The sequence below is a fragment of the Uloborus diversus genome, chromosome 6 (genome assembly GCF_026930045.1).
Source record: "Uloborus diversus isolate 005 chromosome 6, Udiv.v.3.1, whole genome shotgun sequence".
NCBI classification, from domain to species: domain Eukaryota; kingdom Metazoa; phylum Arthropoda; class Arachnida; order Araneae; family Uloboridae; genus Uloborus; species Uloborus diversus.
Window position 1 is genome coordinate 63,888,491 of NC_072736.1, and position 144,179 is coordinate 64,032,669.

The following is a 144,179-nucleotide window of genomic DNA, read 5'->3' on the forward strand; positions in this document are numbered from 1 at the left end:
ATATTAAACATCCAACGCATTTTGTTGTGAAACGTGCTTGCATCTTGTACGGTTAGTAAGTTGAAATTTGTTGATAACTTTAAGATTCTGTATCACTTTTTTAATTGGAAAAAAAAAATCAGACTAAACCGTTTAGTATTTAGCGTAGAGTAAAAACAATTGAACCTCTTTCCATGACATTAAAAAAGAAAAAATAATAATTTGGAACACCCATGGCAAAATGCACTTCAGAGCAAATTTTCCTAAAATTTGATTTGTTATCTTTTACTTACTAACTTACTTGTTCTCTTTTACTTACGGTTTTGAGTAAAATGTTTCCCTAAATCAGTTAATTCAAAAACCCTAGACTGACCCTAATAGGTTTTTAAACCGTTTTAAGCATGGAGGGGGGGGGTGATTTGGGTATACGGGGTGATTTGGGTATAGGTTACATTTTATTAAATAGCTAGCTGCAGTGCCCGGCTTTGCACGGTCTACCTCGAAAGTAAAAGTTCTGTCAAGTGACGCATGTTCAACAATCAGGCTTCAATTAGAGAAAAAAAAATACTACAAAATTCAACGTCAAAATAATCATTCTCAAAGAAAGAAAACGGCAAATCAAAAATTCCCGAAAAAATTACAACGCAACCCTTTATAAATTAAAATGAAAAAAAAAAAAAGAAGAAAGAAGATAAATCACCAAATAATAATTAAAAGGGGAATTTTTTACCTCAAAACAAGATCAAAATTTTATTTAGTCACAGTCGAGAAAAAAATGTGGCAACTTTCTGAAAGCTAATTTAAAATGAGATCATGCAAACGATAGTTTTCCGTTTGAAAAAAAAGAAAATAAATTCCATTAGGCTTACAAGTGCTTTTTAATTTTTTCCCGGTGATTTTACGCCCTTTTTTTGGAAATTCGAAGGAAATGAACGAACTTTATGGGTGTTTTTCGCGGGCTTTCGAATGAGACTTGAATCAAAGAAATCGGATAATTATTTCGGATAGAAAGAGCCATTTAATGTCATTTTCGGGTCCTAAAATTACAATTCGAACGCTTCGGTTCTTTTTTGGCTTTCGAAAACCCCTCTGCGTTCGTTCTCGAGTGCCCAAGTACCTTCCTGCCAAATTTGGTCGAGATCTGACTTAAACTGTGGATTTGTATTCGCAACTCCAGAGCTCGAATACGCTAACGTGCATTGATTAACAATACAACCGAAAAAGGTAAAACATTCCGTTCCACGTGTTTTCTTTGGGGTAAATTACTGGCTTCAGACACTTTATGGTATAATGTAATTTCAGAGGAACAGAAAAGAAAGCTTTTCACAAACATAATGAAAAATTACTGCCATTCACTAAGCTTCAAAAGAAGTTATAAGTTACGGCATTTGTTTGTTTTACCTTTTTCATCCGCCATTCGACAGTGGCTGCAGCGCCCCCTATAGTTTATTGGAGTTGCGAATGAGGAACATACACCCACACACACATATATATATATATATATATATATATATATATATTCTTTGTTTTATTTATATAGATTTAATCTACATAATTTTTCAAAAAGTAGTGGCAACAGTTCAAAAATACTTTGACTTTGATTAGCATTCCATTTAATTGTGTTGTGTTCTTCATGCCGGTTGTGTATTCTTATTCATCAATACCTATATTTCCCCTCCAAGTGTAATTTAGGAATAGTAAACTTATGTTGAAAATGGGTTTATCAACATGAAAATCGTAGAACACTATTCTAGAAAGTCCCAATGCTAAGCTGAAACGAGAAGAAAAAAAAAAGAAAAGTAAATTTGTTACAAGACTAGAAAAATCAAAGTAGGTCAGTTTTATACCGAAATTTGTTGGAAGTTCGTACAACGGTTGCGATTTTGTTTAGTAAGTGTTTTTAGAAAAAATCCAAGACTGACCTTAATTTGTAGAATGACAGATGTTTAATAATAATCATAAATAAATATTCAGAATTTTAAAAATTTGCAAATTAAGATTTTTTTTTTTTTGGTATAAATTGCATAAATTATAATTGTGTTGTTGCATTATAATTGCATTAAGTTCACGTTATCGATAGTCAAAGCTTCAGAAAATACATGCAAAAAACGTGAATTAATAAATAAGAAAACACGCACATAATTTTCTTATTGAACACTAATTTATCTAAACACGAAATTAGTCTTTAAAACTAAATTTACTAAGTTACGTTAGGTAATAGTTTATAGGAGGCCCCGACTTCAAAAGTTATTAAAAATTTAGAGATCGTATATAATCAGTTAGGTAATTAAAATAATTCAACGTATAGCAATTAAAATCAGAGTGAATTTTATAATTGAGTGTTTAGTTTAGTTGATTTTTGTATTGGAAGTGTAAAATTAATTTCGTTTCTAGGTTTTGGGTAGGAAATAGTATGAAAGTGTTATCTGTTATTTTTTGCTTTTTAGTTCCTGGGTATTTTTTTGAAGGTGTTTTTTTTTTATTTAAAAGTAATTTATTTTTGCTTTTTAGTAGTGTAAATAACATGGCGAGCGTCTCGGAGACTTCCGACGACTGTGAAGAAAGGCTTTTTCAAATGCGTAACTACACTGGTGTGCAAAAATTAAGGACGAGACGGTTTTTTCAATATAACTTTGTACAAAAGCTTTCCAAATCAACTCATTTAATACCGTAAAATCCCCAATACGTAAGGACATGTGTAATGTAAGCAACACTTACTAAAAGAGAAATCAGAGGGATAAAAATAAGCTTTATTGAAAAAGTAGCATGGAACGCAATGCGACTGAAGGCCGAAACATTCCTGTGATGGGTGTCCAGCAGGAAACATCCGGTCTTTAGTAAGGGATATGATCTCCCCCGACTGCTAGGCAGGTTTCGCAGCGTCTGCCCATGCTGAGAATGAGGGTGTCAATGAGTTGTTGAGGCTGCCCATTCGTCTTGCAGCGCCAATCGAAGCTCCCGAATCGTTACTGGTGGTAAGGTACGAGCTGTCAAGCGTCTGCCTAGAAAATCCCATACATGCTCGATGGGATTGAGATCAGGAGATCGTGCCGGCCAATCCATACGTTCAATATCCTCACTCTCTAAGAGCTGTTCGGCAGCTACTGTGCGATGACATGGTGCATTGTCGTCCATGAAAAGGAACTGCGGACCCATAGTGCCTCTAAAAAGACGTACATATGGAAGAAGAATCTCATTACAATAACAGGTCCCGTTGACTGAACCTGCATCGAAAATGTGAATTTCTGTACGACTACCAAGCATGATGCCTCCCCAAACGAGAACACCCCGACCTCCATACCTGTCCCTTTCAATGATGTTCGAGAGATGATTGCGGCTTCTCCGCTCTCTCCAGATGAGTATGCGAAGAGAATCGCTACTCAGACTGAATCTGCTCTCATCTGTAAAGAGTACTCGTCCCCATTCATTTTCTCTCCAATTCCGGTGTTCCCGGCACCACAGAGAACGCCTTCTCCGATGAGCAGGCGTTAGAGGTACACACCGTATAGGGCGTCGTGCAAACAGATCACCACCGTTCAGTCTTCTGGCCACGCTAAAACGCGATATCGGTCGTCCAATCGCCTGTGTCGTGTGTCTAGCGATTTTTCCCGCTGTCTGCCGCCTGTTTCTTCTGGCCTGTAAGACAATATACCGGTCATCTGCGGGTGTGGTTCCTCGTGGACGACCACTACTGAACCCCCGGATAGCTGTTCCTGTAGTTTGAAATTGTCTCCAAAGTCGTGAAACGATGCTGTGAGCAATTCCGAACTCTGCAGCCACACTTGTCACACTGCGGCCTTCCTCCAACTTCCCAATGATTCGACCTCGGGTAAAAGCATCCAGATGTCGTCTAACAGATTGATTATTCGCCATTTCTCACTGAGGCAGCAACTCGGTGTGGTTTTAACTGCTATACGGCGTGCAATCTCTTTGCCAGAAATATTGATCTTACACCGACAACATGCTTTATATTACTCAGACACTCCCCCATTACGTCTGCCTGCATATCTGCGCATGTGCTACCGTACATCACCTTACTTAATCTCCTGATTGGTCTTTCTGTCCGCTCTGCCTCTTCGTTCAGCTGATATGCTAATTTTTCGACTTCGTCCTTAATTTTTGCACACCAGTGTATGTACAAAAAAAAAAAAGTCTTTATCATTAGTTCACCTTTATTCAAAGTTTGCTTTCCGAAAGCAAATGCACGAGTTACTAAAAAAAATTTAAAAAAAAAAAGAGTTTTGCAATACGTGTCATGTAACTCGTGATAAAAATCGCATGTTTCTTCACATGGCTCTACTATAGATGAAGATTAAAAATTCCACTAGAATGAATTTTATGTTTCCTTCAGAGAATCCTTAATTCAAAATTTTTATTACCATTACTCTTAATAATATTTTTTTAGTACTTTCTTTAACTATAGATAAAGAAAGTATATACCTTTGTTTTATGGCCTTTGTTTATCAATGGGTTTCATATTTCATCGTTTGGGAGGGAAATTGCATGAAATTTGTTGTTTTTCACTTAACTTTTCCCTAAAGAACAAATAGGGTAAATCAAAGATTTGGAACCTAAGTTAGACCACTCCTAAACAAAACACCACTAAGCAAAAAAAAAAAAAAAAAAAAGCATAAAAACCGGTTCACTAAGTGAGACGATATACAAAGTTAATGAAGTACAAATCGATTTAAATGTGAGTATGATATTTGAAGAGTTTCCTCAATTTTATCAAACCTGAACTTGATTACCATTAGACCGCCTAGGAAGTATACCGTTTCAAACAAAAAAAGAATTTTCCATATCGGTACAGGCAGGGGCGTGCACATAAATTTTGGAGCCCATCACAATTGACTTTTCCGGGCCCCTCTCCATATTGTATACCCCTATATTTTACCCTTAGTTATAAAAATATTGGGCCCCCTTCAGGCTGGGGCCCGTGCCAACAGGTGTCCCTCCCTCCTCCCTGTGCACGCCCCTGGATACAGGTGTCTCCGCGTATTTATGGAACATTGTACAAAGGAAAAACTAATTCGACGAGTTCAGAACCTCCTCCTTTTTTTGAAGCCTGCTAATTAATATAACCCTAATTTCAAATTGAACTGGCGGCTTCGTGAAATAGTAAATCTAAAATATTGGTCAAACTTCAGAAATCATACACAGTTATAATGTATATTATTAAAGAATATAAATTAAATCGTGGAGAAGGGGTGTTCTGTATTCAATTCCCCCTCAATTGAACACTACATATGAATAACATTCGAAAACGAAGGCACAACTGCTCGGTTGGTTCGAATGTCGTGTGTTAATCAGAATGGCGCCAGTTCAAATCCGTGCCAATAAATATATCTTTGATGTTTCTTTTTTTTTCCTGTCAGATGCTCACATAGGCAGGACTGTATTTGCCCAAACCCGTTTTTTCACATGCACAATTACTGCTTTTTCACGAGTCACTCAGTCACTTTTTTAGTGATATTTATGTTTGCATTGAAATTACTTACAACCAAAAGGTGAGCGATGATTACACTATCACAAAGTTGAATTTAACGAGGTTTTGTTGTTGATGTCTTCAAATTACATGGCTTCTTTTTTGAGTTTACCTTTTTCCGTTTACTTTAATTAGTCAACTTTTTTCGATTCTTCTTCATAATGTGCTTTCTTTAAAATTTTTAAAGAGCGAAATGCCGTATGAAACGATTCAAAGCACAATGCGGAGTTCCGCGAGGGTCAACTAGTTTTTGTAGTATTTAATACGAAATCAGAAGCAAATTATATTTCAGCTTAAGGCAATATTGGAACAAAAATATCCTTTGAAAAACAAAAATCAAATTCACGAATAATCTGTTTTGGATGTTTAAACTGTTATTCCGGTCTTTTTGGTATTTTAAACGGGATCGTTGACGTTATTTAGAAACATGACTTCCTTTTGATGGGGATTTTAAAGGTTTGATGTTCTTACTTTATTGGGAGGTTTTAGGAATTCTATTCGAAATAGGATTTGTTGGTGCCGTTGACGCTATTTTAAGACTATCTCCTTTCCATTTTAGGCGTGTTTCTCCTTATTTACTCAGGAGGGGCAAACGTCGCGTAATCTCCGTTCCTTTCTTCGGCAAGAGGATATGTAATAATTTAAATAGCTGGCGTCACTCTAGATATTATCTGACGGTGATCGGAACCTTAAGGGAAATGTCCTTACTTGAAAGGAAATTTTTATGAATTGCCCATGCTAACTTCTTGGTATACTGCCGCGCTAAACACAAAAGTGGTACCTGCACTTTTCATCTAAATTGAGTTACGGTCACCTGGTGCTTCTTTGTCACATATTTCACCTTAATACAATGTTTTATGGTCATTTATCAATGGGAAATATTTTTTAAAAAAATCTGAAAAAGTTGCATCCGAATCAAATGTATAGAGGCTCCAAACTTTAACCAGTAATTTCTCATTTTGAACTCAGCAGCAGATGCGACTTTTGCGCTTAGCACGGCAGTATACTACCATGCGTTTTCTCGATTTATGTTGTGTCGTTTCTTTTTGTAACTACTTGGCTCCTGACTGTGTTGACCAATAACCTTAATCGATCGACTGTTTGTGTAGATTTTACACAAAGGCCAGAGAAAACGCGGGATGATAACATTATATAAAATTCGAATAAGATGCCATAGGTCAGTTAACTGATTGTCTTTCTTCTAGAATAAAGGTTTCTAATCCAACTTGTTTCATATCTGGTCCCTCTTGAAGCAAGCTGTTAAGGAGGAGGGGGTTTCAACGTCAAGAAATTCACTTTTTATACGAATTGTTTTTTAGAAAATGGTTTGATTAAATTTATTAAAATTAACCTTTATTAAAAAAAACCTTTTGCGCATTATAATGTACGGTTTTAAGAATATTCTATAAATTTTTGATCAAAAAATATCCACAGACAAGCCGGTGACAGAACTTTTCCCAGAGCACCTTTGGCGAAAGATGATTTGCGGTGCTCACTGTATCTCAGCTGACATTTATGTGAAATCAAATTTTATTTGAATTTAGTCAAAGTAAATTAATCCCCATCTTATTATTATTATTATTATTATTATTATTTTTGACTTTAAAATTTTTCGCGGCCATTTGAAGTTAAAAGTGTTATTTTTTACGAAAAATTCAGCTATTTTGTTAGTAAAAAACTCATTAAAAAAAAAAAACTCAAACTCAACGTAGGGGGAGGTTTTTTTTATATGCAGAATGTGCGTAGTAAATTTGAAATGAATCAGTCAATTGGTTTTAAATGGGAGTGAACACCGACTTTGAAAAAGTGGTTTTGAGAAAAACGCGTTTAAAGATTTAGAATAAAAAGCATCAATTCCAGGTCCATAGAGTACAGTCCCTGTAGCAGCTTCAATCTCCTCAGCCTCTTCTTTCTTATTATTATTTATTTATAATACATTAAACTAACCCCAAGCAAGCAGCACTGACATTCTGAGCGTCTGCAGCTGTCAGGACTGCTGCATTCTTCGGCAGCTGTCGGAGCTGCAGTTTGAAGGAGCTTAGACTGAATACTTGATAACTTCTAGAATTTTGCTCGAAACGACTTGAAATTTAGAGAATATATTTTTGAAATGCTTAACTATAAGACGAAAAGAAAACAATAAAAAAAAACCCACTTTTTTGAAACTGCAAAACCCTTCTCCCTCCCCCCCTTAATGACTATGAAAGTCATGTATGTAATTTTGAGATTTCCGCATTTTCAGAGTCAATTACTTCAGTACTCCAAAGTCAGCCACACATATCTCACTCTTTTTACACTTATACTCTGGGCATGTATTTCTGAAAAATATTGTTTTGTGGCTCACTGCTGGGGGAAGCTGATTTTGACACTCAAAAAATGATTAGAAAATCTTTCCTTAGCATTTTTGAATGGCCTGTGACCATTGGCACAATAGTGAACCATAAGTATTTATGCCCTAGGGGTTGTTGAAGGACACAGAATAATTGTCGTTGCGATGATTCATACCTTGGGCAAAGAATATTGGCGAATGTAAATCGGTTAGTTGTACTTTGACCCAAGGGTGCCCATATGCAAAATTTTATTGGAGAGGGGGGCGCTCAGATATTTTCCCCATGGTTTAGCAGGACATTTTCCCCATAGAAACCGATTTCAGTACAGATTAGAGTTATTAAAATTTGACATTTTTAATAACTTATTCATTAATTGCTGGAGAAGAAACGTTTTTACATTTTTGCAAAGAAAAAAGAACTAAAAACAAGGAAGTTCTAATTTCAAAAGGGGGGGGGGAGGCGGGGCTTGATCCCCCACTTACTTGCCTCCCCCCATGCCCTTGCTTTGACCTTCCAAACCTTAAAGAAATATTTTTTTTGTGTGAAAAAAAAATCCGTGTCTATAATAATTTAATTTCAAGAGCATATCCTGAAAATTTTAGCAAAATCAAAAAACCCACAGATTTTTACTTTCAGACTGGAAAACTACAAACAATGGAAAACGTTTTATTGGGTGTCTGAAGGTAAAACATTCATTCTGTTCTGTTTTTTCTTTGCTTACAGTACGTTTTCATGAATCCAAGGTATATAATTAGAGACTCTTGTGTAGACACCTGGCAGACCAGGAAGAGCGCAGCCAATGCCCCAAGACACAACGCCCACCAACACAGCTCGGCCCCTTTCTTGCTGAATCAAAGGACCTCCAGAGTCTCCCTGAAAGATGAGAAAGTACTACAGGTTTAACATATTTAGAAAGGCAATTTCCGAAAAAAAAAATAATATGCGTCTGAAACTGTATCTAACTTTTTGTTGGTGAAAGAAAACTGTGCTTTTTTTAGGCACAACCTCAAATGGCCACTGCGCACACGTCTTTCGGAAAAACGGGGAACTTGTCACAAACTGTACACAATTTCGCGAACCCCTCTCTTTCCCCCAAAGTGTGACATCATTTATGGACAGCCTCTTGGATGAATTTTTAGAAAAATTTGTTCCCAAAACGCAGATTTAAGCTATGTTTGGTTCCTAAGGGAGGGTTACGACCCCCATGACTCTTTCTCTAGATCTGTACTTGGGTAGAAAAGGCATATGTATAATTGTTTACGCTACAACGACGACTAACTACAGCTAGCTTATATAGAAGCAAAACACATTCTGCTGCCACATAGCTTGCCTTGTTTCTATCTTAAATGAATCTCTTTCTGTTAAAAGGGATCAAATCAACATTGTTCATTAATTGACAGCCTACTCCTTTTGAACAAAAACTGACTCAAATGTAAGCAGTAGCTTGTGAAGCACTATCAGGGGCGCCACCTCGATAGGAGGTCACGGAAGTCACTGTGCCCCTCCCAAAAATTTTTTTTCGGCAAATTTGTCTGACGATTCGGCAAAATTATCATCATTCGGCAAAATTTGGTGTTCTATTCGGAAAAATTTGGAGTTCCGTTTGGCAAAATTGTCATCATTCGGCAAAATTTGGAGTTTTATTCGGCAAAAATAGGAATTCCATTAGGCAAATTGAAAATTGTGGACCTGCCAAAAAGCCCCTGAGCACTATGAATGAGCATTACTGCTGAACATTTTTGGTTAAATATTTTTCTCTTTAAGCGATCGAAATTTTCTCACCTGACAGGAGTCTGTGCCTCCTTGTGGGACTCCAGCACACAACATGGCTTCTTTCGAAAATCCTTCTGGGCCATATACGGCCTGGCAGATTTCTTGTGGTACGAGTGGAATTTCAACGGCCTGTAGGATACTCGATCCCTTTCCGCCTGCGATAAAATAAAAATTTAGATTATAAATGTTTATTTTCGAACGGTGAGTCCCAATCTTTTTCACATATATACCCCATCAAATCATTTTTTAAAATCCTGATAACCATGTACACTGGTGGACAAAATTAAGAGATGGAAGACATTCTGCCAAATATCTCGAGAAATACTGGATAAAAATAAATGAAATTTGGTATGGGTATAACTTATAGTATGACAAAAATGTGTGCAAAGCCAAAATTAATTTGCCATTCATTGGTAAGAGTCATTGCCAGCAGTTCAATGTGGACTGGACTTAATGATGAAAGATGGCAATGAAAGTGAGGCTTGTAAGGTGTATGGCTACCTTTAGTATGGTGTTTGGTCACCTCTGACAGATAGACAGCATGCACAAGGAATATGCATGTTGTTAATAGGCGAGTATTTTGTATGATTTCTGCTCAAACCATCACTTTTCCAGCAGTATAATGGTCCCTTTCCATAATATTACTGAGATGGTATCGGATCCCAAGTTCCCTCCAAATGAATATTCGCCGAGAATCAGGTCGTAGACTGAATCTGGACTCATCTGTGAAAAGAACATTAGCCCATTGGAGCTGTGTCCAGTGTTGGTATTGTCTGCACCACTGTACACCCTCTCTTTTGTGGGAGTGAGTGTGATGCAAATGGTGGACCTTTTGGCACTACAACCCTCTTTCACCGAGTCGCATGGCAATCTTGAAACTAATGTTCCTGTGGCAGCAGCGATGTCTCTAGACAGTTGTGTCGCTATAGACGTCCTCTGATGCTTGGCTGTAAGTAACAAATACTGGTCTTTATTGGGCCTTGTAGCTCTCGGACGACCTTGTACTGGTCTTCTGTGGACACTGTCCCACTGTTTTTAAACTGACCCCACAAATTCGAAACAACGCTTGGAGTTACACCTAATTCCCTAACAACCTGAGCATGGGGCTGTCCTGCCTGAAGTCTACCCTCAATTCTCCACCTCATACCTTCGTTTAAACGATGATGTTCACTCATTTTACGTAAAAAAAAACACGAGATTATTTAAGAAACACAATACAAATCTCTACTGTGTTGTAGAGTGGAATGAGTTGAGCATTTGACTGCAGACTTTTATACCTCCTCTCCTACTGCCTTAGTAACGCCCACTAGAATACGAAACTCATCTCAGCGACACCAGTACCATGGTGCCATTATAATGGGAACCAGCTGTCCAGGTTTTAAGGGATGTTTTCCGAGAAATGTGTGAAAATGCGTCCCACCTCTCAATTTTGTTCACCAGTGTATAATTTGAATGATTTGTAACGGAAATGTTTTTTAGGTAAATGAACCGTAAAAGTAAACTGAGGTAGACTGGGTCCCCCCTAGAAAGTGCCAACCTTAACTCCCAAAAGGCACACAGGTTTGAGGGCGCAGAAAAAAAAAACCCTCCGAAGGTGCAGCAATTAGAGGAGGAAAAAGTCGCACATTATCGAGGGTGCACAGGCAGAAGGGTGCACCGGCCAGCCTTTTAGAGTAGGGTTGCCGGGGGCTGGAGTTTACCCCAGGACCTTAGATTTTCAATAGAGATTATGGGTTCGTGGAATTTTGTTCGGAATTCTTGGGTTTGTGGTATATTCTTGAAAAATATGTATTTATTACCTACACTCAGGAACATTGAAAATAGCGCCTCAAGAAGGAAGCATTGGATTGAATTAAAATTTAATGTACGGAATAATACAAATGAGACATACAATTGATCCCAAAATCTAGACAATGAAACAAATGCATGCTGAGAAATGAGATAAATACAGTGCTACTTCAATAGCGCGTTGGACCCCTTTTTGCTGCAATACAGAAAACGCGGAATGCTAACATTATATAAAATCCGAATAAGATGCCATAGGTCAGTTAACTGATTGTCTTTCTGCTAGAATAAAGGCTTCATATCCAACTTGTTTCATACCTGGCCCCTCTTGACGCAAGCTGTTAAGGGGGGGGGGCAGGGTGTTAGGGTTTTCAACGTCAAAAAATTATTTTTTTTTACGGATTGTTTTTTAGAAAATGGTTTGATTAACTTCATTAAAACCTTTTGCGCATTATTATGATTGGTTTAAAAAATATTCTATAAATGTTTGATCAAAAAATATCCACAAACAAGCCGGTGACAGAGCTTTTCCCAGAGCACCTTTGGAGAAAGATGATTTGCGGTGTTCACTGTATCTCAGCTGACATTTATCTGAAATCAAATTCTGTTTGAATTTAGTAAAAGTAAATTAATCCTCCCCCGTACGTTCTCAGATCTTATTTTTTTTTGAATTTAAAATTTTTCGCGGCCATTTGAAGTTAAAAGTGTTATTTTTCACGAAAAATTCAGCTGTTTTGTTTGTAAAAATCTCATTAAAAAAAAACTCAAACTCAACGTAGGGGGAGGTTTTTTTTCTATGCAGAATGTGTATACTAAATTTGAAATGAATCGGTCAATTGGTTTTAAATGGGAGTGTTTTCTTACTTTTTTTCCCCTCAGATTTTTACTTTCAGACCCCTTCTTGCTGCAATACATGACGCAATACGATCCGACATTGAGCTAATTTAACGTCTGATGTTGTTCTGAGGCAGATGGCCTCCCAAATTTTGAACAGCCACTTCTAAATCTTGCACAGAGTAGCACAGCGGCATCTGGCATTTCAGCTGATCCCAACATGTTCTATAGGGGCAAGTCGGCGGTGCGGACTGGCAATGGAAGAGACTCAAAAGAACGTAAGAAATCTTCAGCAACTCTAGCTGTATGCGGGCGAGCATTATCTTGCTGGAAAACTGCTCCTGGAGGACCATTAAGGAACGGTCCTAGATGTGGTTGGAGAAAGTCATTAACATAACGGTGACCCATTAAGATACCACGTACCACAACTAAAGTGGACCGACTATCATAGGTTATAGCTTTTCCAACCACTTTGCCCACTGTGCGGGTAGTGTGTCGTGCGAAAGAATGGGTGGACTGGTACCTTTCTACAGGGCGCCTCTACATCCGTGCAAAGATACCATCTGACCCCAAAACGAATCAGGAATCATCAATGATTCCTGATTAGCAAAATGCACCGCCTTTTGCTAATCAGTGACATCCCACATCGCTCTGGATTCGCACCATTGCAGACGGAGTTGCCATGTTTTGGTGTTAAAGGGAGTACACGAAAAGGGCGCTTGGACGGCAGATTTACTACCGCAAGACGTTTAGAAATGGTCGGGGAACAACTGCTACCCCTACGTCTGCTTGTATGTTGAAACGAGTCACTATGAAATCCACGAGCGCTTGCCGCACGATCCTCCCATCCTCTCTTCTCGTGGTCTTCCTAATCACTCCAGACACGTTTTTTTTGCACGTGGGTACCATCTCGTGTCCACTGCCTCCAACAGTTTCTAACAGATTACTCCGAACGATTCACCTAGGTAGCAACACAGCTCGTCGACCAGCCTGCAATTTTCATGCCGATGATCAAACCTCTCTCAAACTCGCTTAACTGTGAGAAACGTGTTCTAACTCGTCTACCTGGCATCCTTCACTCATTCAGGTTCTCCGACAATCCGTATGTAATCATAACGCTTACAAATCTTAAATTATGCGCTGGTTTATATTGCACCTTTTTCCTGATGTCACCGATACTGTAGGGTAAACGGTCATGCGCATTGACACCAAGTTTGGATCAATTGCATATCTGATGTCACTCTTCTTCTAGGCAAAATTTCACAATTGTACCTTTCTTCTTTCTTGGGGCGCTATTTTCAATGTTCCTGAGTGTATTTTACAAATAAAACATAGTATTTTCCCTAAAATGTAGCTTTTTGGCAAAGCAGTCTAGATTGTAGGTTGTAAATGCTTAATTGTTTTCATTAAGGTTGTGTAGGTAGAAAAAGTAAGAAAAAAATGCCAAAAAATTCTTTCGCTTTAGCCCCGGATATTATTTCTCTCTTTGTATTAAATAACTTTCCGACCAATCTTTTACTATTTGTTTAAATTTTTAAAGTTTAGACATCAACAAAACTTTTTTTTTTGCAGCAGCAGCCGATTTTTACTGGTGTTTTTTTTAAAGAAATTGTTCCAAAGAAGTAATTATTAAGAGCTCAATTTTAGTATTTATTATTACAAATTTTCCCTTTATCGCTTTGAAAATTCATAACCGATCAGAAACAATAGTAGCAACTACAAAAAAGTGTACAAAATTCTCATTCACATGGTCTAGGGCTTTTTATCCCGCAATCTTGAACACGTCATGAGCTCTGAGGGTCTTTCAAAGAAAAAAAGAAAAAAAAAAAAACTTTCCAATGACAGCCTGAGGCCTTTAATTTCGACAAAGCAGCAAGTTTACAAGTAAACATGTACAAATTTGGAATAAAGAAAAGGAGGTTGATACTGCAAAAAGGAAAAACTCCTACTTAAAAGGGTAAATTGCCCATTCTCGGATTTCATTCAGAAGAAATTTAAATGCCCTCAAATAAAAGTTTTCCCCCCTGTATTGATGTTAAACTAGATCCCTGATTTCCTACACGACCAATAGTGATAGGGGTGGCCATGGGGGGGGGGGAGGATTATGTCGCACTTTAATTTATTTATTTAAGTTTATCTATTGATTTATTTTAAGTTAAATTATTTATTTTATTTTATTCTGTCTACATTTTATTTCATTTATTTATTTAGTATGTGTGTGTGTGTGTGTGTGTGTGTCATTGACGTAGCGCAGAACTTTTAAAGTAAAATAATAACAATAATAATAAATAAAAATAAATAAATAAAAAAAATAAAATATTAAAAAAATAAATAAAATTAAAAAGCGAGCTAAAAAATAAAGAAGGAAAAGAAGGTTGAGGATTTTTTTTGGGGGGGGGGAGGGGATTTGCGCCACTGAACTTGGAAGGGGGTGAGCACCCCTGTTCTGTAACAAGTAAGGTTATCTCAAGTGCTTAATAGATACAGTGCAGCTCCGATAAATTAAAGCTTCAACTTGACAATGTTTACTTTTTTTTTTTGGAAAAATAGGGAAGGGTGTTTAGGGGGCCTCGAGTTGAGTTGGTGATTTTCATAGCAGTTTTGCGAAAATATTCCAACTCAAATTCGCGAAAGTAACTTGTCATTTTTTTCACTAAATTCCCCAAAAGATAAATAAATATTGACAAGATCAAGTTCTGTTCAGAGCCATACTGTACGGCTATACCTGAGTAAATTATCAAACATGTTTACAACTTATCGTAGCGATTGCCACTGAACGACCTAAAACTTAGAGTTGAATACATTTTGATACGACTACCAATATGTTGACGCAATAATCAAACTGAAGTACCCTTATCTCACTGGTTTGATTTCCATCCCAGGTATGCAAACTAGAGAGAGACAACGTAGCCTCAAGTGTTTTGGGGCTTCAAGGAATTTCTTTTCCGTTGTAGAAATATAATTGTTTGCAGAAAAAAGGGTTCTTACATGTTTGTTACTTCCTGCGATGGAATATTTCTAAATAAGCGTTGATTACTGTCTCTCATAAAAATATATTTTATAGTAATAGTTCAAGGATTCAAACTAAGGTTGTAATATAAGTGTGGAGGCAGATAAAAGTTTCATGATGACTGAATACACGCCTCCTATTTGAAGCAAAGTGATGTAAGTGGACATTTTCGAATTTTAATTAAAACGCGTTTAAAGTTGCGGTTCTAGGTGGAATTGCATTGAAGTTCTTTTCTAAATTATGCTGTTTAGCAGCAACGTCCAGGGCTACTAGTAGGGGAAGATGGGGCAAAGTGAAATGGTGAAATATTTACTCTGCTTTTAGCATCGCCAATCTAGTAATATTTTGACCATGTAGTAACATATGCAGTATATTCCAGTCAAGAATAAATTACCTCTGAAAATCACAGAATATGATAATACAAGCAATTTTCAAAAACTGATACTCATATTGTAATATTTTGTTGTTAGTCATTAATTATTTTTGTTATTATTAATTAATAAAAATATTGTTCTTAACATTTTAAATCTTAATTGAGATCTAATATTCAGTGCAATATTTAATTGTTTAATAAGAAGCTTATTTGTATTTTAAATGCTTTTTACAGTTAGTCAAGTGCATGCGGGGCAAAGTGTAATCATTTACTTATTCAATCTGTTATCAAATTACTTACGTTACTTTTTTAATTACTTCATTAACATTTCTCCATTTAATAATTCACTTATTTTTTCATTTATCCGCTTATTTTCCTATTTATTCACTATTTTTTAAACTGATTAATTTTTTCTCATTTATTAACTAATTAATTAATTTATTTATTCGTTTATTGGTTTATTTCCTTTTACATTCATTCATTCTTTTATTTACTCATTTATTTTATAAAAAATATCTTTACTAATCGAATAAAAAATCTTTATTGTAAAAATGTTTTATATTTCACTTCGCCCCATGAAAATAAGTGAAAAATTTGCAACTTTTTTTTGGAGGTACAAATTTACTGCCAAAAATAAAAATAATGTTTCAATGCAAGTTTTATTATAAAATATATTGTTTTCTCTTTATGTAAAGTAATTTTCAGAACAAATTTCGTACTGGTTCATTTTGAATAAAAGTAAGTTACCTGAAACATTTGCCCCACATTCCCCTACTATCTCTCCTCTTGTCCCAAAACAAAGGAGAAGTTCACCATCCATTTGTACTGGTTATCTTCAAATTTTTAATGTTGGCACTTACATCCTTTTGCTTCTCACTGCCTCAATTGTCAACATTCTGATTTTGATTTGTTTTGAATTTAGGTGAATATAAGACATCTAAAAACACTTTATATTAAATAACCAATGCCAACTCTAATTTTTTCCTTTGTCCAAAATATTTTGAAAGCCTTCTTCTTCTTTTTTTAATAATAAAACTTATTTTTAAATTTCTAAAAAAGTTGTGCAATTTGCTTTCTAAATTGGCTGGACTAGGTAATGGGCAAGTAAAATGTGACGTCACCATCAGTAGTTGCTCCCCATCCTGAAACTGTGACGAATCCTTTTGTGTTTTGTCCAGGAGAGGGCAGGCATACACCAGTTACATCACCTCGCAGTGGAATGGGTGTTTGGACTCGGATAAGAGCGATGTCATTCATAAATGTTCTCAAATCGAACTTCTCATGAACTACAATTCTATCGATCTGCAAAATAAATACACGAGCAAATAAAATTATAATAGTAGTCAAGAATATATATGTTTCTGTCATATTAAAATCATATTTTTTACAATCAAGATTGATTATGGACCGTTAAAAAAAACAAAAAAGAGAATCACTGGAGATGAAATGAATATGCGTACATATGATTTTACCTCTACTCCAACTGTTTAGCACTAGTATAAATATAGCAGAAAAGCATAAATAACGTTTTTAAAGTAATCAAAATGGAGTAAGCTAACATTCGAAAAGGAAAACAATTTCTTAAAACGCTATAAAAAAATAGCTAAAATTACATCTTTTATTTACTTTTATGCGTTATACTCCGACAAAACGCCCTTAACGTTTACGAAAAAAAGGAGCAACAATATACGAAAAGATTTATCTTCTCTCCCGTTATAAAATAAAAATAATGATAAAAATTAATATGAAACGGAAAGGAAAAGAAAAAAAAAAACCATAAAGAAATAGATCATGTAACTGGCCTCCCTGAAAAGGTGTGAGAAACAGGGAAACTGAACTTAAAAACTCTAAGCTTACAATATTGAAAATTTGATTGTTCTAACCTTCTAACCTTAGAGCAGGAATTAAAATGATGGGAACAAGCCCTATCACTGGGTTAGCAAAAGCTGACTAAAAGATCCCAAGTCACGTGACTCATCAGCGACGAATGGTTGGCACGTTGAAACAAGCGAAAGAAATCCGATTTTTTCCAATGCTTTGCTTTAAAATCTATCACGTGACATGGGCTCTTGGTTTCATAAATGAAAGTCTTCACTCTCTCCATTTTATTTCTTCTTAATGGTTCTAACTTTTCTGTCATTCTTAACATCAAAGCTCTGTATGTATAGTATTAAGTCCATTGAACCAGCCTACAATATTAAAAATTTGATTGATCTTAACTTTTCTCACCAAGAGTTTTTTAAAGAAACAGAAATAAAAGGGAAACTTTTAAAATCACTGCACGAACTACGTTAGCAAATATTTACAAAAATCATTAACGCAAGTTCTTTTGAAACTGCAATAATCCATTATTGGCAATTGTTTCTTAAAATCGACTAAGGCTGCTTCGTTGCATTTAAAATTGTTTTTGCCCCCCCCCCCCCATATGTTTCTAAAAACAATTAGGTCAAAATTTGGAGGTAAGGAAAAAAGCGTGAGGGCTTGTTATCAGCTGTCTTAAACTTGTCGTTATTCATTCTTAACATTAAAGCACAATATCTAAATACCACATGAAATCACGGATATATATTTAGCAGTTGCAAATTTTAGCGGTTCATTAATGCTCTATTTACCAAATGATCCAAAGGCCATAAGCATTTACAAATTCAATCATTCCAAGTCATTCCCTAATCTGTGGGGAATATGAGATTATAATTAAAAAAATTAATTAAAAAACTTTTAAATGAAATTTTATATGAAAAAATACTTTGTCGGTAGATAATATGTAGGGTCAGCTGTGGTAAAAAGGAAAAGATAATTTCAATGTTTCAACTGTAGATCCTTAACTTGCTTTTGGATGAATTGAGACATAAAACTTTGTTCTTTGTGTCCAAGAGTGCACTCTCTGAGAGCAACTGGATTCTATGACTGTTTTGGAATGAAATCACGTGTTTTTTTTTTTTTTATCCCCAGCGTGTTTCCTTTTACTACCCCAGAGACCAAGTTGTAAATAGAAACACCCCATTTATTTCTCCATGAGTGTGGATGTAGGCAGATGATCGCACTGTACACAATCAGTTTAAAAAGCTGAATACATTTGGCTCGAATCATACTCAATCTGTGGCCTATAGATCGCAGATGATCCACTGGATCCTCCAAATATAATCTGAAACCATTTAAAAAGAAAAAATGGGCATAAACCAAATTATGCGTTGAATTTATGTAAACTACGCACATGGTTATAATTTACACTAAATTTACATTTTATTTTACATTTAACCAATGTTACCTTGAGTCATAAATAAGATAATAGAGCTTGTTTACACTAACCCCATGTTTCCTTTTACCACAAGTGAGGTAATAGTGTTTGTTTCCACTTACCCCACATTTCTTTTTACCACAAGTGGGGTACTAGAATTTGTTGCCACCTACACCATGTTTCTTTTAACCACAAGTGGGTTAATAGAGTTTGTTTCCACTTACCCCATGTTTCCTTCTACCACAAGTAGGGAAATAAAGTTTGTTTCTATTCATCCCATGTTTCCTTCTAAACCAACTGATGATGAATACCAATCTTTTTTAATTTGTTAAAATAATGTTTGAAAAGTACTTAGACTTTATAAATTTTGTTTTCAATCATAAAACTAAGATTACAGTACTTTACACATTCATTACAGTACTTTACACATTCATTCACAGTTACAGCAAAGAATACAAACAGTTTTTTTCCACTTTTAAGTGCTTTTAATATGAAATAATAATATAAATAGCGATTTTTTACTTCCTTTTACAAAAAGGAAGTATTGTATTCGCAAAAAAATTCTCACTCAAAAATCGACTTCAATTTCCATTTTACTCACCCCCAAATGAATATTGAGTTTTTTTTTCTACTCGACCACACGTGAATAAAGTGTCTAAGAACGCATAGACACCCGAAATATCCATTATGACGACACCCAAGTTAACTACAACGAATTTTCTCGTGACGTCCGTATATACGTATGTATGTGCGTATGTGTGTGTATGTATCTCGCATAACCCAAAAACGGTATGTCCTAGAAAATTGAAAATAAATACGTAGACTCCTAGGGGGGGGGGGGGCTAGTTGTGCACCTTCCCTTTTGGTTGCATTTGGATGTTCCTAAGGGGGTCTTTTCCTCCTTTTTGGGTTTGTCGCCAACTTGGCCACAAATTCGGCGATTTTTTTTTTAAAATCTGGTTTCAATGTGGCCATTGTTGGTGATATTTAGAGAGTAAACTATTGAATCACATTAAAAATGCCAATAATACGGAAATGACAGTAAATTGGAGTAAAAGGAAGTCATGTGATGCACACATCAGCTCGTTTCATTAGTATGATGGAACACTTCTAAAGAGATTTCTAACTTACCAAGAACCTTGTGATATTTTTTTCGTTCAGATTATTTACACCAACAACTATGTCAAAACTTCTCTTTGATCTCCTGAAAATGATGATAAAATTTAACGCTAATGATGGAAGTAAGAACTTTTCTCCTTACACTGTACGAAAACTCCGAAACGTCACAGATGGTTTCCGGGCAACGCTCCGCGATCTCACGTGTTTCCACCAGTTTCTTGTGAAAAACAAGTATCTTCGCGAAACTGTTTCCTGAATCGCTACAAGTTTCATAAATGTATAGAAATCTAACAGCTGAGAAAAACATTTTTATCTGCCAGTGTGAAAACATGCTCAACTCATTTATTAGGTTCTTCGCTTTTAGATCGGTAAGGGACCTTCCAGGTTGACTGAGTCCCAAACAAAAAGCGCGAAATGTCGTCTCTGGATTTTGTAACTTTGTAAGAATTGCAGGCTGTTCATTATTTGCTTGAAATTCTGTCTTAGCATTGACTTCATTTGCTTTCGAAGGCTTCCTGGTAAATCAGGTAGAATACAAGCTATTATTTTAAACATACCGAAGTTTTCTTGGAAGATTTCTGATTTGTTTCAGAAGCATGAATGGCTTTTATTGGGACGGTTTCTGAATTATTCAGAAATATTCCAGGTTAATGTAAAGAAGGTTACAGATTTTTAATGAGAAAGTTTCCTGTTCCTGAATTTTTTTAAGAAAGATTCCAGGTTAATTTCAGGAAGGTTACAGAGTTTTAGTGAGAAAGTTTCCTGTTCCTGAATTTTTTTTTAAGAAAGATTCCAGGTTAATTTCAGGAAGGTTACAGAGTTTTAGTGAGAAAGTTTCCTGTTCCTGAATTTTTTTTTAAGAAAGATTCTAGGTTAATATCAAGAAGGTTACTGAGTTTTAGTGAGAAAGTTTCCTGTTTCCGATTTTTTTAAAAGAAAGATTCCAAGTTAATTTCAGGAAGGTTTTCTGAGTTTTAGGTGAGAAAGTTTCCGGCAGAAATTAGGCACATCAGCTAGAAATTATTTTCTGGGTACATTTCGGATTTTTTTTACAGTGTAAGAGAAGAATAAGACTAATGAAACGAAATTTCTTTTTAGTTTCATGCAGGGTTCGCCGATATATGGATGCTTCACTTTCCAAATCTATTAACTCCATAAAGCAAAAAGTCGAGAAAAGTGAAGAAGAAGATAGTGTTATCCAATAGGAGTGAATGGGCCTTCGTGTTATTTTCTGCCATTGCAGGATCAGAAATGTACTGAAACTGAAATTTAATATAAATTCACATTCTAAGCATTGATTAAACATTATTTAAGCAGAAATGAGGATTTTTTCAAAAAGTGGAGTTAATCGATTTGACAACTGAGGCATCCATATATCAGTCGATATATAGCATGATATATATCCGATATTTATTTTGAAAATACCATGATATTTTGATATTTTCGATACTTATTTTTTAAACCACAATATTTTCAATTTAAAAATTACATTAATCATAGTAATATTGTTTATTTATTTTTGAAAATAACCAAAAAGTTATGTACGATATTTTTATGATTTATTAATACATCATTAATATAGCAAAGTAATATATTCAGTAAATTACCGCCCATTAGCCAGGGCTAAAGCAGAAATACGTGAAATACACCGCCAGCTCAGTCATTTCCCGCCGAGGACTGCAGTTTCGTGCTTATTAGCACTCACCAGCCCGGCATAGGAAAGTGACTGAGCTGGAGATGGAAAACCATCTACTTCGGTCACTCGTCTGGTCTGCTAATTTTATATTAACTACCAGTTTGTTTCGCACTCTTGGCTTCCTTAAGAGGTTTTTCATCTCCAGCTCAGTCACTTTCCTATGCCGGGCTGATGAGTGCTAATAAGCACGAAACTGCAGTCCTCGGCTGGAAATGACTGAGCTGGCGGTGTATTTCACGTATTTCTGCTTTAGCCCTGGCTAATGGGCGGTAATTTACTGAATATACCTTGCCTCGCGTTCAATCTTCGATTTGAACCGAACCATTGCTTCGGTCACTCGTCTGGTCTGCTAATTCTATATTAGCTACCAGTTTGTTTCGCACTCTTGGCTTCCTTAAGAGGTTTTTCATCTCCAGCTCAGTCACTTTCCTATGCCGGGCTGATGAGTGCTAATAAGCACGAAACTGCAGTCCTCGGCTGGAAATGACTGAGCTGGCGGTGTATTTCAAAGTAATATAGTATTACTTTTTTGTTTTATATACATAAAATTCATAAAATTATTAGTAATGTAACAATTTTAAATCACATTAAAAGTGCCTTATTTAATACTAAACGTTGGTTAGAAAAAAAGAAAATGTCTTATGACTGTGCACCAACTAATACATATTTTTTACTTCATATAACTCTGTAAAACTAGCTAACAGAAAAAATGAGTATAACAGCTCTGCTAAACTAATTCAATTAAAATTGATTAAAATGTGAAATGAAATGTTAAATATAACTAACAAAAGAAACCTTAATATTAAGTCTACATATTGTAATAACAATATAAGAAAATAAAGATTGTTTTGAAAATTTACTATTTTGAAGACTTGAGTTTGTGCTGATTGAAAATATCGGACATATATCAAAATGTCCGATATATAACAAAGTATTGGATATTTTAAAAAATATCATGAGATTTTCGAACCCTGATTTCATGTAATATACCATTATCATCTAGGAAGTGTGACATTTTGACAGGCTAAAAAGCTAGTCGGTAGTTAGCTAATTATAAAGCACATAATTGAGTTTAACTCTGTGTAATTTTCTATTATCAACTATTTGAGCTATGAAAGGTATTCAGAAAACAGTATAGTAGTTTAAAAGAATAACGAACCCGTCCACACAGTGGGCTGCCGTGACAAGCCAGCGCTCGTTGAGGATAGTAGCCCCGCATAAATGAGTCGGTGGAAAGAAAAGAGGTTTGTAACGGAGGGAACTCTGTAACAGAAGCATAATAACACGTACAAGGTTTGCCCAAAATAAATAAATAAATAAAAATAATAATTATAAATTTGAATTTTAACATGTTGAATCAAAATTATGTTTTCGCAATCATGAATAGCTACAGGACCCTACTCGTTGGGTTTTTTGTTTCTAAAAACGGAGTGGAATGGAAATGGACAAGAAATTTTCACCAAGAATAATGGCCAAGAAAATTATTATAACTGTAGATAGATAATACGAGGCACATCCGTAAAAAAGAAATGGAGAGGATGACATAATTAAGATAAAGATATTATTTCCGATATCCACTAATACACTTATCATAAAGATTGTTTGCAGTGTATCACGTTATGTAATTTTATTTCTTATCAATCTTAAATGATAAGAATTTGTAATCTGGAATTTTTTTTATTTAGATGAAGTTTTCATTTTTATTTCATCCCAGTTGTTGTTTTTCCTGAAGGGGAAAAAAAAGAGAATTCAGAGAAACATTAACTTTGGTATTAAAAAAAAAGTGTTTGGATTTTCTTTTTTATTAATTTATTGTTATCTTTATTTTTATTATTATTATTATTTTCTTTTTTGACGTTTGAAATGGCACATAATGCACTGAACATTAATGTGAGAATTAAGAAAGAAATTATTCCTTAGAATTAAACGCGAATAAAAATTCGAAAATACGCTTCGAAAACTTAATCATGCGTATTTTCCCACTTATGATTTTGAATAAATATTTAGCATAATGAAAAATGGCTGAGACTAAGTTTTTAGAATTTTTGACGCACCATATTTGAATGTTTTGTTATTTTTTTTAGTCCAAAGTGTATAAGTTTTATTCAAGTCCAAAGTGTAAAATATTCTAAATGTTGAAAATAAAACTGTAATAGACCAGCAAATGAAAAGCTTGTATTGCTTTTGAAAAAAATAAGATTTTTTTCTTCGATGAGTCGGCAGAAGTAACTTCTATCTACACATTTCCAGAGAGAAAACGACCTGAAAATGTTGTATTTGTCCAGTGATTGGGGTGTTCATTCACTAGATTGGGGCACTTTTTTCACTTAAGCTCTTCGAAAACTTGATGCAGAACCATAAATGTTCTTCCAAATCTTTAGGAATAGTTACCTGTATTGGCTAAACCGTTTTCACTGTCATGTGCCAAATACTACAGTTTTTAACGATACTGTGAATTTTGAAAATGAAATTGCGCTTAAGTGTTCATTCACTGGTCGGTCTACGTATCTCTTCTTTCCCTGCCATCTTTCATCTTGACCTTAAAAGCTAGTTTTTTGTATGATCGATCAATACTGAGGGCTTTAATGTTTTCGTACATTTCATTCCTCCAAAATAAATTCGCTCCTGCAAGCAATATCAAGATTCATTTTTAAGCTTTGAAAAAAAAAGGCCTTGGCTATATTTCCAAAACTGACAAAAAGGGTAGCCTGAAGCTCCGACCCTAGATGTAGTATTAACTAGTTACACAACAAAAAACTGGTTCCATGAGCAACCGAGGCCTCCTACCAGAGGGGCAAGCGTCCGAAAAGCGCATGCACGCTAGAGCTTATATTCTTGATAGGAAAAAATTAGCGTTGCATCCTAAGCTTTTTCCCGTTTATTTAAAGATTCGCTCATTTAATGGTAGTCAGTGATAGCTGCTACGGAGTAGTATATCTAGTTTGGAATACCGTCGGTTATATTACATCTATGGCTCGATGCGTTGCGAATAATATTCTGTTTGAAAAATATTTTGATATATACGCCAAGTTTACAGTTTAGTGCTAAGTGGATGCGTATGATTATTTATGGTTCTTACTTGCCATGGAAATTCTCCTCTGATGGCGCTCCTTCCTCCCACGATTCTATCTCCATTTCTGACAATTCGGGATAGTCCGCAATTCTGTATAGGTTTAGCAGCAATGGCTAAAAAGAAACATTCAGAGCAATCAGTTGTGAAACGTAGCTAAACGAAACTAAAAGTGGTTAACTCGCAGGCGAAATTAAATTTCAAGCGACGAAGTTTTGTTCTACTCTGCACTGCAAAAAAAAAAGTGTAAAATTACCAATTAATGGGCGTCATGTTACACGAATTCTAAAGTGCGTAGTTTTAAAAACTCAAATTGTTGGAGAAACCTTGCACTATGGTTTCAATAGAATTCAAAGTGCATGCGTCAAGAACAGAATCGGCGCAGAGCAGGTAAATTCTTATCAGCGAAACCAAAACTGGCCTTGGTGGCTGAGAGGTAAAAGCTCTTTCTTTGCGACCTGTCTGAGATTCGCGTTGTCGGTTTTTACACCACTAAGATCATTTTTTCTCTTAGTGCAATAAAAATGTCTTGTTTGTATAACAAAATAAATAATTGGCGTATATTGGTTGTTAAAAAGCATGATCTTGATCAATCGTTCAAGAAAGTCAGATAAAAGCTTAATTTTTGCTAATGTGAAACCTTTCAAGAAGCGTGCAGAAAATTCTGGTGTAACCTTAAGCAGAAACGAGTGAGACGTTACACTATGGTTACATTACCATGGTGTAACCTTCCTCAAGCGATGTGTAACTTTACACCAGTTATATCAATTAAGTTACTCCAGAGCAGTGGAGGCAGCTAAGCTGCCACCGATTTTATGGAGTAAGGTTACACAATTTTTTTTTACAGTGACTTCTACTTCATAAACTCGTGTTTTTCAAGCTAAATATAATATTTTAAAATTATGTTTGCATGCCAGGCGCGGCATGGGCTACACAGGTGCAGTGTCTTACCCTGAACCCGGGTAAAAAAAACCCGGTTTTATAACCTCGGTTTTTACCCGGGTGGAAAAAATTCCAAAAAAAAAAATTAATAATTTTTTAACTTTTTTTCTTATGGTACACATGTTGTATGATAATCACTAAATGGCACACCCTGATTTATTTACACCATAGGATTTTTTTACACAGCTATAAAAAAAAATGACTTTGCTCCAAGATTTACCTTACACACACGTGTGTGTCACACGTGCATATAGATTAGCATAGTAATTGTCGGAACAAATTTTTGCAGTATGCTTAAAAATGAATGCTTCTTATAGCAAAATCTTAATCATGTTACAGAACGCCATTGCTCATTATACAATAAACATAGCCTCAAACAAATAACAAAAGTAACGGTTCATATAGTTTCTATAAAATATAAAATGGTTTCAAAACAAAAACCTACCTTCGAATGCGCAGATCAGTAGAACCCAGATCATTTTCTGAAACCTTTCTCTGAAATTTCGCGTATCTGCCTGTCATAATTTAACGCTGTGTCTTTTATTTTGAAACTTTCTTTGATGTGACCCTTCGATACTTGTCGCTGTCTTTGAAGGTGTGAGTTATTCCTTCAGCTACGAGTTAGATAAACCGAGTTATCTTTATGAGCTCAATGCCTGAGAAGTGTAATAAATTTTGCAATTAAATAAACAGCAACCCATGTTTTATTGTATGGGAAGTAAAACAAGAGCTTGAGAATTTCAGTAGCTTTTGAAATTCTCAATTATATATTTTCTTCGAACAGTGAAAACATTTTGTGCACAACCTTAAATAAGTTTTTATATTCTTACTATTAGTTCAATCTTCCTATACACACACACACACACACACACACACACACACACACACACACACACACACACACACACACACACACACACACACACACACACACACACACACATATATATATATATATATATATATATATATATATATATATGTGTGTATATATATACAATGAAATCTCATTGCAGCGACTTCGTTTCTTTTGACAAAATAAATGAATGACACTGCCGAACACGGCTTAAGTTATGAAAAAATTGAAAAAAAAAAAAAAAATCAACTGATCCTCTAAACCGGAACTGACTATATTTTATTTGCTCTTCTATGGCATTTTAAAGCTTAGTATTACTTGCGCTAGGCAAAATATTTTATTTCACTTGAATGCATCTCTAAAAGTTTATGAGTTTCATGTTCTTAGAATTGACTATATACTTATACTTACTTAAGTATTCTTAATCAGAGATCGGCTAAAAATGCAAAATATTAAGAACCAGGAAAAACATTTTTGCGCCAGATAAATTATTTCTCAGGACTTATAGAGAACTAAACACAACATGGCATTTGAAAGAGTTTTGTTCTGAAAGAACGAGTCGCCGAGGCCCTTTTTTAGTCGACCGAGATTAGTAGGACACTTTATAAGAAATAATGAGTTTAAGATCTTGAGAACTGCAATAGGAAAATATATCAAAGAACATCCCTTTTTCACGAATTGCTGTGAAATTTTGTAATTAATGTCAAGTTTTGTAATTTATTGTTAGTAAACAATAAGGAACTGGTAATGAAAATGTTTTGATTTTGTTTACATTAATATGAATGGAATAGCTAACCATGTTTTCAGTACGTTTGAGTTAATATTTATAATTTCTTTCATAAAGTTCTGCTATAACAGCTGACTTTATATGAAGCGGAAAAAAAAAAAAAAAAAAAAACATTGGTTTTCTAACAACACTATACTCGATTGCAAGTTTTCTTGGCTATGGAGAAATGAGCTGCGGCCAAGTGAAGGAAATAGTTCCTTGCGCTTTGCCAGATAATCGGGGGAAATTACGCACTTTGCTTTAGAAATTGGATTAGTTAGTTAAACCGACGCAAAAGGGACATTTTTTTGTCATAATTTCTGTGAATCGTTAAATATTTTCAATTTTAAGAGCGGTGCAGCGCGGATCCATACATTCATTTGCAACTGAACGAACCAGCCAATCAGAGCTCACAAACAGTTGGCGATCTCCGGATATTCTGCGTTTGGCGCGATTTTGCTCAAGTACTCCACTCTCGTTCGCTCGTCGTCCGCTGTAGTTCACTATTTTCGCTCGTTTTATTTTCTATCTTACTTGCTCGTTTTTCTATTTTTGTATCATTGATAATGGAATCTACGACGCCAAAATTGAGCTATGTGTTTCAGCCACACAAGCAAGGCAGCGCTTTGAAGAGCTCTGCAAAGACTATAGTTATGAATGTGTTTCATAAATTGCAAGTAAGGAATCCCAACGATTCTGTCACTGAAATTTTGGACAAAACTTCGGACTTGACAGGTGTTTCAACCCGCAGCATCTTACGAATGCAAAATGAATTTAAGATCCAAGGCTCTTTTTCTACACCTGGGAGAAAAAGGCCCGCAAGAAAAGGCAAAGCAACGCGAATGCAAAAGTTCGACGACTTCGTCCTGTCTGCCATTCGAAGGAAAGTGCATTTGTTTTTTAAAAGAAACGAAATACCAACGGTGGCGAAAGTCATGAAGACTATTAACGAGGACACTGACCTACCAAATTTGACAATCGCCACAACAAGAAGATTGATGCAAGATTTAGGGTTTGTGTACAAGAAGAGATCAAGGAATTCTATGCTGATAGAGAGGGAAGACATCCAAGTCTGGAGACGAAAATATTTGAGGCAAATTCGCCACTACCGAAATGAAGGAAGGACTGTGTACTATACAGATGAAACCTGGGTGAATTTTGGCCACACAAAGCAAACAGTGTGGCAGGACACTTTCATCAAGAGGCCGAAAGAAGCATTTATGTCTGGCCTCTCAACGGGATTAAAAGCTCCTACAGGAAAAGGATCCAGGTTAATAATTACTCATGCTGGAAGTGAGAAAGGCTTTGTGAAAGGAGCTGCTGATGTATTTAAGGCAAAAAAAAGCAAAGGAGATTATCATGAAGAAATGAATGGAGATTACTATGAACAATGGTTTAAAAATAAATTGCTGCCAAACCTTGACCCCAACAGTATTATAGTTATCGACAATGCTTCATACCACAGTGTTTTTGTGGAAAACATTCCCAACACTTCCACCAAAAAAGATGACATTCGACGATGGCTGACATCAAAAAATATCGCTTGGAACTCGGATATGCTGAAAGCTGAACTTTTGAATCTTGTACAAAATGTCCGCAGCAAGTATGAGGAGTACCGGGTTGATAGGATAGCGGCTCTTCATGGTCATACTGTTTTGCGACTTCCCCCTTATCACTGTGAGCTGAATCCCATTGAAAACATATGGAGTGTTGTCAAAGGGAAGGTGGCAGCAGAAAACAGAACATTTAAAGAAAAAGAAGTGGAAGAGCTGACAAAAAAAGCTATTGATAATGTCTCAGATGAAACGTGGAAGAACTGCGTTGGCCACATTATTAAAGAAGAAGAACTAATGTGGGAACTTGATGGAATGTGCGATACTGCTGTTGATAACTTGATAATTCATTTTGATCCCGATTCGACCGACACTGCTTCTGAAGGAATGCTTAGTACAGAAGAAGTCATGTCATCCTAAAAATTAAGGCTTCTGTAATTGCGGGTAGTATTTTGTCGAGTTTTTTGTAAAAGGTCTAGAACAGCAAAAGATATTGGACAAAATGAAAATCCAGATCTATGTTAATGAGTAAAATTATGGCTATGATGCAATAGAACTATTACATAATTCAATTCAATTAAAACTTTATTGCAATATCAAATATTTTATAATGTTTCGTAAAATATTTTAAAATTGATCAACTAATAGAAATAAAACGATTGTATATGAATCATAATCATTTACATTCCCAAAGGAAATGCAAATAACGCTTTGGTTGGACTAGAACATTTTCTTTATCAACATCGACTAGTTAATTCATCCTATATGACTTTTGATTCTAGATTCAAAAAACTTCAGACATTTTTTCTTGTTTTAGTTGTTTACATGCATTATCGAAGATGAAATTACCATGTGACAGAGACTAATATTTTAAAATTTACAGCAAATACACCTGTTTTATTAATTGTTATTTAATGTATTTTAATTTGATTTCAATTATCAATCTCCGAATAAACATCTCGTCGTAAAAAAAGCTCTATTTTCACTTCAAGTATTTCACACACAATTGTATGTAATGAGCAATTTAAATGTGCTATTTTGTTTTATAAATTGTTCCTTAAATGAAAAGAATCAACATATTCATTTATAGAGATGCACCGAATATTCATGCTGCGTTTTTGGTGGATAAAACGTATATTGGGTTCTATCGAATACTTCAATATTCAGCAACTAATAGTAAATAAATTCAAATGTTTGATAATTAGAAATCAAACTTTTTTTGTCATATATTGAATGAAAGTTACAATATAGTATAATTCAAAATTAATTGAAACTGTTACTTAACAATTTTATCATATTATAATAATTTTAATGAGAGAAAGAAAAAAAACTCTCTTGTTAAATTTAAATTGTGTTGCTTTTCAATGTTTTCTTAATTCTTAATCATTATTTATTATCATGTTATTAAAATTTAATAACCCTTTGCACTTATAGAGAAATCAAAAATATCTGGCAATGTTGGACTTTCTTAATTTTAATGATGATCATACAATTTATCAGTTACCAAAGAGAATAACATACCACAAAATCAGTTGAAAAAATTGTGATTTGTAATGATCATTTAAACAACTTTGGTTTCTATTTGTATGTAAGATAAATGCAAGATTCCTTATTTATGACATAACAGGTTGCCATGATTATGAGTTCTCAAATCATATACAGTGTTTATATGAATCATGTTTGTTCTAAACTGTAAAGCAGCTAATTCAACAAAGCTGGGTTTTGTTCGGATTTATTTTAAACTTTATATATATAGATTAACAATTACACTTAATGTGGATAAATTTGCGATGTAAAATGGAAATGCGTTTACATCCCCCCCCCCCCAAAAAAAAAAACATTGGCATAAAATTGATATTTTGTCTGGGGCAGTTTTTTCCAGCGCGGAAACAACTGACATGAAAAATAACATATTATAATTAGGCAAGACATTAAAAAAATTAAAAAATTGATTTGAATTTTGACATCTTGAATTCAAATTATGTTTTTCGCAATCACGAGTGTGTGTTTGTGTCTGTGTGCAGGCATGTGTGTGTGTGAAGGTATGTGTGTGTGTGAAGGTATGTGTGTGTGCAGGCCTTTTGTGTGTGTGTGTGTGCTCGTGTATGCATGCGTGCGTGCGTGTGTGTGAGGGATATGGACGCAACCTAGAGACGGTGCTCGCTAGAGGGGCAGCATGGGAGAGGCAGGTCGAAGGTGGTGCTGCAGAGGGTGATGGTGGGGGGAAAATCATCTAACATCATTCAACAGTCAAGTGAAAGCAATAAGCAATCGTGATTGCTCAAAAAAATGAAATAGCAGAAAATAAACCTAAAAAATACAGTATAATAAAAAGCAGAAAAATTTCGCATTAAAAATATAACACTGTTATAAAATCAAATGTCAGAACGAATGTGATTTTTATTAGCGGCTGGTACTGCAGAAAAGAAAATATTACAGCGTTAAATCCAGGGCTGTGGAGTCGGAGTTGGACTGATTTTGGGGTAAAGGAGTCGGAGTCGTTAAAAAACATGCCGACTCTGACTCCAGGATTTTTTTTCTTTCATTTTCACTGACTCTCCTTACATTTTTTGAAAACTGACCACTAATTGGTTCGATTACATGTATAAAAAGCTACAAATGAGAAAATAACTGCCGTTATGGCAATCAGCTAGCATGAGCGCTTACCGAACATTCTGTAGCCGTCCCCTAGTTTGCTTGCTTTTTAACTTAACTAATAGCAACTGTTATCAAACGGTTTTGTTGCCTAGCATTCCCAAGTAATCACTTTCAAATAAAAATAGAAGTATAGTGTTTTGTTCGATCTCAGTTATAAAATAGTAAAAGGAATGTAACAATTTAGTAAGCGGAGACCCGTATCTCGGCTCGGGTTTAAACTTTTGAGGGTGTTCGGCAAATTCAAATAAGTTCTGGTGCGAAAGCACGAATCCAAAAGATCCGATGAAACAATCTAATGTTTTTTAAAAATTATTATTAAGAATATTTCTATAAGCTTAGTTCTCACTAAAAAGTATGGAACAAAATAAGTGTAAATGATTTCTTGGTTACAACACTCAATAATTACAGTTACTAATCTTAAAATATTCATATTAGGGGTAACTCTAAAGCAGCCAATAAAATTTAAATTAAAAATTTAGCGAAGAAGAAATATAGGTATAGCAAAAGCTATTCGTACAAATTTATATACTGCCGTATCTTGAGTAAAATTTGCTCCTGACGTATATGTGCCCTATTTTCGTTGAAATTTTATTGATGAAATATAATTAAAAATATATTCGGGAAAATTTTCGGAATTAAAGTATTTATATTTTTTATAAACTCTGAAATCAAATTCGGGTGACACTTACCAGATAGGTGTTACCCGGGACAAACAACCCCCTCTCAAGAACTTAGACTTAGAAAAAAAGCTTTTTTTTTTCTCTCAAGTTACAGCTTTCAAAAATTGAAAGCACACGATTTGATCAATATATATTTGTCAAACATTAAAAAGGGGCAAATTACAAGTAATCCTTTTCAATTTAGAAAAATAGGAGTCGGCCATTTTCCTTCCGACTCCGCAGCCCTGGTTAATCCCATAAATAGGCAGAGCTGCATACACATGTTTCGAGATATAGGCGTGCGCACGGGGGTCACCAAGGGTACCGTGGTACCCCCATTAGCTCGTAGAAACAAAAGTTAATACAAAAATGGCTAAAATTTTAGATTTTTGGTTTCATTACCTTCTTACCTCCTACGCTTTTAAAATGATTTTTTCTCACTATACTTAAAAATTTTCCTTAAGCAAGCAAGTATGGGAGCCTTTCCCATTGTAATTTCAACCTCCCTGTACAGTGGTACCCCCATTTTTGAAGTCCTGCGCACGCCTGTGTTCAAGTTTACAAAGAACCTCTCATTGAATGCACCAAAACAATTACATCTGTGAAATTTATTGAAAGCCTATTGGTACGTATTTTACTTTTATATTTAAAGGTGCGTTGGATAACGTAATACAGTTGATTAAGATCATTCTTGATAAAGTAGCCAAAACTAAGTTCAAAAGGAAATTGGAAACCCAAAATTGCTGTGTCAATTTAAAGTTGGCTAAGAAGGAAGAACTAGTATCACTTCATCCTCAGTAATAACTCCAAAATCATCTGCAACAAGTCAATAAAAATCGACACAATTTCTTTTAGTTCTTGCGAATTCAGCAGTATTTTTTTTAATTTGTAACATCAACTTTCAACAGTAATTTATGGTTTTCTTTATGTAAGTTTCACAAAGACAAAATCACCAGTTTTAGTACTTCTGTAGCTGAACTACCAATTCATATTAGATCGTCATAGTTGTTGTGTATTTCACTAATATAAATATTTCATCAGAGTTGCTATTGATTATAAATTCCTCACTATTAGGATTGGACCCACTTCCTATATAGTAAAAATGTACGGGGTAAGTGAAACCCCTCTTCTTAAACACTTATTAACAATAAAAATTCTTGCTGCAATATGCACTTTAAGTTAAACTATACACAAAAGTTTAATTATTATTAAAAAAAATAAAAACTAACCTGGAAACACTTCTTTGAAAAATTCTTGCTGCAATATGCACTTTAAGATAAACTATACACAAAAGTTTAATTATTATAAAAAAATAATAAAAACTAACCTAGAAACACTTTTTTGAAAAATGTTGCTTAAACTCGCAAAAAAAAAAAAAAAAAAAGAAAAAAAAATCAGATTTTTTTTTTGGACAAAGTTCTATGACCTAGAAAAAAATTCCGAGAAACCCAAAATATATGCAAGACCAATCACTGTAATGAAATATCATATGATCAGTGTAAAAAAGTATAAAAGATATATCCATATTTCAGTTTTAAAGGGGTGACCCACTTTCCCCAAACAACCCCAAAAGTAATTTTTAAAAAAGTTTCTTGAATATTTTAATTGCATTGCATTGCTTGAATATTTATCATTTCAAGGGCATTTTAAAGGAATTTCGAGGTTATCAAAAACTTACCAGTGGGAATCATAAATATATTGTGTTTTTTTACCCATCCCCCTTCTGCTTTTCTTTGTTTCAAAGTCCTTTTTATATATCAATACAAAAAATACTTTCCTGCAGTTGAGGCTAACCTAACCTGGCAGTGTCTGATGCTGTGATTAGGATCTGCGTAGAATTTATATTGCTGCCAAGTTAGGTTTGCCCTAACTATAATGATGTATTAATGAACAGTTAATAAGTCATAGAAACTTTGGTTGAATATATTGAATGATATTTTTACATTAGAACTGAATAAAAATAAAAATCAATAATTTTCGATTTTGAAGATTCCCCAGTAATTTTTTCTGGCTGCGCTACTGACCCACGAGACCGAGTGGATGCCCCCCCCCCTCCTTGAAAAAAAAAAAAAAAGAAAAAGAAAAAGTAATCATTATTCATTCTCTGTAGTGTAACATACTTGATCACATAATAAATTTATGTAGAAAGTTTATGAAGTACATTTTGCAAGTTTTTCTCATAGCGTAAGAACATTAATCACATTGCTTACCTAGGTTTCTTTTTTTGAGTAAATTTTAATGCATTACTATTGTTTTTGAGAAAATTTGTCAGGCTTTTTTTAAAATAAAAAAAAGTAATAATTTCTACCAGTAACGACTTTTATATTTCTGAGAAGAGGAAATAATTTTTAGAACAAAATACTTGAATTAAATACCGTTTTTTATAAAGTGGTGGGGGGGGGGGGAGCATTTCTTATTCAATGAAATGAAAATCAATTGCTATTCTGTCATACCGCTCATTGGTTTCTCGACTGAAAGTAGATCCTGCTTAATAAGTCCCCCCCCCCCCTCTTCTGCCGAGCGTACCAAACATTTTAATTTCTCATTTTTATCCCGTAAAACTGCGATTCCATGTATTAATACGGGCTCGACTCTAACATAAAAATCAGTTCCGTGTGAAGTATGCCAAAGCGGATTAATTCGCCAAGCAGGCAACTGCGAGTGCGGTGTCTTATCGGAGATCCTCCTTACAAACCTACAGGCGGTCTTTTCACTCAGTGTTTTTCCTCCGCGCTTAATGACGTCACTGACAAGTTAACTTGCAAGCTAGTATAGTGGCACCCGTATGACTTTGCCCGTAGTAGAAAATTAAAAGGTCTTTTGGTTCGCATGTATATTTACAAATAATGTATGATGAATTTCTCGCCAATTGGCTTGACCATGTTATGGTTCCATGTTATGATAACTTGGTAATTTACTCGTCCATCTTATAATAATTTTGCTCGGGAAAATGTTCTTAAAATTGGAATAGAAAAAGAACAAAATCGAATTTTCGAAATATCGCTTCGAGGTGCACACTCCCATGCTACAAACTAATTCTGTGCAAAATTTCATGAAAATCAGCAAAACGGTCACGGCGTTACTCGCTTCACAGATATCCAGACATCCAGACATTCAGCTTTATTATTAAAGAAGATAAAGATAAAGATTAATAAAAACGTTGCAGTAAAATATTCATTATGATAAAAATTTCCTGTGTGATAAAACTTAAACAGTTGAACTTTAAATGCACTTTAATATAACTAAAGTTTGTTTGTCGGAGGGTACGCATAGTTAATGATAACACAAACCTGAGTCGGGGAAAAAGCAAAGGAGTCGGGGAAATTGGAGCAAAGTGAAATAGTGTAATATTTACTCTGCTTTTAGAGCCACCTATCTAATGTAGTCTATTCCAATCACGAAAAAATAACATCTTTAAATCAAAGAATACGATAATAAAGGCAATTTTCAAAAATCGATACTCATATTGTAATGTTTTGTTGTAAGTCCACAATTATTTTTGTTATTATTAAATGATAAATTTCTTGTTGTTAACATTTTAAGTATTAATTGAGACCTACTAATATTCAGTGCAGTGTTTATTTGTTTAATGTTAATTTGTATTTTAAATGTTTTGTACGGTTAGTCAAGCGAATGCGGGGCAAACTGGATGGGGCAAAGTGAAATAGCTAATTTCATTTACTTATTCAGTTCTTTTTCAAATCACTTACGTATTCATTTATTAATTACTAGCCGCCTGGGGCGACCAGCTGGTCCGCCTTTTTACGCCATTCGCCTTTTTGCGCCAGAGTTGCCGCCTTCGGCGGCTGTTTAGACAATTTAGCAACGGTATTAATCAATGTTTTTCTCTTTTTTCTCAATATTATCATTCGCCTTTTTACACCGATGTTGCCGCCTTCGGCGGCTGCTTAAACAAATTTCGTGGCGGTATCAATCAATCAATATCTATGTATATCATTAGTAGTTTGAATAAAATATTTTCTAGATCTATCTCCAGTTCCGTCGTTTGGAATATTTTTAAAGGAGGTGGAGACACAAACGACGTACTCTTCATGCAAATTTTGTCGAAAAATAACAAAAAGCACTTCCACTTTTATGTGAAAGCATTGTTTTTTCAAAGTCATGATGTGTGTGTGTGTGTGGGGGGGGGGGCACTGACACCGCGTTGAAATTCCTTAAATGACGGGCATGCCTCTTTCTTGCTGTCCATCTGCTATATCGAACTCTATATTTGTCTATCTATCAATCTATACGATCTGCGCATGTCTACCTCCTGACAGTACAATCTTTTTTTATTTATATAAGTATTAATTCGAAAACAAAAACATTTTTTGTCCACTCAACCTCTATCTATCTCTGTATCTACCTATCCTAACCGCCAATTCGTAACAGAAACGAAGATCATGCAAAAAATCGCGGGCTTTATTTTTAATCAAAGTAGCCCTCAAAAATAAAGGCACTATGTTCCCCGTAGTGTTCAAAAAGTAGCTCTTGCAACAAAAAAAAAAAAAAAAAAAAGGTGAAGAGAAGGCAAACGATTTCAGTTGGATTCTTCAAAATTTTTTCATTCATCATATTTAAAATTAAATTTCCTACACAATAGTACAAAAAATATCCGTCTGGCGCGATTGGTTCGGGATCTGTGAGGTCAAAAGTACTAAAAAGTGCTAAAAATAACATAAAACATTGAATAAATTTTTTTTCTAATTAAAATATCAAAAATCGAAGCCCGAGGTGCACATTTTCAGCAAAAACTGCAACTGTGTACCAAATTTCATCTTTCTAGGCCTTACCGTTTTCCCAGGATGCGCGCCACAAACACACACACACACACACACACACACACACACACACAAACATCTTGTTTTATTATATGTATTGAAGAAGATAGATTTCATTTACATTCCTTCATTTAACATTTTCTTATTCATTTACTATTTTATTCACTCATTTATTTTTCCCATACATTAATTAATTTATTTATTTATTCGTTTATTATTTCATTTTGTTAACTGTTTCATTCTTTTACTTACTTATTTAATTGATCAAAAGCAGCTTTAATAACACTAGTCAACAGCAAAAATGCATCCGGCTCAAAAACTGCTGTTTTCGAAGTATTTTGCCTCGCTAAGCACGAAAATCACCATAAAAAGTTGAGATTAGCTCTAGTTTTCAAGATACAGAGCCAACTAGGATAGTGAATTCTCACTAATGCTCTTTTTTCTTGGTAGAAAGAATCACCCATGATGGGACTGACTGTCTTCTAAACTTCGACCCCAGGTTGGGATGGAAAATCACACTACATGAAAACCGAAATGGACTTCAAGAAATTTAAATTCCGGGAAGAAAAATGCTCAAAATCAGCCTCTAGTACATCTACCCATTTCTGCTTCCACCCATGCTCATTCTGCTGGGAATAATGAAAGAACTTCATGAAAGCTGTGAACAAAGACAATTTTCCAATACCTTAGAGGGAAATTTCGAAGATATATTGAAGCTAAGATTAATGAGAGAATTTTTAACGGCCCTTGAAATACGCGCAGTTATAAAAATCACTGTTTTTGAAAAAAAAAAAAAAAAATTGCAAGGGGAGAAAAAAACACCCAGGAAGCCTTTAAGGTTCTACAAGTGCAGTCGGATCCCGATTTAACGCATTTATCGGGACCGAAACTTTTATACGTTAAATCGGGGTTATTCGTAAAATCGGGGTGTGAAAAAATATTTAAAAAAGTGCACTTACCTTATTTAAAACCAATAATGAGCAACTGCACAAAAATATCCATAATTAGAAAGTGTACACTTTTTATTCAGCATTTCACGACTAATTACACACTAATTAATTTGAAATTTTAAACTACTGAGTAGTAATTGATGTTCAACAATTTCCTTGATACTTGACTCGAAATACTACTGTGTCATTTTCAGCCTGCTGCATGAGATATGTTTTTAGTTTCCAGGCCACGTAAAGCATTTGAAAAAGTAATAGTAATTGGGAGTTTCATTATCGCTTTCTGCATCAAAATTAATATTCATTGGTTGCCCTCTCGCCCGACAAAAATTTCTGATTCCAAGAAAAGTCTTTTTCAATTTCGGACAATATAGATATGACATTTGGAAAACAATCCAATATTTCGTAGCTCAAATTAACAAAAAAATTTTTTATCGGCTGTTAAAATAATTCGTTAAGTCGGGGTTTATTGTTCGATAAATAGGGGGTTTTGTCTTTATTTTAGTCGATGCAAAAGAAAAATTCGTTAAATTGCGAAATTCGTAAAATAGAGGTTCGTTAAATCGTGGTTCGACTGTATTTCGAAGTTGCAGGGAAGACGAGAACTAAAAACAGTTGGTCAAACAATCCCTACGAAAATTCTGCGACCAATTGATGAATTATTAGTCCCAGAAACTCTATTTTGTTCACTTCTTCCAGGCTATTTTGTTTAAAAACTAAAGCTATGAGCAGTGAGCATGAGGAAAGGTTTCACCAAGATATCTTTACAATGGAACGCAGATATCAGGGTCTTTGGGGGCTCACCTATTGCTGCTGAACTATTGCAAGCGATGGTCCTTCTTTGACGTACAAAAAGCAATCGAAAATGAAGCGTTTACAGCCATAAGCCGAAAGCAACCATTGCTTTCCGAAAAATAAGCATCGTTTAATAAAACAGGACCTCTTTAATAACATTTATTGCACAGGATTTTTTTCCTCTTGAGCATTACCTTGAAATCAATTTGTGTTTGCTGTGCATCTTTCTCCAGTGGGCTTCTATATATCTTGAAAACAAAAGCTAATAAAAAAAAACCACAACCATATTCGTTTTTCTCGACCCAAAATTAGTAGAAATTGACTTTTTAAAACCAGGATGCAGACAAAAAGTTCTTTTTTGTTGACTACTGTAATCGAATCGAAAAGATTTCGTTAGAAAATATTTTTTCACGTTGTCCCACGAAAAAAAGAAGTGAAAATTTTCTATCTTTTTTTCTTTGGAGGTACAAACTTACGGTCAAAAATAAAATATAATGTTTCAGTTCAAGTTTTATAGTAAAATATATTGTTTATTCTTTAGGTACTGTAATTTTCAGAACAAATTTCATTTTTTTCTATTTGAAAAAAGTAAGTTATCTTAACTGTTTCATTTTGCCTCACATTCTTCTACTTGAGTTGGGAAAGGCTGAGAACCCCACTTTAATATCATTAACACTTATCTGCACATTAAAAAAAAAATAACTGTCACAAATGTGAAACTTTCCAATCATTTCTATGTTATCTCTTCGTCATTTTAAAATGTTGTTTTATCATGTAAACAAGGATCCAGTGTGATTTGAAACTGAATACTGAGGCAAGACACAAATACTAACTTTCAACACTTTAATTATTTGCAGAAATTATGTACAATAGTAACATTACTGGGAACAAACACATTGAGTTAGTCATTTAGCTCAAAGCTTTGGATACAAAATACAGGCATATACAATCTTTATTTTGTTAATCTACCTTGAAATGGACCGAAAAGCTGCAACATGTAGAGATGAGCATCGCATCAAATATGCTAATTGCATTGATTTAAATAAGTTTGGGCCCATAGTTTAAAAAAAGTATTTGAAATTTATTCAATAAATAAATAAATAAATAAATAAATAAATAAAAAAAATGAAATGAATAAATGAATAAAAATATAAAACGCCAATATTAATTACACAAAACTTGTAGAACAGATTTACACGTCGTTTGTTATTGCTTTTTAGTCGATATAAGTAGATACTTCCAATTTTCTGCGGGGGAGCCTCTTGAACTCCTGTTTTCTGTAGGTAATTTAACCTAAATCACTGATACTGCGAAAAAAGATCGTCACAGGCCTATTCCAGAGACTTGTCAGTCTTTAGCTGTAGACTAGGATGGTTCAGAATTTTTTTTTTTTTAGCTAGAATCCAGGACACCCCCTATTTTAGACTTACTAATAGTATAATGCTGTAAAAGTTTTAGCTTCTTACTTAAATTTTAAGAGGGTGGTCAATGACCCCTCAATTTAACATTAGCCGTAGCATAGAAAATATCACAAATTTAGAAACATTTAATTTCTTCTGCTGTTTTCTTGTAAATAATTTTTTATTTGCAATGTATATGCATATTACTCGTGTATATTATAATATGTGGCATTGTTTTTTCAGTTCTATGTATTTTTAACCCCCCTCCCCATGCTTATGAAGTTTGGGGGAGGGTGTTGAACACCCTCTTTCAGTTGAAGTAGGAAGCTGAAATTCTTCCAGTATATTGCTATCCACAAGTCTAAAAATATTGAGAAGTGTCCTGTTATCTAGGAGAAACATTTTTTTTGACATTTATTTTTGAACCACAGTACTGTAGATGATTAAGTAACATGCTGATAGCTCGTTATTAAAATGCAGTGTAATGGCAGCTAGGTAAGGGCACCTAGAGAGCACAGTTTCTTTTTTGCATACAAGGCTAACATGGAATATCGAGAATAGACATACCAGGACGAAACTGCGCCTCTGGATGGCCTTACGGGTTGTCGGTATATCGCATGTATTTAGCAGTAAGTTACCACCCTTAAGCCTGGACTAAGGTTAGAACTTCCTGCAATATACCAGATAATACGGTTATCACAACCAGAGACTGCAATTTCGTTCTTATTAGAACTCTCCGGTCTGGAATAGAGAATAACCAAGCTGGAGGCAGATGTTATCTCTTTGAAGTTTAGAGCTCCAACAAGCTGGTACAAAATCGTGAAATGAACTGGTTGTAGATCTAACTCCGCAGTTCGATCCGCACCATGCTGCGGACACTCACGGGCGAGATGAATTTACTTATGCTACCATATTGATGGCGCTCTCAGCTTCAATGAGATAACATCTATCTCCTTCTCGGTAATTCACTGTTCGAGACTGAAAAGTTCTAATAAAAACGAAACTGCATTCTCTGGATAGCACAACCGTGCTGTATGGTATATTGCATGCAGTTCTGTCTTAGACCTGGTTTAAGGGCTGTAACTTACTGCTTAAGTTGTTTATACTTTAGTAACTTTAACTCAAATTCATTTCCGTTCATTGTTTCATTTTCCATGGGAAAACAAAATAATTGGGGACAAAGTCTAACAGCGAAAAACACACAGGGGAAATTAAAAGAAAAAAAACCCTATCTAGAATCCAGTAACTGGCATTTATTTGAAATTTGACGTCTTGAATTCAAATTATGTTTTTTCGCATCATGAATTGCGATAGGCCCTACTCAATTGATTTCTTGTTTCTACAAACGCCTCCTATCGTAATCGTGATTGTAAAAAACATAATTTGAATTCAAGACGTCTAAACTCAAATGAAAGCCAGGGGCTGGAATGCTGAATATTTTGGGATGGATGCTCTTTTTGTGCTAAGAGGATTAAGTTATGTCGAGAGAGTCAGGTATAAATGGAGTCGATTCTGAGAGATATAAGCGTCACCACCTAAGAGGAGGGACATGCTTGCAACGGCCCGTCAATCAGAGGAGTTTGCATCATAAGCATAGAAAAATGTAATCAAAAGAATATCATTTACGGCTTTTGCTCAAAAAGAAAAAAAAAAAAAAGGCAAAAGAGAAAAAAGGCTGACATGAATAGAAAAAGGACCAATACTTAAAAAAGCAAAATTTCAAAAAATATTCAGTATATTTTTCCAAATAAAAAAAAGTTTTCTTTTCAATAACGTTGGTTAAAAAAAAAATCTTTTGCCAAAACGACAATGTTTCACTTTTCAATGTACATAATGGTTAACAGGAATGTTGGAAGACATTTCGTCAGTTTGAAATCAAGTAACAAAAAAATAAGTAGCTCTAAACGAACTTCTGTTATTCTAAGCCGGGTGTGTTTATTGTTTTTATATTGAATAGGATTCTGTTTACAAGCCTTGAAAGCATTTATACACGGCTTTTTTATTCATATTAATTACATATTACAAAAATATTTCGAGTAAAAGTAAAAAGAATTTTTAACTTTTAATCAAAACGAAGAACTTTTCACATGTTTAAACATACAGGCATTTTTTCACTAGTAAAATGCCAAAAGGAAAAATAAGTTATAATCACATAATGAAGAGCTTACTACAAATTCAATGGAAGATGACAATTACATTGCAAAAAGGACAAGAACATTGAGGAATATTGTTAGTGAAACTTCGATTTTATGTCCCTCGAATCTACGTTTTTCCCGCATTTAACGTTTTTTCATCGGATCCAATAACAAATTTTGCAGTTATGTACTCCCCCCCCTTTTTTTACCCCCGTCCCTTGAGAAACGTTAAATCGGGGTTTCACTGTATTACTTATGAAAAAACATTTTCATGGCTAGTCTAAAGTGTGCGTTTTTAATAAATTGCACAGTCGTTAAGCGCATGAAGAGCACAATTCAGAGTTCTCGTTTGTAACGAAAGCCACAGAAATTCATCCCCTCTTCAAACGGTTCAGAAGTATTTTAAAGAATTATCTTTTGCTAATGTTGTATAATAATCGACTTTACAAGCTTTGTATGCACTTTATTAATGCACAGTGTATAAAAACCAGGAACGTTCCTTGAAAATAACTTGCACCTAATATGCTTGATTTTTTCCAATAAAACGGAATATTTCCTGCTAAAAGTCAGTGACATTCCCGATATGAACCTGGAATGTTAAAAAAAAAAATCACAAGCCTTACCAATAAAAACTAACCACGTTCTTACAATAAATCAGGAACCTTTAAATAAAACTTAGATTTGGTAAGAGTAACGACTTGGCACTTTCCTGATTTGCCGGGAAGATTCTAGAGCATTACAGCAAATATTTCCAAAGCTAAGGCAGAATTGCAAGCCAGTACCGAATATCAAATTCGGCGCCGATTCTTGCAAATATGCAGTATCCAGAGATTGACTTTCGTCTCACTTGGTGCCTAGTCAGCCTAGACAAGCCGTAACTGAGCTCAAGGGGAAATATTTAATGTAGACGCTCAGTATCTTTACACTGGTAGCTAAAAACATTTTTTTACAGCAGTGAGAAGTCAGCATTCGTTCAATTTGTAACAATTCAGAAAACGTTTTCTCAAATATACTTGTTTTTGGTTCGTTTCGGAATTTTCTTACAGTGTACACATGTAGTTTGAATAGCAATCGATTTCATTGTAAAAAAATGCTTCTTAAAGTTGAGATAATCTTAAGCTAAAAACTGATTTTTAGTTCTGAAATAATGGGAACAACCGTTGTAATCATGCTGGAAGGCGCCTTTCCCCTGCGGTCGTAGTAAAAGTAGTAGAGTAAATTAAAAGATTAGAGGGTATACGCGGAAACTTTGGAGAAAAGATGACGTAAAACTTATTTAAAACTAAAAAATAAGTATTAGGAATTTTTAGTTTTCTGAAAATACATCCCATATAGCAGGCAAGATACATATTTGTTCATAAAATATAATATATAAATTTCTAATACGTGAGTGATGAAAAATAAATGATGAAAATTAACTTAGAAAACAGGCATTTATGCCTATCATATATTGCTAGGCGTTACATTTTTTTAAGTTTATATTTTTAAAGAATCACCAAAATAAAATATTGAGTATCAAATTCGCTAAAAAGCAGAGTGTATATGGTATTTTTTCGACACATCAGAGATATACGTGGTATACCGAAAATATACCTTTCAATACAACACTGTCCTTTTGCGTTTCATCAAGTTAGGGTAGCAAAATGTCAAATCTTGACATTTTTTGTCAGCAACGATTGTTATTTATCTATATAATTGTTCTTTAAGTATATGTTTTCGTTTTTTATCGTACTCGTATTACCTAAATTTTCTTAATCCAATCAATGGGGTTGTTTCCAAAATTTTAAAAGTATTTTTTTTCTGAAAGAACATGCTTAAAAATATAGGACCTGACCATTTTTTAAATATTTTGTTCAAGTTTAATATTTTTAAAAAATTGCTTGAATCGGTGCGCTTTCATTGTTTACGTTTCTGTCGTGTGACATCGCAAATGATGATATGCCATTCAGTGTTGCCATTCACGGAGAAAAATATTTATTTCGCATCTTTACTCACGTGTATTGGCAACGATATGGTTGATAGCAAGCGTAGAGCGCAATATTTAATTCGCTTCTTGATTATCATAACGTGGAAACGTGGTAGAATGATACACCAAATTGCATCATTTGTGACGTCATAAAGACCACGCCTTGTTTTCAAAATCGGACATTTAAAAAAATTAATTAAAAAATAACTGTTGGGAAAATGAAAGTATTTTCTGGGTCCATGTTATTTTTTTTTACTCATTCTATCAATTTCAGTGACAAAAAGTAGTACTTTTGACTGAAGGAAACAACCCCATTGCTATACCACTGATCAATGTATTTGCTAAAATAAACACAGATAAAATAATTTATGACTAAAAAATAAATATCATCACTGAAATATAAAAGTAAGTCATTGTTATAATTATTTGCTTTTAGTATTATTATTGCTGAAAATACAGGATTTCTAGATAGATTCATGCGCAATGCGATAGTATTTTGTCTGTTAGCTATAAGCAGATTTAGCCTGAAATTTTAAAATTTATGCGACAAAAACGTTACGTTTTCCCCGTCTCAAGTGGAGGAGGGAAGACGAGACATGTGCTATTTAACAGTGCATCGGTTTGCATCAAAAGTACTATAAAGTGTACAGCGTTTAGGGTAATTTTAGCAGTGGCCAGTTAACTTTTCACGCCTCAAGTTTTTTGTGTATGTGCCTTAAAAAATAAGTAAATAAATAATAATAAAATTAAGAATTTCAGTACTGTACTCTCCCAGCAAGGTTATGAAAAAAGTTTCCTTCTCTTTATTTCACAGCAAAAAAGGTAATATTGTTCAGTCAATTACAAATACATCATGTAAGAAAGTTTGGAAGCTATTTTTGAAATTGTTGAATGTGTTCCTCCGTCCATTGTAATAATCTTTGCAGTATTATAAATGATAGAAATTTTGTGCTGTTGGAAAATACAAAGGGCGAGTTTTTAAATGTTTGGAAATTTTACCTAGCTTCATTTCAGTTACACTACTTTTATTAGAAGACTTTATTTTTGATTTCGTCTTTAACGTCGTCCAAAGTTACATTAAATGAGACAGCTTTGAGCCAGTTTAAAAACTCATTCTAAACGGAATTAATGATGATTACTTTTTCTTTTGAGGTAACTAACTATACAATAGCTTTCGAGTATTACTTCCGTTGCATACCCCCCCCCCCCCCCAAAAAAAAAGTGCAAAACTTTCAAAACATGAGAGGGGCCTATGAAATACACCGTCAGCTCAGTCAATTCCAGCCGAGGACAGCAGTTTCGTGCTTATTAGCACTCATCAGTCCGGCATAGGAGCGACTGAGCTGGAGGTGGAAAACCTTTTAAGGAAGCCTAGAGTGCCAAACAAACTGGTAGCTAATACAGAATTAGCACTGACCAGGCAAATTCTGATTTATATTAGAGATTTATTTTATTATTATATTTATAGCAATTTTAGGTAAAGAAATTGTTACTCACAGCTACCACAATAGCTGTACTGTTTTTGAATGTGCTAGAAGGCCATTACTATATTTAAAAAATGTATCAGTTCTTTCTTTAGCACTTTCATAATTAAATGTATAACAACTGTTCTTGAAAGCATATTGCATTAAGCACACATTTGAAGATGTACATTATTTACATTAAATAACAGTTTTATATTACTCAATATCATTTTCTCGTATTCAACTTTTGTACATTGAATATTTTGATTCCAATAGCCATCCGATTCAGTTCTCTATCACACGCTGAATTCTGTAGGCGAAAGGAGACACCGGTTTTCGTACGGACCCTTTGCAACTACGTGCACTTTGGGGAAGGTCAGTTGCGTCATCACAGATGCTTCTTCTGCAAAAGATATACGAGGTGAGTTTTCATTGTTTGAATTATTGCACAGAGTGGTTTGGAAGTGGTATGCCCCCTTTTATTTTCAACTTTGCGTTAGTTACGGTTGAATATTTGTTTTATACGCAGTTCTTGACGCCTAAAGAGTCATTAAAATCTGTAGAATATCATACACGTCGTAACACAGCTGTATTCTGCGTCATGTTGCGGTATACTGCCGTGCTAAGCACAAAGTCGTATCTGCACTTTTTGTCGAAATTGAGTTATTGTTACCAGTGGTTCTTTGTTACATATTTTACCCAAATGCATTGTCCTATGGTCTTTTGTCATTGAGAAATTTTTAAAAATTCGGAAACAGTTTCATCTGAATTAAAAAACATTGAGGCACACAACTTTAAATGGGAAATTCTCATTTTGAACTCAGCTGCAGATAGCACTTTTGCACTTAGCACGGCAGTAAAACATTCCTGAACCCCAGCAAAACATCCGCGAGAACATGAAGCTGAACTCAGGTGTGTAATGACATGTATGATGCTCTACCGATTTAATGACTCTCAAGATTTCTAGAACTATACATAAAACAAACATTCAACCTAAACTAACGTAACGTTAAAAACAATGAGGGGGGATTGGGGCACGTCCACACTTCCGGACCACTTAACAAAGTAGCTATAATTTATCGGTCCTACTTTAAAGATGTACACAGACAAAACTATTGCTCCCAAAGTTTTGTGCAAAAACATTATAAACAGAATAGAATTCGTTTGAATGAATGGATAAATAGTTCAAAATTTTGCCGTCAGGAAGTTTTTTTTTACTGAATTACGCAATTAACTTTCATTTACAATAGCTAAAATACATATTTTTAAGATAGCTTGTTCTACCGTTTGCTGCAGTGTGTTCTAAGAAATGCTTGCCACGAATGTGTCGTGAAAAGCTGTCTTTTGAAACCAGACAAAATTGTTTTCTTATCATGACTTACGGAATGGTTCAACTACCCCCAGAGCCAAAATTCAGATGAATTAAAGTCTGATGATCGAATAGTTACAGATCATGAAAATGGCGACAGATGACACATTCCTCTGTGAAACTGGGGGGAAGGAGGGGGGGCACTTTACTGAAGCTTCGTTTCATCAGTACGCTGTTAAAAATTTTCCAGATATTTTACGGTAAAATTTACTGCCATCCATGTTGCCAGTAAGTTTTACCGTAAAATTCTATTAACACTAAAATTTTACGGTAGAAAGAAACAAAAACGCTGTGGTCAACAGTACTGAGTAAAATGATGCACGCACTTGGGCCCGAACCCGGGCCGTGGGGATTCGACAGCCACTTTGCTATTCACGATAACAAGTGGGAGGCGGGAGGAGAACGGGGATTGAAAAATATATTCGTTCGTACCACAAGTCACGTGGTGTACAAATTTGCGCTTCAATCGCTTGCTTTTTCCCTTACAATTTACGGTAAAATTTTTCTGTACTGTAAACACTCCGTTTTACCGTAATAGTCATCTGAAAATTTTCCTAAATACTTAACAGTGTAATTACATGACTTGATTATAAGGCAAGCATCATTTATCAGTGCATTTCTTTATGACAGTGGGGTCGTTTCCGAAATTTTAGAAAATATTTTTTTTTCTGAAAGAGCATGCATGACTAAAAACATGGGATCTCATCCTTTTTAAAATAATTTGACTAAGTTAAATATTAATTTTTTTTTACTTTAGTCGGTGCGATTTCATTGTTTACGCTTCTGCCGATAACGTCACAAATGATGAAGTGCCATTCACTGATACCATTCACAGATCCCAATACTTAATTCGCTTCTTTACTCACATGTGTTGACAATGATATGGTTGATAGAAAGCGTAGAGCGCAATATTTAATTAGCTTTTTGATCACCATCACGTGGAAACACGGTAGACAGATGCGACTAAGTACATCATTTGTAACGTCATAAAGACCAAGCTTTATTTTCAAAATCGAACATTCTAAAAAATTAATTAAAAATTAAACGTTGGGAAAATGAAAGTTTTTTCTTGCTCCATGTTATTTTTTGTGCTTATTCTATCAATTTCAGTGACAAAAAGTAGTACTTTTTACTGAAGGAAACAAACCTATTGTTACTATTAACGATGCCCTATAAACACAAAAGCAATTTCTTTCCAACGATAGTTGCACATGATGAACCTACACAAAAATATGTTTACCATGTCTTTTAAAGTTTTTGATGCCTATTTGAAGCCTGCCGAACTGGTAAAGGTTCGATAGGCCGTATGGTGGTTCGTTAACTAAGTCACGATTTGCTGAAGCGATGTTTTAAACAGAAGCAAGTGCCGAATTTGGTTTGCGAAAGTTTGATCTGGAATTTCGATCTAAAAAAATCATTAGGTTCAATGAAACTGGTACTTAAAAAAAAAAACTTTTGGAAAAGAAGTCAAAGGATAATCAAATTTAATAAAGAGATGAAGAATTGTAAACCTTTAAAATTGAGAACAAAAATCTTTTTTTTTTTTTGAGTAGGGTAGGGAGGGGTGGGGCGGGGAGTGGGACCGTAAACTCAAGCAAACTCTACTGCAACTACACTGTAACAAATTTCGGAAACGTTTCTGGATGTATCGGAAACGTTTCCGAAATAGTAGGAATCCTTCATCCAATAGCGAACTCCTCAATATTCAGAAAGCTTTTTGTTATTTCAAGATATCTAGAAGGAAGTGATGACGCAACGCTTCGAAACCTATTTCATCCTTCCAACACAGGTGCCAATGAGTCGGAAATAACGAGAACTTCTTTTTTTCTTATCTATGGTTGCTGCAGTCAGCAACTGTTTAGCATTGGATTGCTTGTTATTTCATGTCTAGAGAGAAGTAAAATGTGTCGAAACTAATTTTACGCCTTTGCATTTTGGACTGCCCTTGATTTTTTAGACGATGTACGCAGCTATTAAGTTAGTTAATAACCATTTGCTTCTTTACAATTTCCAATGCGACCATAATTAGATATATATTGTGTGTTCAAGCGTGAATAGTTTCAACACCCGTGTTTATACTTAATGAAACGAAACCCTTTGGATTACTTATTCAGTTGTAATGGAGGTACTTAGATTTTCTTCCGCTTATGTTCACTTGTAAGTATTAATGATTATTTTAAAACATGTTATATACATTTATATTTTTGTTGATTTGCATTTGATGAGGCTCCAATTGTAACTGTTTTTGGGTTTATCGAATTAATTTAAAGTTATCCTACATATACCTATGTGTGCGGTGTACTATTTGTTGTAACCAACTGAAACTGATTAATTACGCAAAAGAAGTAAGATTTATATTTGAGAAGCAATCACAGAAAAGTTATTTCGAAATACTTGGATGTACATACATTTTGGTTCAAAAAGAAAAAAAAAAATCAATTGTTTAATTCATTAGAAAAATATGGTAATGCAAATATTTTCTAGTATTGTAATATGCTTCACAAAAAATGTGCCGGTATAATTTATCTTTTTTTATTATAATTTATTCATTCATTTAAAAATATTTATACCATTAGAAAATGACCATGTTATCTATTAGTAAGAACATAGTTATGAAATTAATTCATCTGCTTATTCATTTTGTTAAATGTGGTTAACAATAAAAAAATTCCTTGACATTAGTTCCAAAATAACATTTCCTTCGTGGATATACTAATTTAATGTAGGACAGTCAGGAGGAATGAGTCAGTGGCAAAAATGGAACAGCTGCATTTACATGCTGAAATAAAAAGTAATATTATTTCATGTCATCGTTTTAAAAGTGATCAGTTTTAAAATACTATGTTATTAATATGCAATGCACATATGGTGAGAGACTGTGCCATTGACATTTTCAAGGGGTTGCTTTTTTTAAGGTGGGGGGCGCTTTATATCATTTTATGGGTGCACCATCACGCTTATGGTGTGGGGGGGGGGACTCTCGTATATATGAAGTGGAATAATCATGTAATAGAGTTCAATGTTTTAATAAATAAAATATATAATGCATTTTGCGCACACTCTAAAAATAAAATCAGTAACCTATTTTGATTAAGTATCTATATTTGTGATAAACTGGAAAAGGGCAAGAACAGAAGAATAAACCCGAATGGTTCCAGCAGGGGGACTTTGGTGTCATATTTAAATTCATCAATTTCTCTGTTAGTACTTTTCGGTACACTTTGTTCGTCAAAGAAATTTACTTGACGTGAACGAATTTCGGAACGCAAAGTGTAGGTAAGTTCTGTCAAATTTTATCCGAAAATAAAAGCTATCAAGTTTGATACAAGATACGTTTTTAAGTTCTGCATTAAAAATACAAAATGTTGATAATTTTGTCTTGAAAATATTGAGAGAAAAACTGAAGTTTAATATTGTTTAACAAACAATCCCACTTTTGAGAAAGTACTCCCCTTCCCTCCCCCGACGATTTTGTGATTATGAATGAAACTACTATATTATTTCATAAATTTTCAAAAATTTATAACTGTGCATATGTTATGCTGTTAACCATGCTATTTGTCATTAGAAATTCAGAAAAAAAAATCCTCGAATGATTCTAAAATTGCTTGTTTCATTGCTCTTAGATATGAAAGAATTGAAACTGATATGGCATGCAATACTATAGTAAAGAATTATTTTTTAGAAAAAATCACGGAAAAAGGATTCCGAAATTCTCAGAAACGTTTTTGAAAATTGTTTGGAGAATTCCGAAATACTCGGAAACGTTTTCGAAACTTTCATGAACCACTGCTGCACAGAATACTCAGAAACATTTCTGGAAATTACGGAAAGAGGATTCCGAAATACTCAGAAACGTTTCTGAAAATTACAGAAAGAGGATTCCAAAATACTCAGAAACATTTCTGGAAATTATAGAAAGAGGATTCCGAAATACTCAGACACGTTTCTGGACATTACAGAAAGAGGATTCCGAAATACTCAGACACGTTTCCGGACATTATAGAAAGAGAATTCCGAAATACTCAGAAACATTTTTGAAAATTTCATGAACCGCAGCTGCACGATATACTCAGAAACGTTTCCGAATTTTTTTTACAGTGTAGATTAAACAATTAAAATTTTACCTCTGCCTCTTAATTTTTTGCAAGGCGGTGGGCATTCCTCTTCTCTCAAAGGCAAGTAGTGCTAAAAAAATCAAGATTAAAAACTTTTACATTAAAAAATTATGTACTTTCTTTTTAAATAAATATTCATTTAGGATAAGGATGTAGTGAACCTCAATGCTAACCTGTGATCAAGTTAACTCACTGAGGTAAAGTAAAAAACTTGAAGTTTTGAAGTAAATTTTTCTCAACTCGCTGTTATTTAGCGGAAGCTTTAGTATTGTAACGTGTTGCAATAACGGGTAGAGAAAATATGCTTAGATTCTTCGCATGCTAGACAATATGCCTTAGGATCGAGCATACTTGCATGGATAACAGGCAGCAATTCAAACTAGTATACCTCACAGAAAACCTTGAAAAGTTTCGTATCGTTTTGTGTATATTTAAATCTCGGGTTTTAAGTGAACCCTACTCCATTTAAATGATTCTGGCCACCCCGAACTCTCTTGCTCTCTATTGCACACACGTGCTGCTGAAACCATTGAGAAGAGATAAAATGGAGAGAGTGAAGACTTTTTCATTCATGAAACCAAGAGCCCATGTCATGTGATAGATTTTAAAGCAAAGCATTGGAAGAAATCGGGTTTCTTTCGCTTGTTTCACGCAAAACGTGCAATCCATTCGTCGTTGTTGAGTCACGTGACTTGGGGGTCTTTGGGTCAATTTTTGCTAAGCCAGTGATTGGACTTGCTCCCTCCATTTTAATTCCTGCTCTAAGGCTGAAACATGGTAACGGTGACTAGAGCATGCGCATGTGACGCCAAAAATGCCGTTGAAATCGAACGAGCGTTTGCTTAAAATCTGAATGCTTGGATTACAGTCTTAGGATTATTATGCGTTGCCACATGACGCTGGATTACTGGCCGTTTACTATCTGTAATTTGGCCGTAATTGTCTGACCCATAAGGCTTTGGCCTCGCCACTGGAGTGTCGCTGGTTCGATGACTGTCAGTCGGAGATTCCCTTTGTCGCTAATGAGTTTGTCGTGTTCAGAAAGCTCTCCAAGCTCCTATTTTATATCAATATTTTTGAGGGTGCTGTATCAGGAGATGACAGGCTCCTGGTCTTGTAACAAAACCCCCATTTAATGTAACGTAGGGTAGAGTACTAATTTTGGCTGAAGTGGTTTTTTAAACCTTTTTTTTTAACGGAAAACAAGGTGCGTAATATGTATTTAAGCTTTAATACCATGAGCAGCCTTTTTTGGTGGTGTTATATAAATCTTTGTTGATTATGTGATCGCAACATTAACTAACCAGAGATCAAAAAGCCTAGGAGAACAACATACAGTCTAGTGAATATAAAAAGCTGCTATGCTGAAGATCATAAGAGTTTTTTTTAAAGAGAAAATTGCTTAGCATGTTCAACGCGTATTGAAAAACAATCAACAATTTCTTAGAAATTGTGTTTTAAAAATCATAATAATATTGTCAAAGAAAGATTGTTTTGAAAATCAAAATGTCATACTTCTAAATTGCTGTGCACAGGAATTATCGAACACATAACTGAGCATCCTCATATAGGGTAACGACCCAAGTAATTGGCACTTTTAGAGTTTGTCCTTTCAACTTACCTCCGTTTTTATTACTTAGGAAAAAAAATTCACTTGCAAATATATTTGTATCAAAGAATGCACATCTGTGCATCTATTTAGTTCACTAAAAGAAAAAAAAATATTTGAATTGATATCTTTGTAAAATTACATGTATAAAAAGTTACCAAAATCACCAGTAATTGGCACCTGCAACCCCGGTGTATGATATTTTGTGATCCAGTAATTGGTACATGTTACTAGAACTTTAAAATTACTTTTTTTTTCACTTTTAAATTACATACAAAGTTTATGACCATAAGAAACATAATTAATGTTAATTTAAAGTAGGTAATTTTACATAAATTAATGTTAAAGTGAACATCTTGACGTGTTGAAAATGTATTTTAGAGAAATAAAAATAAATTTGGAGTGTTGTATAGAAAAAAAATATTGAGATTATTGCTGTTTCATTAGTTGGTATGCACTTTTGATTTTACGAATTATAGCTGGTTCCACAGAAAAAGGAACATTATTCCGATGATTCTAAAGGACCATAAAAAATGAAATAATCCTTTACTGTTGAATTATCTGACTGATGGCCAAACATATTTATTTTTTATTGCTTCTCTTAATATATTCTGTATGATTCAAATCAATAGTAGAACCCATTTAATATAGTTGCTGCAAAAGTATCAAAAATCAAACTAGTGACACATTGCACAACACATTAGTGTTTATAGGCACATGTGCCAATTACTGGAGACTAGCAAAACCGAACCACCACTAAATGGCATCCATCATTACTTCAAGGATCAAAAAAGGAACAGAAATATAAATCCACCCTCTCAAAGTAACACCTTTCAACTAAGCAAAACTTTTGACAGCCAAAATTTAAAATATATTTTAAGTCAGATTTTAATGAATGGATTGATGCGTTTGCTTCCTTTAAGCCAGAAAAGAAGCTTTTGCAACAAAAATGGCTGATTTGATACAAGCCACAATTTTTTCTCTTTTCTATGCACTGCTACCATTTAGTAACATGAACTGAAGTTGTAATCTTTAAAATAAATGTACGTTCAGTTGGTATATAGCCTTCTAATTAATCTTATTTTAGTACATTTTTGTTCAAGTGCCAATCACTGGTGACCTGCCAATTACTGGGGGTGTTACCCTATATAATAGTGAATTCATTGATCGAGTAGCGCTCCTGACGTCACCAACAATGGAACTCGTACAACGGCATGATAATTTGATACTATGTTTTTACTGTTTGACGTGCAGGGAAATACTTTATTTTGGCAAGTTTGAACTGGATCCGGTAACTTAACTGTTTTACTTAGATTATCATTTCAGGGGAATAAAGAAACGAAAAAGTGGTCAACAATGAAGACTAGAGTTTAGCGTTAATCCACTGGAGTTAGGGTTAAAATTTCAACCATCAAAATATCACCACACAGGCAATTGCTTCGTTTAAATGTAGAAGCAATTTTCACCAGTGACTGGCAATTTTCTAGTAAATAAATAGATACATAAATGAATGAAAAATTTGTGTACATACTTGAGAATCTCGCAGAATAACATCGATCTTAGCCACAAGTTCTTTAAAGTGAGGTCGATCTTGTGGTTTCTCCCTCCAACATTGCGTCATCAGGTGGTACCTGTCATTTAAAGATATATTATCGGCAAAGTCTCAGCACGTCGCACTAAAACTAGTAGCTGAAGTTAAAATACTTGAAGGAAGGGTTATTGGGTTTTAAGAAAATTAAATAATGACCTTAAATAAATTGAATTTTTAAAAAAAATACTAAAAAACGAAAAAGCGGAGAGATGCAGAAATTGGGGATCTATCGACATGTCCTCCCCCTTAAAATATCTTTGAGGATACATTCGGATGCGAATCAACTCATTTTTTTCGAAGGACCTCAGCAACGAGTTGCTCAAACACCCCCACTGTCCAAAGAAGGGGGAAGGGAGTCCTAACGGAGGCAAATTTTCAAAATGTAACTTAGAGGAGAATGTGCTTTTCTTTAAGAAGAAAACTTAATGAAAAATACCGAATTTTGCTTTAGGTTTTTACCACGAAATAATTCCCTAGTAGAAAAAAAAATCATAAAAAGTAAATTCAAAATAAATAAATAAATAAATAAAAATAAAAATATTTATAAACATTTTATATAATTATAAAGAAAAATACTTATGAAAAAGATTACTCCTAACTTATCAGTTTTTTTAACTCAATACCGGCCAATACCATATACATGCCATGCGGTATCCCGCGGGATTCGGGATCGGGATTTCGTAACTATAAACCCTAGGTGGTAAAAGTATGAATTAACAGTTCGGTGCTTACTTGTAGTGGCTGGACAGATTTTCCTTTGCTCAATTAAATTTGCAGAAAGGTGTAATATATAATTTAAGATTTGAATAATAAAGCTGAAACTAAAGACTTACAAAGGAATTGGGCAATCATCAGGCCTTGACATTCTATAACCGCTTTTTAACGAGGAAAACAGTTGTTCAGTTGAAACACCTGGGTATGGGCAGCCACCTATCAAAAGAGAAAATTTACTTTACATAAATTTAAACTAGGGCAAAAGTATTGATTTTATATAAGAACAGCATGCTTGTTCATTTTGTTAATTTGTTTCTAAATTACTTTTTTTTTACAATGGGTGCACAAAATGTCTAATCATTATAATACTGAATATAGAAACCTTTACAGTTCCTGCTATGTACACATGAAAAACCTTTTGATATTAGTATAAATAATAGTTTAACCTGGAGGGGAATTTCCAAGATAAGATTTCGTAATTTTTTTCATTGATGCAGCTGAACTACCTGAATTGTTAATGAAACATTTAAAAATTTTAGCGCGAGAGCCCATGAGTGCCAGATCTACATCATATTATAAAAGCCTAATATTTTTCTGCGTAAGGACATCACAGCAGGTAAGAAAGGTTTGCTATTATTTCAGGTGATTCGCCCTGGCTTTGGCAGGAACCAGGTAGCAAAGGTGCATAAAATTGCTGCAAAAGGGTAAACATTGTCGATTCATTCCATGTCACATGATCTGGTGGCCCCCATTCAATCATCTCCTATTTGAAGGACGTACTAGAGAGCTGCAGACGTGCCTTTGAAACTAACCAATGCAAATGTTTAGCTTCCAAGACACAAATCATAATTATCTAGGATGCCTCAATTTAAAAAAAAAAAAAAAAAAGAAGTGGGCTCTATAAAATGGTTTCCAGGTGGGGATCAGCGTAAACATGGCAATTCGTTTCACAAAACCGATCCGCCATTTTCGAGCCCCCTCCCCCCCTTTTTTAATTAATCCTATATCCTCTTGGAAGCTGAAAATTTGTATGGGTGAGTTTCAAAGGCATTTCCGCGCGAAACTCTATAAAATTTCGTTCAAATTTTAGATGGTAGGGTGGAGACGACGAGGTCACTTGACATGCAATGACTCAGTTTATGACGCAACTTTTGCTACCTGTTTCCTGCCAAAGCCAACGCGAATCACCTAAAATAATAGCGAACCTTTCTTACTTGCTGTGATGTGCTTACACAGAAAATTTTTCGGCCTTTATAGTATGACGTAGGTCTGGTACTCATGGGCTCTTGCTCGATTTATAATATTCTTTGTTTCTATAACAATGGTAATAGAATCAGAATAATAAGGAGCATTATTGAACATAATGCTGCGAGTAATAAATAGCATGAAGAGTTAATAATAAGATCAGTTTTTAATAATGTGGATAAAAAATATTTAAACTTATGAGATTTACTTGAATTGATATAAAACATATTGCGAAGACTAAAGCTTGACTCGTTTTCATGAAATTCTAGAAATTGGTTTTGGTTGAGTATTTTAATTTCATTTTCGTTTTTAGCAGTTACTTTAAAAATGCCTGAAACCTTTTTTCTTGATTTTTTCTTCGTTCTTTTACATTAACAGGCAAAAAATGGATGTACGTGTGTGTTTGTTCTTAAATAAATCCTTAGTTGGCATCGCATTTGTGAAACAGAATGTTTACGCTTTTTTATAACAGTGACTAAATTTTTGGAATGATCCAAAAAGGTAAAAATTGTTTTGAGTCATAAATTTCCCTTTTTTTTGTAACACGGGAATGAGAAATTTTACACACTTTTTTCTTTTGCTTAACGTTTGTTTTATTTTTTTGTTTGTCGAAATTGCGTTTCTTGACACAACTTATTTGCGAGGTACTAGAATGTGCAACACAGTTCGTTATTATTAAAGAAATTGACAAATGGATTATTTTAAAAGTTAAAAACAGAGCAAGTGAAACAAAGATATTCCAAGATCTTACATTCTTACCCAGTGTAATAATTTCCCAGAGCAGTATACCAAATGACCACCTGAAAAAAAGTAAAGATTAAACTTCTCCCTTTTGGTTAAATTATAGAGAATCATTACAAATCTTGATTCCAGAATAATTGATTATAAGCAAGGGCAAAAATAGTATAACTCGATAGTAACTCGACGCAATGAAAACATAAAAATAAAAAAGAACGCTGATCAATTTATTTTGGTGCTGCCAACTGTTAAAGCTAAATAGCACGTTTTTCGCTGCAAGAGAGAATTTTTTTACGTATCGGTTATTTTGTATAATTTTTTATTCTTTTTTCTTTGGGGATTTGTCAAACACCTGCTCGTAAGCCAGTTTTGGTTAAAGATGCAGGCAAGGGAAATGTTATTCCTCTTAAAAGATAAGATAATGTAAATGTACTACAAGCAATAAACATAGCATTTTCAATCATGCTTATTTGTGTGACTTAAAAACAAAATTGGTTTGAACTTCTGATTGTTTGAGAGAATCTTTTTTCACTGTTTACATGATGGTAAAATATATTAATGTTATTTTTTGTAAACATATTGGGCTTTACATTGCGGTAGTTATTATATATTTGAGTTCTTTATTCAAGTTTTAAGAAATGAGGCAGTGAGAAACAGAGGGATATAGGTGGACAATTTGAAGTTACGAATAAATCGCGTTCAAAGTTTAGATCCTAGGTATGCTATCATCAAAACATTTTTCTAAATCATGCTGTACAATAGCACCTGTACAACAGTATGTGCTGTTTCTCGCACCAAAGTAGAGGAGAGATTCTATCATTTGTACTGGTTATCTCCAAATTTTTAACTTTGTCACTTACATACTTTTGCTTCTCACTGTATCAAATGTATTTAATTTGCTTCGAAATATTCTTTTTGTAATACTAATATTGATTTGGAACACGCTTGGTTTTTTTTAAAGTCAATAATATTCAATTGAGTTCAAAGAAATGAAGCTATTCTCAGTTCTTAACAGAAGTTCCCACTGGGGGAGGGGGATTATGTATAAAAATGTTTTGGGGGGATTTTTAAAATTTTTTTATTTAAATTATTTATTGATTTATTTTTAGTTTAAATTATTTATTTTATTTTATTCTGTTAATATTTTATTTCATTTATTCATTTAGTTTGTGTGTGTGTGTGTGTGTGTGTGTGCGTGTATGTATGTCGTTAAAAGTTAGAACCTATCTAATAAAATAATAATAATAGTAAATAATAATAAAAAAGTAAATAAATAAATAAAAATATTTTTTTTTTTTTAAATTTGCAAATTAAAAAAGAGAGCTAAAAATAAAAAATAAAAATGGGAAAGAGGGTAGATATTTTTTTTGAGGGGGGTGGACGAATTTGCGCATTGAACTTGGAGGGGAGGGGAACCCCTGGATCTTAACAGCTTCATTCTTTATTATTATTCACTGAACTCGAAATATTCTTGGGTGACACAGTAATTGCTAAATTTTAAAAAAGTGATTGATAAATGAGGTAAAATTAGACACAGTCTATTTACTCACACATCACTTTTAGCAGTATACAAATGATCCTGTAAAGATTCCAACGCCATCCATTTTACTGGAACTCTTCCCTGTGTAAAATTTAAATAAAATGTAAGTACTCTGAATATATATATATATATATATATATATATATATATATATATATATATATATATATATTTATATATATTTATTTATTATGTTTTGAAAGCTTTTTGTTGGCAAAATTTTTTGGTAAAATTTAAAAAGTAGAATATATGATAATGATAGCTAGTATAGATGAGCTTGATTGATCACAAGAATTTTCCATAACGATGAACGAAGCCTTTTCATTATTTTGTTTAGATAAATAAAAATAAATTTGTCAGTATTTATCCGTTGTGATGCCTCTTCAGCAGAGGCGGCGATTGAGACTGAAAAGTGGGGAGGGGGGAGGCAAAAAAAAAAAAAAAACGACTACTAAATGCCATAGGACTTTTAGTGGCAGCAAAAAAAAAAAAAAAAAAAAAAAAGTGAAAGAGAAGTACAAAATTTTGCTAGGGCTGGTTTTGAGAGCAGATGAGTGGTAATTGATGTAAATCTTGCAAATTAACTCACGTTTTTATTAAGATTTTGATAAATTTTGTACACAATAACTTCCCCCGAAGAAACACTTAGATATGAACTAGACTTACATTATTTACCCTAAAGTATTTTGAGATATCACTAACACTTGGTAATAATTTCATCGAACAAGTATGGCTTGTTTTTAAGTAAAACAATTAATTTACTAATATCTAAACAATGAATACAAGTAATAAAAGTTTCTGCTTGTGCTATAAAATGCTTCGTAAACAGAAATTATATTCTGAAAATTTTGACATTTCTGCTTTTTTTTTAACAATTATTATTTTTTGTTTCTAAATTGGAAAATTAAATAAATAAATAAATCATGAAAGGGGGGGGGGGAGTTTGCCCCCTTCCCCAAATTTCCGCCACTGCTTTTCAGACATAAAAGGTTTTATTCAATGGCTATGCACTATTTAAATTAACTCTTACGAAGAAAGAAAGCATTGTATTTTCGGTTTCTCTCACGAAAGCTTAAATTAGAGATTCGAGTGACGGGAATAGGGTCATTCGAATCTAATCACTAATAATTTGAACCTTGACATCAAGGATTTTGAAAAGTTTTGGTTTACAGTTTATTCTGGAAGCTTGTGAAAAGAGTACTTCAAAGATTTTTTTTTTTTGGTCAGCGCAATTGAAAAGCTCGTTTTCTTTCCGTAGAACTTTAAAAGTAGCAAAACGTTCCACTATTGCACGTCAAAATTGTTTTCAAATTTTTGCCAAATTGGCGATAAATTTTGTCGCTAAACCATTTTTGCGCACAAATTTTCAATTAAAGAAAAAAAAAAAAAAAAAAAAAAAATCCCGAACGCTGTAAATGTTGTTTCTCTACTCGTGTAGTGTCAGTGCAGAGAAAACTCTTCTCGCAGTACCTTTGCTCAAACTTCTTTGCAATGCTTTCTTTAAGGTCGGTTTTTTTTTTTTTTTTTTTTTTTTGTGCTTCTTTGATTAAAAAAAGCGTAAAAGAGAAAATTGAATGTGTTTGGAACAATAAGATATTTCGATACATTATGAACTACTAAAATTAAATTTTTAATACGATATTTATTACTTTTACGTTCACACCCCGTTTTAAGTGTATTATATTCTGAGGACAAATATTTTGGCTCACTTCTTCGTTAAACTTACAATGTTAAAATGGAGCATCGTTTTATGGTAAGCTGTTATTGTTAGTTTGCATAATATCTCCAAAAATATTTAATTTATGTACCTTCAAGACTAATGTGGATGTAACACATATGATGAAGTTTATTAAAAGAATAAAGAAATTGCTCTTTATTCTTTTAATGAACTTTAATTGAATTAAACTAGAGCATTTTAATTAAATTTATTCAATTTTATTAAAAATCAAATAAAATTTAGCCAGGCCTAATCGCCAAACTGGAAAATGAGCCGAAATTTATCAGGGAATGAACTTTTTAAGCAGTTTTTAAGTTGTATTAGCATTTTCTCATTTTGTTTTGCAAAATAGAACTCTTTTTTCCCCCCGCAAATGAATTGATGTTGCAAAATTTCATAAAGTAATGTGAGAGAAAAAAATGTATTGAAAATGAATTATACTTTTGATCTTTTTTGGTAGGTTTCTCTTTCATAAACGTCTCTACTAAGTCCGAAGTCGGAGATCTTCATGACTTTTCCTGAAGCTACCAATATATTTCGCGCAGCCAAATCTCGATGAACAATCTGGGGGGAAAAATGTTATTGTAACTAAATAATATCACATTTTTTGTTACGTTAAGTCAAAGGGTTACAAATTTTTGTTTTAGAGTAAAAATTAATATTTCTTCTTTTTTGAACAAAGGTTATAGATGTATTAAAATATAAAACTAAAAGTGAAGTACAGCTAATTTATTTCAACTATAGATGTTGCAACAAACGTTTAAGGAGTCAAAAATATTTCTTAGTCAAGGCGAAATCTTGAAAAATAGTTTTATTTGCGAGGTTTCCGCTTAAAACTTAGATAAATTAGAGTAAGCTTGAAACTAGAAAACCGCTAAAAGTTAATAAGTGTATCTGTACAATATTATTGCACAGATACACTTTTAAGGGAATTTATTTTTCTTTTTAGTCAAATGTAAAAGTTAATAAGCCTCTGAAATCATCATTAATGTTAGCAGGGTTATTTCATTCATTTTTTTTAATCCAAAAAGTTCAAAATTCAGTTTTTTTTTGGTTTAGGTAAGTGCGTCAACTAACTTTTTCTGTTAGCCTAGAGTCATATATATATATATATATATATATATATATATATATATATATATATATATATATATATATATATATATATATAATTAAAGAACAAAACTTAATTTTCGTTAAACGAAATTATAAATCTCCGTCAGACAATTTTAAATGCGATATTACCAAATTGTAGCCTTATGAAACACTATCATTATTTTTGAATTAACCTGTATTTAAAATAGTTTCGAGATGAAAACTAATTGAAAGCTCGAAAACAACTTCTAACTGAGAAATTTTTAATTTTGAAGTTTATTAATTAAAGACTTTGAAGTTTATATTGTGTCTACATATTTCTACCTTCATTTCTGCGAGATATTGCATTCCTCGAGCGACCTGCCATGCGAAGGATAGCAATTCTCGAAAGTCCCCTCCGGCCTCAGGATAACGAGCGCGCATGCGCCGCAAATACAATATCAATGAACCATGTTCAGCGTATTCAACGATTACATAAAGGGGTCCGGCTGTAAAAAAAGAGATACATAATTAAAATGAATTGTACTGATACTGCATATTCTGTTGAAAACAAAACATTCAAATCAATTTTTATTCATCTAAAATCAGATTTGTCAATAATACGACTGTAAAACAGATAAATGTGGGTCTTAAAAATTTTGATCCTATACAGGCCTGGATCTATAAATTTTAGGCACCCCTGCAATAAAATCTGTAGGGCCCCTCCCCAGAGGCCAGTAGTGCATATTTGCAACGTTAATAAGTCTTAGTACTAGTTTTTTTTCGTTTTTCTTTCAATTTCTTGGGCCGTTGGGCCCCTTAAATAGGTCTCCACCCCCGCACTACGGGGTCTGCGGGCACGCAGATCCGATCCTGATCCTATAGAAAAATATTGCATTCCTAACTGCACAAAACTTAGAGATATGGGCTTTTATAGTTGTCTGGAACTAATGCCTGATCAACCAATGAAATATTAACAGCAGCATAGGCTTCAGTCGTCTCAGTTTCATGCAACTTCAGACGCCTGATGTGTTTTCCTACAGATTTTTTCCCTTTAGCCCGAAGCTGAAGATCGAGGCCAGGTTGTCTGGATGAAAATAAGAAATAACAACGTAAAATAGCACAAATTGCAGATTACTGCAGATACGTGTTTTGTCGTTACAAGAAATGCCTTTTTCAATGCAAAAAAAAAAAAAAAAAAAAGAAAAGAAAATGAGCTTAAGAATGAAAATACACTTGTTATTTCTTACTTTACTTTTTACGCACAAAGGTATTTATTCAAAACAACAATAAGATATCGTACTTTTGTTTTTAGGTTTGAATGTCTTACTGTTGCTCTGAGGCGACGATACACAACATGAAAACACACAATTAACTAAAATAATGAATATTTTACCATCGTTCGTACAGGCTCCAAGAAGACGGATCACATTAGGGTGTGAAACATCTTTCAATAGGTTCATCTCAGATAGTAAGTCCTTTTTGTCACTAGAACAGCTGTCTTCTGAAATGCAAACATAAGTGATAAATGATCATATACTATATTTAAGTAATGACAGAAATTCATAACGTATCGGTATGTAAAAATTCAGCATTACTTTTGGGATTTATTCTGCTTAAATTTCATACCACAGTTGTTTTTGAGTTTCCCCCTCAACTAAGCCTAGAGGAAGATTTGATTCAAGAACTCCAACTTTTTACATAATTTCCCCCTTTAAATACTTCATAATTTAGTAGATATTAAGCAGAGATGCACAGCAGGAGGAATGGTGTCATGGTGCAGCCTGCGTCATTGACATTTATAGAGAAGGGGTGGGGGAGTAGGGTTTTTTTCCTTTTAGGGGGTGTCTTTCTTGAGGTGATCCATAGTACTTGCGGGACATGCCAGCGCTTTTGCGATGACGGACACACCTGTAATTGATAGAAGTAAAGTAATGAAATATAATGTTGTTCACGGAGAATTTAGAGCTATTTCATTTGTGATATTTCATATGGTTCTTGAACGATGATGAGATATTTGCAAATGACATTGATACTTATTAGCATCCGGTTGGGATACCGCAATATTTAACTTTATTCAGACAGACAGACTTTCAGCTTTTTTATTAGTAAAGATGATTTCGTAATGATGATAATTATTCAGTTCATACTTACCAAAGTTCATATGTATAATACTTATATGAGTACATTCATTTTCTTTTACTTTATTTTTTACATTAGCGTACAAAAAATACAAATACAAATTTTATACTAAAAAGTTTTTATTTTATCCTAAATACGTATGTACTTTGAAGAAAGAAATGTACAATAAAATGTGATTAATTATATTGGTACTTAATGTAACTATCATATTAAATCAATTTTATCCATCAGTTATTTGAATTTAAAGTGAGTAATGTGAATTCTAAGGAAAGGATGTCAGATGGCCACTACTGACTCATGCATGTGGCCACTACTGAAAATCTCAGATTTTGGAGTGACCACTATTGGATTAAATTTGAAGTTTGGGAAAAAATGGATAAAAAATTGAAAAAATTGAAATCCTGGCATTTTTAGAAAATGGGACGATTTAGGAATAGTTGGGCTATAATACGTTCATTGAGCTAAAAAACTGGAATTAATATTGTAGACCCACAGTTTAAAAAAGACATAAAATATGCTTAACTGTGGCCACTACTAGTGCATTACCTTAGTTGGGTAAGAGGCTCGTCAGCTAGTCCCCACATTTGTGATTTAAAAAATATTATTTTGAATAATAAAAAGAGTAGATACAGTAGTGTTATAAATAATGTAAATAAAATCATTAAATCTAAATCTCTTATTTGTTTTTAAAAATGTTTTATGTATGTGGTGTTAAATGGGCCATCAGGAACAAGGATGCAACTGATTAATGTCCAAGTAGTTAGGAATATATCCTATAATGAAACTAGCCGAATTTTTTTTTATAAATGAACAAGATTGTGTTCAATAAATATTTAAGTCCTTACAGTTTGAATAGCAAACTAAATTTTCAACGGCAAAATCTCTTTTGTGTTTATCAATTTCTGATTCATTTTAAGATAGTTTACATTTTATGTATAGCGAGAATGTATGTATAAACAAAAGCAAGAAATATATCGTCACCTTAAAGCAACAATAGGACATCTAATCTCAGTAATAACACTAAGATATCCTGCTGTTGCTCTGATGCGACGATATTCTATGGATGTGAGCCGTCTGTAGCTAAGGCATGGAACTTGGAATCGAGGGTTCAGGAGTAGAACATGTTAGTTAAATCCACCTGTCTAATGTCCTGCTGTCAGCGTCTATGAGATACTTTGGATGTGGATTATCAGGAGACTTTGCAACAATCAACAACTTTTATATTATATTACTTGTTATGAAGCTTAAGTTACCTTTAAGCATCTTCACAGCTACTGTAGTGTTTCCGGAAGCGCCACCAATGCCCATTGCTTTCCCCTTCATCACCTTGCCGAATTCCCCTTCTCCGATCATTTCTTCAAGAATCAGTCGGTCTCTTGGGAATTCCAAGGGGTCTTCATTCTAAACGGTTTAGAAAACATAAGTTCGACGTAAAGTAAATAACTGCATCAAGCGTTATACAAATCAGTCATTAAAAAATAAATAAACTGATGGCACACTGTATATACATTTTCGGAAAATTTTCGGTAAAAATAACTGACATTTATGGGTCATTCTTCAAAAAGTGTAACTTTTCTGTCACGCGCCTGTTACCGTAAAATCTTTAAGGAACAATTAATTTAACAATGACTTTTAATTTTACCAAAAGTATATATATTTAAACCTGTAAACAATGTTTTAATAATATTTTTGATTTTAGTATAATTTTGGTTCACAACATGTGAACTCCGTCGCATATCACACACCTTGTGTGACTGTTTTTGTAGCTTAATTACTTGTTTAATTGATCGAATCGAATTCATCTAACAGAACGAGCGTCTATTTTGGATTCTATCTGAGTATCTGAATGAGTATATGTACTGCTTTCCAGATCCACAAAACGCTCGTATCACCAAAATTGGCGAGATACAATTTTTCTGTTCTGCAAAGCTCGAAAATATTTGAAAATTTTGCTCGTGATCAGGTCAACGAAAAAAGGCATACAAGCCCGTAAAACTTCTAGGAAATCTAGAGGAATTGGCAGGCATGATAAACTCATTAAGCACAAAGAATTACGAATGAATATGTATTTTTAAGTCGTTATTTCAATTAGTTCTTAATTAAGTCCGGTTCTTCGATATATCAGACAGATTGAAATCTGAATCTCGTTACCGCGGTAATAAATATACACCAATATATTACGATGTATCGGTATATTGCCCAGCCCTACTGCAAACAGCTCTGAAGCAAATGCCACGAAGTGGCACCTTTAGCTAAGAAATGGTCAAAGTTACAGGAACTGATATCTTAGTGTTTTAATTCCTAAAATTAACTCCTAAAATGTTTCCCTTATTAATTAGATAAAGGTACCATTTCGTGGCATTTGCACATTTTTTAAATACTTTTAAAAATTTATTAAGAACATTTTTTGAACACTGACACATGCCCCTTCCTTTTGCATCTCCTACAAAATACTTCTTTGATTATGCCGAGAGTGTTTGTTGCTAATTTTACAGTCATCGCGCAGGGCAGCTGTCAATTGTCCCCGAGCAATGCAGTTTTCAACCAGGGAAGGCCAACTTTTTTAGCTGCTTTTGCGATACCAACCGGCAGCGATTTAGTGCAAAAAAAACCTAGTAGTATCATATGGAAATATTCTATTGACTGGGTAGTTGAGAAGCTGTTGAAGTTATACTTGTACGTAAGCAAACGATAGTTTCACAAGTGCACCCAAATGTGCTCCTTATATATTCTCAAATGTGCCCCCAATCTGTTCCGAGCTTAAATTTAACATATACAGGGTGTCCCAAAACGACCGCATAAACTCTGCACAGCTAGATTCCTTGTTGTGAGTTCTTAAAAACTGCCCAAAGAAGAGCTCCTGTGCAATCCATAGTTTACGAGAAAAAGTATGACGTCACTGCCGACACTTTATAAAGATAAAACACTTTATTGAACATATCAACAGCAGTCAGTATACGTTTATTAAGTACAACAACAAATACGTGTAATGACGTTTTAAACGCTATCGTCTGAAAAGATATGCAAATACTGTTGCTTGTTTATTCAACAACAGTATTTGCATATACTGTTGTCGGACATATCAACAGCAGTATTCATATTAGTTTAGTACAGTACAGTATTCATTATATATTTTCTTTCCTTTCACCGGCTGTAACGTCATACTTTGTTTTTCATATTGTTCTTGTAAACTATGGAAAGTACAGGAACGCTTCTTTTTGCAGTTTTATGTTGTGCAGTGTTTATGCAATCGTTTTGGAACACCCTGTATATATTGAGCTAGACTCATTCGGAACAGATTCCGACCACATTTCAGTTCATTTTCTTTTCAAAGGAGAGCATTCGGATTTCACTTTTTAGTGCACATTTAAGCAAACGAAACACTTTTTCTGACTTAAAGTGTTCCAAAACTTGTGACCAATGTATACTGGGAATTTCGAGTGCATCGTTATGAAACATTTTCATCTAGGGAAGTCATTTTTAAGGATAAATCACACGGAGACTTCATATCACTTACCCGTTGCGCTTGCCTGAAACCGTGACGAGCGCGTGACATTGGGTTCAAGGGAGTCGTGAGGGTCGGAAATTCTTGGTTTTTGATGTTTCCTTTCAAGCGACGACAAACCAAGAAGCCTGCTGACAGCACAAGTCCAGTCACCACGAGCGACACGACAGCAATCATAGCTGCGCATACCGAACCACACTGGGACCATTCTGAGAGAGAAATCAAAACAACTGTTAAAAATCATCATCGTTTGATAGTCTGTAAAATGAAAATTAAGGAAATGGTCTACAGTCCGACTGCAAACAAACGACCCTTGTCAATCATTTGAGAAAGCGAGTCCATCCCTTAAAGTAGGTGGATAAGGAAGAAAGAAAGCTTGAAATATTTTCAAGTTTAGCGACATTTTTACGCAATGAAAAAAAAAAGTACTGATAGTATATTTTCATTATTTGATTCTGAAATGTTTAAGTTGCAGCAATAATTGCATTGGGTTGGCAAAAAAGTAAAAATGTCAAACTTTGGATTTTTCGTTGCAACCTTACTATCGCCAATTTTCAATTCAAATTAACTATAGGAGGCGTTGCAGAGTCTGACCAATGGCTACTGAAAGAGGTTTAACCAAGATCCACGCGCTTACGTAAGACGTGACCTGTCCAATGAGAAATCTGCATTGAACGCACAAAATTGAAATGTTTCACCTCTTTTGCTAATTTCTTAAATACCAAGGTAACATACTGAAGCTCTAGAACTAATAACGAACTTGAAAATTTCGCTCTTCAACTTTCCTCTCCATATCACCCCTTCACAAAAATCTACACTTCTGAAACAGGTCGGGGCCAAGGGCCGGCCTTTCGCTGTCAGACTTTATTAATTAGTAAGTTATCGACCTCTAAAAACCGGTAACTTACTGCTTAGTACCCAAGCTTTGCCTTCAATAAGAGTAACTGCACCATGGCTGTCGACTCGCTGATGAGCAAAATTTACTTTGGCCACCAGTTTGTTGGCACTTTAAGCTTCAAGGAGATGACATCTGTCTTCCGCTCAGTTATTCCCTATTCCAGACTGGTAAGTCCATTACAAGGACGAAACTGCAGTCTCTTGATATGATAACCTGGCTATCAGAATATTTGCAAATGTTCTATGTTCATTCAACGGGTTTAATAGAAAGTCTACTATATTTGTTGATTTGTTTCTGTATTGTTTAAATCGTGCTGCTACTATATTTCTCTATTGACGTTTTTGAAAACTGATTCTAAACTGCATGTAAGGAGAGATATTTTTTGTAATTTAGTACTTCAATTTGCCTCTCGTGAAACTACGCATCAAAATCGCTTTTTTTTTTTAAATTTAGTCCTCACAGAAAAATTATTTACGGTTGAAATTTACTGAAAAATAATATCTTTTTTAAAATTTATAAAACAGACTTCGATATTAGTTCTATGTCATCGAATAGTTTTTTTTCTGGAAAGGAGAGGAAAAATCGATTTTGTGTTAAAAAGGTATGTTTGACATGCTTTACCATACCTAATTAATAGGGAGAATATTGATCTGCTACTAGAAAATCCATGCTTTTATACAGGAAAGTAGGCTTGTTTAGTTAAAAACTGTTACTTTAAGATCAGTAATTTTAAAATAAACTTTAAATTAAACAAATGATAAAACAAATAGAAAATCGAAGTATTTACCATCGTGAAATTCTAAAGGTGTTGCCGGAACTGTTCTTGGCTCGTCTGCTGGCAGTTCTTTCACGTGACTTCTAGCTTTAGGCTTTTTGTCACGTTTAAGGGATGGATACAATCGTATACACACGCACGTCTTGGGCCCTGGACATGTGCAGGGTGCTGCGGACAGTGCGATGCCTTTCCCGAGAGAACCGGGAACTGCCTCCCCACGGATATGTCCTGAAAATATGATGAACCTTCAGTTGTACAGTTCAATGGGGTCGTTTCCCAAATTCTAAAAGTATTTTTTTCTGAAAGAACATGCATAAAAACATAGAATCTGACCATTTTTTAAATAATTTTTTTAAGTTAAATTTTTTAAAAAAATTACTTAAATCGGTTCTCTTTCATCGTTTAACGCTTCTGCCGATGACATCACAAATGATGAAATGCCATTCAATGTTGCCATTCACGGTCCAAAATATTTAATTCGCATCTTTACTCACGTGTATTGGCAACGATATCGTTGATAACAAGCGTAGAGCGCAATTGTAATTCTCTTCTTGGTTATCATTACGTGGAAATGCGGTAGAAAGATGCGCCATAGTGCATCATTTGTGACGTCATAAAGACCACGCCTTGTTTGAAGAATGGGGCATTTTAAAAAAATAATTAAAAAATAACTTTTGGGAAAATGAAAGTATTTTCTGAGTCCATTTTTTTTGGCTTATTCTATCAATTTCAGTGACAAAAAGTAATACTTTTGACTGAAGGAAACAACCCTACACTGTAACAAATTTCGGAAACGTTTCTGGATATATCGGAAACGTTTCCGAAATAGTAGGAATCCTTCATCCAATAGCGAACTCCTCAATATTCAGAAAGCTTTTTGTTATTTCAAGATATCTAGAAGCGGAAGTGATGACGCAACGCTTCGAAACCTATTTCATCCTTCCAACACAGGCGCCAATGAGTCGGAAATAACGAGAACTTCTTTTTTTCTTATCTATGGTTGCTGCAGTCAGCAACTGTGTAGCATTGGAATGCTTGTTATTTCATGTCTAGAGAGTAGTAAAATGTGTCGAAACTAATTTTACGCCTTTGCATTTTGGACTGCCCTTGATTTTTTAGACGATGTACGCAGCTATTAAGTTAGTTAATAACCATTTGCTTCTTTACAATTTCCAATGCGACCATAATTAGATATATATTGTGTGTTCAAGCGTGAATAGTTTTAACACCCGTGTTTATACTTAATGAAACGAAACCCTTTGGATTACTTATTCAGTTGTAATGGAGGTACTTAGATTTTCTTCCGCTCATGTTCACTTGTAAGTATTAATGAATATTTTAAAACATGTTGTTATATACATTTATATTTTTGTTGATTTGCATTTGATGAGGCTCCAATTGTAACTGTTTTTGGGTTTATCGAATTAATTTAAAGTTATCCTACATACCTATGTGCGCGGTGTACTATTTGTTGTAACCAACTGAAACTGATTAATTACGCAAAAGAAGTAAGATTTATATTTGAGAAGCAATCACAGAAAAGTTATTTCGAAATACTTGGATGTACATACATTTTGGTTCAAAAAGAAAAAGAAAATCAATTGTTTAATTCATTAGAAATATGGTAATGCAAATATTTTCTAGTATTGTAATAATATGCTTCACAAAAAATGTGCCGGTATAATTTATTTTTTTTTATTATAATTTATTCATTCATTTAAAAATATTTATACCATTAGAAAATGACCATGTTATTTATTAGTAAGAACATAGTTATGAAATTAATTCATCTGCTTATTCATTTTGTTAAATGTGGTTAACAATTAAAAAATTCCTTGACATTAGTTCCGAAAATAACATTTCCTTTGTGGATATACTAGTTTAATGTAGGACAGTCAGGAGGAATGAGTCAGTGGCAAAAATGGAACAGCTGCATTTACATGCTGAAATAAAAAGTAATATTATTTCATTCATCGTTTTAAAAATGATCAGTTTTTAAATACTATGTTATTAATATGCAATGCACATATGGTGAGAAGACGAGGGGCGTTCACCACGCAGACTGTGCCATTGACATTTTCAAGAGGTTGCTTTTTTTAAGGTGGGGGGCGCTTTATATCATTTTATGGGTGCACCATCACTCTTATGGTGTGGGGGGGGGGGGGGACTCTCGTATATATGAAATGGAATAATCATGTAATAGAGTTCAATGTTTTAATAAATAAAATATATAATGCATTTTGCGCACACTCTAAATCAGTAACCTATTTTGATTAAGTATCTATATTTGTGATAAACTGGAAAAGGGCAAGAACAGAGGAATAAATCCGAATGGTTCCAGCAGGGGGACTTTGGTGTCATATTTAAATTCATCAATTTCTCTGTTGGTACTTTTCGGTACACTTTGTTCGTCAAAGAAATTGACTTGACGTGAACGAATTTCGGAACGCAAAGTGTAGGTAAGTTCTGTCAAATTTTATCCGAAAATAAAAGCTATCAAGTTTGATACAAGATATGTTTTTAAGTTCTGCATTAAAAATACAATATGTTGATAATTTTGTCTTGAAAATATTGAGAGAAAAACTGAAGTTTAATATTGTTTAACAAACAATCCCACTTCTGAGAAAGTACTCCCCTTCCCTCCCCCGACGATTTTGTGATTATGAAATTTTCAAAAATTTATAACTGTGCATATGTTATGCTGTTAACCATGCTATTTGTCATTAGAAATTCAGAAAAAAAAAATCCACGAATGATTCTAAAATTGCTTGTTTCATTGCTCTTAGATATGAAAGAATTGAAACTGATATGGCATGCAATACTATTAAAAAAGAATTATTTTTTAGAAAAAATCACGGAAAAAGGATTCCGAAATTCTCAGAAACGTTTTTGAAAATTGTTTGGAGAATTCCGAAATACTCGGAAACGTTTTCGAAACTTTCATGAACCACAGCTGCACAGAATACTCAGAAACATTTCTGGAAATTACGGAAAGAGGATTCCGAAATACTCAGAAACGTTTCTGAAAATTACAGAAAGAGGATTCCAAAATACTCAGAAACATTTCTGGAAATTATAGAAAGAGGATTCCGAAATACTCAGACACGTTTCTGGACATTACAGAAAGAGGATTCCGAAATACTCAGACACGTTTCCGGACATTACAGAAAGAGAATTCCGAAATACTCAGAAACGTTTTTGAAAATTTCATGAACCGCAGCTGCACGATATACTCAGAAACGTTTCCGAATTTTTTTTACAGTGTATTGTAACAACATGGTTGTAACCAGGGCTGCGAAGTTGGAAGGAAAAGAAGTGACTCCGACTTCTAGAAACTTGAGACATCTCGACTCCTACTCCATAGCCACGGCAGAGTTGTGCACTTGGACGAAAAATGAGCGACTTCTACTCCGTTACACTAAAATTGATTGGAATCCGATTTCACAGCCCACGTTTGAATTGCTTCCTCAAAAATATGTATTGGTAATCGGAAGTTCAAAGCGTAGTTCAAAAAAAGGAAAGACCTTTCGCTCGACGTTGGAAAGTTGGAAAGTGACCTTTTTTTCCCCCATGCGAGTACAGAATTAAAACAAAAGAGATCAGAAGCAGGTGTGCAACTTTTAGAAAGTTAATTTAAGAGTTGCTGTTCTAACTTTGAATAACAAAACAAATTTTAAGCAGATTTTTTTAAATTTCAAGTTTGTAACATTTTTATTTATTATGTTTCTTAAAAGATTCATCGAGCAATAATCGACAAAACTAATACCTATATCCTCCATAACTATCTTGTCTGAGCAGTTAAATCTAACCAATAAAATAATAAAGTACGAAAGTCTTAAGTATCAAGCAATACAAATTTTTAAAATAACAACCTTGGTTAGACTATAGTATTCAGCTATAATAGGGGTACACGAAGCCAGCGAGCAACGTGTAATTCACGAAAATTTTACATGAGGCTCATTCTATTATTTAGGGAAATAAATGTCTATAAATGTGTATAAATATAGTGCTTATTAACTTAAATACATACCTTCGTGCATAAAAAGTAAACTAAGAAATAGCAACGACAAATAGCAAATTGCAATTTACTGCAGACACGTGTTTTGCCGTTACAGGGGACGCCATTTTTGATGCAAAAGAAATGAGCTTATGGATGAAAAGACATCGAATGTCTTTTCATCCAAAAGCTCATTTCTTTTGCATTGAAAAGGCGTTTCCTGTAACGCCGAAACACTGTCAGCAGTAATCTGCAATTTGTGCTATTTGACGTTATTATTTCGTATAACGTCTATTATTCTACGAAACAGAATACCGTGAATTTCCCCCTAGTTGCTCGAAAGTTTTTTGAATTTTAATTTATAGGGAAAAAAACACTAATATTAGGTATTAGTTTGATCGATTATTGATCGATGAACCTTTTAAGAAACATAATAGCTTAAATTGTTACAAATTTAGAAGTAAAAAATATCGATTGAAAATCTGATGTGTGAAAAAAAGCTAAAATATACGCTCTCAAGTTGACTTTCTAAAGAATTCACACCTACTTTGTATCAATTTTTTTTTGTGTATGAAAGTGGCAGCAGTCCATCTTAAAAAATGCTAGAAATAGCAAATCAGTATTAATGATGAATAAATATATAAAAACTTAAACCATTGTTCATGAAAAAAAAAAAAAAAAAAAACAAAAAAACCTGCCAATTACTCAGAATGTATAGGTTGCAATGAAATGTCAGGTGCAGCTGGTGACGAATAAAAACTTTCAACTGACTGCCACTGAGCGTGATAAGGTTTTCTTCTTCTTCTCTGCAACAGAAAAAATTCAGAGTATAGCTAAGGTAAATGCACCAGTAGTGGTCACTGCTCCAGTAGCGGCCACTTTAAGGTTTAAATTTGAAAAATAAGGATTCCAGGTCTCCCAATGGATTCAAATTTGCAGGAAGTAAAGTTCAGAATATATTGTAGTGAGCAGTTCAAGGAGGAGTATGTAGAGCATCATGGAAAACTTATAAATTATTTAGTACGGTCGTCTGGATTGTCCATATTTTTTCAGCTGTCTTCTAACGCTTCTCCATAACGAGGTATAAAAACATTGTGTTGTGCTATGAATAAAACAATGCTCAAAAATAATATTTTTAGAGCTGTAACCATGTTATGAAGTGTGAAAGATCTTGTTTGGAACGTTTTCGACTCCAAATAGCTGTTTTCTCGGCTGACAGTTTATGTGGCCACTACTGGTACCAAAAATGTCAGGAAATTCAAAAGTGGCCACCGAGTGGCCACTACTGAATCAGGAAGGTTTTTCATAAATCAGCTCGATTTTCCATTTTAATAGGTTGTAATACCTCAACATAATAACCTGCCTAATTTCTAATGTAAAATTATTGTGTGATCTAGTAGTGGCCACCCGGTAGCCACTTCTAAACAACAATATGGCCACTACTGACTCATGTCCAATGGCCTCTGATGGATCAAATTTCAGGTTTGGAAAAAAATTTAAAAATTGATATTCTGGCATTTAAAAAAATAGGACAGTTGAGGAAGAATAGGGCTATAATATGCTCATTGAGTTTCAAATATGGTAATTAATACTGTAGCCCTACAGTTTAAAGAAGCCACAAAATATGCTTCAATGTGTCAACTGCTAGGTGCGTTTACCTCTTGTATGGACAAGCCGGGATTACTTATTACGCCATCCCCTAGGCCCCAGCCTAGGGGCGCATATCACAGAGAAAAAAAAAATTATTAAATAGCTTGTTGGTAAAAAAAAAAAAAAGAAACAGGAGTTTGGCGCGCTAGTATATATAGAGGAGAAAAATTCAACTAGAACAGATTGCAACTTGCTTGCTGAGCAGGTAAAAAATTGCAGGGGGAAGGGCCTAATATTTGATTGAGGTAATCCCTTTTCTAATCAAAGCAGATAATTTTTAATTTCTTAGGTTTAAGGAATCATTTCTTGAAAATACAGATTTTCTTATTAGAAGTAAGTGAAACACCGTAAAATTAGTAAATGCCATGATATATAAAATTTTCAGTTATGAAACTTGTTTAAGGAACCATTTTTCTCTTGGAAGTCTTTAAATCATGTCAGTAAGTATGTGTTTTGCAATTAATAATCTATTGATTCACATTTATTAATGACTGCTAATAGTCAGGAGCTCCCGAAATTAAAAATTTTTGGGAAGGGGGACGAACAGAATACCTAATAACAAAATGCGAGCATTGTACTACTAATAGTTTTCTAAAATATCTGTGACTAGCAATAATTTAGTGCTTACTAAAATTATGTTTACAATAAATAACATAAATAATCAGAAAAAAATACAATATTAAATCAAAGTACTTAAAAATTAATTTACCAGACAATACCAGATATTTAGCGCCAAAGTATTAGGATAGGTTACAAATATTGTAAAACTTCCGAATATGTGACATATGTAACATTTACGGTCTTTTTAAAAAAATTACCTTTGAAAATTCTCTGATTTCTGTATTTTAGCGATGTCCAAAATGTCCGTCATTAATTCTTCAGACCGATTTTATTTTCTAAAATCTTCATTAACTTAAGACACAGCTGAGAATTAATGATATTTTTTATGAGTCTCTTGAACCAAAACGGATGAATTAACATTTTCTCATTGAATGCGATCGGCAAAAACTAGAAGTCTAAAAGTTCTCAACTACACAATGAGGCATATTAGGAGGGTTAAAAATAATGCTAAATACATAACTATAAAAGTCCAAATGATAAAATCTCATGAAAAGAAAAACGAGCGAGTATTAGAAAAGTGGCTGCAATCGGATTTCGAAATGTGTGAAAAATTGGGATTGACGAGTAACAGCGTAAAAAATAGCCAAGATGTGTATGTTTAATCTAATGTGTAGAGTTGGATAAATATTCAAAATGTTCTTGAACTCAAAATCCATGACCAATAGACAATTTCCATGATTTTTGAGCATTTTTTTTTTGTCGAAAATCATGGCTTTCCATGAACATTTTCGATCATAACCGAATTCCATGACTTTCCAGGTGCGCGGACACCCTGCCTTTAGTAGTATTGAAAACTTATGCTACCAATATCCGATATCCATTGATGTGCCTTCGTAAGTTGTAGGAAACAAATTGTCCTAGAATTACATGGAATAGTGTGCTTACCTTATTATCAATTATGAATGATTTTGATGTGATGGTAATTATTCAGTTCATACTTACCAAAGTTTATATGTATAATACTTATAATAAGTACATACATTTTCTTCTAATTTATTTTTAAAATTAGCGTACAAAAATTACAAATGCAAATTTTCTATTAAAAACTTTTTCTTTTTTCCTAAGTACTTACGTACTTTGAAGAAAGAAATGTACTATAAAAATGTGATTAGTACAATGAAATCTCGTTATAACGAGCTTCAAGGAATCGCTAAATTTGTTCGTTGTAACAGGAATTTCGTTGTAATGGAATTCCTGTAGCGCAATAGAAATGAAGTCGGGACAGAAAAGTTCTTTCGCTGAAACGAATATTTCGTTGTATTGGTATTCGTTGTAATGGGATTTCACTGTACATTGGTACTTAATGTAACTATCATATTGAATCAATTTTATTCATCAGTTATTTGAATTTAAAGCAAGTAATGTAAATTCTAAGGAAAGGATGTCAGATGGCCACTACTGAAAATCTCAGATTTTGGAGTGGCCACTAATGGATCAAATTCGAAGTTTGGGAAAAAATTAATAAAAAATTGAACAAAGTGAAATTCCGGCATTTTTGTAAAATGGGACGATTACGGGAGAGTTGGACTATAATACGCTCATTGAGTTTTGAAATTAGTATTGATATCGTAGATCCACAGTTTAAAAAACACACAAAATATCCTTAACTGTGGCCACTATTGGTGCATTACCTTACTTTGTCCAGCTATTTATTTTAGCAAATCGTATTTTGATTAAAATTGTAAATCCCTTACAGGAAGGGTTATAGAAATTATGCGCATTCAGTTTTAATTATTAAAGGCTAGTCGGAACAGATAAGTAAAAAGTAATGTTGTCAGATCTCGATTCCGGGTTTGGATGAATCTTAAACTTCTTCACTTTTCAACACGCACCTGTGCTATGTTTACGGACTTTTTCTGTGTACTAAAATACTTTCAGTTACCAGAGTGAAGATGTACTCAGCGTCTAGAGTATATTTTTCTGCAGCTTTACTGTGGCTATTCCAGAAAGATGAGCCTCAAATGAGGGCGAAACTGTAGTCTCTGAACGCTGTAACAAGCTGTTCCGTATGTGCTTGCAATGATAGGTATTCTTCAACATGCGATACAATTTTTTAATAAAATGTCAGTCATTGAGAGTTTTATGTTCAATAGAACTTATATAAGCACAAGCTCTCAATGGCTTTGAATGTGAAATAAGATTTGACCTAAAAGTTCATTGCCATATTCCCCAAAATTGTCTATGTTAAGCTGATAATAAGAATATTTCCTATGGCCTAGTCTGAGCTTTATAACGTTTATAGTTCACCATGTTAATATTACAACCAGAAAAAGCCCTGCCAATAGTTTAAAAGCACATTGGAAAAAAAAAATAAGAGTTCATGAGGAAAATACTATTTTTAAAGTTGGCCAAAAAGGTAAACTCTATCTTATATTGAAACAAAAAGACTCATTTTCTGAGGCAATAGGATGGTCAATCATTGTTTAGTAATTACATGTTTACCAGCACAGTCTTGAGGACAGATCAGAGGATCCAACTCTTCCAATTCGTCACATATACCATCTGGACAAGTTGCAAGATTTGGAGAACAAGTGGCGTAACGAGAGCTCAATCCTGGAGAGTGTGGTGGCGCAGAACGCCACCTACAGAATCCGTCCAAGGCTCCACGGCCGCAGCTTGACTGACAAGTTTCGAGAGTGGCGTGAAGAGCACAGCTGGGAAAATGGTGTCCAGGCTCCACTCCTGGTAGTGCATTGTATCAATAAATCAGCAATAAACACATTAATAGAAAAAAAATATTATTAAGTTTAAGGTCTTCTGCACACAAGGCGGCTAGTTGAATCAGCTTTCCGAAAATTTGCCTGTCAAATAGTTGACTGGCGTTTTTCGTTGTGTTCCCACAATGCAATTTAGTTGAATCAACTTTTCTTCTCGAAAGAAAGGGGAACAAAAATTAATTTCATATGTCACTGTAAAAAACGAGCTGATGTGTGCATCACATGACTTCCTTTTACTCCAATTTAAAGATAATAGTGCCTCGGAGTGCGTAAAGAAACACTTTAAATATTTTCACCCCAAGTTTGTTGCGAACCGAAGCAAAGAAAACGTTTTATACACATAACTTTTCGCCATATTGGCAGTTTTAATACGATTCAATAGTTAACTCTCTAAATATCACCAAGAATGGCCAAATTGAAACCAAATTAAAAAAAAAAAAGTCAAATTTGTCGCCAGGTTGGCGACAAAATTTGGCGACCAAAAACTGGGCGATATATTGCTAAGTGTTTGCCAAATTATAGCACCACTTGAGTTTACATTGAAATGAACAATCATATTATCCCAAAAAGGTGTAAAAGACCCCCTTTGGAACATCAGAATGCAACCAAAAGAGAAGGTGCACAACTAGACCCCACTTGGAGTCTTATGTACCAAACTTCAGCTTTCTAGGACATACCGTTCTTTAGTTACGCGAGATACATACACACATACGCACATACATACGTACATACGGGCGTCACGTGAAAACTCGTTGTAATTAACTCGGGGATCGTCAAAATGGATTCTTCAGGTGTCTATACGTTCTTAGGCATGTATCCACGTGTGGTCGGGTTGAAGAAAAAAACATTTATTCGGGGGCGAGCAAAATGGAAATTAAGGCCGATTTTTGAGTGAATTTTTTTTCGCGAACACAAAACTTCCTTTTTTTGTAAAAGGAAGTAAAAAGGTGTAATGTTGTCATTTTTATTTTGTTTAACGTTACTTATTTTCTGGAGTAAGTCGTGCCGATTTTATGAAAACTTGAATTGTAGGAGGAAACTTTCACAATGGCTTGTGAAAAGAACCTCAAAGCTTCTATGTGCTTAGAAAAAACTGATATAGATTTCATAGCGCTTGCGTTAAGACCAGCACCGACGCAGAGCTCGTAAACTCTTTAATGCCACGATTTTATGGAGTAGGGTCGCACCAAATTTTATAGTGTTCACACCACTGGACTAAGCCGAATTTTTTCGAGCAGCTTCCACAACGCTTTTAAAACTCAATCGAGTTGACCCAGCGAGTTTACTCATGTGTAGAGCGAATGCTTGGCAATGTTGATAAATTTTTAGTTGATTTAACTTCTTATGGGGATATGAATGGTAGCGGCACACGTGCCTGGTAAATTTACTGTCGTGTGAAGGATGCCGGGATATTCCTTCACTTTTCTACTTGGTTACACTTCCTAATGAACGCCCGTTTGAGAGTTGATTCAACCAATTTGCCTCGTATGAAAGAGGACAAAAGACAATCAATAATAACAAGTCTTCAAAAGAAAGAAAGGAATAAATAAATAAATAAAATAAAAAAATAACTATAATAAAATGAAATAAAAAGATGACATGGGGCAATTCCATATTCACGTGTGGGGCTATACTTTTACCATCATTTTACCATATTGCAATTTTTTTTATATTTTTCATTCTTATGCATTTTTGTCATTTAGTTTACTTTAGCTTTATAGTACAAGCTTGCTTACTTTCTAACATTTTCAAAAAATTCAAACGTTTTGCTATTGTAAGTATGGAATACAATGCATTGCTACAAAAATCTCAAAAACTAATTTCTGCAGAGACTGCTATTTACCTTCACACGGTAGCATAGACCTAATACTTCAATTAAACAGAAGTAGGCATGTTTTTTTAACCTTTACATTTGATACATTTGGCATAGCTATATTGTTAAAATTTATATTATTTGTGTCACGCATTGGTTGACACCCGTTTGCGATTCCCTATACAGCCAAACTTTGTTCATTGCTCTTTTAAATTATTACTTCTAGTGAAATATATATGAGGCAGTGAGAAGCAAAGGGATGTAAGTGGCTATTTTCAAGTTTTGAGTAAAACGCGTTTAAAGATAACGTTCTAGATAGGCTTTCATTAATTTTTTTTCTAAATCATGCTGTACAGCAGCACCTACCAGGGCTACTAGCATTATCTCTTTCCACCAAGACAGAGGAGAGGTTCCCCTACTATTTGTACTGTTATCTCCAAATTTTTAATTTCGCCGCTTACATCCCCTTACTTCTCACTGCCTCATATGGCTTCGCGTGAGGGACAAAATTACTGTTTTAAAGGAATGGGTCCAAAATGTATAATGTACGGTGAGATATATCGTAAGAAACGTATCTTGTACGCAGAGATATGTTTAAAATACTATTTTTAACATAGCAAGCGTATTTCGCGCATCAAAAATTTGAAATGTGCCTCAAGAATTTATTTAAGTGTCTTTTCATGCTGTATTTGTATAAAAAACTTTGTAATTTGGTAGGAGGGAGGGGGCGTGAAGTGCAATCGTAATTTTAAAGTCATTACATTAGGATGCATTAAAAAAAATTTCTGAATGTCAAACACAAAAAATTGAAAAAATCTAAGACCTATCCTCTTTTCGTGCCATTTTCCACTTCAGTCTCAGAAAGTAAATATTTTATGGAATTGATTACTCTATTATGGTTTTTACAGTTTTCTTTCATTTCACTCCTCCAAAAATGGCAAAAAGTATTTAAGCGCCTTGAAAAAGATCCCAGCAAGATGTCTCTTGTTTACAGAAGGAGTTTGAGTAAAATACACACAATTGTTGAAAAAAGAAGAAATGCTAATTGTGTGATGAAATAAACTCAAATCACGGAATGAATGAATGAAGCAGCGGAGTATTAAGTTCAAAACGCAACGCCACGAATGTACTCTAAATAAAGTGACATTGTTACTATGAACAAAATACAAACATAAAAAACATCAGAAATTGTGTTAAATTTTCAGTTCCTTAACTAAGGCAACGAAAGCATCCAGCATCTAAATTAATGTTCATATTGATAAATGTTTAATCTGTTAGAATTTTTTTGTTAAAAAGCAAAAACACTCCAAAGTACTCACCACACACATTCCTTGGATCGCCTGAAAAAAAAAAAAAAAGATAAGTAATTAGTCAATTGAAGAAAATGGTGATAAATCATCAAGAAATAATCTCAGTATTGAAACAGAAGATGATAAAGCGTATTTTAAAACAGGATATATAGTTTTATCGTAGAAATTAAATAAATCACTTCTTTTAAAATAGCTCACTTTATTGGGGGCATTACAGTTATTTCTCATCTATTCTAACCTATTTTATCTAGTTTTCATGTTAAGTAACTGGTGGGTTGCATGCGGCCAGTGGGTTGGACTACACTGACATAGCACATCAACGAAAGAAATTTTAAAAATAGGTATTTGTATCCCACTTACTTGCATCGAATACCCTAAGCGTAAGTGAGCATCTTCTATCCGCTTCTTCCTTCGACCTCCAGGTAAGTTGCAGTCTAAATATGTTATCCGGACTGCGGGCCAGAGCAGCTTCGTCCCGCACGTACACAATGCCAGTACCAGGAGTGACGCCGAAAATCCGATTGCCAGCTAGACCGCCCCAAGTCGGTTCCCCGGACAACCGGAAGAAATATCCTTCGTGGGGACGGACTTCCATTGGTTGAGCCACCTGTGAAGATGAAAGTGCTGCGTAAGATTTTTTTGTTTGTTGAGATTGAGTCTCCGTGTAAATCAAGGGTTCCGAAAATGGCGAAAATAATTGCTGAATGCAGTATTATTTTTTGCATCGGAAAATTTAGTGTCCTCAGACCTGTACCTCTGAGTAAGTCCAAAAATCGAGATTTTCCGCTAATTAGTGCTTTGAATGTAGAATCCTAATCCGCATCTGGCCATGTGAACGTAATTCTTAAATGAAAATCCTTTATAATGGGGTTGTTTCCTTCAGTCAAAAGTACTACTTTTAGTCACTAAAGTTAATAGAATAAGCAAAAAAAAAAAAAAAAAAAAAACATGGAGCGAGGAAAATCTATTATTTTCAAAACGTTCAATTTTTAGTTAATTTTTTGAAATGTCCAATTTTTCAAATAAGGCGTGGTCTTTATGACGTCACAAATGATGAGCTTTGGCGCATTCCACTGGCACCTGAATGTTTACGTTTGCTGTCTACCGCATTTCCAGGTTATGATAATTCAGAACCGAATTAAATATTGTGCTCTACGCTTGTTCTGCCGTGCTAAGCACAAAAGTGGTAACTACACTTTTTGTCAAAATTGAGTTATTGTCAGGAGGCGGTTCTTTACAACATGTTTTACCCCTATGCAATGTTTTATTGTCATTTGTGAATTGGAACTATTTTTAAAAAAAATCTAAAAAAGTGAAATCTGGATCAAATAAATGGAGGCGTAAAACTTTAAATAGCAGTTTTTCGGTTTGACCTCAGCTGCAGATACGACTTTTGCGCTTAGCACGGCAGTGTTGTCAACCGTATCGTTGCCAGTACATGCGAGTAAAGAAGTGAATTAAATATCGCGCAATGCGCTAATGGCATCAGTGAATTGCATTTCATTACTTGTGATGTCTTTAACGTAAAAAATGAATTTAAGATTGCGCACCGATTAAAATAATTTAAAAAATATTAAACTTCGTCAAATTATTTAAAAAATGGTCAAATCCTAAACATGCTCTTTCAGAAAAAATTCTCTTAAAATTTCGGAACCAGTGTTTAAGAGCGCGCCTCCCATCCTTTGCATGCGCCAGGCAAAAGTTTACCATCTCCTCTGTAAAGTAGCGATTATGGGACTTACGTTAGGCTGTCTCCTAGTCACAGATATTAGCTTTTACAGTCATTTGAGCACACTTTAAACCTTGTGGGTTAACTTTGCACTATTTTATTTTTTTTTTCGTATATTTGACTTCAAAAGGAATGGGGTTGTTTCCAAAATTTTAAAAGTTTTTTTCTGAAAGAGCATGCTTAAAAACATAAGATCTAACCATTTTTTAAATAATTTGTTTAAGTTTAATATTTTTTAAAAATTACTTATATCGGTGATCTTTCATTGTGTTCATTTCTTGCCGATGACATAAGAAATGATGAAATGCCATTCTGTGTTACCATTCACAGAGCAAAATATTTAATTCGCATGTTTACTTACGTGTATTGGCAACGATATGGTTGATAACAAGCGTAGAGCGCAATTTTAGTTCGCTTCTTGATTATCTTAACGTGGAATCGCGGTAGAAAGATGCGGCAAAGTGCACCATTTGTGACGTCATCAAGACCACGCCTTGTTTCAAAAATCGGACATTTTAACAAATAATTAAAAAATAACTGTAGGGAAAATGAAAGTATTTTCTTAGTCTATGTTATTTTTTTTTTGCTTATTCTATCAATTTCAATGACAAAAAGTACTACTCTTGACTGAAGTAAACAATCCCATTGTAGAAGGCCCGCTGCTGCACTCTGCTGCTATTAGCTACCAGGAGAAGAATATAAAATGATGAGCTGCACTTTTTCGTTATTGTTTACATTTGCAACTCTTTTTTTTTTTAAATCGAACCAAACTTCAATATTGTTCCTCCTTTGTGCTTCTTTTAAGAAAAATCTAATAGTTTACTATTCTCCTTTGACCGTAGTTAGTGTTTGTTTGATTTTCCAGATTACCATGATGACCAAATCCAGCTCGTTGTTTTTAATCGTTATTTAGAAAGACGTATTTTCATCGTCGTGGTTACAAATCGCCCGCGGCTTGCGTTTATCTATCTATTTTTTTTCAAGGCTTAACTCAAGCAAATTTTATATTAAAAAAAAAAAAAAACTTTTTTCTTTGTGTCAAGTCATGTTTTTTCAGGTAAAAAAAAAAATCTATATAGAGGTACTTAAATTGCAAAACTTCATCTAAATACAAATTTTCTAGATTACTAATTCCCATAATTTAAAATTGATAAGAAATAAAAATAGTACAACGGTATATGCTATAACATAATCTTTATGATAAATATACGAGTGCAAATTACAACCGCATCACAATTGCCATTTCCTTTTTTAAGGATATGCTTCGTATTACTTAATCTAGAAAATCATCCTTCATAATATGACGGGTGCATAATTTCTTCTCCATTTCCATTCCATTCCATTTGCAGAAACCAAAAACCCAACGTGTAGGGTCCTATCGCAATTCGTGGTTGTGAGAGATATAATTTAAATTTATTACAAATGAATGCCAGAGGCTTGAGTATAGATGCTTTTTAGAAATTTTAAAAATAGTTTCCTTAAAAAAATGAGCTTTTCTCCGTGGAATTATTTGCTTCCAACTTGAGCCGACATTTCCATTACTTGGAAGGTAAAGCACACTATGTCTTTATTTTTTCGCCTCTTTGGGATTTAAGCATCATCTTACTGAATTTTTTTACAAGCTATTGAGACGCATAAAACACTAATGTCGAAGCTCTAGTCCTTAAAAAATTAAAATGAGCGATATTAGGAACACGGGTGATATTTGGACCCCCTACCCTATAGATTTTAATAAAAAGAATTGTAATATGTATGAGCTTTGAGACGTGTAGTCTCCAAAATTTTGGTGGCAATGTTTACTTACCCTTGCGTGATGCGATGAATGCCGAAAAATATTTCGGACAACCTGAAAATCATCCGCATTCGACATATTGGGTAACGCTTCATTGGTTGTATTGTAAATATGTATGTGGAAGACAACCTGTTTATTCTGAAAATAGAGCAGATAAAAAATAGTAAATTATTTTTGGTTGAAATGGGGAAAAAAATAAATAAAAAGAAAACAGGAAAAAATCTTATTATAATTTAAAAAATTGATTGGTTGTTACGTATAAGTTTCTTTGGTAAAATCTCCAATGTTTTCAATACAATTATGTTGGTAGTGCAAAACTGTAATGAAAATAGAAATAGCTAAACCAAGGTTAACGTGCTGTTTGTATGTCAGACAAATCCTTCCAATTACTTTGAATAGAATGACGGGTATGTTGCCTACCAATGCAAATTTATTGTTTGTCATCAAAAAGTTGGTTTTGACTGCAAAATTTATCAAAGAATTTTGACATCTGAAGGATTATGTTGCAGATTTCAAATTTAAATTTACTTATGAAAAATGGGTGGCAGAATTCGAAAAGATTTCAAATAAATTTCAACAGCTTTTGTAAAAGTTATTTTAAATTTCAAACTTTATTAGGCAATCTGACTATAGTTAAGGCAAATCTAACCAGCAGCGTCGTAATGCTGCGGTTAGGATCTGCGCAGTCTTCAGAATGCTGCCAGGTTAGATTCAATAGGCTTCTTACTCTCCTAATACGGCCCCTTGCTACTTATTGCTTTTCATCAAAAAGAAGAAGCAATATTTTCCAGCAACGCGATTGGTGCTAGTGACAGACCAGAAAAAATTCACGCATGCGCAAAAAAAAAAAAAAAAAAAAAAAAACACTGTTAGATCATATAAGCGCGTTTGATTCATATCCACTAGGTTTTCATGCAAAAAATTATGTCGGATACTTTTCGAACAGCCCCGTATATGTATTTAATAGCAGTACAATTGAAATTTATATAGACTATAAATTAAGTGCTTTTTTAAAAATTAGTTTCAGTGTTGTTTGGGAAATATTATTTATTGCGACGTTTTACACTAGTACAGATTATTGATGCAGTTCTTAAAAAATACACTATACTTAATACTTAAATTTTAAAAAAAAATAGATAAAACATGTCTTACTTGACGATCCGTAACAAGACTTTTGTCGTCGAAAATGACTGAAACATTGTAGGAAGACTCAGGAAAACGAAATCGAGGTTTTGGCACTATTGCTGCAAAAATTCAAAGAAAAATAATAATGCTACAAAATTAAATAAGGCACATAACATTAATATCAGTAAATAAAAGCTATAAACATAAATTTTAATATTGTTTGAGGTCTCCTGTCTATTTAAACAGTCATTCACATGTTTTAAAGCAAGTTAATGTGTTTAAAGACGATTAAGTAAAAGTTTAAGTACTGGTATCTTCTTCTTTATTAATAATAAAGCTGAAAGTCTGAATCTCTGTCTGGATGTCTGTTACGCGCATAAGCGCCTAGGCCGTTCAGCCGATTTTCATGAAATTTGGCACACAATTAGTTCGTAGTATAGGGGTGGGCACTTTTTCGAAGTGATTTTTCGAAAATTCGATTTTTTTCTTTTTCTATTTCTATTTTTTAATAACATTTTACCAAGGAAATTATCATAACGTGAACGAGCTAATTGCCATATCGTGGACCAGTAAATTATCATATCGTGGACGAGTAAATTACCATAACATGAGCGAGAAAATTACCATAACAAGGACGAGCGAATTACCATAACAAGGGCGAGCAAATTAACATAGCAAATTGGCGAGAAATTCATCATCCATTATTTGTAAATATACAGCTGAACCAAATGACCTTTTAATTTTCTACTGAGGGCAATGCCGTGCGGGTACCGCTAGCATAAAATAAATACGAAGCTTAAAACTGTCATACGCACTATTTTTATCTAATTTAACATTATATCATCTATCTCGTACATAAATTTGAACATGGATCATAATGTTTAACCGGAGTTTTGCTTCACAATTTTCAGTATTTTGTCCTGAAAAATTTAAGTTATAATCCAGAGAAATTTAGTACAGTACCTGTATTAATCAGCATTCGTGTTTTATTGACACCGTGAAACACAACTGGGTCCCTAAGATAGAACAATTTAAGTGGATCTCGAATTCTGACAGAGAAGTTATTGACAGGGGCTGAATCCGGGTCCAAGACTGTGAGCTGAATTGGCAGTGGTCGACCCTAAGAAAAACGAGAAAAACATACATTTTGATCCTTAAATGAAATGGAAGCACAAAAATTTAGCAATAGAGTAGGATTTAAAAATATTTATTTATTTATTTTTTGAATAAAATTTTCAAAAAATAAATTATACAGCCCAAATTCAAAATAATGGGATATCTGAACTGTTTGAAAAAAACTTGTCCCTGAGTCGGGAAAAATGAACGCATACAAATTAAAAAGAATAAAACACGTTATTCATGAATGGGTGAAACAATTTCAACAACTTTACAGATATTATTTTAACAACTTATGGATCATTAACACATCGGAAAATTATAAAGCTTTTTTACATGGGTCAAAAAATTAGAATAATCTATTCATTCAATGTGAATTTTAAAAAAAAACGAAAATATTTGCATACTTATTAACTGAAAGTTTGTCACAAGCATGAAGCTTGGCGCCCGGATAATTTTACGCCCTTTGAAAAGCCTTTTATTGCTCAAAATGGGTCGTCAAGGTGATAAATAGGGGAAAAACGAAGTTACGTATAGTATCAGTGCTTAAAGTTAGAAAAAAACAATCCAACTCAATTCAAATGAACGTTTTAAAATCTACGGTATGTAAGATTTTAAAGGAGTATAGAAGGACTGACCAACCAAAAAATAACCGAAGTGAACGAGGTAGAAAAATTGTAACAACTGGCACAGATGAAACTAAATTAAAGTGAATCGTCAGAAATAGTGGTTTCTAAAATGTCTCTTATGTCCATAAATCTTGGAAAGAATCTACAGTTATAGTATCTACGCCAACTACACTTGGATAGTTACATAAACTGCAGCTGCAATGGGGTCGTTTCCAAAATTTTAAAAGTATTTTTTTCTGAAAGAGCATGCTTAAAAATATAGGATCTGACCATTTATTAAATAATTTGTTTAAGTTTAATACTTTAAAAAAATTACTTAATCCGGTGAGCTTTTATTGTTTAAGCCACTGTCGATGACATCACAAATGATGAAATGCCATTCAGTGTTGCCATTCACAGAGCAAAATATTTAATTCTCATCTTTACTCAAGTGTATTGGCAACGATATGGTTGATAGCAAGCGTAGAGCGCAATTGTAATTCGCTTCTTGATCATCATAACGTGGAAATGCGATAGAAAGATGCGCCAAAGAGCATCATTTGTGACGTCATCAAGACCATGCCTTGTTTGAAAAATCGGGCATTTAAAAAAAATTAATTAAAAAATAACTGTCGTGAAAATGAAAGTATTTTCTGGGTTCATGTTATCTGTTTTGCTTATTCTTTTAATTTCAGTAACTAAAAGTAATACTTTTGACTGAAGGAAACAACCCCATTGCGGATCTAGAAGTAAGACCAAAGATAAACATGAAGCAGAAACGTGCACGACTCTCCTGAAGCAAAGAGAAGTTTATGCAAGGGCAACAAGGTTTGAAAAGTATTATATTCAGCGATGAATATTTTTTTGAAATATCTGTAAGCAAAAGAGGTGTTCAGGTTTGGCGTTTAAAAAATAAAGCGCATGAGAAAACTTGTGTAAGACGTTCTCTCAAATTTGAGACCATCATTTATGGCTTGTTTGTGCATGAGGGCTGCTGGAATTGGGCAATTGTATGTATCTCATAATAAAACAATGTTTGACTTCCGCTGTTTAACAATAATAATGCATGCTGCTTCATCTGAGACACAGCAGTGTCATATTCAGTGACATTTTATCTTTCACCAAGGTTCTACTTCGTATCAAAATCAACTCAAATATTTTAAGCAGAAAGAGGAATCCCATCAAAAACAACCCTGTTGTAAAAATTTCCCCGCCAAGAAAACCTTTAACTTTTCCGCACAAAAAAGAAGGCTTTTATCCTAAACCCAAAAAAACTCATCCTTAAAAAGTTATGATATTTAATTTGCCTGCCAAGTATCTGCCAAACTATCATCCTCCCTCTTATCCTCTTTCCTCACACCTACTTCCATTAGAACCTCCTCCCACCTTCAACTCCTCAGAAATATGAATGGATCCTTTAAATTGTTTATCCTGTTTGGCGGGAAGCTTTTCAAAGTGTTTGCTTGGTGGCTGTAGGTGCTATGGGTTCTCCTGGGCGCAAGTCCGCCACAGACTTCCTCCCAGAATTTCATTGAAAGCTTACTTTTATTTACTATAAAGAGATTACATACTAGTCGTTTGTAACACTGATTAGAATTGTTCGTTCAACGTGTTCTGTTTTGCCAGTAGCAACTTTTCTTAATGTGGAGTGCACTGCACCTCCTCCCCAAAAGGCACTTTGGTTTCAAGAATTCTTTTTGACTTAATGTAATTTTTTATTTAGATTGCGAAAATTTCTCTTTCCTTTTTAATTCTCGCATGTTGTTTGAAAGTTCGTTTGTAATAAGTTAATAGATTTTTTAGAGTTGAGGCATTTAGCATCAAAACCAGCTCAAGTCACGGCTTTGAAAAAAAAAAAAAAAAAAAAAAATAAAATAAATAAATAAATAAATAAATAAATTTAAAAAAAATAATTAAAAAAATATATATATATTTCATTGCTTGATACTGTTGTGTTGTTGTTGCTGATCCCCTTGGTTCTAACCCTTAGACCAAGTCCTAGAGATCTTGTCGCACAAAAAGGTCAAAGACCCTCTCTCTCTCGTTTGACAGTTGTCCCACGAAGGCACCAATACAAGAGATAATATGGAGAGGCTATAGTCGAGCAAGGGCAGGTAGAAAAGACCCCTGTGGAACCGTCGAAGACCAGACTTCTAATAATGTGGCCAGACCTTCGCCTAGCTAAGACAGTTTGGGCAAGTCGTGAGCGGGTGTTATAAACAGACAATCCAAGAGACTCTGCGGCGTACCACTCGTATTTAGGAGGAATCCTCCAAGTTTATTTGACTTTACCAATAAACATGGAGTGAACCTCTGTGTCTTAAAACTGATGATCTTTGATACCTCTTGGCCGATACTGACGCACCACAAAGCAATTTGGAACGAATCAGGCCAGTTTAATATAAGAAACAATATTCTTCGAGATAATTATGCAGAACCAGCAGTGTTACCACAATGTCATGAAAATACTTTTACACAATGTCATTTTTTACATAATTCTCTTCCAGCTTTAATTTTCATTTTGTAATAATATATATATATATATATATATATATATATATATATATATATATATATATATATATATATATTATATTCTAAATGGCAATAAATAAACAACTGTTATAAAAAACTGCTTAACTAACTCACACTTTAGTAAACATTTATTGACGCACCTCCACTCATTGTCACTAAGTGTCACCACAATTTACCTTCCCCTTTCCCCCTTTTGTCACATGTGCCGCTAGTTTTCATAAACATATTCTAGTAAAAAATACCTGATGTTACACTTCTTCTTACCTCCACCCTCCCCCTTGTCACAATTTCATGATCGAACCCCTCAAAGCAGCTCCAAAGCATTTGTGAACAGTCCCTTAATCAGAACTGAGAGAAAAAAAAAAAAAAAAAGCCGGTCCATTTATATCGTCGTTAAACAATGACTTGAACAACCAATTTGCCACGAAAACATGCTCTAATAACTAGTATATTCCACTATCCGGGATCAAATTGACAGATTACCACGGTTTGGTAACACTGAAAATTTCGTAGAATTAAGCTGAATATTCTTTTAACCAATATTCCAACAAGCGGGCTCGACTATATTTTAAGAAAAAAGGAATCACTCTATTTCTTACTGGTAATATCTGTGAAACGTCAAGTTCTTGATTTAAATTGGTTGTGTCTTGCACATAAGGAGGATTATCATCGACGTCCATGACGAAAACTTGTATTTCGCCATGGAATGTTTGAGTCAAGTTACCAGATGTAACTTTGCAATCGACACTCCATCGATGGTGGGAGACATCTTCATAATCAAACACTCCGTTGGTTTTTACTTCTCCATTATTTGACACATTCAGCAAACCTGGAATAAAATCAAATGTTTCAATGTGATGTGGAATTTGGAGGAACACATTTCATAAAGTTAGTAGCGGGAACTTTCATGAAATATTATCAAATTTTTTTCCGTTACATAATGATAGAAAATTTTCAATAATATTTTCGTAGATTAGAGATTGTAAAAGCTGTATGTAATCATAAGTTAAGATTTTTGGAATTGTGTTTAACCCCAGACGCACAATGGGTTTTTTATTTCAATATTTTTTTTAAAAAAATAAGTTTAACGTGTGTATATGTGCGTGGCATCGTGATTCCTAACCTTATGAATGAAATTTGATTTTTTTTGTTTGAAAGATGATTTGAATGAGAGTATCCTCGCCGGTTTTTCCAAACCTACGGCCGTATGACGTTGGATGAAGGCTGTGGAGCTGATCCACATGGGCCATTGTTATTTTTTGAAAGGTGACTTGATCTTAAATGCTCTTAGCCGGTTTTCCAAACCTGAGGCCTGAGGTATGTGGACATGACCCGCGCAGGTTATTGTTATTGTTTGAAAGGCGACTTGATGGAGAGTGTTCGTAGACATTGGTGTCAACTTGCAGTCCACGGACCATATGGCGAAGCTGGTCCATGTGGCTCGTTGTTATGTTCAATGTTATGACTGGAAAACTACTTACCATTGCCGGATAAATCGATTTTGATCTTTATTTTTGTTTTAAAGATGACTTTATCAAGAAAGTTCTCAGCCGGTTTTTCCCTAACTTATTGCCCGATGGTCGTAAAGCTGTTTCATGTGTCCTGCTGATAGCGTTTGAAAATTACGCGATCGAGAGTGTTCTTAGCAACTGCAGACCGCGGACCATATGGACCAATGAACAATGGGATCTTATTTAAGGTTTAATGATATTACTTGAAAACTATTACCTGTAACCTTGCAAAGCAACTCTCCATCTTCATTCGTTTATAAGAATGACTTCTTTAAATTTGCAGCCAAATAGTCAGAAATTGGTACCGGAAAACCAGATGGAAATTTCGCAGTAATGAGCACGTGGTAATACATAGCAACAATTTTCGGTTTGTAATTTTCCTTCCCTTTCCGTGTTTCCCATGATATCTAGAAAAAGTAGTTTATTTCAATTTCATATGTTTCTAGCTCGCGAGATTCCTCTTATTATGACATTTGGCCCTTGGGTAAAAAAGATTGGATGCCACTTTCTTAGCTACGAATCATTTGAGACAGAGTACATTTTTAATTCAACACTAGTTCTAGTTAAAGTCGATTTCATCATGCAACAATACTCTTTAAATTACACAAAAAAAAGGTGACTCGTATGTTCTGAAATAGTATGCGAAAAAATTCAACAAATAAAGCAAATTTAAATTTCAAAAGAAATATGCACACAATGGAAAAAAATAGCTTGCAATGGCTTACTTTTATTGAGATGCATGTTTAGAGAACACTGCATAATTTCTGAGATAAACTGGTTTTAGTTTTTCATGTAATAAGTGTTTTTATATTTAACCAATTTGGTCACTATTGTTCTAAAGGTTTTCCTTCCTTTGCATTCTGACTGAATTATCTAAACAAATTTTTGATGCAGCTCATCAGCTCTTAGTTTCATTCAAACGTTTAATATTTATAATTTTCAGCGCAGAACTACTCATTTGATGCGTTGTAGTTGGAATATTTACATGGGAGGTGAAGTTGTGATTTTTTCTCGGTTATAAACAAGTCGGTACTAGGTGCAAATACGACCAATAAAATTAAATACATGCTATATATCAGACAGCCCTGTCATCACATCCAGAGACTTCAGTTTTGAGTAAAAACGACAACAACGTGCATAAAGTACAAATAAAGTAATAAAATAGAGTTAAAAACTCAGCAAACAGCTGTTTCGGGGCTGTCATATGCAAGCCGCTTCATCAGTGCATAAAAGAAGAACGAAAAGTCCACACAATGTAGACCGAACTACAAATGAACAAAAATGGAAGGAAGCAAAGTAAATAGACATGGAAACCGGAAACACATGCACATGTGTTTCTTTGTGTGGACTTTAAGTTCTTTTATGCACTGATGAAGGGGCTTGCATATGACAGCCCCGAAACAGCTATTTGCTGAGTTTTCAACTCTATTTTATTACTGTATTTGTACTTTATGCACGTTGTTGTCGTTTTTACTCATTCCATAGTACAAAGTTTTCGACTGCATTTTTACAAGACTTCAGTTTTGTTCTTATTAGAACTCTTCAGTCTGGAATAGTGAATAACCGAGCTGGAGGCAGACATCATCTCATTGAAGCTGAGAGTGCCAACAAACTGGTAGAACTGGTATAAAGTAAATGTATCTCATCAGCGAGTGTCCGTAGCATGGGACAGTTCAACTCCTCAATTGAAGGCAAAGCTTAAGGATTTTGCAGTGAGTTACCGTCTCAAGCCAGGGTTAAGGCAGAACCACATGCAATATATCAGACTGGCCGTTTATCGCATCCAGAAACTGAAGTTTCGTTCTTTTAGAACTCACCAGTCTAGTGAATAACCAAGCTGGGCGGTAACTTACTGCTCAATAATTTAAATATTTCTCAAGAAAATACTCACCATCATGAATGAGGTATTGGGTATCCACCTGAGGGCACATCTTGGTGTAAGGAATCGGTTTTATGCCACCTAAGAAAGTTCCACTTGGAATCACCTCCGGGACTTGAAAATGGATTTCATTATCAGGAAAACACAACTCGGGTCTCGGCTGGCAATTTGGCAGGGCCAGACTGTCATCGGATACTGTTACTACTACGGTACTGTGAGTTGAGTTCCCGGAAGAAGTTAGATTGGTCGAAGTCGCTGCGATATCCAAAGCGAATGTGGATCCCCGAAAGTCTGGGGGAAAAAATCATGCATGTCAGCATAGAAACAGAGATTGAATCTTTTTTTTTTTCAAACATGCAGAAACACAATCTCAAAATGAATTAGTATATTGGGGAAAACATTCAGCGGCCGGATCTACGATTTTCTGAGCCGGGACGAAAATTTGAAACTGCTGCATCTTCTGGTTTTTATATTGAGTTCCAACGAAAAAACAATAGAAATAGAATGAGCTTGCAGCCCCTTTGAAGTTGAGACCCGGAGCAAGAGCCCGGCAAGCTCTCCCTAGATCCAGAATCGAAAATATTTCATTTTGTTTCTTTGATACTTTGAAAAACAGTTATTATATTACAAAAGAGTAATGATATGATTCAAAAGACCTAAAAACCAGTATGCCATGTTTAGAAAAAAAAACTAATTCATGAAATTTCCTTAAGTTGTATTCAGAATGACAAAAATTGAGTGAGTTTCTGAGAAAAGCAAATTTTAAGTATGAAAACAACCAATAGAGAATGTGTAATCTCATACATGGAATAGGAAATAATAAATACAGGATTTATTTCTTTTAGTATGCGTAAAACATTTTTAGTGTGATGTCTGTTTTCGCTTGATACCGCACGAAATCATAGCATATAGGTTCAATCGTTGACTGCAAATTGTATAAACCGGAAAGTAACACGCATTGCACTCCTAAATTCTATTGATCCTCAAATGATAAAATAAATTTAATGAAATAATCCAAGCAGAAAGTGAATTAAAAAAAAATCTAGTTTATATATTTTGTTGGCAATTCAAAACAAGAATTATATATTGGGAAAAATGAGAGGAACAAAGAATGTTTTTTCCCGAAACACAAAAACCGCAGGTTAAATACTTAAAACGCAATTAATGAGTATAGTGTGGTTTAAGCAGTTTGGAATAAAAGTTTTTAAGGAATAAACTAATTCCTTGAGATACCTCACAGGAGTCAAACACAACACTGATTAAAAACTGTAACGAAGCTTTAGGAAAATAACGGCTGATCATTCAGGTGTTAAAAAGGTGTAGGTATTCAGCTTTAAAAAAGTGAGTGCTTTCATTTTCTTCAAACTAGGACGATGGTGAGTATGAGCATATGGTTACCGTGGTTATAAGTAGGTGATTAGCACAACGCGGAATGAACAGTTCATAATTTCTATTAAAAAAAGTTTTTCTGGATTTTTTTATAGATAAAGTTGACAACAACTTTCTTCTTTATAACTCGAAAACGAAACTAGAAAACTTCGTTTTTATCCAATGGTTATCCGTGTACAGAAACTGTGTAGCTGTATCACTTTTCATTTACCCCCCTCCCCCTCCCAAATCTGATGAACAGCCCTAAAGGTGTTTCTGATTTTCCCCTAATAATGACACATGTGAATCGCAATGTTTTTAATGCCATGTATTAAATGCCATAGTTTTAAACGATACTATGAGTTTCCGAAAATGAAATTGCCTTTAAAAGCTCATTTAATGTTCATATTGCCCTGTATATAGTTGGATCACAAGTGCCGATCATTTCAGAAAACTAGTCCATTCCCTAAAATGATTTTCGAAGAAAGAAAGGATGTGTGCCATATTTACGAGTTTAGCGAAATTTTGACGATATTAGGGTATTTTTCAAACAGATTTTATAAAATGAAGATATTAACACTATATAGTGAAGAGTACTCTTTGCTCGCTGTTTTTTTCCTTTTTGAGCTTTTCTTTTCTTTTTTTATTGCTATTCAAAAAACGGGTGTAATTTGTTCACGACGTTCTCTAAGTTATATAATTTTCAAATGATCAGTTTTTTGTGTAGTCCTCTCGGCATTACTGTTTTTAATTTGTGGCAGATCTTTATTTTTTTCAAATTTTGTACAATAATTCGCTTATTTTCCTTACCTCGTATAGCATGCGTTCGGTGTGGTGACAGCATGACTGAGCCTGTCCATTCATCAACTACGAACAGCCCCCTGTAGCTTGTTAATCTGTCCTCGGGAAAGGCAACTACCTTCAGGAGTTGAAACAGCGCAGGGTTCCGGGACTCCGTGCCTGTTCGATCATCGAGTACGTACAAACGATGGAACGTGGAGGCCACTGGGAAATCGAACGGAAGACGGACGGATGTTGTGCCTTGCGAAAACACAAGACAGGTAGCTGAAAAAGGAAAATACGTGGATATTTGGTTGACATTTGAAGGACTTGGAAGCAAAGCGGAGTAAGTGCCAAAATTAAAAATTTGGTGACAAATACAAAAGGTGGAAAAACCCTAAGGTTTTTTTTTTTTTCAGCCAAGATATGATACTAAAGTCTATGTCTCGAGAATCAACGTATCAAGGCAAAATAACTTCCCCACTCTCCATCCTTTTCCCTTTATGGTTGTCATGGTTACGACACTATGAACTTTCCCTCCACGTTGCTTCTTTAAGTGTAATGTGTTGCATAAGCAACGTGGGAAAAATTTCATTGTGCCGTAACCATGGAAACCAGAAGGGAAAAAGGGTGGAGGGTGGGGAAGATAGCTGGCCTTGACACGCCAATTCTAAATACATGGACTTAAGTAGCCCTGGAGCGTGCTGTTATATACCGCGGTTAAGAAAACGTTTCCATGATAAAGAATTTCTCAGGACATGAACTTTACACGCGCTTCACTTAAATTTTTAAAATCTCTACATGCATTTCTTTGGCTCTCGCTGCTTTATTTTAGAAAACTTTGAGGTGAAATATAACTATAATGAACTTTGCAAACATTGTAATATCTTAGAATAGTGCAAGGTGATGATTCTCTATTTATTCTAATATCCCAATTCTCCGAAAAAAAAATAGTAAAAAAAGAAAAGAAAAGGAAAAAAAAAAAACGAAACCATCGTAATTATAACAATAATAATGCCTTTAGGATGTCATGTGTTGTGTTTTTTCCTCTATTTCTTATTAGATGTCAAAAGGATGAACAACTTAGTGTTATAAAGTATTTTCAGACTTTGAGCTTTGGAGTTATTAATTTCCAGAAATGAAAATAACATGAATTCGATAACTCTTTGGCACCGTTGAAACATTGTAGAGCAATAGTTTCTACACAGAGATTTTCAAGAGAACTATAAATAGAGGCTTTCCTTTTTTGTTTTTCATGATCTTGAAGTGGATTTACAATGTAATCACAGAACGCAAACTTTAAGTCTTAGGTAAAACAGAAACTAAATATAATAGAAGTTTATGTCACAAACGAGTTTTTATACACGTTATAACAATTATTTCAGTAAAAAGAAATTGAAAACTATTTACGTCGCTTGGTGAAAATATTTCTTAAAAAGCATTATTTCTGTGTGTCTAAAATAAGTTTTATTCTAACCCAAATCTTCGAAAATTTTTGTGCTGAAGTGCTAATGGTATGTTAATTACACAAAAGTAAAATCCAACACAAAAGTCTGAAACGGAGCTTTTTGCAAGCTTTTTGCGCAATTCTTTTCAAAAGTAAACAGCTTTTTAGCGATTAACTATTGATACAAATCCTTTAAGAGTCCAGTATTAATTATTATGAAAAGTTATTGGTCTTTTTTAAGCTTAAAAGGGATTTAAAGTAATAGAAAACTTGTATTTTCTGTAAAACAAATTTTATTTTTTTATTTCAAAACAACAAAAAATATCCTTCTACTTTTTTTGTACATAGCAAGAGAATGACTTAAATATGCTACAAAATGTTTTTGATGCAGATCGTTATAGATATTCCATAGATATAACTTATTTAATCTCCCAATTGAAAAAACATAAAAACTGACTTTAGATAAAGAGTGGCAACACCCAACTGTTCATAGAATACTTTCTGTCATTCACACTAAAAGAGAAAAATATTAGCTTGAAATTGATACCGAATTCAGCTTAATTGGTTGAAAAATAAAGAAATTCGGGAGATTTTTCTGAATTCATGCCAAAACGGTGACTCCGAAAAATGATCAAAAATGGAATTTTTGAAAAAATTCTCCAAAACGTAGTTTTCATTCAAAAGACCTATAAAAAATAATTTGGGCTTTTCTCATAGATATCTATTTGTAAAAAAATAATGGGAAAAATCGGAGACATGACGGCATGAACGACTATTTAATTTAGGCGATTTGACGTGGAATGATGATTATATTTTTTCGAAAACAGTATTTCCAGAAAAGTGATAGTAAAATAACATATTGCTAGCGATTTTGTTCCATACAAAATATTGTACAAAATACAATGCACAATATTCCAATGTCCAACCAGTTTTACCTTCCCTAACGTAATAGGCAAAACGTCCATTTGACTTCAAAAGAGAAATGTCGCTGTCTGCGTCAACTTGGGGCGGCTAATGCTCCTGTACGGGTAGCTAGTTACCCACGGCAACAAGGCGGCTCTTCTGGAGTAAACGAAGGAGAAACTGCTGTTCATTCAGAATATAGATGAGGTCAGGGGGTAAATTTCAGCAGATTGTATCACAGATGCAATTTAGTTTCTAAATAGAGAAAGATAAACCAAAAAGCAAACGTCCATTTTGAGAGTTTTTCGTATGTAGTCAATAGAATTCGCTCAAAATATAAGATAAGCGAAGTTTTAAACCATCTTGCTGTTTTTGTATATAGTATTATGTATTTTTCTTTACTCTGAAATGGTTTTCAATAGACCTTGTGTATTTACTCAGTACTTCATGAAGGAAAGCAATATTTTTTCATAATGGTAACTCTTTAACCTTTCCAAAGTCATTATAGGACACATGTGCCCCCTATAAAATCAAGTTTATTTGATAAATAATCGAATGCAAATAATTTATAAATTATACTTTTTTCATGTTACTGAGACATCAGAATATTAACTTTAGTCAAGAAACAAATGTACTGTTTCTAAAAAAATACTGTAATTTCTTATTTCGAAGAACTGAAAACTTCAACATTCTACACAAGGGTTCCCGAACCTAATTTTTTTTTTTTTGACTCGGGACATTCTCAGTCTACCAAATGAAATTCCGAATTTTTTTACTTCCTTGTACAAAAAAGGAAGTATTGTATTCGCGAAAAAAATTTTGACTCAAAAATCGGCCTTAATTTCCATTTTGCTCACCCCCAAATGAATGTTGAGTTTTTTTTCGATCCGACCACACGTACATATCTACCTAAGAACGTATAGACGCCCGAAATATCCATTTTGACGTTTCCCGATTTAATAGCAACAAGTTTTCTCGTGACGTCTGTGTACGTATGTGTGCATGTGCGTATGTGTGTATGTGTGTATGTATGTCGCATAACTGAAGAACGGTATGTCCTAAAAAGTTGAAATTTGGTACGTAGACTCCTAGTGGGGTCTAGTTGTGCACCTCCCTTTTTGGTTGCAGTCGAGTGTTTCTAAAGGGGTCTTTTGCATCTTTTTGTGGGAAATTCCTTGTTAATTTCGATGCAAACTCAAGTGGTGTTATAATTTGGAGGACACTTGGAGATTTATCGCCAGTCTTTTGGTCGTCAAGTTTTGTCACCAACTTGGTGGCAAACTTGGCGATTTTTTTATAAAAATCTGGTTTTAATGTGGCCATTGTTGGTGATATTTAGAGAATTAACTCTTGAATCACATTAAAATTGCAATAATGGAGAAATAACATTAAATTGGTGTAAAAAGAAGTCATGTGATGCACACATCAGCTCGTTTCAAATAATAAAAAGATTAAAAAAAAAAGAAAAAGAAAAAATGCATTTATACAGACGTATTTGCATCCAATAGTAAGAGAGGTTAGGCATTAGTTAAAAAAGATAAAAATTATTCCAATTTTCGAATCTCCGAATTTTCCGCAGTCAATCAAAATTTACCGAATACGATTTCTTTGGGAGGTCATAGTGGTCCTCACATTAAGGCGCTTCTGGTTCCACTTCAAAATTTATAATCTTCAAAGGGTCAATAACTAAAAGAAGGTGTTTGGACATCTTTAAAATGTAAAAGAACAGGAAATGTAAAGAAAAAAAAAAATATATATATATATATATATATATATATATATATATATAAAGTCAACTCCTACTTAGTTAAACATTTTTTTTTTATATTTTAGTTACTTTTTATTGAATAACTGCAATTAATATAAGTATGTATATATATGTATGACAAAATCACAATATTAAGGGGCAAAATAAAAATTATAATTAATCAAAGGTTGAAAAAACTGCATTGACATTAAGTGTCATCCACTACAAGTTTGAAAAATGGATTTCAACTTGAGTTGATGAATAAAAAGCATTTTTTAACGATTGAAAATTTGAACAAGACATGTAAATGTATCTAGGGAGAGTGCGAACTAATCGTAAGGATACAAAAAGAGCACGGATTGAAAAATATACCACCATCTATACGACGAATAAATTGTTATATTGTTTTAAGGGAAAAATCTGGACATGAAAACTGATCACTAAGAATTAATTATTTTGAAGTTTTTTTGGCAGTTATTATCGTCTTATAGTTGACGCCTTCGCCTGATTTTGGTCTCTTAGTGATAACTTCTTCGCATGGAAAAATTCATACATTATTATTACGATATTCATAAGTAAATTAACACTGCTGTGGAATCCAATTTGTTTGAAATCATCAAAGGGTAGTTGCTTTAGTCATAGATTCAAGAAGTTTTTATTTAGTTTTCGATGCATTCTTCCCGCTTTACTGAAATTAATAGAACTTACGCTCCTTCCGAAATCATCAGTTCAAGTATTTTGTTTACTTCTAACAAATGTATTGTATTTGTACATTTACAACCCAACTGCATAGTGAATTTATTTTTGTTAAGATCTAGCCATTAACCCTATAGGCTCTTCTTTTAATTTTTTTAAAACAAACAATTGCAATTAAGCTCGTTTGGCAATCGATTGGCTAAACGAATATTAAAGATTTCTAGCTCTGTGTACATCTACTTCAAAACTGCATTATTTAACGTATGTAATCATCTCTTTTACAGTAAAGATAATAGATTAGGTTTGAGAAACAAACAGTTTTGAATAATACATGATTCATAAAGAAGTGTAAGCATAATGCAGAAATAAATTAAGACGATAATAGGAAATCAATTAAACATTAATGATCCCTAAGACAAAACCCGTAAACCGCAACAGTTAATTGACAAATTAAATCGATAACCTTGGGCTCTTAAAAATAAGAAAAGGGAAAACGGCTCAAAATTCATGTGCACCACGGGTTTTCGTTTGAGGGACCCCCCCCCCCTCCATATAGTCTCAAATCGATCTTCGGAAATTTCCATTCCGGATCTCTAGATCTTTTACGAAGTTTCACCTAATTAATTTTAACATCAGGTGGCCGCTGTTTTATTGATTCTATCGTATAACTGCGTCCACGCATCCATTCAAGGGATTCTGCCTACGCATTTCCTCATGCAGGCTGCACAAAAAACTTCGCTGGTTGGTACAATGTACAATAAGCCAACGCAAGAAATACTTGCCCAAATAACGTTGATACTCTGTAAAGTTGATTTTAGGCACACACATACACAAATACGCAAATTAATGAACTAGAAAATCACCTGTCAAGATATGATGGGTAGAAATTGCTTCTACATTTGAACGAAGCAATTGTCTGTTTGGTGATATTTGTTTAAACTCCAGTAAATAGCGTTCATTGTTGACCACATTTCGTTTCTTCATTCCCCTGATATGACAGTCTTACCAGTAAAACAATTAATATAACGGATCAAAGCATTTCCCTGCATGTCAAACGTTACCAAAACATATTATCAAATTGTCATGCCGTGAAGAGAGTTATTCCATCATTGACTGCCTTATATATATATATATATATATATATATATATATATATATATATATATATATATATATATATATATATATATATATATATATATATATATATATATATATATATATAATAGATATATAAGGTTAGTAATTTCAATCGGTGTCATGTAGGTAAAATGGGGATTTTTCGTATGCTAATTTTAATCTACTATGAGAAGCAGAACAAATCCGCGAAAATGAAATACTCAAATGAAAGAGTCAGCGAAATGTACCTAGGGGCCCCCCTGTAAAAGGTCACGGGAGGTAATTATGACTTCCAAAAATTTTCCTTATTCGGCAAATTTCGTCTGACGATTCAGCAAAATCATCACCATTCGGCGCAACTCGGTGTTTCATTGGATTAAATTATCAACATTCGACAAAATTTGGAATTCCATTCGGCAAATTGAGGATTTCTGCTCCCCCCCCCCCAAATTTAAGTTCGAGGCGCCCCTAAATGTACCTGTAGCAGTGTAAGAGAGAAATATTTCTGGAAGAGAGAAGAAATCATGACTATTGGGGAAATTCAACAACCTTTGACATCCAAAACATTATGGTCATGAAGGGCATTTGGAACAAAAATTTGATTTTAAAAAATGACAGGACCTTCGATGCTTGCTTTTTAAACAACCCCTAGTTCCATGTGTCAGAAATCAATAAAAATGTTTATTTCCAGAAAAAAATGGCTGGTGAGGAAATTTTGTTAGATTTTTAAGACGTATAACTTTTTAGCATACATCTCAGACATTGGTCATGCATGTGAGCAACTTTGAAAACTTCAAGAAAGATTTAATGCCATGGGGAAGATCCTAAGAATAAAACCGCCGAAGAGAACTCAAGAGGTTTTTCGGGATGTATCATATCCGTCTTCAGATGTAAATTAAGGGGCGAAGAATCATCAATATCAAAATCCTCCGATTAATCTTGGATATGGAGAGGAAATTTTTGCAATTGATGACTTGCTTGGAAATGAAAATATTTCATGTGTCATAGATTGCGATTTGAGGTGTCTCATCTTCAAAGATACATATGTTTTGAGAGCTCTTGATTGATGTTTGGCATTTCCTATTTTATAATATTAAAATTTTTCCAAACATTTTACGGTAAAAAAGTGCTGGAATCCATGTGCTATTTTACCGTAAAATTTACGGTAGAAAAAATGAGAATTCTGCGACTAGTTACGCTGAGTAAAAAGGAGGAGATACGATCAGCGGGTTCCGATCCCGAGTTCCTAAAATTCGCAGATCAGTTCGCGATCCCCTATACCGGATGAGGTCCGACAGACGAGCGGCAACGAGAAATTATATGCTTTGCCCCATAAATCACGTGGATTGGCAATCGCTTAGCCTTTCCGTAAAAAATTACTGTAACATTTTTCTGTACTGTAAACACTCCATTTTACAGTAATATTTACCGTTAAATTTTTCTGAAATTTTAACAGTGCAGACGTTTTAAAATGCTTCAGCATTCAAACCATTTTTTTTAAAGAGTTTTTTCTCTTCTTCTAGGTTCCATGCTTTTCTTGTTCAATTGATGATTTATATTTCTGGTCGACCCTGGTCTTCTTGACACTGTTGTTTTTATTGCTGGATTATGTTTTTCTGTTCAAGTGCCAAATGCTTCCAACAGTTGTTTAAAAATATGATTGAATATGATATACTCACAGTTGGCGGAAAACTTTTAATAATTCACCGACTTGTCGTTTTTTAAATGAAACTTCTAGAATCTGGACTTAATTTTCTTCGATTAATTTTTGTGGTAGCATTTATCTTACTGATATTTTCATTTAGAAACTGTACACTTGATGAGCACTTAATTGCAGATCTCCTTTTCTGATCCTGAGCATTTAAGGACCATGAGCTTTGCAGTTGAGTATGGATATTTTTAATACATAAAACTTTAGGACTGATTTTAACTCTGAGATCACACTCATATGTACAGCCGTATCCCAACTTCATTGCCACTTAAAACATTTGACAAGAGTTGTTTTCCTCTTTGATTCCAAGGCTGCATTTCAAACAATATCTTCTTCTAAGCCACCTCAGATGTTATTTTAAAATGTCGTCAACTACTGAACAACTTAACTGCAAATAACGAGGAAGTCTCCATACAGTGGATACCAGCACGCTGCGGCTTGTATACGGAAACGAAAGCGCGGATTTCTTAGCTAAGAAAGAAGCTAATGTCTTACAAGCTAAAGATAACCCCATTCCTTTCCACACAACGAAAAGACATAATGAACAAAAACTGTGGATGGGAGGAATATTGGACATTCCATTGTCATCCAGAAGAAAATCTGTTGCTTTGTTTCGTCTGACAGCATGGCACCGGCTGCCTTTTAAAACATTTATACAGGTTCAGCAGAGTCCCAAGCCCAATCTCTTGGGCAGTCTGTGCTGCACCGGTGCACTGTTTAAAAACATCATGAAATTTTACGGTAAAAGATACTGGCATCCATGTTGCCAGTAACTTTTACTGTAAAATTCTATTTTACTGTAAACTTTTACAGTAGAATAAACGAGGGTTACGAAACGCAAAAAGGCAAGTAACAGGTTCGATCTCGGCGCCTTCGGATTGGCAGGTGGCTTTGCTGCCCACCATACGAGTTGGGAGGACACATCGAGTGAGGGGAAATACGGTGTTATGTTCTTTGCACCGTAAGACACGTGGTGTATCAATTGGCGCTGCAATCGTTTTTTTTCGGAACGATTTATTGTAAATTTTTTTGTACTGTAAACATTCCATTTTACAGTAATATTTACTATAAAAGTTTCCTGAATTTTTAACAGTGTGAGATGGGTGCCGTAGAGCTCTAGGTCGTTGATTAAGTAGCGACACGTCCGCCATCTTGGGTCGAAGTGCCGCTTTCTTCCTATGTCTGCTAGAATGAAGTAGCATGTTTTGCTTTTTGATTGTGGTGCATCTTGATTATAAATAAGAAACCAGAATCAAGAAGCAAATCACGCTACTTCACCCTTGCAGACATATGAAGAAAGTATCGTTTCGCCTCAAGATTCCGGCCCAAAACAAGTAGATCTATCCCCAAGAGATCTACTAGTAACGACGAGTGGACGTGTCGCAACTCATTCTAGGATTCAGGGCTTTAGGACGCCGTGCATTTGAGTCGTTGCCTTGTATTGAATGTTAGTTCACGCTGGGATGGGTATTGGAAGGCAAGATACAAATTGGATTCACTTGTACTAAATGATCTACTGGACATCAGTAGATTTCAATTATGAATTAAATGTTTATTCAAAGTACTTTATCATTTTATCATAACAAACGTTTTTACCGATTAGCCACAAATTATTACGATATAGGTCTCAACTTTTGAAACTGACTGGTATGACTTTATACATTGATCTTTAAAGCCATTTATTTTTGACTAAAATCAGAACCGTGTTTAAAAACATAGTTCAAATATTATTGATTAGGTTGCGCTTCAAACGCTGAAAATAGTATCTTACCATTTCACTTCTACCTTTACACAAGTCAGTAAAATATTATTATATTCATATTCATTTTTGAAATGCTTACGTCTTAGATAGATATTTTTATCGAAACAGAAATGCAACAAATAAAGTTAGGACAACTTCAAAGCATGCCACATGTCTCACATAATATTTTAAAGATTTAATTTCCTCAAATGTTTTTAAATATCAAAACAATAACTTAAGAAGTGAAATTTAGTAATCAGGGAAGTGTGGAGTGAAATGAAATTGTTAAGCGAAATTACACTTTTCAAAATAAACAAACTGGAATTTTATTTGAAAAATTATTATAATAATTATAAAAATATATAAGATATTTGGTGCAAGAATTGTATTGAAATGTATTTTTTAATTTTTATCAATAAATTTATACTTCTAAACTGAAATCGAAAATAATCATTTTGCCCCATATATGGGACAAAATGTTCATTAAAATAGTTTTCTAATGAAACAGTTTGTGTTTTATTTATTTAAACAAAAAATTTTCTTTGAAGGAATAAATAAACAAATGGACACAATGATGAATAAATAAATGCAATAATACATAGATGGAAAACTAAGTAAATTCATTAATAAATAACTAAATTAATGAATGGATGAATATGCACTTGTTAAGAAAATAAGTGAGTGAATGAACAAATATATTAGTAAATCAATGCGTTAATGAATGCGTAAATGAATTTATAAATGAATAAATAAATAAATGAATGAATGTGTAAATGAAGTTATCAATCAACGAATAAGTTATGAATAAATCAATGACTATGCAAAGGAATTTAATATGTATAAGTGTATAAATATATGAAATAAACAATTTCACTTTTGCCCCATTCACTTCCGGGTGCAGTTGAAAAATTATGATAAGCAATTAAAACTAAAACATGCTTAATATTAAACAAATAAATAGACACTACACTGAACGTAGGTAAGTCTAAATTGGTGTTTGAAATGTTATCAACAAGAACGTTATCATTTTAGAATTGCATATATAATTTTTTATGTACCACAAGCTGTTATTATTTCAGGATCAAATTTTGGAAACTGCTCATAGTCAAGTGCATCCTGCAACTTGATCCTCAGGTATTACTACTTTTTGTTTTGAATCAAGTCAGAACTCATTTTACTTAATTTAACATAACCGTTCCTTAAATACCGTTCAAAGAATGTATTCTATTACGGAATATATGATATAATATTAGTAAATTTTTTAATGCTGTAATAATATATTTACCTTTACTTAAAATGAGATTTGAATTTGCATTGTCATTGAAATGGATCAGATGAATTTCTTATAATATTTTTTATGGTTTGAAAAAAATTTAGACGATCAATTATTCTTTTATACATAAAATTTCAAACTAAAGATTAAAATCTCTATTTTTTATGTGACATTATAATCTCCAAAAAAAAAAAAGAGCTTATGTTCATAGGCTTTAATGACATTTTTTTCCCAGTTCATTAAAACAGATGGTTTGGCATCAGACGAAATAACGTAAATTTTATCATTACACTTTAAAGATATTCTATAGTTAATTCAGAAAATATGACATATTGAACGCAAATGCTTTCATAATCTACTTACTTTTCCTTAAAATTAAATTTCAACTTGCACTGTCATTAAAATTGATCAGATGAATTTCTTACAATGTTTTCCATGGTTTAAATATTTTTATTTACTTTTTGAATTATTGCTTAGTTAATCTTGATTTAATGTATATTATTCTATTATGAATAATATTCAATTTTTAGTATTAGAGATTTAGGAAGACCACTAGGGGGTTTCGCCCTCTGCTCGTTTTGTTCGCCAATCCCTGTTCGGCACTTACGGTGTCTTGATGCCACCTGCGACGGGTGACATTTGATGATTTTAATGCTTTTACCCCTGGATGCCCTCAGGATATCCTGGATGTCCTCACCCTTAAGGTTTAGAGGGGTTAGACTAAGCGAAATGGCTTCCCTGGATGTCCTGTATCCAACGGTTCCAGTACTGCCTTGGTAGACATCAGGGTCGGATTAGCCATAGAGCAGAAGTAGCAAATGCTACGGGCCCCGCGCTTCTGGGGGGGGGGGGGGCATGCAGTGAGAAAAAATTCCAGAAAAAAAAACTACTTTCCGTACTTTAACCCGTTTAAATTTCTCTCTACCTTTCTCTTTTTATTTATATTTAGCTTTTCTAAATGTTCAGGTAAATTAAAAATCTTATTTTTTCCATAGATTGCTTTTCAGAAATTTCTCCCAATTGAAGTCTTAAAAACGCAGTTTTAGTTGATCTTTCTTAGTGTAAGGCGAAAACGCTCCGTTGGGTCAGACAGTTTCAAAACTGACCTAAAAATTACAATTTTAGGCAAAGTTTGGAGAACGGAGAATTGAGTTTTCTCTGGATTTTTTTTCCCTTTTTTCAAAATGAAGTCAATTTTAAGGTATCTTAGGAAATTTAAGGGAGTTAGGGTATTAAAACTTTCAGCTATTCAAGCCTCAAAGGAAAAAAAAAACAGCTTTGGTTGTTTCATAACAATAGAGGAAAGGGAAAGGGTTTCTTTCCTGAAATTGTGCTCAAAACTGAAGTCAATTTCAGGCTATCTTTAAGAGGAAAGGGTTTGAGGAATCAACCCATGGTATAGCTGAAAACAAATTTCAAGCTATGTGGGAAGATTAGAGAAAGGGATGAGGGTCTGAACTCCCTCAAAAACAATTCTGACTTCAAGTTTCAAACCGTGGTTTTAGATTATCACTGGAGACGTTATCGGGGAGGGGAGGGGTACCATGGGTCGGGTTTGCTTCGCAAAATGTTAGAAACTGAAATCTTCAAGACGCAGGCTATCTTTAGTTCTAACTTTAGGCAAAGAGTGATGCTTTGGAGCCTTTTCCCCCGTATGTTGAGAAGCTAGGGAAGTAGGTGGGTATTCTCCTTTCGAATTTTTTTGAAATTTTAAACAAATTAAGGGCTTTCTCCGGAATTTTTCGGAATTTAGGCTCTAAAAACTCAAATTAAAGCAATTTTTGTTGATAGCGGAGAAGGAGGATGCTAAAATTCTTAAAGCACAAATCCTAAAACCACATTTTAAGGCTCTCTTTGGTGATGTTAGACAAGAGAGGGAAAAGGGTTACCATCCAGAAATTGTTTAGAAGTGCTTTCTTCTTAAAGCTTTCGAAATTGGAGTCATAAAAAGGTAATTATTAGTCATCCTAAACTCTTTTTGGTTACTTAACTTCACGTTAATTTGTCACCCTCAAAAATTTCCGCCCGCGACACGAGCCCGTAGATCCGGAACTGTAAACAACAATGAGCAAAATTAAGACATCATGATAGAAGAAAAAAAAAAAAAAAAATCTGAGACTTCACACTTATGCTGAGCGAAATAAATGAATTGTAAAAGAACATTATTTTTTGATGAACTAAAATAATTATGTGTAGACTTTAAATATCGTTTTGAATTTTTTCCTCTGAGTAAGAGGGAACTAAAAAGCTGCCACCCATGCTCCGAACCTAACCCCTTTCTTTTGCATCACCAAAGGTAGCCGAAAACGTTTTTTATTCAAACTTGAAATTCAGAAAAATTCAGGAAGAAAATTGTTTAACATAATCGAAAACCCACTAAAACTGCTTTCTGGAACTTCAGTTTGGAAAAAATTTCCATGGGTGTAATCTCGAGTCCGATCCCGTCCTATAACGTCTTCTAATAAAGTGGCCTACAAATGCGTATTTTGGACTATAATTTCGAAAAATTCCCCCCCCCCCCCAATGGGAGTATACCTCTCTCCCTCCAACATTGTCAACAATGGTCTAAAATGTACTTTTAAGACTTAAACTTCGAAAATTTTCCGGGTTGCCTCTTAGAGTGCCTGAACCCCCTCCCATACCGAAACGTAACCCTCGATGGCCTATCTATCATGTTTTCTCTTCACTTTCGAGAAATTTCCAGCGGATGGCTTTCACGAACTCCGCCAAAAAAACCCGCAAAGAACGTAAAAAAAACACCATTTCAGAGTATATAATTTCAAGAATTTTTGCTTAAATTTGTATTTTTAGATTAATAACAGATAATAAATTCAAAAATTTTCCAATGGGACCTCCTTGAACACCACTCTTTCCTCTCTCTACAACAACATTAAGGATTATCTACAGTTTTATTTAAGACTTCAATTTTAAAAATACTGCCTGAAGAGTCGCTGTGAACCCAAATTTTTTCCTTTGATCTTACCTAAGATAGGATGCAATCGCGTTCTTTGACTACAGTTTCTCGAAATAATGGCATCCGAATCTGCTCTTCCTAATATGATCAGGGGTCGCTAGAATTGAGTTTTTAGAATTGAAATATCGAAAATTTTCCGGGGGTAAGCCCCCGGACACCCCTTTCTTTATATCGTCCAAAAATTGCGTTTTTGGAACTAAAAGTTAAAAACATGTAGTAACTGGAAGACGAGGGACAATAGAAGGGGATCTTAACCATCGTAAAGCTCTAAAACTATATCCACATTTATATATTCATGCATGTTATAAGTACACCTCCCGCCTCCATGAAGAAGTGCTATATTATTTACTATATCATTCGAAAACGAGGAAGCCTTGGAAACATTTGCTACGGGCCCCGCGCTGGCTTAATCCGGCCCTGGTAGACATTCACAGTCCGTACAGGGTCACACACACACACACACACACACACACACACACACACACACACACACACACACACACACACACACACACACACACACACACACACACACACACACACACACACACACACACACACAGACTAGCGCAGCTTTTAATTGTATAGATCCGAGATTTTAGAGACAAGGGGTCGACCTAACCTCAGATTGGTTGATTGCCTTTATAAGGATTTTTCCACCATGAGAGTGAAAAATTTGCAAGTCATGGCCAAAAACAGAGGTATTTAAGAAGGTTCTTGGCCAGGGCCCACCCAGCGCTGTCGTGACGTTGAGAAGTGAAGGAACAGATTTTTTGTATGACATTCTAAACCAAACATTACAAGTTCTAATATTTATTTTTGTGACATTATATTCTCAAACACTCAAAGCTCATATTTATAGGCTTCATTGGCATTGAAAAAAAAAAAAATGCATTGAAACGTGAGGTTTGGCATTCAAATAAAACTATTTAAATTTTACACATTTAGAAAAATATGTCAAACCATGCTAATTTTCAGCGAGTATCACCTCGGACAAAGGTAATGAATGCATTATAAAGTTCTTCGTCATAAGCAAAAACATAATAAATGCGACGAAAAAGTATGCAATATTATTTTGGTTACCAGCATAAATCGAGAAAATCTCTATAATTTAAAGCTAAGAAGCGTACCTCCTTTTAAAAGGAACACTAAGAAGACAATACACAACATCTTCGAACTCATTCTCCAACAAGGTCAAGCCCTGAGCCGTGACCACTGGTCATCGACAATAAGTCGATCGACGAACACCCACAACTAACAGATGCTCTGCTGTTCAGGGTTGTCGCAAAATGTAAAGAAAATATCGCCATCGTTGGCGTCAGAATTCCTGTCTTTAGAAAAGCCACCTCCTCGAAAACTAGAGAAAAAATGCAAAAACTACGGAGAGCATGAGGGTACAGGACTGAGAAGGGCACAAAGAGTTCATAGTAGAGGTAGTTGATGTCTAGCACAGGGCCGCAGAAAGCCCAGGCGGACCCCTTGTCAGTTATGTTACCGGGTCCCTCCTGCCCCCCCCCCCAAAAAAAAGAAGAAAAAAGAAAAGAAAATGGGAGAAAGAAGAAGAAGGAAAAAAAAAAGGAGTGGGAGGTGAAAAAAGGGGGGAAAATAAAAAAAATCAAAACTGCTTACTAGAAAACAATTAACTTTATTTCAAGTGTCATTACAGTTAATAAATACCAAAAGCATAAATTTTATTTAATCTTTACATTTTTTCCTATTCGGAGTTTCCCCCTCGCCCTTTTTCTTTCTACCTTTCTTTTTCCATTCCTTCTTTTTCTTTTTTTTTGTCAACGTTGCAGGGCCCCCGCAAGGCCCGGGCCCGAAGATTTGGACTAGGGTAACATGACCTCTCGTCGGGCTAGGTCTAGCATGGATTACTTCGCTCATATCAGGACAAAATATGGTAATGACTATGCTACCTTTTTTTAGTCTAGGACAGCGTTTTTTAAATTATGTCCTGCGGAACCCCGGTGCTCCACGGAGATCATTCAAGGGTTCCACGAAACTCATAGTAAAGACAGTTGATGTCAAGGATGGACTACTTTACTCATATCAGGACAATATATGGAAACGACTATGTTCCACATTGGTTTATTTAGTCTAGGACAGCGTTTCTTGAATTATGTTCCGCAGAGCTCCGGGGTTCCACGGAAATCCTTCAAGGGTTATATGAAATTTGCGTTCTCTTTCTTTCAAATAAATAAACACTTAAAATAGGGTTTGAGTGAAGCTTTAAGTCAGCATTTTGTTAATGAACAGCATAGAAAATATCAAAATGAATTATATAGATTAAAAACCCATTTACTGTCAATTTACGATCTGCAATTATTTCAGTACACGAATTCAAAATTTTATTGAAACTTCATTTGATTAATTTACGAAATTTTATGTAACTTTTTTATTTATTTGAAATCATTTTCTTTTTTATTGCAAAATAGCCATTTTTGAATGTAAGCCAGAGGTTCCGCGAAAAAGTCGACATTGAAAAGGGTTCCATTCATAAAAGAAATAAAGAAATGCTGGTATCGGAATTCGTTAAAATAGACATAGTTTTGATATTGGTAGAAAAATAAAAAATAGCTATAAAATGTCAAAACTCATTTAATGCTAGGTAACCATGAATCTGCAGCTATTGGCCGGATGGATTCTGAGATTTGAAGTTGTTGCTTGTGTTTGCAATCAAATGAAAGTTATTTTTCAGATTTCAGAAAGCAATGCTTTTTTTTTGACTCTCGCATGTATCGATTTAGAACATTTTCTTTTATGAACAAAAAATTAGTCATTTGATCACTTTCATTGTTCTTCCTACGTATCTAATTATCATTCAAAACATTTAGGACAGGCTTTCACCAAACTCCTTAAAATCTTGAATTAGGAGAAAAAGACGGAGTGGGGTAGAGTGCCCAATTCGAAAGGTACGTTTTTTAAAAAAATATTTTAAATCTAAGAGTTTTCAATTTTTTTTTATTAACTTTACAGGTATTTCCACCAAATTAAACCACGTAAGGTGAAAATAGGGGCATTTTCTGACAATTAAATAAGAAATTTATTTGTGATTTACCTTCTGATTCCAAGTGACATTTCGGATAAAGTAGATCATAAAAATCTGTTAATTATAGGCAAAACTAAAACAAAAGAGCCCTCTTTCTCTCTTGCAGCAGTAAGGGTTTTCTTAGGTTCTTAGAGTTTCAGAGTGTATCCAAAAACCGAAGAGGGAAAAGATTGAGATAAAGAAAGAACATAAAAAGGGTAAATGTATCATTGCAAGTGATGCTCCTGGAAAACAAATTTTGGAAGAAAAAAACACAAAAACTAGAGAAATGAAAAAAAAAGTGTCAAAAATATAGAAAAAAATTTAGACTTATTTGACACAACAGATGACTTGGGAAAAATTAAATGAGGGATCTGATATTTTACCAGAGCATACTTACGTGTGTGAAAATCTACTATTTGGGTTTGAAGAGCTAGATCGTGGGACACTTGAGTTCTGATAGAATTTGCCATCAAACAGAATTGTTTTTATGTTGAAAATGTTCTAGTGGTAGCTCATAACGATGGAGACTTGTACATTTTTTTTTTTTTTTCGCAAAAGTAAAACCATTTGGACTGCTTTTGTTTGACTATCTGTGCCAGATGCTGCATCGATTCCCAATAAACGATTAAATTGTGGATAACAGCTTCAATGAAAAGAAATTATGTAAAACGAAATCGATATTTTTTGTGGTCTGAAAATTACATTTTCATTTAGATGTACGATGGAACATTTTTTTATCATTAGATTTAATTTTGATTTTAAACGTTGAACATATTATATTTCACTCAACGCTTTATGTTGTCTCTCTGGGCCTTGTATGCTGTTTCACTGTGCCCCATGCGTGGGGTACAGTGAAAAGAAATTTTATGTTTCTCTTTTGTTTATCTGAAAAACTTTCAAAATTAATGAAACTTTTGTGCCTCGAAAATTTGTGTACATAAGCTGCATTACAAATACACCTTGAAAAATTTTACTTGCAGAATCATTTTCCAAATATCTTGAATTTTAAATTGATCGTCACCCTGTGCCCCACTCTCTCTCCTACTTTATCTTTAGTGTACATGCTTGCTTATTTAGTTAAAAAGCATCAGAATAAAGCTTAAAAAATATACTATTCAAAAAATATATTAAATTATCGTAAAATTAAAAAACATCAAATTCGAGCCTTTCTTGAAGTACCACAAAAACTCATTTCTGCAGATACTGCTCTTTACCTTCCCACGGCAGTATATAGCTCAAGCTTGGACTTTTGTGGGAAGGTAAATTTATTATAAAGGCTTAAAAATACGATTAAATAAATGTTCTAAGATTCTTTATGGTAGTTATTAGTTGAGTTTCAGTGAATACATCTTTAATACACACATATGTTCGTATTTGACTTTGAATAAACACAATTTTTCTGACTTGGACTGAGCTTTCCAAAAACTGCACCATATCTTTAGTTAAATTAGCCTCACACATAAAACAAAATTATTGGTTAGATAAGATTTCAATGATGACGTCATCATGTGTGATAATGCATATCTAATTAATTATATTCCGAACTCGTCTCGATATCTTGTTGGAAGAAACAGCTTTTTTTCATTTTAGTTTATTCAAATGAGAATTTCTTCCTGTTGAAATAATAGTTAGAATATTGGATTTTTACTTTTCTTTAGCCAGTTAAAATTTATTCACCAATCCTTTTTTCGAAAAAAAAAAGTAAAAGTTAAATTTTGAGATCTGGAATTCAAATTATGTTTTTCGCAATCATGAATTGTGATAGGAACCTACTTGTTGGTTTTCTTGTTTCTACTAATGGCTTTTGCCGCAACCATAATTTTAATTCACGGCGTCAAAATTCAAATGAATGCCACGGGCTGGATGCTGGATGTTATGTGCTGGATGTTGTGTGCTGATACTGTTTTCGTGAAAAAAGGATTGTGTACAGTCGAGAAGAGGTCGTTTATAAATAATTCAATTTCGAGGCACATGGACGCCTGCATTATAACCATAGAAAAGTACAATCATAGGGCAAGTAATAACAATAAGCAATTCGTGATTGCTCAAAAAAAAAAAAGTTTGCTTGCTAAGTCTACAGCCAATTCGAAACGAGAAACTTTTGGTATTAGATTCGATAAGGAAGTGAAGTAGATTCTAAAGTACAGAGTGCTAGAAAAGTTCTTGACACATTTAAAAAATTCCTACAAAAGCAACAAATTGTCGTATGAATATGTGGTTTGCACCATAATACTTTGCAGGTTTAAGAACAGTTTAGGATCGTTTCTTCCATTTTATTCCATAAAAAATCAATAAACATAATCATAAAAATCATTGAAAATAGGAGTCGGTCAGTTTAAAATAGAAAACTGTGGTTAAAAAGATGCCCTGGATATCAACAAGATTTAGTGACGAATTCACCATGTTGCAATTGGGAAGGACCCCGAAAATCACAAGGGTCTCGTAGGAGTTCAAATTTACATGAGAAGTGCGCGCTTTGCATGGCTTCATAAAAGACAAAGGGGGCTCCAAAAATGCACTACAACCAGCCCCCAAAGAAAGTTGTAAATCTACTGCTGATAAACATTAATGCAAAATTCTTGCATAGCATTCAATGCCAATAAAAGCGATTTCTGACCATTCTAGTAAACCTGTTACCGATCAATAAATGCGCACAACCTATTTCGCTAGGGAACTTCTCTCTCGCCTCTTCTCTTCACTTCCATTTCCAAGGATTCCTCTTATCGAGATTTATTTGCGTTTTAAATCGTCTCACAAACTCTGCAGAAATGAATTTCAGAAAAAACATGAGCCATAAATTTATTCTTATGGCTACATTCCCAAGCAAAGTGCCCAGACTTCGACAAATTAGTTTCGTTCCCTGTCTCATAAAAAGTACATCAGCTCTGAAAAATGTAACTTCAAAATTTTTCTGTGTATTTAGAAAGTTACATTCCAAAAATAAAATGAAATGTTTGTTAAATGATGTAAAGGAATGTTTCTGAAACGGAACTTTTTTTAAGTGAGGAGTTTAATAAAAGTGCCATCAACAAAAACGATAATAACAAAAATAAATAAAATAAACATATAAATCATCATCATCATCATAACTGACTAAACAACCCTGTTGTGGGCCAATGATGCCTTTGAAGATTTTTTTTATAATGACTTCTGATTAATCTTTGATTTACATCTCCTCAGTTTTTCTTTTGAGTTAAAAAACCGCCTATTTCTTTCAAATAGGGCGGTGACCGGGTTAAGAAGATTTTTCATATCCGGATTCCTCACTAGAAAGACAATTTTTTTTTTAATTTACAAAAAACCAGTCATTCCTGTCTTAACTTATGCATCCGAAACTTGGACATCATCAAAACAGGAGGAAATATGCAAATAAATAATAATAATAATAGAAAAAAAAATTAAATTAAAAATGAATAATAAATGAATAAAACTAATTATAATAAATTGGAATTTTTTTTAATAAAAATAACAGAATTAAAAAAATACAAAGTACTTTTCATAATGCACTCAAAAGGACAAAATAACTTTTCTGAGTTAGAAAGGACAATTTAAGTATTCCTGTAGTTTTCAAAAATTCCAAGAGAGTGTTTCTTCGTTTGTGACACCACAAACGAAGAAAAGCGCGGCTCAAGTCATGAAGAGTATTTCTTATCATTATCTAGCTTTCAATCATAACTTTGAGTGTTGAAACATGCAAATTTTTCTTATTGGGAAAGTTTGATTTGAAATGACTAGAACCGCACTTTCCTTCGTTGTGATGTCATTTTCTTGAAAATTTTGAAAATTACAGGAATACTTAAATTTGCATTTCTGACCCAGAAAAGTTATTTTGTTCTTTTGAGTACATTATGAAAAGTGCTTAGCACTTTTTTTAAAAAAAATCTGTTATTTCATTCCTTTTAGTGGAAATGTATTTCAGAAATAGAAAAATGTTACCATCACGAAACTTCACCTTATTTTTTCATATAAATGCTCCGTACTAAGAGGGAAAAAACTATTTACGTGTCTAAAATCTTAAGCAGTTGGCGCTAAAAACTAATCTTTGTTTCTCTCGAGGATTTATTTGTTTGATAATTTAAATAAAATTATTTAAATATTAAAGGTTTCTCAAACTAATTTATATTTCAAAACAAACAAGTTACTCGAGATAAAGATCCTAATATCGTCGCCTCAGATCAACAGTAAGATATCTTAGTGTTATTTCTGAGACTAGATATCTTACTGTTGCTCTGAGGCAACGATCTGTCTCTTTATTTAGCCTCGTTATCGATTATTGCCATAGATAAGAGCAATTATAGGGAATACATTTCATGCTTGCTTCAGAAAAGCTATCATTCAAAATTTTCATTCTGATTTCTATTAATATTACTGTTGTAAAGCAACGAATATTTGTAACAATGAATTTTGTATTTAATCATTTAATGGAGAAATTACATGAAATTTGCTGTTTTCCATCCTAAACGAAATAATAAGTTTATTTTAGAATTTTAATTTTTCAGCTTTAAGCTGTACCTAAAGATTTACGCATTCGTTTAGTGAAATATCGAAGCTTCTGTGGTCTAGTTTCTGAGATATAAGCAAAAGCAGGTCTCAGATTTTTCCATGACAAATATGCCAAGCATATTAAAAGTATATTAAAAGTGCTTAATAAATAAATTGTAAGTGAACATAACCACAAAAACATGCATAATCGTACGTGAAAATCTTTTGACAATATTTAAAAAAAACTTAGAAATGATATATTTCACTAAGTATTACTTGACAAAACTAATATTAAATAAAAAAAAAAGGACTCTGATTGAAAACACGTACAAAATTTAAACTAGATATCGTGGAAAATCTCAGAAATGTAAAGATGATCATTACTACTAAGTTTTGCAAATAGTAAAAGCAGAATTTGAAAAACATTTTAAAAAGCCTTCTTATATTTTAAAATAGATAAGAGTATTTGTTAACAAATAGAAATCGACAAAAAAAAAAAAATAATAATTTGAATATTGACATCTTGAATTCAAATTATGTTTTTCGCAATCACGAGTGTATGTATGTAGGCGTGTATGTTTGTGTGTGGGGGTATGTGTGTGTGTGTAGGGGGTATGTGTATGTGTGTGTAGGCATGTGTGTTTGTTTCTGTGTGCTGGCATAAGTGTGTGAGTAGTTGTGTGTATGAATGTGTGTGTGGGGGGGTGGGGGGGGTAAGTGTATGTGTGCGTAGGCATATGTGTTTATGTCTGTGTGCAAGCATGAATGCGTACGTGTATGTGTGTGTATGTGTTTTTGTGTGTGTGTATGCGTGTGCGTGTGTGTTTGTGTGTATGTATGCGCGTGTGTGTGTAGTTGTGTATGTATGCGAGTGTGTGTGTGTAGTTGTGTATGTATGCGCGTGTGTGTGTGTAGTTGTGTATGTATGCGCGTGTGTGTGTAGTTGTGTATGTATGCGTGTGTGTGTGTGTGTAGTTGTGTATGTATGCGCGTGTGTGTAGGACATGGATGCAACCTAGAGACGACTTTCGCTATAGGAGCAGCATCGTGAGGACCCGGTCGACGGTGATGGTGCGGAGGGTGGCGGTGGGAAAATAAAATGATAGGAACGTCAAAAACAGTCAAATAAAAGCAATAAGCAATCGTGAATGTTCAAAAAAACAGATAATTCATTGAGCTTTCTTTCTTTGTCTTTCAACAAGGATATCGTTACCAATCGAGAGAATGAGGACATAGAATTACGTTTCAAAATTTCAAAAAAAAAAAAAAAAAAAAATATATTACAGCTCGTATTCTATGTAAGTTAGAAGTTCTAACACATTCCAGCAGATAATAAAAATTTCGTTCTTTCTATTGCTACTAATATTTTAAAGGTTAGAGTAAGTTTTCACTACCAATAATTTGCGGAAGATGCTAATTTTCATTGTTTTTAATTAATTTCTTTGGTAATTAAGGTCATACAAAAACGAGACCTAGCTAAGAACACTCTCGATCAAGTCACTTTTCTAACAGAAAATAATTACTTAAAATCAGTTCAGTTGTTAAGGAGGTACAGTGCCACAGACACGTATCAAATAAACAGATCCACACACGCTCACAGAGACGTCAAATTTATATCACCCTTCCCTTTTGCGTGCAGATTTAAAAATAAACTTGACGCAATAAATCTAATAATAAAAAATAAATCTTCGCGCAAAAATAAATCTTCGCGCAAAAACAAACTGAGAAATAAACGTTAGATCAGGGTTAACGTCAAACTAGATTGACATCATGTTTCAAAAGTAAATAAATAGTTTAAGGAACATGAAAAATTGACCTACCTTGCTTCAAATTAAATTAAAAATTGCTTCTTGCCCCAAAAGATTAAAGACCTAGAGTCTTGAAAGCAACCTAGATAATAGCTATACATAACACACGTTAAATAAATATTACCAGAATTCTTTGTCTTCTTAAAAATAATTACCAACTTAAATGTTTTAACACGCTCCAAGTTCCAACATGCCGTCCTCTCCAAATAAGAAACTTTTCAGAACTAATAAGATACGATGTGTATATATTTTAGACTAATCATTTCAATTTTAAATTCGCATGATTATTTCTAAGTCATTCCGATAAATAATCTTTAGTCACGTTTTGGATTGAAATTGTAAAGGAAAATATTGACTTATACTATTTCTTAGTTTTGCTTCATTTTAAAAAATAAAAAATATTTTGATTAATGAAAAAGTCAATAAAAAATATCAAAAAAGTGATTACAAATTATAAAGCAAGAAAATTAGCACTTTAAAAACTAATTAAAAGTAATAAATCGAAATGTAATTTTGATCAGTAAATAAATGCATGGTGTGGAAAAGAATTTTTATTCCTAATCACAACATTCTACAAGTTAATTTGCTCGTCATTTCCAGTTAATTTCATCATTCAAGGCTCGTCATTTTGAGTTTTCTCTGGCTGGGGGGGGGGGACACAAAGGGTGTATTTTTAACGCAAATTGTAACGGAAAACAACAAAAAATACGCCTCTTATATGCAAAATTATTAATTTTTCAAAGTCAGCCCCCCCCTCTCCCTCAACCTGTCTGTATGACGGACCTGTACTGCACCGAAAGTGGTCAACTTACACAGGCTTCATCGAATTATTAAAAAAAAAAAAAAAAAAAATGTCCTTTCCCCCCAAATTTTTATGCAGCTACTTTTAGCTCATAGGGCTTGTTAACATCTCCGTGAAACAGATTTAACATCCACATAGCAGATCTTCCGATAATTCTAATTGTTATATATTTTCCAGCTTAGTAACTTTATGGTGGATTTGTTTTCATTTTAATGTATAACTATTTTAATACACTAAAAATAGGGGCGGACCCAAACATCTCAAAAAAAAAAAGTTTAAACCTGTTTAGAGATGAAAACAGTCGGAAAAAAACCCGGAAAATTTCCGAAAAAAACGAAAAAAAAAAACGTTTTTTTCCGAAGGAATAAATTTCCACTTCGGAAAAATTGAAAAAAAAAAAAAAATCTTGAACTTTTCAGGGTTTTAATTGAAATTTTCAGCAAAAAATGATTAGAAATTTTTCACGCTTAAATTTTGATGCAATTCCCCTCCCCCCTTCCGTTTTATGTTAAAATACTGTCTAACGTGAATGCAAGTTGTTGTATGACAATATAATTTGCATATAGATCAAAAAATGTTTAATAATACTTTTTACAAAAAAGCTTAAACCAATAACCTTAGTGAAGAATTTATTTTCCTTCTTCATAAAAAAACAAGCACAACTTTAATCACAAAACTATGTTTCTGCTGACTGCGAACCAAATGTACAGGGTGCAGCAAAAAAACCCCGGGCAAGCAATTTTCCAAGAAACTTTATTAAAAATAAATAAACTAACAAAACACAAAAAATAATAATGTGAGAAGACCTTTAGCAATCATTAAATTTAATTGGTTTCAAACTAGCAGCCTTTTGCAGTAATACCGAGATGCAACTGCTTATTGAAATTTTCATTCAAAAGCAAGCAAGTCCTTTTATCAATCCTATTCCCTATAAAGCAATTAGTTTAGAGAGTTCAATTTTACGTGTAGTTTAAGGTAGACCTTTGACTCTAAAATAGGCCATACTGTGTAATAAAGGGGATTGAGGTTAAGCGAGTCGAGCATCCACTTAAAAGATGATATCTTGTCAAAAACAATGTGCTTTGCACCACCCTTGTCTTTTTGGTCATATGAATCGGTGTGGAGTGAAAGGAAACTGTTCAGTCTCTACAATGCTGAAGTGCTCTTAGGCCCACAGAAGTACAATAACTTCTAAAATGTCCTTCTGGTTCACTTTTTGATTCATTTTACGGCCCTCATCCACAAAAAACTAGAGATTTTTTGTCGCTTGTCCTGATTCCATCTGAGACCAAGCCTGACTTCGGATTTTGGCGATATCTAACACTTTCTAAGGTGCTTGGAGTGTCTACCAAGGGCGCCCATACGCAAAATTTCAAGGGGGTGGGTGGGGGCTCTGATATTTTCCCCATGGAAACCGACTTTAGTACAGAGTAGAGCTAATAAAATTTAACATTTTTGATAATTAATTCATTAATGGTTGGAGAAAAAATGTTTTTACATTTTTACAAAGAAAAAAGTATTAAAAGGAAGGAAGTTCTCATCTCCAAAGGGGGGGGGGGCTTAGCCCCCCTTTCCCCCCTATATGGGAGCCTATGGTGTCTACAGACCAAATTCTATGGTTCTGGGGGATATAAACCGGTTGAACGGTAAATCAGTGAAAGGTATCTCTTCCACCGTGGACTTGCGGGTCCGTCTCGAACGTTTCTAGCATCTTTAGAGTCATACGGATGCCTAAATTTTTGGAACTTGCAAAACTTCTGTTTGAGCTGTTTTTTGTCCTTAGCCGCACTTATCGGTCACAAATTCCCACAAACGATTGCTCTCATGGAAACCCGAAGATTTCATTGAACTCACTTTTGGATGACCTAACGATTAACTGAAATGTTCACTAGTCGTTTTTGTACACTTTCCGGACATCGACTATCATTTCCAAGCCACTTGAAACGGCATGCCGTTTCAAATACTGTTTGTCGAGGCACAACAAGCAAACGAACTGTCGTTCTACTTGGTTAAGGCCCGTTTTTCTTACCTTCATTTGCCAACTTTCAAATGTAGATGGCGCAGAATTTCACTCAGTTTAAAGGGGGGGGGGAATAAAGGTCCCTCTCTAAACAGCTTCACACAGAGGGGAGTAATTAGGCGTTGGTAGCTGTCACGGGAACCGAACCCCTATCCCTTCAGGCAAATGCAAAGACGAAGACCGGTTTGCTCTCTCAATATTTCTCAGGATGTAGTTGAGGAGCAAATTGTCAAAACTTAGCTTCTGAGAGATTTTTGTGATGCAACTATGGGAATTAGTTTTTCTGAAATATTGACAGTCAAAATTTTCTTGGCGGCAAATTTTGCTTTAACCACACATTTCTTTAAATTCTTATTTTATTCTTAAAAGTAAAATATTAACATTTTTTCATTTTTCACAGTTACAATTTTTTCTTGCCATCTAATAATGATTACTTTCACACATCTATGAAAATCAAATGTTTTTCAATCATGGTAATTGATCAGCATAAAATAGTAAGGGAAGACGAAAAGAGGGTGTCAATTTCAGAAAGTGTCGTTGCGTTTATCCAGAAGTCGCAAAGAGATTGGAGTTTGACTAAGAATTTTAGTGCTATACTTAAGTTTATTCAGGGCTGCTTTCTTGAGTGATTGACGTTTATTTTTTTTTACATTATTAATATTAAAAAAAACTTTTTCTGTTAATATTAAGTCTCGGAGACAAATAAAAATGAATGACGAGCGAAAAAGGCTGACTGCTTTTAAATAAAGGAAACACGCTAAATTAAAAACCAAAGAACAAAAAAGAGTCTTTAAAATTTTTTTCAACATGATATGCTTTTTTTTTTCAAATGGGCAGTTTTCGAAAGCGGAAACTTTTGCAAAGTAATCCCAGTTACAATTTACTAATGAAATACCATTGAACAGTGAGGAGTGGTAAGACCACAAGAGAGTGAACGTAATAACAGAGTAAATTATTCAAATCGTTGATTCGTAGATGAAAAAAATAAAAATGGAATAAAGATCCTGCTATAAATAAAGATAACAACTGATAAAATGGTTAACACACAAGACATTAAAGTTCAGTTATCATCAAAGATTCAGAGATATAGATATTAAATAATTAAGCTAGGTTTGATTTCAAAACAGTTTTTATCAAAAGAGCAAGTAAACGTAACTTTTTTCCAAAAAGTAACAAAATTCATTCGGAATGTAATCGTGTTTTTTTTTTTTTCTTTTTTTTCTTCTAAATTCAAAATGGTTTTTTGAGCAAACAATGAAACAACAAAGAAGTTAGTTTTTTTTTCTTTTTCTGAAAATAAAGGTGCTGTCTTATGTGAAACATACTAACATGCTTAGCATTCAAGAAAAATCTCAGTTGCTCTTTATCTCCCCATTTTTTATTATATTTTCCCTTATACGTCTAACGACGAGAGGCCATGCCAGCCCTTGAGGGGGCCCGGCTCGGAATCGGAGTAGTATAAATTTGGCCAGTTTTAGGGCTGGAGTCGGGCCCGGCGACCAAATTGGTTTGAGGCACGCCTCAGCTCTCGGCGGCCCAGAGTGCAACTGCGAATCTCTTGGAAAGATTAAAAAAAAAAAAAAGTCGAGATTATCAACGCTTTAAAAAAAATACACTAGTAAATTTCGCAATTGCACACCTATACACTGTAAAAACGGTTCAGAAACGTTCTAGGAAAATAATGGGCAGCTGATGTGCCCAATTTCTGCCAATTACATATCTTGCAAATCTAGGAACTTTTATCGCTAAAATTCAGTACCTGATGATTTTATATTTACTTTATATCCGATGAACCGTTTCTAAGAGAATGCATTTCGAGTATTATTTAATTATCAATTCCAGTTGAGTGAAACATTTTCCTCCTTGTATGATATGTATATATTCAGCTTGTGACCTGTGATATTGACTGCATAAACTGCAGAGTTCCTCGCGTACAATCCCTCTCAGGCCCTCATCAACAAAATGTAGCCGTTTATTTCGAGTATGAATGTCTATTTATAGTCACTGCAACATTTTTCATTATCAGTAGTCATCAAATTGCAAGTAAAAAAAAAATGTCAAAATTAAGTTATGTTTCTGATTTTATGTTTACTTTATATTCGATGAACCGTTCTTTATTGAAGAGAATGAATGATTACGAGTATTATTTAATTTTCAATTCCAGTTGAGTGAAACATTTCCCGCTTTGTATGATATGTACAATGCAAAAAATAGTTGTTGTTTTTATAGTAATATACTGTTTTTTCTTACAGTTTAATAGTACTCTGCTAAATAACAGAAAAAAACTGTAGAACTCTTATATTGCGCGCAAAACGATGCGCAAAAGGTGTTTGTTTTCATACGATTGCATAAACTGAAGAATTCTTCGTATACAATCCTTTTGAGGCACTCCTCAGCAAAGTGTATCTGTATTTATTTCGTGTACGAATGTTTATCTAGGTCACCGTAACATTTTTCATTATCATTAGTCATCAAATTGAATGTAAAAAAAATGTAAATATTAAGTTAATTATGTTTCTGATTTTATATTTGTTCTGATTTTATTTTATATTTCCGCTTTGTATGATATATATATTCATCTTGTGAGTTGTGATGCATATTGACTGCATAAACTGCAGAGTCCCTCGTGTACAATCCCTTTGAGGCACTCATCAACAAAATGTAACCGTTTATTTCGTGTATGAATGTTTATTTATAGTGATCGCAACATTTTTCATTATCATTACTTAACAAATTGCATGTAAAAAATTGTCAATAATAAGTTAGTTATGTTTCTGATTTTATATTTATTTTATATCCAATGAACCGTTTTTATGTTGAAGTGAATGAATTTCGAGCAGCATTTAATTATCAATTCCAGTTTAGTGAAACATTTTCCGCACTTCAAATTTTATGTGAAACAATTGTCTATATTTAGTAAGTCCATTTCATAATTATGATATTTTTCTACTTACTTTGTATCCGACGAACCGTCTTTTTATTGAAGTATGAACCGTCTTATTATTTTGTTTTATTTTCTGGTTAAATGTAACATTTTCCCCTTTGTATGATATGTATATATTTATCTTGACAGGTATAATGCATATTTACTGCATAAACTACACATTGCATTGTGTACAATCCCTTAGAGGTAGTTCTAAACAGAACTAACTTACGTAGTGCATGGTTCGAAGGAATCCCATTTCTAGTTTGAATGTGTGAGCTTTAAGATGAAAAGTCAGCCGATAAAAGTGTAAACTCATCCTTTCCGTGTCATTGCAAATCACGACTGAATCTGTTTTAAATTTTATCAAGTTGGAGAAGGGACTACATCTCTCTAACCCCCACCCCTCCAACATTAATATGTCGCTAAACATAGCATATATATTTATATATTTCTCTCTGAGTACCGACTTAAATTCGAAAAGTATTGCAGTAATTAGAATCTCCGGAATTTCGGTCTAATCTTTTGTAAGTTAAACGGCGGCTGACCTCTTAAATGGCGGCGGGAGGGGCGTGGGGGATACAACCCCCTCATCCTGGGAACAAAGTAATCTATATTTGATTGATTTAATTTGAAGGTAATAACTTCAGATAAAAATACCTCCACCTTACTTCCTCCAAGCCTTTCCGTACCATTGCAGATGACTGTTTACTCTTTTGTAAGTTTTGACTACATAGGAGAACCCCTCCTCCCACCCTACCATATTTATAAACTATTATACATTACCTGGTGTAACTTCAGATCTGGTGTATGTGTGAGGAGATAGAAGGTTTTAACCCTTTGCCCCACCCCTAACTCCGCAATGCCCATGTAGCATGGGCGCTGACTTGCAAAAATTATTGGGGGGGGGGGGCTGTGCCAATCATCACCGGGGGGTTTAGGGGATATGTAATCCCACGGAGGTGCCCCCCCTCCCAAATAAAGGTCGATTTTTGTGCCTTGAAAATGCCAATTTACATACTTTCTGATGTGTATAATTTAAAAAAACAAACAGTATGTGACATGGCATTTTCATAGTAAAACAATCCAAAAGTTGGTATACAAATTTTTCTGGTTCAACTAGATCATATCACTTGTCTTAGTAAGAGACATTTTTTTGTTCTATTTTATGGGGAGTCATGCAGTATCGTAGCTTGACATGGAAAAGGTAGGGCGCTTGACTTGCATTGAAGGCACTCCCAGAGACGCCGACTTAAAAAATGTCGGGAGGGGGGGGGGGCATGCCGCAGGAAATTTTCTAAATTTGAGATGAAAAATAGTGAGTTTTAAAGTTTTATTTAAAGCATTTTAAAGTCATATAATCAACATTAGAACCACGAAAACTCGACAAGCCCGACACATATTTTTTGGCTTTGAAAAAAGGAAAAAATAAACACAAATACACACAGTATTTTTGCAAAAAGGTAATTTAATTTACGCATGCTTTTTAAGGCCAGTTGTTTTTTCATTAATGATATCGGCTAACATATTTAAGTGTAAACGCAGTCAATCAATGTCTAGATCATTTTTGAAAAACTTAGTTGATTTTTCAAAATGTTCTCCTCTCTTTCACCTCTGCTTAGTAAAAGCAAGCACTCTTGTTCAACTGCAATGACCTGTGTGCGTCCAGTTGATGTAAATCGCCCAATAATGCAAAATTGCACCATTTTTCAAACCTCAATATATATTGCCTTGTATAGTCGAGTTCCGACTTACGCGACGGGTGCATTCCAAGACCCCTCGCGTAAGTCGAAATTTCGCGTTGTGGAAAAGGGTATGTGTAAATTTTTTTATAAACGTACCTAATTATTTTAGACATTTGTAAACACCCCCTTAAACTGTTAAAAATCATTTCTTAACTAACTGTACATTACTGTTTCTTACATAAAGAACTGAATGTTTACTTGTATTTAAAAAAAAAAAAAAAAAAATGTTTTATTCAACATAAAATACTGCTACGATGTATAAAATCAATGATCAATGGGAAAGAAAGAAAAAAAAAACCGGTATACGGTAGGCACAGTATATAGTAAGAAAAGCAAATGCATCTTTAGTTGTACTATACAGTCGATCCATTATTGACATTTGTGCACAATACACGAGCAGTTTCCATTTTCATAATTTTTTTCATTTTACTAAGACACTACTCGGTGAATTTTTACGGATTTCCTTTTCTTAACTTGTAATTGTATGTATGGAAGATTCACTCATACCTAATTCTCGTGCTACCTTTAACGCATTTTTTAGTTGAGCTTCAGCTTTTCAAGAAGCTCTAACTTTTCTTTAATTGTCAGAAACTTTCTCTTTTTATCTTCATAAACTTTAGATGAAACAGCGCTCTTAGGTGTCATTATATTTCATTAACTCTCGCATTTAAAATGAAAAGAAAAATTCCACTCTCAGCGATGCTGAAAGGATGAAGATCCATTCATGGAAAAAACATTTTTTTAGTAACCAATAATAAAGCCGATACGAATACACCACGATTCCCTTCCGAGAATTTTCGTGTTGCGGGTGAGCAATTCGCGTTAGGTCTGAATACAGGAGAAAAAATCACGTTATAGCCATATCGCGTAAGTAGCGGGAGTCAACTGTATTCCTTTGGGATTTTGAAAGTGTGCGGTGAGCTGCCTTCGTTGTTTTCATGTTTCTTTGGTATACGTCGATTACGAGGAAGGGAAGGATCATCATTTTGTGAAGGTTTTCTTTTAAACACAATTCCCAAAAGTGTTCAAAACTATCACGCCTCCCATATAATATATCAAACTCTCATCTATTTTTTCCCAGATCAGCAACACTTAGGTGAGTGTGCCGCAGCGCTGCCAACCGGCAACAGACTTGACCCGTAAGTTCGCGCACTGGGACAAATGTTTACAGTGCTCGCAGCACTGTAACACTATTATTATTCACACCACTCGTTTTCAGTTAACCTGCTTACACAACCGTAATAATTATTTGTTTTAACTCATTACTGAATGTATTTTACAAGGTAAACTATCTTCAAACAAGAAAAATAAAAGATAAATTTATGAGTTTTGAAAACATATTTAACTAATAATTTTCTTGATTTATTGGGAGGGGGGCTCGGGCCCCCTCAGGTTCTAGGGAGTAGGCGCCACTGTCATGTAGATATAGTAAATGGATAAGAATACCATCCACGAAAATCTGCACTGGATTTGAAATGTAAAAACTAAAATTTACAGTTATGTGCTGAGTAGGTATTTATTACGGAAATACTGAACAAAAAGGAGTTATAAATGTTAAATATTTAGAAGAAATTAAGTTAGTGATCAATTTGCATGAGGAAAAATCAAAAAGAAAAAGAAAAGGGGGACAAGATTAAATTTAACAGTATCAAATCCTTTTCCAAACCATTATTGAAAGGAGATTACTCATTTTCTTGAAAAATAGTCACAACCCTAAAACTTTCAAAACAGGAAAGCTTCTTGGATTTGGTCTGCACATTTTTTCACCTTTCGTTTTTCTCTTTTATCGCCCATATACGATGTTTGTGTTTTTGTAAATCATATACTATTTCTTACTGAGATATTAAGTCAAGAATGTTTAGGAAAACTATGATGAAAAGTTGAAATTTCAGAAATTATTCTGAGTGTCGATCGAACAACAGATATTTGATGGAGCCTGCTTTTTCCAGAGAAGAAATCCTCCTTATTACGTGACTAAACCGAAGCAGTCGTTAATAAACCGGTAACTTCAAACCAAACTATACAATTACAGCAAACGTGACAGATTTAGGTAAATTAAAAATTTTTGCTCACACATAGTCGAATAAATACACTATGATTTTTCATTTATCTCATAAATAAAAATAAAAAAACATATATAAATGTTTTTCGTTTCAAAATAGCCAAAAAATCGCTTTCATTATTATTATTTTTTTTTTTTTCATTTTATTAGAGAATGGCATTCACAACAACAAAATACAGACCGACAAAATTAAAAATTGCGAAATGCCTCAGTGAAAAGCTGAAATTAGCAAAAGGAACGCATTCAACCACTTCTCGATGGGGGGTCGATTCCCTGGGCCCTCGGGAAACATCGTTATCAGACTTTGAAGAAAGGAGGAACTCGCAAGTGGCTCGCGTTGGGAAAAAGGGGAGAAAGCTAAAGTGATTTATGGTAGAGTTAATCAGGAAAAGTGCCAGACACTGGTATTTTTCAGATTTCTTACTTCAGCGACTTCTGCATGAGGAAGTTGGAACTAAATGTCCGTAGATTGAACAAGTTTTTAAAACATCCACACTTTAAAATATAAAAATTGATTAAAATGAACTTTAAAAATTATCATTAAGACCCTCAAAGTCTTATGAATCATCGATAACTGTTTTTTTCCTAATAGTATTACAGGATTTGTAGTAGGAAGCAAAGTTGCTCAGTTTTTAGTGCGTGTATGGTTGCCAGAGCCGGCCTTAGCACATGCGGGGCCCAATTAGAGAAAGCTGGCGGGGCCCCTTACAGACTGATCGTACAAATTCGAGAAGTGCTGACCGATTTTTTTTTTTTTTTTAAATTCAGGCAAGAATTCGAAAATTCCGCAATTATCCGTCTTCTTTCAAATTTCTATATCATGTTCGATTTTTATTTTTTTATTTCTTAAGAAACGAGTGAATGAATGGCCACAAAAATAAGTGTACATTTTAAAAACGTAAGAAAAGTAGCTCTAAGAATCTTTATGCCCAATCACATGCATTTGGTGCACGAGAAAATTGGTGTGTCAAAAGAAGTGTGGGACTGAGGGAATAACTTCCCAGATGCTGATTTTTTCTTCCTTTTTTTTTTTTTTTTTTTTTTTTTTGTAAAATTGGACGATATTATGGGAATTTAACATGACTGATTAAATAACCTCCAAAAAATGTGGAATATTGTCCCCAAAACCGGGACGGATGGTCGCCGTAGACTTCTCTCTTCCAATTCTTAGTTCGCTTATTGTGAAATAACTTGGTAAAAGTCCATTCAGTTGGAGTTTTTAATTTTTATTGTCATGGAATAAATCAACCCACCCAGTAAAAAATCATTTTTCTATCGATCATTATTCTGCAACTTTGAAAAGTGAGAACCCCTTCACCGTTGGAATTATGTAAGCGGGTCGCAATTTATAACTTAGGACAGAAAAGGAAAATGCACCAAAATGTATCGGTCCTAAAAAAAAGTAATTTTTGACCACAAGCAAAAGACCAGACGTCTTTGGGGTGTCAGAAGTGGAACGAAATTGCAGGGAACGGGGGAGCTCTCCTTGGAAATTTTTCGAAATTGAAGTTTAAAAAGGCAGTTTTGGTACGGAAATGAGTTTTGAGGGGAGGAGGGAGAGAAGAGGGACGTTAAAGGTCAGATAAAACACCCATGGTCCCTGGAAGAGTCTTCAAAGCTGACGTTTAAAATCGCCACTTTGGACAATTTTATGTAAACTAAAGGGAAAGGGAGAGGATCGGAGGTTCCCTGCCTACCAAATTTTATTTTAAAATTTAAGATAAGTTTAGATTAATTTTGGTATCGATAGGGAATTGGGGGCTCCTCTCAGAAATTTTTGTCCCCATTAGATGATGTTTGATGAAAATGGAGAAGAAAGGAATTTAGTGATCTCCTACGGAAAACTTTCAAAATAGAGGGTTTTATGGCGCAAAAAAAAACTCAGTTTTATACCCTGTTTGGTAACGATAGGGGAAACGGGAGGAGTTTCCTCCCGGAATTTTTTTCGATACTGAAATGAATTTTATGCTATCCATTTGAAGGAAGGGTTCGAGTGTTTTCTTGTGGTAGTATTTTCTAAAAGGGAAATTTTAAGCTATTGTGCTGATGCTAAAGAAAGGGGTCATTAGATAGTAAAAATGTTTCAGAGACCTTCCTCATGAAATATTTCGAAATTTGAATCTTAAAAACACTATTTTAGGCTACCTTTAGAGACGATAGAAGAGAAGACGGAAATTTATAAATCTCTTCCTTCCTTGGAAATCCTTTAGAATTGAAAACTGAATGATGTAATTTTAGTCAGTTTTTTGTGATAACGTTGAGGTAAGGGTGAGCGTTTGAGTAGCCTTCACCTGAACTTTTTGAAATAAAGGTCTTAAACACGCATCTTCAGTCACGTTAAGAGAGATGTCAGGGTTTGGTTGGCTCCAAGTAATTTTTTGACCCTGAAGATTTAAAAACCAAATTCCATTCTATATGTATAAACGTTAGAAGAAGAATGGTAATTTGCTTTCTTTAGAATTGTTATGGAGATGTTTTCCGCATATTAAATACGCAGTATTTGAAGTTTATCATTTATTTATTTATTTTTCAGAATTGCACTTACGTTGGTGTTAATTGTGTAGTAAAAAAATTGGCATTGCTGCTAAGTTTTAAGATTTTTTTATCAATACTAATAAAGAAAGTAAAAAAATAATAAAAGTAAATATATAAATGAAATTAAAAAGATAGCTCTGGAAATTCCTGAAATTTTGGAGTTTCATGTAAATTTCCGCATTGCCCATGTAATACGAGTAGATCCTGGGATAGGGGTCCTTGACCCTTACGTTATTGCGGACTGCTAATAATCATTAAAAATTTGTACTTTGGTTCCCCACTATCTAGTTCCTTTCTCTTGATCGGAAGTTATAGGATACAGCAGGTATCGCCTTAGATATGGATTTAAAAATTTTTAGCTGGCTATATGTTTTATTTTTTTCTTCAGGAAATTTATTTGAGACTAGTAGTTTTGGACTTAATAGGGATGCTAAAAGCCTCAGGAAATTCCCCCTATACAGTGGCGGCGCTAGGCGTCGGCGATGTCGGCGACTGCCGACGGCCTAGCGCAGATAGGGCCTCGCAAAATTCTCAGAAGTTATAAGAAATTTTTATGTTTTCAATTGAAGCTCTTATTGAATACAACAGATACAAAAGTAATCAAAATAGTGCGTGAAGGGGAGACTGCACTGAGCCAGCCTTAGCAAATGCGGGGACCGATTGGAGAATTCTGTCGGGGCCTTATACAAAATGATTGTACAAATTTGAGCAGTGCCTGATCTTCGATTTTCCCAACACGCGCAAAGATTTGAAACTGTTGCAATGATCCGACTTCCTTCAAGTTTCTACATCACGTTTTATTTATTTTAGTTTTTTGAAAGAAATTAATGCGTGAAATTTCTTTTGTATATATATAATTAAAAGTATTCAATAGTTACAGCCTATTGATCAGCTAGCTCTACCACCCCACCACCCGTCCTATTTCTTCTCTTTTTCCCCAGTTCGTCTAAGAATTAGAAAATATTCAAAATGCTGCACCTCCGCACTCCCCCCCCCCACATACACATACCCACCGAAAGCATTATGGAGCATCTGAAATTTCGCATCCAGATCTTCAATTTCGCGATATTTCCAGCTGCAAGACCCCAAATACTCAACAACATCGAAAATCTCTTAAAATTGCGTTTTTGGAGCTGTAATTTCAAAAATTACTGAGCCTAATGTTACAAAATATGGTCTTTTAATCGCATTTTTAAGGCTTGAATTTCAGAAAATATTCGGGCAAAAGCTCCCATACCGCGTTTTTTTTTTTTTTTTTTTAATCATAAGCAATTAGGTTTTTTAAACTACTCTAACAAAAAGTTTAAGTGGAATGGCTCCTGAATATAAAATGTTGCTTAAGTTTTTAGGACCATAATTTCCAAAAATTTTCCAGGGAAGAGCTCCCAGAACCTCCTTTCCATAAAATCTTGAAAGTTTGTCTGAAATTGTTTTTGAAACTTCAATTTTGAGAACTTGCAGGGGGAATGCAGAGAACATGCTTGGAATTAATTTCGACCTATTAAAAAAAAAGAATCGATTGGGGACAGTGTCTGACCCTAGAGTCAATAAATATTGCCTATAAATGTGTTTTTAAGGCTTCAATTTCTAGAAATTTCCGCTGAGACCCCTGTACCTTTTTCCCCCTAACATCAGCAAAGAAAGCCTAAAATGGCGTTTTTAAACTACAAATTTCAAAATTTTTCCGAGAGGAAGCCCCCGGACCCCCCTTTCTATTGGGTCATTTTTTTCACCTTCGATGTATCATCTTCTCTCCCTATTACCAAAAACACTTCTTTTTGATTGCGCTGCTAGTCACGAAATGTTTTTATTACAGCAATTAAGAAATGAGTTGGTAATTCTAAGTGCTAATAGTTAGTATAAAAATGAATTCCATGAATTCAATTATTTGTCTGAGAATATTTTATGTTTAATAGGGCCTCGCAAAACTGCACCGCAGACGTGTACTTTTGCTCTCGCGCCGCCACTGCCCCTATACTACCTCAATTGCACTGAAAGTAGCTCTATACCCGACAGATTAAATATCAGTTAAGCATATTATGATTAATATCAGTTAAGTTCATTTGAACCTTATTGAGCAATCACGATTGCTTATTTGTCCTCATTTGACCGTTTTTGGTGTCCGTGCATTCTTCAACTTGGACCAGACGCTTCTGCAGCGCCACCGCTCACCGTTCTCTGCTGGCGGCGCGGCGCGGCAGCTCCGGTTTTGAGCTATCTGCTTTTCCTGATCGGAGGCGTCTATGTCCTACACACACGTACATTCACACACATACACACACACAACTATGCACACGTAACCGCCCAGGAGGAGAGGCAGGATTGGGGGGGACAGGAGCCGTTTCTAGAAACAATAACTCCAATGAGTAGGGTCCTGTCTCAGTTCGTGATTGCGAAAAACATAATTTGAACTCAAAATTTTAGAATTCAAATTAATTTTTTTTTATTTCCTTTATTTTCTTTTGTGAGGAAAAAAAATATTTTTTTAGAGCGGGGCCCCTGCTGGCGCGGGGCCCCATTGGGATCTTTTGCTCTAATCGGCTTAAGGCCGGCTCTGATGGTTGCTATTCTGAAACCGTCGCCAAGCGAGATTTTCATTTAAAATTAATTTAAATTATAAAAACGAAAAATTTTTCTACAATATTATCTCAATCCATTCTAGACTGAAAATCATGTCGTATGCAACAAAGATCGGGAGGCTATTTGCTGTTGATTTTGATTACGGGAGTAGATTGATTTTCCCTTGGCGCCAATCTCTTGGGACAACAGCCTTAAACAACTTAAAACTAGTATGTTGTGGCCATCACGAAACTTTCTTCTATATTTTTCTTTTCTTTTTCTGATCCCTCCCCATGCTTGATGAGGAAGCAATATTCCCAACAAAAACAAAATGACACATGCAAAAACTTGACCAATGTCTGAATTATTGCAAAAGCAAAGCAAAGAGCGAAAATTGAAAGTTATTTTAAAAGCCTTGCTTGAATTAATTACAAATATTTTATTTGTTAACAAACATAAGATGGCAACAGTTAAAAATTTTAAATGATTGAGATAATATTTCCTATCATTTCCATACAAATAAAATCACGAGAAATACGCAGACGACAATCTATTACGATTTATCTTTCTTATTGTTGCATTAATAAAACTATTTTTATTCGCTAAAAAATAATGATAATAAAAATAAATCAGCACCTCTTGGCGCGATTGGCGCCAAAATTGAACCAAAGCCTGTTTACATATGGATTCACATATATTCCAAATTTCAATCAGAACATAGCATTACTTCTTGAGATAGGGCACTCACAATGGAAAAAAAGAACGGGCGATTGCGCTACCCCCTTTTTAACTGTTGACACCAAAATAAAATCAGCTCTTATACCCACTAAGGGCTACTTGCCGATAAATTTTTCTTTCATTCCGTTCATTATTTCTTGAGATACAGCAGTCACAATTGACGACAAAAAAACGTTCTATAGCTCAACCCCCGTTTGAATTATTGACACCAAAATTGAATCAGCACCTGTTCCTGTTAATGGCAACATGTGGACCAAATTTTGTTTGATTCCGCCAAATACTTCCTGAGGAATAGCAAGCACTCAAGTAAGTAACTCAAAAAACGTCCCATTGCTCCACCCCCCCCCCTTGGAGGAATTCGCGCCAAAAACCAATGGGCACAAGTTCACTTACGGGCACATATGTGTACCAAATTTCGTTCGATTTCATGCGGTAGTTTCTGCTGTAGAGCGGCCACAAAAAACTGGTCCACACAGACGTGACACACATACACACACACACACACACATACACACACACACATACACACACACATACACACACACACACACACACAGACAGACATTTTCCAAAAATAGTCGAAATGAACTCAGCACACCTCAAAACGTTCGAATCCGTCAAAATTCGAAATCCGAAAAGTTGCACGAATCCAATACTTTCTTCTATATATTAGATATAGAAGAAAGTAAAAAGCAGGTATTTCGCTTAAAATTGTAAGAAAACCGAAAATCAATACATAAACTAGGTAATATATTGTAAATTATTTCCTTATAAAGTGAGAAACAAAAATAAACTAGGTACTCATTAAAATGAAATTACCTTTCTTCCATTCGATGATACAATTTTTGCCCGATACTTTTTTTACCGCACCCTGTATACTGCCGTGCTAAGCAAAAAAGGGGACTTTGCAGTTGGGCTCAAGTTGAGACATTGTATTTTAAAGTGTGGCTCTTCCATATATTTGATTCCGAAAGATTTTTTTAAAAAGAATTTTTCAAAACAATAGCTCAGCTCTTGATCAAATGACCCTAAAACATTTTATTTATTAAGTAAAATACGAAACAGAGAACAACTTGGTTATAATAACTCAAAATTTGTTTAATCCAGTTTAATTTTGGTTCAGCTTAAGAAAAACCAATTTAGTTTTGATTTGGACTTAGACTGGATTGGAAAAAATCAAAACTCAATAGCTTTCATTTTCAGACAGTAACATTGTATTATTTTTCTTCCAAAAAAAAAAAAAAAAAAATCAATCACGTTTGTAAGTCGAAAATTTTAGAAGTTTCAAAGGCAATCTAAAATAGAAAATGTAATTGTTATGATTAGACACACATTACCCAATATTATTGGTTGAGTGACGACTTGACTTATTTCTGGGTTTGACCATGAAAGCCCTCTACTCAGTTATAAAACAAAAAGGTTTTTCCTTCTAATTAATCTTACCTTTATATGTATTTCTGTCAAGTGGAAAAGGAAGATGTGTGGATAGCATATATTTTTTAATGCTTAACCCTTTATATGTTACAAGAAACACAGAGCCATTAAGAAATCGAAATTTTATTCATAAAAAAAATCAAATTTTCCATTTTTTCCAATTTTCCCCGAAAAAAAACCGGTAAAAAACCTTTTTTTTTTCCACCACTTCAAAATTTTCGGAAATTTTACATCTCTAAACCTGTTGCAAATTGTTTATTACCCTCCCCATAAGAACAGGTAAAAAGTGACACTCTATTGTGCGTCGAGTTTCGGAATGGGAATCATCTAAAAATTGCTATTTTGGGTATTTTTTCGGAATGTTTAGAGTGCATTTCAAGTGGGAATATTCTTTCGTACTAAATTTAAAAACATTAAATTAAAGGTGTTCACCTCCCGAGAAGGTTGGCACAAGTCCTCCCCCAAAGCTACAGAGCCCCCTCTTCCCGAAAAACGAAACAGTACCCCCCAAACACCCTTGCCCCATACATTTCGAGTGAAAATATTGTAGATTGCTAAGTTCTATAGATCTAGTGTGTCCATCTTCCGAGAGCGATGGCGCACCTCCTCCCTAAGCTGCAGTGTGAAGCCCCCCCCCCCAATAATACCCTAATCCCATTTTTATTTCAAGTAGAAATATTATTTCATGCAAAATTAAAATGCATTAAATCACGACAGTCCATTCCACAAGAACGGTGGATCACACCCCAAAACGAAATAATATGCTTACAGATTATCCCCTTCTCTAGTGGTAAATTTGATTAAATGGTCAAAAAAAGTATTGATTAAAATTTTTGATTTAAATTTCTATTAATTAAAAATTATTATTTACTACAACATAGTGTGGTTTATGCGACTTTTTCAATATTTTTTTAAAAGTAATAGACATTTTTTTTTTCAAAAAAGAAAGTTTTTTTTTTATTTCCCCCTTTTTTTCCCAAACTCGACGCACAAAAAGCTGGGACTTTTTACCCCTTCTTGTTGGAAGTATAAGAAGTAATTTTCAATAGGTTTAAACTTTATCTATTTATTTATTTATTTATTTATTGATGCTTGGGTTTTGCTTTTTTTTCGCCTAGTTTTACTGTACTATTTGTCTTATTTAATGGATTGCTTTATTAAAAATCTAAGCATTAAATTTAAAATTTCATCAATACTGGTTTTGGGAATGTAAGTAGCCACTAGTTGTTTTTTTTAAACCAGTTTGTCGAAAAACATTTAAAATGAGTCGTGATTGCCTGTAACGAAAATGTACCACATTTATCCTGGCTTTTAATATTTTGAGGTTTGTAAAAGAGTACAAAATAATTTTTGCTTAAATTTATTCTTTCAAGTTAATACAAAGTATTTGCAAAATCATAAATTCGAAAAGATTTATTTGATAGGACGCATTACTGTCATAAGATGTAATAAGAATTTGAATTTCAAAGGTGTTTTTAAATAGCTTTACCCTTTCCGTTCTCCACAACGTTTTTTTTTTTTTTATTTTTTTTTTGAATTACAGACCATGGAAATACACTTGGGAAAATTTTCAAAAAAATAAAAAATAAAAAAATCCGAATTTCGATGAATAAGTGTTGCATTTAGTAAAAGCATTAAAATTATCTCTGTTAGAAAGGTATAAAAAATCTAAAACTTAATAAAACCTATAAACAAAATATTCTCTGCACACTTCAAATCAGAACAAAAGTAAACCAAATTTCGATGAATTTTATGACGTTGGTAAGATTTTCATCTTACGCACGAACACTTTCTTTTCATGTTTTATGCTCGCAACAGGCGTTAAAAGGAACTCGTCCAGTCTCATCTTTAATTCCTGAATTACGTGCTAGGCTCACTTATGCAAATTCTCCGAAACGTGCCCCACCCAGTACGTAGGCGATTGCTAGAACTCGAGCTTATTATGCTAAAACGCATAACGTGTTTCATGGCATTATGTAGAGAAAGCATTTAGTTTGGCAACAATAGTGCTACCCTTTAGTATATGCATGCATAAAGGTTTTGTTTTTAAAATATCCTTTTAAATCTGGAAGGAAGTACTATCTGAATTACACATGAAAAAAAGTGCTGAAGTTTAATCCCTTTTATACATTTTATTGCGTGTTACTTGAAGAACATTTTCTTTGTTACGTTGATGAGTGGTTCTTAAATCTCAAAACGTTAGCATGGTTTCTTAGGAAAAATTTTAAATAGGTTAGTTATTCGTGGATTCTTTGTTTATTTGTGCACAATACCCCTCAATTTTCTTGACTGACGAAGTAAAATTTGTTATTATAAACTGCTACGGAAATGTTTAATTTTTGAAGGAGCATTATTTATATTTAAATTTATATCTGGAATAGTAATATGCATCGCAATAATAACAAGAAAAAATGACAAATTGTACAAAAAACATAAGTAGGGGAATGTGGAACGAAGTGAAATGGTTAAGCTGACTGAGCTTTTTCAAAATGAACAAATTCGAAATTTGTTTTTAAAATTACAGTACAAAAAGAAAGAACATTGTATTTTATAATAAAACTCGCATTAAAACATTATTTTAGTTTTTGGCAGCAATTTTGAGCCTTCAAAAAAAAAAAAAAATGAATTATTTTTCTGATGAAATATTTTCTATTTGATTATAAAAAGTATTCTTGATCAAATGAATCTGTAAATAAAATTTTGGATGAATAAATGAAAAGAAAATGGAACAATAAACGAATGATTATATTAATGAATTAATTAATGTATGAAGAAAAACAAATGAGTGAGGAAAAGAGTCAATGAATAAGAAAATAAGTGAATGGATGAATAAATAAGTGAATTCCTAAAAGAAGGAATGTAATGGAATTAATTAATGAATATGTTAATTTTTAGTAAATGATTGAGTGAGTAAACGAAATAAGCTATTTCACTCTGCCCCATCCACTTTGCTCCGCATGTACTCGACTACTTGAGCAAAATATTTAAAATACAAATAAGCTTAATATTAACTAAATAAATATTGCACCACATGTTACAAGGTCTGAATTCATATTTAAAATGCTAGTAACAAGACAAGACAAGATTAATTTATAATATCTAAAAAAAAAAAAAAAAAAAAATCCTTTATTTGCAGCAAATATTATAATAAGGGTATCAATTTTTGAATATTGCCTGCATTATTATACGGTTTAATCTTCGGCGGTATTTTTTCCTGTCTGGAAAAGACTACTTGAGCAACAACATTGTTCAGATATTACCAGATTAGCTGGATTTCATCTTTTCACTTTGCCCCACATTCCCCTACTACAAATAACATAATGAAATGCAATTTCATGTTATAAAACAAATAATAAAGTTTGAATGAGAAAAACAGCATTGAGTGGATGGTGATTTATTAAAAGTAACATTGGGTTGCATTCTGATTCTGCAACGTAATTTGCAATCTGTTTCGGTCAACGTTTTACCCTTCCCGTGGATTATTTACGCATTAAGGCTTTGTTTACTATTATCAGATGTTAGGAGGTTTTCCCCTACTGCTTAAATGAAGTATAGGCGTCCCTCGTATAACACGGTTAAATCGTTCCGTGTAGCATCGAAACCGTGTTATACGAGACTTTTTCAAAATTGATATTTTTACTTATTTTTAATACTAATTATGTATATGCATGAGAAAAATCAGGTTAAGATGTATCGTGTTATATCGAAACCGTATTCCGTGTTATATCGAAACCGTGTTCCGTGTTATATCGAAACCGTGTTCCGTGTTATATCGAAACCGTATTCCGTGTTATATCGAAACCGTGTTCCATGTTATATCGAAACCGTGTTCCGTGTTGTATCGAAACCGTGTTATACGAGACTTAGAAATAATGTAAATCAAGGGATGTGTACCGTGTATTATCGAAACCGTGTTTTAATAATCGCAAAATTGGTATCGTGTAATAATGAAACCGTGTTGTAGAAATACCGTGTTATACGAGGCACGCCTGTATACTGCAGGACACAGTAGTAGCAAAGATATTAGTAGCTGTTACTGCTGGGGGACTCTCCCGCAAAACCTTCGGAAGGCTTTAAAAAATAAATAATAAAAGAAAGAAAGAAAGAAAAAAAAAAAATTGCAATTAAGCTTTATTTTCAGTCCCTTATTTGGGACTCACAGGTTCACAGCAGGGTCCGAGCTGGGTTTTCTAATCTCGGTCAAAATGCTAAGTAAGACTTCTATGGAAACTGTATCTTAATGGATTTTTATGAAGTGGCATTTTGAAAATACAGGGTGACAAGAAATAACTTGGACACACATGATGCATTATAATTTTAATGCTAATGAAAATATTACGATCAAACTTCAAAATAAATATGAATACATTATATCGTCTAATATATTTACAAATTTTAAAAGTGGCTACTTTTAGCCTAAAAACAGAGCTTTAAACGTTTTACGAAATTTTCGGCAATGAGTCGCAATTCATTTACTGATACAATTTTTTCCTATTTTTAAGGATATCTATTCTTCTATTGCTTAACGATTTCCTTAGGAATGCTAAAATTTTATGAGGTTTAGCAAACGCATTTGTCTCCACGATCTGCTTGCATTGTTGAACGGCGTCAGCGACCCCAATCTGTAATGGTTTGGGGTGGAATATCTGCTAGTGGGACAGCACCACATGTTTTTGTTGATCAAAAAAAAAAAAAAAAAAAAAAATTGAATTTTGATATCTGGAATCCAAGTTATGATTTTCGCAATCACGAGTGTGTGTGTGTGTATGTAGGAGCGTATGTTTGTGTCTGTGTGCAGGTATATGAGTGTGTGGGTAGTTGTGTGTAGGTGTGTGTGTATGTGTATGTGTGTGTAGGAATATGTGTTTGTGTCTGTGTGCAGGCATGAGTGTGTGGGTAGTTGTGTGTAAGTGTGTGTGTGTATGTGTTTGTGTGTGTAGGCGTATGTGTGTGTGTGTATGTGTTTGTGTGTGTGTGTAGGTGTGTGTAGGCGTATGTGTGTATGTGTTTGTGTGTGTGTGTGTGTGTGTGTGTGTGTACGTGCGTGTAGGTATCCGTGTAAGTGTAGGATATTGTCGCAACCTGGAGATGGCTTTCGCTAGAGGAGCTGCATCGTGAGGCGGCCGGTCGACGGCGATGCTGCAGAGGGTGCTGGCGGGAAAATAAAATGATAGCACATCAAAACAGTCAAATGAAAGCAATAAGCAATCGTGAATATATATATATATATAATATATTCACGATTATAAATATATATATATATATATATATATATATATATTTATTATATATTTATGTGTGTGTGTGTGTTGTATATATATCTAATTTGAATTCTGACACTTTGAATTCGAATTATGTTTTTCGCAATCACGAGTTGCGAAAAGACCCTACTCATTGGAAGCTGTTGTTTCTAGAAACGGCTCATGTCCTCCCAAGCCTCCCCCTCCTCCTAGGCGGTTACTTGTGTGTATGTGTGTAAGGACTTGTTTGTGTGTAGACGAGTGTGTATGCAGGACATGCCAACCTAGGAGGAGAGGATTCCGGTGGAGGCTAGGACCAGAGGAGCAGCTCCGTCCTCCATCGTATTCCCCAGATTTGAACCCAATGGATTAATCTGTTTGGTCCATCATGGAGGCAAGGTTGTGTGCTAAACTTCATTGAACTTCGGCATCCCTAAAAAAATTCTTATGCAAGGAATGGGATAAAATATCAGTAAGTGCGTTGCGGCCCATAGCCGAAAATTTTCCGACATTTTAAAGCTCTGTATTAAGGTTAAAGGTAGCCACTTTGAAAGTGTGCAAATATGTTAGACGAAATAATGTATTCATTTTTATGTTGAAGTTTGGTAGTAATATTTTCATTATCATTTAAGTTATAATATATAATGTGTGTCTATGTTATATCTTGTCACCCTGTATTGAGGGAACAGCGAAATTCCACATACTGGCGTGAGTCATGAGACCCTAGTCTTTCATTTTCAGTTGGGAACCCCTGTCCCGATTTCTTTTTTGGGACTCTCTGAAGGAGCCCTGAGAGTCCTTCTGTGCATAGCTTTGTTAAACTTGTGAAGAACGGGGACCGGGAGTATAAGGAACCTAGGAGCACAGTGGATCGCCCCATGTAAATCTATTACTTGCATGTTTTATTTTTATGATGTCTGGTAAGTAGTTTATTTTTAGCAGTTATGTACCTAAAGCTTTAAAAAAAAAAACCATGGGAAACGCTAAGGTATCCGTTTTAAGCAGATTATATGTTTTTTTTTTTTTAGACGCTCAAAGCAAAATTACCAAATATTTCCAGAAATGGTGTAGTTAAAAATATTATTGATTGCAAGGATATTATCATGGCTCTTCCTAATCCAGAAGTATCTTCATGGAAATTTAAGGATGATTCTTTCAAATACATCATTCAGTATTTCAATCGTAAATTTTAACATACGTTGTTTTAATAGCTTTTGTCTCAATAAAATATTGTACTTATTTAATTTTGGTAAGTTTGTTTTATAAAAATACTTGTATTATGTCTAGAAACGGTGGGGATAATGGCATTATTGACTTTAAGAACAGTGTCATGGTTTTCCTGATCCGGATATTTCTTCATAGAATTTCAAGGATGATTCTTTCAAATACAAAGTTCGGTATTTCATTCATAAATTTTAAAATACGCTGATTTCGATAGAATTTGTCTAAAAAAATTTTTTTTTAACTTATTTAATTTTGGTAACTTTATTTTATGAAAATATTTGTTCTATGTTATTTTTACTAGAGCACTCTTTGAAAATAATTTTAGGAAGAAACAATGAAATGTGTGTTACTTTAATAGAAACAACAAATGTTGGACCAGTGTGGCGCGTTTCCCTCGTACCTTATGAAAGCGGTAAGAAAACAAAAAATGCCGATTTGAGAACTAACAAAAATGAAAAGGAACTTAAAAAAAAAAAAAAAAAAATCTTGTGCCATGAGCATAAATACATTTTTAAAAAAATAGAAAAGGTCCAAACAATAAAATGATTCTATTTTTATGCTGTGAACGAAGAAAAATATCAATAACACCCAATTTACTACAAGGACTATTGAATAGAGAAAACTAATTTTAATGCATTTTATATCTCTAAACATTGCATTTAAAAATCTTCATAGTCACGAAACACGTGTCTGCTATTCTTATTTATCTTTGATTATTTTTAACTTTGTTAAAATGTTTTTAAAGTAAGAAATTTAAATTCAATTCTAATCAGTTTTTCAGCATTTTTTTTTCTATGAAATTAATTTATTTATATTTTTCCTCCAAAGCAGTACTGCAAATAATTTTATTTTTTTATACCGTAAAGCGGGGTAACTTCGGGACTATGTGGCTAACTTTAGGACAATGTTCAGTTTACGGGGTTCTTTGTGGGTCACACTGCTTTGGTTCAGTCTGCAACCACGTCTGTTGAGTCGAGCGACCTGACGGCAGTTGTCAGAACCCTAGTCCACTTGCACTTGTTGTGACAGTTAAGTTATCTTCGCCCTTTGTTTTTCAAAATTTTTGTTTTGGTGAAACTTATGCTTGTGCTTCGAGAACTGCGCAGTGCGCATACCAAATTACATTCAGCTCTGTATACACATTGATAAATATTTCCTCAAGTGATTAATATAGCCTACAGAGCTGCCAAATTTTGAGAATCCAAAATCGTAGCAGCATTTTGTGCCGAGGGGGGGGGGGGGGGACATGGCCGCTGCCACACATTTAAACAGTATAAAGAACAAAAACAGTGATGCTTAAAAAATTTTAAATTGGTACAGAAAATAGTAAGATGGAATAAAACATTTTATGCAGAATATTTTAAGTTGATAAAATATTAATTTTAAAAACTCCTTTCTTGATTATTAGCTGTTCCTTGATTATTAGCTATCCAACATGTCTTTTTGAAGTGAAACATGCAATCATCACGATCACCATGTTCAACTGAAAAATTGCTATTGCAATTACGATATCTTTTATGCGCAGAGACCGTCAGCACACGTATAGAAGTTTGATTTTCTGAACTCACCGGTTTAGTTTTCATGCAGTTTATGGTTTTTTTTTCTTTTCTTGGGATTACAAATTATAAAAAAATAAAATTGTAATTTTTGGACCCACTTTCGTAACGTCGTAGTTTAAAACTATTATTCGTAGAAACTACGATTTTTTCGTAGCAGTTGGCAGCTCTGAATAGTAGAAGTAACCATGTTATTATGAGTTTTATGTTTTATCACGGGACGCGGGAGCGTCCCGCCGCCAAGAAAACCAAACGTCAGCAGCCAACAAAAGCAAATCCACCGCCAAGAAAGACGAAAGGAAATAAATGCGACCAAGAACAATTTACCCGACAGAACAAGTTGGGGTTTTTTGGGTTTTTCACCCCTCTGTATCTCAGCACCATGAAAACCCCTGGAGTTGATTTTTGGTATGCTCGATCTCTAGTGGCCCCTGAAGACATAAACCAAAATACAATCCCCAGGACCATCAGAGGGAGGAGGAATTTAAGTTAGAAAATCGCTGTTAAAAAAAGTTTTCGCTTTCTTTAACAGGGCTACAGCCCAGATGAGAAGAGGAACCGAGCTGAAATTTCACACACACACATTCCTTGTGCTCTACTGATGTGCCTTTTGTGCCATTTGATCCCCCTCCCCTTCCCCCCTTTGTTTTCACCCCCCAAATCGTACCTTCCCGGGGTTCTGTAGCAGTCCCCCGGGGGGCTATGGTAATGATATTTTGTATACATATTCTTGGGGCCATTGAGTACATATACAAAAATTCAAACCCCAGGGGCATCATGGGCCGGAGTAATTAAAGTTTGAAAATCACTAATTTCCCCTAAATTCATATGTACTTACTCTCAGGTTTGTTCATCTCCGACTTCAATTGCAAGGCTAGAACAGATCTAAGATCTAACAATTATTCAAAAGTTGTCTTTGCAAATGAAATTCCAATCAAGACTAAAAAAACAGATCCAACAGTTGCAACTAGATGTTAAATCGCGGATATCACAAATTTGCCACAGTGACTGCGCATGCGCGCATTTAGCTCATTGGGCTTTCTGTTTTAAGATTCCATGTTGTTTGTTTATATTTAAGCAGACAAACAAATTAATGAATGAGATTAGAATACAGTCTCCCCCCCCCCCCCAGTTTCACTAATACGAAATTTCTTTCCTTTCTGTTTTTCAGTTTTGATATATTTAAGGGGGAAGAAATTTTAAATGT

General features: G+C 34.1%; 3 protein-coding genes across 3 annotated transcripts; 1 reads left to right on the plus strand and 2 right to left on the minus strand.

The window, feature by feature from the left end:
- Positions 1-8,444: 8,444 nt before the first annotated feature.
- On the minus strand, positions 8,445-26,220 carry LOC129223969 (trypsin-1-like). The gene is made up of 7 exons (XM_054858353.1): positions 26,080-26,220; positions 24,702-24,808; positions 22,782-22,885; positions 19,939-20,011; positions 16,691-16,871; positions 9,577-9,722; positions 8,445-8,667 (listed from the first exon to the last, which is right to left on the minus strand). Exons 1-7 carry the CDS (start codon positions 26,111-26,113, stop codon positions 8,512-8,514), a joined length of 801 nt encoding a protein of 266 aa, XP_054714328.1. The 5' UTR covers positions 26,114-26,220; the 3' UTR covers positions 8,445-8,511.
- A 1,602-nt stretch (positions 26,221-27,822) lies between these two features.
- Positions 27,823-29,229, plus strand: LOC129224783 (uncharacterized). Its single transcript, XM_054859331.1, has one exon. It carries the CDS (start codon positions 27,823-27,825, stop codon positions 29,227-29,229), a length of 1,407 nt encoding a protein of 468 aa, XP_054715306.1.
- Positions 29,230-48,303: 19,074 nt separating this feature from the next.
- Positions 48,304-95,263, minus strand: LOC129224784 (proto-oncogene tyrosine-protein kinase receptor Ret-like). Its single transcript, XM_054859332.1, has 17 exons — positions 95,230-95,263; positions 93,064-93,342; positions 85,430-85,515; positions 84,290-84,415; positions 81,117-81,363; positions 77,359-77,598; positions 68,661-68,876; positions 67,096-67,184; positions 64,724-64,871; positions 62,725-62,832; positions 61,674-61,837; positions 60,696-60,818; positions 58,548-58,618; positions 57,019-57,059; positions 55,134-55,230; positions 54,241-54,340; positions 48,304-48,387 (listed from the first exon to the last, which is right to left on the minus strand). The coding sequence occupies exons 1-17, from the start codon at positions 95,261-95,263 to the stop codon at positions 48,304-48,306; spliced, it is 2,253 nt and encodes a 750-aa protein (XP_054715307.1).
- Positions 95,264-144,179: the final 48,916 nt, after the last annotated feature.

Excerpts from the sequence above, each read along its gene's own strand:
- LOC129223969 (XM_054858353.1), bottom strand. The coding sequence starts at position 26,113 with ATGATCTGGGTTCTACTGATCTGCGCATTCGAAG. Across the intron at positions 24,809-26,079 it reads ACTGATCTGCGCATTCGAAG|CCATTGCTGCTAAACCTATA; the intron begins GTAGGTTTTTGT and ends GTTTCTTTTTAG. Across the intron at positions 16,872-19,938 it reads AAAATATCACAAGGTTCTTG|ATCGATAGAATTGTAGTTCA; the intron begins GTAAGTTAGAAA and ends TTTATTTTGCAG.
- LOC129224784 (XM_054859332.1), bottom strand. The coding sequence starts at position 95,263 with ATGCTGTCACCACACCGAACGCATGCTATACGAG. Across the intron at positions 64,872-67,095 it reads TGCTGTCAGCAGGCTTCTTG|AATGAAGACCCCTTGGAATT; the intron begins GTTTGTCGTCGC and ends TAAACCGTTTAG. Across the intron at positions 61,838-62,724 it reads TGGAGCCTGTACGAACGATG|CCGGACCCCTTTATGTAATC; the intron begins GTAAAATATTCA and ends CTTTTTTTACAG.
- LOC129224783 (XM_054859331.1), top strand. The coding sequence starts at position 27,823 with ATGGAATCTACGACGCCAAAATTGAGCTATGTGTTTCAGCCACACAAG.